The sequence below is a fragment of the Cinclus cinclus genome, chromosome 7, assembly GCF_963662255.1.
Source record: "Cinclus cinclus chromosome 7, bCinCin1.1, whole genome shotgun sequence".
NCBI classification, from domain to species: Eukaryota; Metazoa; Chordata; class Aves; order Passeriformes; family Cinclidae; genus Cinclus; species Cinclus cinclus.
The window spans coordinates 26,952,507-27,076,219 of NC_085052.1; the positions used below are offsets into that span (position 1 = coordinate 26,952,507).

The 123,713-nt window shown below is 47.6% G+C and overlaps 2 protein-coding genes across 15 annotated transcripts in view; one reads left to right on the forward strand and one right to left on the reverse strand.

Moving 5' to 3' along the window:
* Positions 1-9,285, reverse strand: part of MINPP1 (multiple inositol-polyphosphate phosphatase 1) — a 16,268-nt gene extending 6,983 nt beyond the window's left edge. The window contains exons 1-4 of the mRNA XM_062496222.1: positions 8,745-9,285; positions 7,956-8,138; positions 6,994-7,091; positions 5,906-6,039 (exon numbers count right to left, since the gene is read on the reverse strand). Coding sequence (XP_062352206.1) covers positions 5,906-6,039; positions 6,994-7,091; positions 7,956-8,138; positions 8,745-9,285 — 956 coding nt within the window. The remainder of the gene's footprint in view (positions 1-5,905; positions 6,040-6,993; positions 7,092-7,955; positions 8,139-8,744) is intronic.
* Positions 9,286-31,374: 22,089 nt separating this feature from the next.
* SGMS1 (sphingomyelin synthase 1) lies at positions 31,375-118,271 on the forward strand. 14 transcript variants are annotated; one of them, XM_062496705.1, is made up of 10 exons: positions 52,543-53,256; positions 53,355-53,520; positions 54,728-54,843; positions 60,599-60,760; positions 84,286-84,497; positions 105,497-106,324; positions 110,096-110,213; positions 113,106-113,259; positions 113,910-114,076; positions 116,213-117,640. In XM_062496705.1, exons 6-10 carry the CDS (start codon positions 105,708-105,710, stop codon positions 116,390-116,392), a joined length of 1,236 nt encoding a protein of 411 aa, XP_062352689.1. In that variant the 5' UTR covers positions 52,543-53,256; positions 53,355-53,520; positions 54,728-54,843; positions 60,599-60,760; positions 84,286-84,497; positions 105,497-105,707; the 3' UTR covers positions 116,393-117,640. The 14 variants fall into 14 exon arrangements, 13 of the variants coding, with proteins under 13 accessions (XP_062352687.1, XP_062352692.1, XP_062352688.1 ...); XR_009933358.1 differs by lacking the exons at positions 52,543-53,256; positions 53,355-53,520; positions 60,599-60,760 and adding exons at positions 47,313-47,618; positions 117,987-118,271 and having other exon boundaries at positions 116,213-116,524; XM_062496698.1 differs by lacking the exons at positions 52,543-53,256; positions 60,599-60,760 and adding an exon at positions 47,313-47,618.
* Positions 118,272-123,713: the final 5,442 nt, after the last annotated feature.

Below are 123,713 nucleotides of genomic sequence, written 5' to 3' on the forward strand. Positions count from 1 at the left end.
TGCTTTAATCTCATGAAATCCTCATGCCAACAGGCCAAACACTCTTGGGAGGTAAAAAGAACCTCTCCCACTTAGAGCTATCCATTAGATTAGTTAAATGAGGATTAAAATTGTTTCCTGATATGAGACAACCCTAAGTTCTCTATAGCCTCTTCAGCACAGCATGCTTGGTTTGCCACTAGTACTGGTGATTTCCCACACTGCTCCAGCACCCCCTGCTCAGTCTCCAGGGTCAGGACTCCAGCTCAGATGTGGCTTCCTATCACTCAGCGATGACAATCCAAATAGCCATCAAGGTTAAACAGCAATATTTTTAATTGTGGGGAAAATGACGACAGATTACCTCTTCAGAGAATGAATACACACAGGCAAAGGTTACAGCTGCCCCTGCATTTCTGATAAAGGCAGAACAAGCAACAGAACACTGATAAACAGTAGCACAGGCTAATAAAATACTAAATGGCAGGCCAGATGTTTCCATGCTCAGTTTGCCTCACAATCTATCAGTGACTCAGCATCTTGTTGGAAGCATCAAAATTCTTGACATCGTACTCTAGCAATTACCAATGGCATTTCCATCCACTTTTCCCTCCCTTGTATTTACTAGTACGTGGCTTGAGAAAGCCCACTGAGGAAATCTCATTCCCACCTTCGAAGGGAGATGAAGGGACTGTGAATAAAACTCTGCCATAAGATATTAGGAGCTTGTCTGAAAGTGATTGGTTTCATATTCATTTCATGGGGCACTTCCAAATGAGCAGAAGGGGCTCTTAGTAGGCAGAGCACAAGCAGGTTTCATTGAAGAGATGTGCCAGTTCCTGAACTGCCCACACTGGGGTTTCACAGGGGCTTTTTTTTTTTTTACCTTTTAAGTAAATCTGACCACAGATGAAAAATGAAGAAAGTGCTGAACAATTCAGCAGCACAACCCCAAAAGCTAAGGCTCACCATGGGGGCAAAAAAAAGGCATCATGGAGAAGCACAGACTTGGGATTTATCATCCAGGCAAATTCTAGTTCTCCTGGATCTCAGCAGATTTGGGTTTAACTGAATCTTCTGCATCAGCTCACCTATCCTCAAGAGCACATCATGCTTACTCTTCCCAGGATTACTGACAGCTCATTTTCCACAAGGAAAAAGTGAACTTCCTTTTAACCACTGTTTATTTCCTAAGCACTAACTGGACTTTCAGTTAGAAATAACTCAAACCCCAGGAAATAGTGGGATAAGATGAAACATTTCCTGCAGCAAAGCTCATCTGGCCAACCTTCAAACCTCATGTAAAAAACCCTCCAACAACTGCACAGAAGGTAAGTTCTAATACCTATTTAACAAGCAAGCTTAGATTACATTCTGTCCCTTTTCTTGCTAATAAAAAACCCAGGTCAAAGGACTCTAAAACCTGCTTTCAACTATGGGATGAATTCTTCACCCTTCTCACTTGCTCCTGTGATTTTTTCCCACAAAAAAAAAAAAAAAAAACAAAAAAAACCAACCAACCAACCAAACAAACAAAAAAACACCCACTAAACACAGCAGGAAGCAGCAGAGACCAGGGAATGCAGTGGTGGCACTCAGAGGGCAGCAGAAATATTTAATAATGTTAAAGCTCAGAGGGCTTTCACCAGTGGGAAGAATTAAAAAAAAAAAAAAAAAAAAAAAAATTAAAAAATATGTCAAATAGTATCAAGTCCTCATATGACAAAACTTCCACCATAAATAGAAGACAGCCAATCATTCCCAGAATCAGCACCAACTCAACAAAAAGCCACCACTAATACTAACAAGACAAATTTTTTCTGCTGTTGCAACAAGGAATAAGCTCACTCATGACAAAAGCAAAACTCATTACAAACCCTGATTAAAAGGCTCTTATCTAGTCCTGCAACACTTAATCACTTGAAGCTAATTAGCCTAAGCCTCCTTGTGTTTCACTGCAGAGCTGCTGCACTTTCAAAGGTTCTTTCCTGGCTGATACCACCTCTCCCATTCTTTCAAACCTCAGAGGTGAAATGCATTGCTGCAGCAGCACCACAACGACGCTCAAAGTCAATCCACCATGAAGCAAAACCAAACCAAGAGGCTGGTGGCACTTGTCAAACCCTTTCTGCCCAAGGTGCACACTGGTCAGACCAGTTCATCTGTCTGTTAACTTGCCCAGGCACTGTTTGGGTTTTTCATTCTCACATAAAACTCTAGCAAAGTTGCTCAGACACTTTTACTTTTTCAGGTCAATCCTGAGCAAGCATGTATTAGCTAATTAATGTGAGACTGAGGACACACTGGGGAGTCAAAGGCTCAAGAAACTTTAAATCTCTACCTCTGGGCAGACAGATGAACAGCCACATTCCCAGGGGAGACACCTGGGCTACCCAGCTCTGAGAGAAGCCAGCAAACACTTTAGAAATGCAGCAACAGGGATGCTGCTAAGGATCCGTGGCAGATTTCACACCTCTGGCTTCCCCAAAAGCTCCCTTTAGTCATGTCAGAAGTGCCACCTTTGAAAGATGGAGCAATCAAAGCCAACCATACACTACATACAACCATCCACAGAGCTGCTGACTGAGACATGGACTGTTTATTAATGAAAGTCATCCCAGCAGCAGTGAGGGGGCTTTAATAAAAAACCTGACTGAATTTTTTGAACCTGAGCAAAAGAGGATTTTCAATCTAATAATTTTATTGCTACTGCATATGTAGAAGCTGTTTGCTCAGTTCCCTGTCTAGAGTTTTGAACTGTGAAGTGGTTTTAGATCATCCATTATATTCCTTTGTACTGAGTCATATGTTTGGAAGGAACAATTAAGGCACAGCAGTAAATGACTCCTGAAAGGCTACCAATTGTGTTGGGAATTGACCTGCAGAGAGGAAGGCAAATTACATGCAACAATAAAAGCTACCAGAAAATTGCCAAATTAGCCTCTTTACCTTACAGCTTTGTGGTATCTCTCACAAAGATCACCTTCAATTGATCTTGAATCATATTCAAATAAGTATTTTCTTTTTTTACTCTCTCAGAGGAATCACCACCAAATATTTTACCATGCCTATGTGCAGCTAGGTTGGTGTTACCAAATACACACTCCAAATACTGAGATAGCTGCACAAAGCATTCTCCCAGTTTCCAGAGCCTTATGGTAACCCACTTGGACAGTACAAGCAATCACAGGCATTTCATATTGTTTCACCAGCAGCAAATATTAAGGTTAAATACCTGAAGCTAGAAGGGGGAAAAAAAAAGTCTAAAAAGTCTAAAACAGCTTTATTGAATAGCTGATATGCTTTTAAAGTGTGCCACAATGGATCTGAAAATCCACCTCTGCCTAAGTGTGCAGCTGCAAAGATTTTGAAAATCAGATGAGTAGCTTCATATTGCATTAAGTACCAAAACACCTGAATTTCTCATCAACACACAGAGTTCATGTGGGCAAAACACTGTACATTGAACTACTGAGAAAACCAGCAGTGAAAAGTAATTCTTCACCTTCTCTGGCTATTTTTATCCCTAACAGGCAGACTTGGGAAAATACAGTAAGACCTTCTAACTGTGAAGACATAAGACAACTGCCCAACTATGCCATTTCAGTACCGCAAATCATATGGGTTTGATATAGAACAAGATAAAGTTTTAACCAAAGTCTATTTCCTAAGCAGAAATGGTTTATTTTATATACAGCTCTTGTGATACATTTCATTGTATTTTACTAACTAAGAAAATCTGTATGGAAGAGAGTCCTGGCTCCCAACCTATCCCTTTCACAGCTTTTAACAGTATCTTGCTGTACAGCAAGCCCTGCACACAAGAGATTATTGCTAGCTTAAACCCCAGAGTTATACTGGAATTCACATGGTGGAAGAGCCTGAAAACATCTGAAACTTTTGCACTGCAAACTGAAAGAGGGACTAATTAGCAACAGATATTTATTACCACCTTCATTATATTCTCAAGGACAGACTAATCAACAGAAAGGGTTTTCTACCAAGGAAATAAAAGCAAGTTTTGATAAGACCACTATGTTTGGGCAGCAGATTGCAAGGGCAACAATCACTTCATGGAAGAAACAGGTTCCCTCTTTTTAATTTCACTGTAACTGGGAATGAAACAGTACAAAGCTGTTGAACATAAATGCATAGAGCATGCTACAAAAATATAGCTTTGCCAACACTGCTCTCCGCTGACAAGTCTGGAGCAGAACAGATAATCCAGATCCCTCAGCTTCTTCCCAGAACAGAAATGTTTCTCTTTTTCCTTCTGAACAGCCCAATCTAAGCTTTCAAAAAAGAACAGAGATTTTGGGATAAAGGTAATGCTCTAGAAGTAAATTTCTTTCTCTTAAATTTTTAGAATAATTTATTGTTCTTAAATTTTTAGACTGACTAACCAGTTATAAATCAATGTTAAACACTTAAATTGAAACAATGTCCAACCGAAAGACATTTCATCACCACAAAAGTTCACTTCCTGAAAATGCTGCAAAAAATATTTAACCTGTTGCCTTGAAGGTGACCATAAGCATAAAAAGAAAGAAAAGACTGGCATATCCTTTTATTTGTGTATCTTCTAGCTTTCATTCTATTCTCACACTGCCACAAGGTACCTCTCTCCATAGAGGAAAAAGAGAGAAATCTCTCTCTGTAGATGAAATAGGATTAGCTGCATCTCTGCTCCCTAAAATTCCAAGGGAGACAAGCTGGCCCTGGTAGATTCTCACATCACATCCTCTCCAGGGTTACCCAGCCCAGGTCCTTCCCAGCTCTCCAGTGCTTTACGACTGCCACCTTCTGTGTGGAAGGGAGTAACGCATTCCTGTTAGCTCCTGGCTACCTCGGCTTCCTGGTTCTGGCTTAGGATGAGGCTCATCCTGAAGACTGCTCACCCAGCTCGGAATTTTGCAAGATTTAGGGTCCCGATCCTCTATACTTCCTGCTTGCTTCCCTCTGTGATGGCAAAATAACACAAGAGCCCCAGGTGTGGCAACCGAACTTCCATAGCCAATGCTGAAAGGACACAAAGTCTCCAGAACCGTGCTTGGGAGCTCTGCCTCATACACCTGCTCTTCCCAACTCCCAATTTAGCAACTGCTCATCCAGCTCCAAATAAATCAGAAAACTCCATCCCTACCTCTTTCTTACAACTACAGTTTTTGGGGTTTTTTAAATTGTTGTTACTAAACTTACAGGGGTGTTTTATACACAGCCGAGACACACAGCTAGTATGTGCAATGCAATGTTGAAAAGCTCTCACTGCTCAAAGGGGAAATGACACTAAAAGGGAACAAAATTGATCACTTTCCTACCATTTCACAACCTTTTGGCCCTACATATCCCTGATGTCTTGTACTTCTATAAAATTTCCATACTCATGCTAAAGTATTAATTAATGTGACTATTAACCACGAATTTGTAATTGTTCAGTTTACATAAGAACATGCACACAGGCTGTAAATTAACATTTAAGCAACAAATTATTTTTAACTAGGACATTTTTCACAAAAAAGCTCATTATTTTACCTCAATGTGTCCTCTCAAACTGCAGGAAGAGAACACCACTATCAGACAGCATTTGGCTGTCCCCTGAAGGCCTGTGTGGATCAGCAAGTTAAAAGATGGAAATACTTGAGCTGAGCACAAAAGCATCAATGAAAACAAAAAAAGATACACTTCATACTTGAAATAGTTATTTTATTACTTAACAATAATACTTATTAAGTATTTCAATTATCAATAATAACTAAAATACTGCTCCAGTAAAAACTGTATTCTTGCTGTTAAAAATTCTCCTAGCTCCAGTCTCCTAATGTTGCCACAATTGGAAGTAAAGTACTGAACTTGCTTTCACGTGAAACCCAGCTCAAAACTGACCACAGAAAACTCACACCCAAAGCACTGAAGCCTCTTGATTTACCTTTTGCTCTCTTCCACAGCTTTGTCCAAGTGCTGGAAGATATCCTGGAATAAAACACAGCTGGAGCGACTGTTGATGTCATAGCCATATCCTCTCTTCCAGTATTGCTTCAGGTCGTTCAGGTACTCCAGCACCTAAAGTTAGAGCTCACAGGTTTTCATTACTGCACCAAGGGAAAACAAAATGCTCCCAGCCTGGAGCAATGACACAAAAACAACCCCAAACATCAAGGCTCCAGTTGAAACCACTTCAGCATAAAACCAGACAACAGATAAGACCAAAGAGTGACCAAATCCAGCATTTAACAGCAATCACAGTCGGGTGAGGTGCTGCACATCATGAGACAACCACTACCCACTGCTTTTTCTAACCCTTCTGATTTTGCCTTTGGCTCTTTATTCTTCCCACAGAATCCATCCCACACCTTTAGCCCCACTTGTCTGTTTTCCAGAGATGTGCACACATCTCAAGTAGACAGAACTGTGCCTTGGAATTATGCAAGAGCACAAGGTGCTCTCCTCGTTCTCTGTTCCTTTCCTGACAACTCCTGGCATCAAAGTAATTTCCCACCTCCCTGCTGAATTATTCATAACCAGACTGAACAAGGCAGGTCTCAGCAGAAGCCCATGGTGACCCTGGTCCTCTCAGACAGATCACTTATTCCTAACTGCTCAGCCTTTAGCCAAACATCTACCTATGCAAAGATCTCCCCTTTTTCCAGGGGTGTAAATTTCCTTAAAAGCCTCGGGGGAGCATTACTGAACATCAAAAGTTACATCAAACAGTTTTGAAAGTAGAGGAACAAACATTTGACTCTTTTATCTGGGTTCTCCTGGGTTTTGTCAACAGGCATTTAGTTGGTTAAGAGAGCTGATAGCCCCCAAAACCAAACAGAGAGCCTTGGATGTCCTGGAAGACCTCACCTGACATACCCTGGAGTGAGTTTTATCATGCAATTCTATCATGTGCAAAACACACATTACAAAATGGTTTGGGATGGAGGGTCATTTAGGACTGTCTCATTCCAAACCCCCTGCCACAGGCAGGGACACTTCCCACTAGAGCAGGTTACTCCAAGCCCCACATACCTTGGCATCTTCTTCACTGAAGAGCGAACACCACGGGGAAGTCACATTTTTTATGGCCAGCTCATACGAGCAGGTGAGAAATGCCACTTGAACAAGATCTGCAATAAATCCAACAAACAAGCACAAGATAAACCACTGCTACACAAGTAGCAACTGCCTCTCCTCAGTTTACCTCTAAAAATAATTGCAATTACTATTCGGCAATGCAAACAATGAAATCCAATATATATTTGGCAAGCCAAAGACCAAACACCAAAAACACACAGTTCAACAGAATTGTTGTGCAAAATATAAATTTTGGACTGCAAGCTCATCACATTGCATCATTACAAGGGGAAAACAACAGCATTGCACATTAAATGCTGCCTATCTGCTAACATGTAATAGGTGCCAGCTGCTGGTGCAACCAAAAAGCTCAGAAGAGCCAACACAGGGAAGGTGTGAGGTCTTGGACAACTTTCCTTCCACGTCAGCAGCTGAGTACAAGCAACACCAGGCTGAACTTTGTTACCAGCACATCCCAACAGCAACACTTTTTTGGGGAGGCTTTTCCCACCACTTGACTGCACAGGGAAACCCAGCACTTCTGTTCTGAACAGGTGAGTTACCACACAAACACACAGGGCTGCTTTTCCTCACATCATTTATGTGCTTGAATTGCAACGGGTTTCACAAAAGCTACACCTACTCCAGAAAGCAAAATCAAAAGAAAAACACCAAAGTTGTTCCAAAACCAGGTAAAGCTGATTTCATCTACAGGAAAGATGTTTTCAAACACCTTTTTCTTCTGACAGCTATCCAACAATCATTCACAGACTTACAGCCTCACACATTTTAATAATTAGAGAACGCATCTCCAAGTCACAGCCACTTTAAGTTACCTACTCTGCATAACTACATGTCTTGGAAGTCATTCCTGGCCAGCCTTGGAGCCAAAGCCAGCTGTAAAAACAATTCCTTACCAGCATTTAGCTCCTCCATTGGTAAACACAAGGCACTGGCCACCTTCTCCAGGACCTTCTTCATCTCAGGCCCCTCTTTGAAGGCGTTCACCTGGCACATGGCTGCATCATTCTCCTCCACCAGGGCTACGAACTTGGCACAGTGATCAAAGAACCGCATCAAGGAGTCATTAACCTCCACCTCTGAAAGCAAATGTGAGAATCAGGGGAGCACCACCATCCCCAAGGATACCAGCACACAGCCACCACAACACCCTCCAAGGAACAATTCACACGCCACAGCCGTGTCCCCAGGAGGGGACACAGGGTCCCCCTCAACCCGGGCATGAGGGATGTGGGACTGGTCTTGTGACAAGGGAGGGCAGGGGACATCTCCAATCCCTCTGGGAGCATCAGGGGCTCGCTCAGGGAGGGATTCTTCCAGCCTCTCAGGAAGACATCAGGAGTCCCCCCAGCCCCCTCAGGGTTGGATCGAGGCTCCCCCAGTTCTCAGGGAAACAACAGGGTGTGAGGAGAGGGTGTGAGGCACCCCCATCCGCTCTGGGAGGGCAGGGAATCCCTCAGGGAAGGCCAGGGGCTGTCCCAGTCTCTCAGGGAGGACACGGCAGCCATTCAGTCAGGGCATGGGTCTCCCTCACCCCCTCAGGGAGCAGGGCCCCAGGGAGCGCCTGGCGCGCCCTCAGGGAGGACACAGGAATCCCCCATCCCCTTGGGAAAACTGGGAATCCCCAGCCCTTCAGGAAAAGCCAAGGGCTCCCCCAGGGAAGGGGGTGGGTGTCGCGCACTCACCGTCGCCGCCGAAGTCGAGGGTGGGCCCGAGCCCGCGGCGGAACGCCGCCCCGCTCTGCAGGCAGCGGTGCTTGGAGCTGCTGGCCAGCGCCAGGCGGCGGCGGGCGGCGAAGAGCGCGGGGAAGCGGGCGGCCATGCGCCGGGCCAGCTGCTCCATGTCGCGCCGGCCCTGCGGCGCCAGCCGCCCGTCCAGGCTCTCCTCGTACCACATGGGCCAGTCGGACAGAGCCGCGGCGGCGGGGCAGGCGGCGGCTCCCGCGGCCCGGCGGAGCAGCCGGGAGTGCAGCTCGCCCAGCCGGCGGACCTGCCCGGCCGTGGGGTAGCGGGTGCCGTGCCGGAGCACGGCGCGGAGCTGCAGCGGAGTGCAGGAGGCGGGCAACGACCCGCCCGCCCCGGGACCCAGCGACAGCGGGTCGCTCACCAGGTGCGGGTTCACCTCCTCGTAGCGGGACTTGGTGCCGAAGTAGCCGCTCAGCCCCGCGCTGGCCGGCGGCAGGACGAGGAGCAGCAGCAGCAGACCCGCTTCCCAGCGAGGCGCCATAGCTGCAACTGCGCGGCTGCCGCAGGAAGAGGCGGAGCGGGGCCGCATCTTCACGGCTTCAGCCGCCCCAGGGACCGCCCCAGCCCGGCTCCGGCCGCCCCCTCACAAGTTCCTCCGCCCCTACACGGCTCCTCACGGTAGCGGCCGATCCATCTCGGCTTCACGGGTCCCCTCACGGCTCCGTCCGCCCCAGCCCGGGTCACTCGTGCCCAGGCGGGAGCCCTGAGGGGAGCTGTGAGCTGTCTGACCTGTTTGTGCATCTGCTTTGCCTCTGTGGAGCTCGGTAAAAACAGAAAAGTCCACACACGGACACGAGGCGAACGGTTTAATTCTTCTGTACTGGATCGACTGCAGTAGGGAAACAGAGGCAGAGACAAGGTACGCTGTCTTTGTATATAAAAGTCAGAGCAAACCCTGTGAAGCGGGCTCAGGACAACCTAATGACAACCTTCTTCTTTGGTGGTCAGTGTCCAAGATGTGCTGGTTCTGAAAAAAAATTTTAATTGCTCCTCTTTCTTCTCTGCAGTTGTGAAATGTATTATCAACTCTAAGGTTTACTTATACCAAAAATTTACCTTGTTCAACTGGTAAGGGAATGTGCTGCTGTCCCTTGGAGTCCTGTTTTAGAGAATCTGTTGATGTAAAGCAACAGCAAAAGCTTGCTAACAAAGCCCTAATGTGTTTTATTCATCAAATTAATCTAATTAGCATTTAAATTAGCTAAGTATTAAGACCAGTCAAAACCCTGGACCTGGGCTGGAAATGGGGCAAGTGAGGATGTGGAAGTAAACTTTAAAACTCAGAGCTCTTTGAAAAGTTCAGCTATGATGTGCTTATCTCCATCATTAGAGAAGCTCTGGCGTAGATAATTTTTTTAAAAGTTAGTGAAATTTTTTCTTTGTTGCTTCTTAATGGCAGAAATTCATCCCAAACTAGGAACGCTCCCAGGGACTGCAGCTCCCCTCAGAATTCCTTGTGTCCTCCAACGTGGGCAAACAAAGCCGAGAAGAACATTCATAGATGTTTTTTGCCGCTTTTTTGCTAAAAACACCCACAGCTGGATTGAACTCTTAAGACAGTGATGCTGTGAGGGGATTGTAGGTGGCTGCTGCAGGGGTCGGGACTGTGGGGCATATAGATTTTTCCATAGAATCACAGAATCTCTTCAGTTGGAAGGGACACACATAGATCACCAAAGCATAGAATCCAGGGATCCCTGAGGCTGGAAAAGCCCTCCCAGCCCCATGGAGCCCAAGCTGGGATCCCCACCTTGTCCCCAGCCCAGAGCACTGAGTGCCACGTCCAGCCCTTCCTTGGACACCTCCAGGGATGGGCACTCCAAAGCTCCCTGGGCAGCCCCTGCCAAGGCCTGAGCACCCTTTCCATGGAGAAATTCCTCCTGCTGTCCAACCTGAGCCTTCCCTGGCACAGCTTGAGGCCGTTTCCCCTTGTCCTGTCCCTCTTCCCTGGGAGGAGACCATGACTTCCACCACCCTGGGCTGCACCCTCCTGTCAGGGAGTTATGGTGTGATAAAGACACCCCTGACACCTCCTCAGAGGAGTCCAACTCCTTTTAACACGTTTTTTTTTGTTCCCAGCAAGAGCAGATAGAAATAAGCAGCTGTGTAAAAACAAGAAGGAACATGAGGTTTGCAGCCAGGGTTGCTTCCAGCTGGAAGCTGTGTCCAGAGAGCCACACAGGATATAAACACAGGATCCCAGGATGGCTCAGGCTGAAGGGAGCTCCGTGGGCATCTGGTGTCACGTCCGTGCTCCAGCAGGGCCATCCCAGAGCCCAGGGCACAGCATTGTGTGCACACAGCTCTGGAACAGCCCCAGGGAGGAGAGCCCAGAGCCTCTGTGGGCAATCTGTTCAGGGCTGGGCAGTGCCCAGGGAAGAAGTTGTGCCTCCTGTGCAGGGGGAATTGCTGGGCTCAGTCCCTGCCCGTGGCTCTGGTGCCATTGCTGGCCCCCCAGAGCAGAGCCTAGAGCCCTCCCTGCAGACACTCTGTCACATCCTGCTGGCACTGCTGGCAGCATGGAATGATGGCATTGTAATGCCATCAGAAAAGCTATCCAGAAAAGCTCAGAGAGGCTTAGAAAAGCAAAGAATAAAAAGAGGCATCCTGTGGAAAAGCCTCAGCAGCACAGTGGTGACACATCAGGTTATAAAACAGTTTGGGCAAAAGCATAAGCATAACATCTTCATGCTGATTATATCCATTTTCAGCTAAACCCTCACGACTGAATAGATACCAGCTCGTAGCTAAGGAGACAGAGTTATCTGAGCTGTTGGCCCACAGCACAATCTGGGGAGACTTGTGTTTTTTTCAGAGTCAGACTTTAATCTCTGCCTGCATATGCAGGCTATTGCTTCTGCAGCTGAGGATTTTCAATGAATAAATAAATTTCCATGGTCTATTTAGTCCACTAGTGAAATTCTGTTGGAAAATGTGTACCTCACCTGTCTCTCACCTCCTCAATATCCAAAAGAAAGTGTTAATGCAAGAGTATGCTAAGGCTCAAACAGGGTAGGCAAAGCCTACAATGCTGAAAGGGAAAAGAAAAGAAGGGAATAAGTAGGTGGTTTAAAACTTCTGGGCAAAGTTATGGGCTCTCTCAAAGTTAGAGCAGGGCAGTGTGACTCAGCTGTCTCCCAGTGACTCTGTGCAGGACTACTTGGCCCCTTTCTTGTGGCTCATTTAGTTTATATTGGACATATCTACCACAAATCACTTCTAGCATATCATCTTTCATAACAAAACCAGCATAAGACTAAATGCAGCGTTGCTTTGAAACCTACTGAGGGTATTTTGCAAACACCAAGAAAAATACCCATTCCATCTTCTGTGTGATTATTCACTCTAAGGAAACTGTAGTTGGTTTTTAGTAGGAAAATGATTTTGCATATTACAGCAGTGTGCAGGTGAGCTGCTATGTGTGAGGGAGAAAAAGAGAACTCAAAGAGTTCTCTGTTAGAGACTATAAATGTGATGTTAAAATGCAATTAAATAAAAACTGGTTTGTTATCCCAGTTTCTGTTCAACAAAGGGATTTCTATGTTCTGAGTTGTCAAGGGCAGACAGTTACCCCACATGGGATCCCGTCCTTGCTCCTCTCACATCACATTAAACCATCACATCCTATTGTATCCCATGAAATTGTTCAGATAGGTATTTTCAATAGTTTCACAGGATATTTTCTGTTAGGACAGGGAAAATCATAACAATATCATTTTATGAGGAGTCACAACACCTTCAGTTCATATCCCAAAACTCTGACAAAGCCTTTACACAACAGCCATATTGGCATATTTACCTTACACAAGTATTGTGATGTTCTTTTTTTGGTCCTTGTGTCTTCTTTATATCTAAGTTCGAGGCCAAAACTATATACAGACATGCCTGTTCCAAATGCAACATTATCAGATTGTTCTTGCTTTTGTTCTCCTTTATTTTTTTTTTCTTTCCATCTTCAGTTCTGGTGATGCTGAGGGTGGTTAGTTCATGAATCACATTTCCACAGCAGCATTTTTTTTTGTTCTCTTGTAGTACAATCAAATAGTCCTGTCCTGAATAATTTCCTTGTTTCTGCTTCATATATGGATTTTCTGTAGAGGTGCATTCATTTCCAAACCAAGCTCTATTCAAAATGCAGCTGAGAAAGTTAATGCACCACCCTCTTCTGAAAACACCTTTTTTCTTATAAACCCTCCTGGTCCTCAGTGCTTTGGTGGTCTGTAATTGCCATTAGTGGAAGTGTATTTCTTTAGCAGTGAAAGGGGAGAGAACCCAAATTTTTCTGTCCCCAGCTGAGTGTATGCCATTAGCTGGTCTTTCCAGGAATGAAGAAAATGCTGCCATTGCCAGTGTGAGCACTGGGGTAATTCCCATAGTACGGAACTCACTGCCTGTACCTGTACAAGTGAGGCGTGGTTTCAGCTCTCTGTGTAATTCTTTTAAACCCTGAGATATTAATTACATGGTCCAGGGAGGAAAGTGTCAGCCCCTAATTCTGTGCTCTGCTTTCCTTCTCATGCAACCTCATTCCTTCACTGTCAAGGAACAGATCTCTAAGCAAGAATCTCCTCCTGCAGGCTGGCAGCCATTTCATATTATCTGATGAGTGGCCTTGATTTTAGGATAGGAAATAATCACACAATCACAGAATGATTTGGGTTGGAAGGGACCTTAAAGATCATCCAGTTCCAAACCCCTGCCACAGTCAGGAACATCTTCCACTATGCCAGGGTGCTTCAAGCCCTGTCCAGCCTGGCCTTGGGATCCCCTTGCCAGGGATCCAGGGGCAGCCACAGCTTCTCTGGGCACCCTGTGCCAGGGCCTGCCCACCCTCCCAGGGAACAATTCCTTCCCAATATCCCATCCATCCCTGCCCTCTGGCAGTAAGAAGCCATTCCCCCTTGCCACTCCATTCCTTGTAAAGAGTCTCTCTCTCCGTCTTTCTTGTTGGCTCCTTCAGGCACTGGAAGGCCACAATTTGCTCACCCCAGAGTTTCTCCTCTCCAGGCTGAACAATCCCAGCTCTGCCAGCTTTTCGTCCCAGCAGAGCTGCTTCATCCCTCTGATCATCCTGGAGCCTCCTCTGGGCTCTGTCCAGCAGCTCCAGGTCCCTCCTGTGCTGGGCCCCAGGGCTGGGGCAGCTCTGCAGGTGGGGTCTCACCTGGGCACAGGAGCAGAATCCCCCCCTCCCCTGCTGCCCACACTGGGGCTTAGCTCAGGGCACGGGAGGGTTCTGGGTCCCAGCTCTCACCCACAGCACTCCCAGGTCCTTCTCCAGGGCTGGTCCATCTGCTCATCCCCTGGATTGATCCTGGGAGTTGCCCTAGTCCAAGTGCAGCACCTTGCAATTGTTCTTATTAGTTGTTAGTATTAGTCAGCCTGTGAGCCTCACAGAGCCGAGGCATTGGGGAAGTCAGACACACAGGAGTGCTCCTGTGAGGACACCCTGGGTGTCACCTCCCAACCAAGGTCTGCATTGACTCAGATGACCCAGAGCTAAACGTCCTCAATTCATCTGGTTTTAGTTATTCTCCCTAATCAAGTGAATTCCAACATGAGGGCAGAAAGCAAACCCAACAAGATCCCAAGGTTCTGCATCCTCCAGACACCCCAACTTTATCGTTCTCAAGCGGATGAGCCCTGCAGACACAGAACAGGCTGGCAGTGGCTCAGCTCAGCCAAGACACACACAATAGCCCAGGTGAGCAGATGAGTGTGTGTGTGAGTGAGTCCCTGTCTTGGCCCTGGGCATGAGGAGTGGGGCCGGGCAGAGATGAGCTGGTCTGGCACAGGGAGAAGCAGGAAGTGAAGGGGTGTGGTGGAGACTCAGAGGAGGTGGAGGATGCGGGCTTGGAGCAAGTCAACCTGCTTTTGGGTCACACCTTCACACGGGGAGGTGGTGTGGCAGCATATTACCTTTGGGAGTTCCTTGTGCACCTTGCCTTCCACGAGGAGGGTGTCCCTCTTGCCCCTGAACTTCCCTGGCTCACATGCAGCAGCTGGTGCTTGTGCTGAGCAGGCAATGCTGCTTTGTTCCTGCTGCTGGGTGGGATGGAGGCATCCAGAAACCCGGGCTCTTGATTCCCTGTCAGTTGGCATCACATCTCAGCTCACCAGTGCAAAGCCATGTCAGCAGTGATGCTTGACTCGGGGACATACTTTTGTACCCTGTGTGCCAAATCTCTTTAATGTGGGGGCATTGCCAGGTCCCTGCTGCTCCTTTTGAAGTGTGGACTCTTCAGAGGCACTTTCTGCTCTTCTGGGCAGTCCTTGACTTTCTGTGCATGTGAGTAGGGAGCAGTTCTCACAAGGAAAGCATAGCTGACATAGCATAGCCACATTTTGGTTAGCAACAGGAGAATTGGAAAAAGAACTACACATATAATTACTGCTTTCTGCAGAAAGGGCTGAATTCAGATCTCACCCATGCTGTCATAATGGAGAGTGCTCCACATGCTCTCCCCTCTGGCACAGCACCGTTTAAAAGTGTGTGACACAGCCTGTTCTCCCAGAAAACACAGAAACCTCTGGGGATCCTAAGTGGTTTGACCTCTTTGCAAGCAGAGTTTCTGGTCTTGCAGTGTGGCTTCACCCTCTGTGGGCAACATTGTTAGTATGGCCACCCCATAATTATGTGGTTGCCTTTCTGGAACATGGCAGGGCCTTCCAGTTCTGGAGCAGCATGACCTTGTTCAGCAAAACAGTCAGGCTGTGGAATGGTTTGGAGATTCAAAAACCCAGAGATAAATTCAGAAAGCCTCAAACCTCAGCCAAACTGAGTTTTCCAAGGGTAAAAGTAAATTTGAGTTTATTTTTCTACATAAGTAAGAGGAGGACAGAAACTACAGAAACTATGTGGCCCAGTGCTCTGTATATGGAAAGGTAAATTTCTTGGTTGTATTTTCACCAAAATACAGGCACAAAAAAGCTCAAAGATTCAAGCATGCTAAAGGAAAGGGACTATTCAGAATAGTGAATCGTGAAAGAACTGGACAGGACAAGGGGAAACGGCCTCAAGCTGTGCCAGGGGAGGCTCAGGTTGGACAGCAGGAGGAATTTCTCCATGGAAAGGGTGCTCAGGCCTTGGCAGGGGCTGCCCAGGGAGCTTTGGAGTGCCCATCCCTGGAGGTGTCCAAGGAAGGGCTGGACGTGGCACTCAGTGCTCTGGGCTGGGGACAAGGTGGGGATCCCAGCTTGGGCTCCATGGGGCTGGGAGGAATTTTCCAGCCTCAGTGGTTCTGGACTTCTATGAACCAGCAAGATTAATTAATTAATTAATTAATCTAGTGCCGCTCTTTTTAATATGGTTCTGTCAGACAGGGTTTGCGCTTAGATGGCCCAAAGAAGAACATGGTAAGGAAGTTTGCTGACGGCACAAATCTTGACAGTGCCCCAGTACAGAGAACAAGTCAGAGACAGGATGAAGTTTAACAGTGAGAAATTCTTGCAGCAAGCAGGGATTCCTGCTGGAAACTCATCAGCTCAGTAGGACAAAGGAAGAGAAAGTCTTGAACAGACCACAAGATCTCCAGGCAGCTGGGAGCCCTTGGTGTGGCATAGCCACCTAATGGCAAACAGGAGTTGGAGGCAGGTCAGAAGTGACATTATCAGGACACAGGGAGAGATTAACACAGCCACAGGCAGCCAGGGGCAGGACTGCAGGGAAGCATTGCTGGGTGGTGCACAGCTCCTGAGAAGGCACTCAGATGGCTGCAAACTAGACTTGAGAACGTGGACCAGGCATCAGGAGGACTCTTGGCTGGAAAGGGGTGCTTTGGGAGCAGCCTTCCAGCAGTAAATGATCCAGGTGAGCTCAAGATGAATTCAGCAATCTCAGTGAGAGGAAGCAGGCACTTTGTCCACCTCTGATGGGAGACACTGGGCTTGGTGAGATGGGATGTTTCCATCCTGTTCCCCATTCTTCTACTCTGCTTCCAGAGGTTCCAGCCTAAAGTGCTCTTTTACAACCCAAGACAAAAGGGATGTTTTAGTAACAACAATAGTGTGACTTCCCCTTATCAGTGTCATCCATCCCCACAGGAAAACAGGGTTGGAAAAGCTCTGAAAGAGCTTTAGAAAAATTCAGTGTCAGGAGTTGGCATGAAACAAATCCAACGGTATCACGCTGCATTCAAAGCCACATCATTAAATCATTCAGGATGAAGGACTGGAAACAGGGGCAGTGTGCCAAGTTATTCGGCAGATGTACAGTCACGGCTGGTCAGCAGCTTTCTAAAATTACCACAGTCACCTAAGACAGATTTTCTTCATGACCAAGTCAGCTTTTTAATAGATTCAGTAAACAAAATGTTGCCTGGTAACCTTTCTCCTAATTCTAAGGCAGTAAATTATCCGTGTGTTACTGCTTTTCAATTCCTTCTACATTTCCTATTCCTGTTCAGAATTTTGATTTTATTTAAAAGAATGCTGATCACCCTCATCTACCCTTAGAAGAGTGAAGGCCATGCTAACTTCTGTCTAGTTGTAAAAGTCTGGTTTATAGGGAATTATTTCGAGAAGTTTGGAGGCCATTTAAGTACTATTCAAGATTTCTTTCTTATCTGGACTAGTTAACCTTCGTCACTTTATTTTATCCACTGGAAGTAACAACTCATTGCTGCTCACTTTGCTTCTCTGCCTGTTCTTCACTGCCCTGTTTTATGAAGTTTAGCTTCCATCTCCTCTAGACGTGAGAGATGGTGAGGCATTAGGAAGCCAAGGACATTATTGTACTTGCAGTACACTCACCCAAGAGGAGAAGCAAATATTGAGAGTGAACTCCCAGTCCCTTTAGTGCTAAAATGAACACAGGTGCTTGTTCTGTCCTCCCCAAAGCCTGCAGCCATGCCAAGGGTACAACATGGTTATGGATGCAAGGGCAGTCCATACCAGTTGTCATGCAATCATAGAATCACAGAACCCCAGGATCCTCGAGGCTGGAAAAGCCCTCCCAGCCCACCGAGCCCAAGCTGGGATCCCCACCTTGTCCCCAGCCCAGAGCACTGAGTGCCACGTCCAGCCCTTCCTTGGACACCTCCAGGGATGGGCACTCCAAAGCTCCCTGGGCAGCCCCTGCCAAGGCCTGAGCACCCTTTCCATGGAGAAATTCCTCCTGCTGTCCAACCTGAGCCTCCCCTGGCACAGCTTGAGGCCGTTTCCCCTTGTCCTGTCCCTGTTCCCTGGAGCACAGCCCGACCCCCCCTGGCTGTCCCCTCCTGTCAGGGAGTTGTGCAGAGCCACAAGGTCCCCCCTGAGCCTCCTTTTCTCCAGGCTGAGCCCCTTTCCCAGCTCCCTCAGCCCTCCTGGGGCTCCAGCCCCTTCCCCAGCTCCGTTCCCTTCCCTGGACACGCTCCAGCCCCTCCAGGGCTCTGTGGCCAGGAGAGCCCAGAGCTGGGCACGGCCCTCGAGGTCCCTCAGCAGGGCCAGCCCAGGGGATGAGCCCTGCCCTGGGTCAGTGGCCACCCCACGGCTGGCACAGCCCAGGGGCCGTTGGCCTCGTGCCCCCCTGGGCACCCCTGGGCTCCTGTCCAGCCGCTGGCACGGCACCCCCAGGGCCTTTCCCGACGGGCCCTTTCCAGCCCCTCTGCCCCGGCCTGGAGCTGCAGGGCTTGGGGTGACCCCAGGGCAGGACCTGGCACTCGGCCTTGCTGAACCTCAGCCCATGGATCCAGGCTGTCCTGATCCCTCTGCAGAGCTTCCTGCCCTCCAGCACATCCACACTCCCAGCCAGGCTGTGCTGTCTGTGGAGTTACTGAGGGCGCCCTGGGTAATTCTCCCACTGAAATCTGCTCCCTGCACTCACACTCCGGTTTCGGCTCTTACGTATTGCGCAGTTTTTCTTGCCCAGACGGTGTGGGTTGCAAACAAAGCATACCTTCCATTTATACTTTTGAAAGGTTTTGCCCCACAAAAAGCCAGGCTGGGGCTGGTGGCAAACCGAGCTTTGCAGAGGAAATATGTTGTTTTGCTCCCAGCTCAGCCCAGGACTCAGCTGATCCTGTGTTTCAGATCACAGATTCCAGTAACAGGAATGAGGCAGCATGTCAGTCATCAGGCTCTTTCTTTTAGCACTGTTAGCAGTTACACGACAAAAGGCAAATGAACAGAAAGAGGCATTCAGCTGGAGCTAGCTGAGTCTTAGTCTTTTGTCTGGAAAATCCTTAACATCCCCATTGAGGACTGGGGTAACCAATTAAAACTTTTGTCTGCTTGCTGCTGTGAATCAGCATGTGTCAGTAACACTGTGAGCGTGCATAAAGGAAAAGGGAGTTGTGGACTGGGTTTACCATTCATTAAGGTAAAGTCATTTACTCTTCTTTACACAGAGTTGAAAAGGGTTTTCCAGTGCAACAGTACTTGGGGCATGGATCTGGACACAGGGGGGTGGAGAAATGGTGCTGCTATGTCCTGCTTTGGGAATGACTTTGAGTCCTATATTGAAAGCAGAAAGCTATGAAAATCATCTTGTTTTCTTTATATGTGTATGGAGAATCCACTCAAAATTAAACAATGAATGGGATGTTTTACTCCTCTTCAGGATCCTTGGTGTTTGCAGGTCTTTGGTTACAGAGCAGTCAAATCCAAACCTTTCCTGGTAGCGGCAGGGATGGACTGATGGCCCCTGACCCCCAGACTGCAGCTGAGGGGTTCAGGGTGGATGTGGGGGAGCACACCTTCCATGGGATCACACAATCACAGAATCATTGTGGTAGGAAAAGGCCTCCAAGGTCTCCAACCTCTGATGGAACATCACCATGCCCACTAAGCCAGCAGCCCCAGGATAGGCACCAGGAGGGTTTAGAAACCTCCCTGAAGCAGCCCATGAAGAGGGACCAGTGCAACACTGAATGGAAGAGCTAGGAAAGCTTCCTTTGAAGCAAAACAGGGGAAGGCATTACTCAAATTCCTGTTTGACAGGAAAAATAGAAACCCAGGCAAGTTTTCTGTGTTGTTATGGCTGAGGAAATAAACTTCTGTGCACAGAAACAAGCTCCATGTGGGAGGTGCTGCCTGATAACATGGTCAAACCCCAGCAGTTTTCTTCTTGCTTTCTGTGGGAGCTTACAGGGGCTGTGGTGGTTTTAATGAAGGCACTGGGCTGGTCCATTTAAGAGCCATGAACTCAGGCTTCAGAGTTTCAAAAGCAGCTGCATCTCTTTTTTCATCACTGTTTTTATGTCTGGGGAAACAGTGCTGTGTAGAATGGAGTTCTTATTTCTCTTGGCTTTTCTGACATCTACCCTGATTGAATGTCTGTTTGTTTCACTCCTGTCAGGATAAAATCTCTTATTTTTGGCAAATTTCCCATGCTGGAAATCACTTTTACAGTTGATATGTTAATAGCGCATGGCTGTGAATCGATTTTGTAAAACCTTTTACTTAAAATGCCAGGATAATAATTTACTGTGCTTGTCATTGGATCTCTTTTTGCTTGGGCACTCCCTGCACTTCTTGAGCTGTGGATGTGAAATAAGGCTCAGTGAAATTTGGCAGAATGTGAGCTGCAGCATTAGCTGTACAAGGTGTTAGTACCCAAACCCATCATTTGGGAAGTTTCAGTGCCTCTCCTCCATAAGGTGCTGTTACACATGTTCACTACATTAACACAGGCACCTTTGTGGAAAATGTTTTTCAGTAGACCCACAACCCATGACTGTCGAATGAATTCACTTGTGAACTGATTCTGTGTGTAAAGGGAGTCTTATACCCATTTATCATAATGAAAGGAATTCCTTAAACACTATGGAAAACAGCCACCTACAATTATCACTCAGTAATTTAAAATGCCAGTTGCTTTCCTTTCTGACACTGTCTATGCATGCAGTAAAGGTAATTAATGATCACATGCTGCATTAACAGGATAGGAAAATTAATCCCATCCAATATAAAAGTATAAATATCGTTAGCTGAACCAAGATGAGTGTGACGTTCTTGTTGAGTGAGTCTAATTTTAAGAAATCACGGGATTGGAATAAGAGTAAAATAAAAAAGAGGTGACACTTGGCTCTTCAAACTAACTGTAAAATATTCCCTTTTCCACTAAGGGGTTCATTTCATAAAGCCTCTGGTTTAGTCTCTCTCTAATTTCAGCCTGAGAAAAACTTCAGGGTTGAAGCAGATCCTCTAACTAAAAACTGTGGAGTGACAGGACAAGAGGGAGTAGGTATAGATCAGCTATTAGGAAGAAATCCTTCCCAGTGAGGGTGGGCAGGCCCTGGCACAGGGTGCCCAGAGCAGCTGTAGCTGCCCCTGGATCCCTGAAGTGTCCAAGGCCAGGCTGGACGGATAGTGGAAAGATAATGGGATAGTGGAAGGTGTCCTTGCCATGCCAGGGGTAGAATGAGATGAGCTTTAAGGTCCCTCCCAACACAACCCAAACCATTCTGTGATTCTATGTAACCAAGGTTGCTTATTTTTGCAGAACAAAGTTTATAAAGAAGCTCAGCTTGTGCTGAGCTTGTGCTTAACATTTCCCCTGGACACCAAGACTGCTTAAACTTCTCCTAAGGTAAAATTCATTCAGTTGGACTTAGCCAGAGCTGTTGTTTATCTCATGGAATATTTTAAAAGCCAATCTGTTCCCTCTGTTGGTGTATTTTTACTCTGATTTAAATAGACACAGAACAAAACACTTGTGTGTTTAAAGATCCTGCCCTGCCTTTTCTGGTCCTACCAAAGCTACTGGTGGCATCCTGAATATCCTTTTGCAGCTTCTGCAGTCATTATAAACTTTCCTGCTACTGAACAAGGGTATTCCTCAGGGTTTATTTAACCAGGAGAAATGCTGGTTGCATTTGAAACTATCTCACCATAATGATTTTGAGCCCCAGATATCTTGCACAAGGAAAGCACACTTTGCAAAACTTGGAGGGTCAGAGACCTCCTCCTGGAGGCTTTCTGACTCCTAATACACATTGGCATCTGGCTGCTGAGGCAGCAGCAGAGTCAGGGAACCCATTCCAGCACATGTGGTTGGAACAAGGGCTAATTCATTCCCGGGAATAACTTTGAACTGACACAGAAAGTCAGCGCTTCTCCCTGCTCAGGGAAGCCAGCTAATTATTCCAGGGCCCTAGAGCACATTATTTTTAGCTAAAGATAACCATGGGATGTTAAACACCCAGAGAAGCTGCAAGAAGCCCTGTGGCTCCGGGAGAATCCTGCTGCAGCAACTCTGTGTTCCATATGGGCCTCCACATCTGACTCCTCATGCCTATTCCTCTGACTCCTCATGCCCGTTCCTCTGATTCCTCGTGCCCGTTCCTCTGATTCCTCGTACCCATTCCTCTGGGACCTACACTTGCACAGCAGCCCCCAGGGCATGGAGATAATAAAGCTGTTGTCACCTCAGCATCAGTGGGGTTTGCAAAAAGCCATAGAGGAACCTTTCTAAGGTAATAGACACCATATATGTGTGTGTATGTGTGTGTGTGTGTGTGTGTGTGTGTGTGTGTGTGTGTGTGTGTATAACTTTGCTGCTACCAAGCAAATCAGGGCAGGAGGCAAACCCAACTATGCTCCCCTTGGCTTGGGGATGGGGAGAAGAGTTCAGCAAATCAAAGGCAGGATTTGGCCCACTGATGTCTTTGGATACAGTAGATGGCAGATCTTCAGTGGAGAAAAATGTTCTTTAATCAGTATCTTTTACTTTATCACCATTAACTCTGTCATGCTAATACAGTGTTACTGATTAAAGATCCTGAGCTTCCTTGTAATAGTACTGAATTACTGTCAGGATAATGAGATTTCCATTTCTAAACGTCCTGTTTGTGCCATCCAAATCACATCTGCATTCATATACATACCCAGCAGGAATTATTCTCCCTTCCTGCATCAAAAATACCATGCCACACTCAGCTGGAACCAGCTTTCCCCTGGTTTAGTGCTCAGTTCAGAACTATTATTATCAGCCCTGGGTTACTGCTGCTGTGTATTTAAACAGACATTGAAGGACATTTGCAATTCTTGGTGCACAAGGCTGAGCTCTGAGGGACATGGGATACTGGGTGACACCAGATAAACTATTTGTGCTTATTAATCATGTCTAATAAGTCCTCCTTGCACCAAGGGTGCTCCTACAGTGGTGATAATCACTCTCAGTGATGGCTGAGAATGGAAATCAATTTGCTGGTGCAGAAAGTATTGTTTTCAGCCAGAAGAGGCGCAACAGACAACAGCAGTGCCACCAGAAAAGCAAGAGCAACAAAGGGGATGATGATGGCCAGGAGGTCTGATAGTGAAGCCACCACACTGGCAGTGGCATTTGATACAGCCCTGTGAAAATTCCCCAGCTCCAAATCTGGACTTCAGCACAGCCCATCTAACGAGAGGCATTTCAGCCACTTACAGCTCGTTTTAGGGGGAGTCTGATGTGTCAACCTGAGCCTTGGGTGACCTCTCACGATGCCATCTCCACAATCTGCAGTTTTATCCAAAAAAACTCGGGACAGCCTCTCCCTTTGCTGCCTGCCAGGTCACCTGGGTGTCACAGCACCCTTCAGGGCAAAACCCAAGTCTTGGCTGACTCGAGGGGCTTCAGATTTAATTTTGTTCCAGCCATCTCATTCCAAATCCAGAGCAAAACCTTTTTTGCTCTGATTTCTGATGTATTAAACATTAAAAAGATGGTGGTTGTTATTAATGACATGGAAGCCTTTCCTAGCTGTACATTCACCTAAAATTGGATCTGAGCTAATACAGTTTCAAGGAAACATTCTCTGCCGTGATCTCCAAACAGAGGCCAAACACACGTTACACATCCTCTTTTATGCTCCTCACAATATTAGCCCAATTTGCAGAACAAACACATTCAACCCTCAGCCCTCGGGCCGTGACCCGTGAATAACACCACTAATGGGATTGTGCTCCGCACAAAACTCCCGCTGGATTTGATGGGAGCCGCTCCACCTCCCGCCTTCTTCTCACTCGCCCTCTGCCATCCTCTCCTCTGAAAGGCACCCGAGCCCCGGGAGAGGGACGTCAGAGCCCCAGCAATGCTGAGCCACCAAGTTGCTTTGAGCTGCCTTTTTTTTTCTTTAGCAGAGGTGGAAATGACATTTTTTTACACTTACCAATTTTGTAGCCAAGCTGAAGGGGTCCAGGCTCGGCAGGAGTGATGAGGTTGTATCATTCTGAGTTTTCTATGGCTTATACTACTTTGCAATCTCACGCAAGTCCTGTACTCCAGCTCCACTTGGACTTCGGTGCTTAATCTTCAAGTGACCATTTGCCATCAAAATGAGAACCTTATTATCAGTTTCGCCCCTTGTTCCTTTCTTCCTAAAAGCAGCACTAGATTATTGTATCCAGAGGCTATTGCAGGAAAAACTGTAGAAGTCCCAAAGCTGGGAAAATGTTTGATGCTCATCCTCACATGGAGAACCTGATGCCCTCAAGGTTTATTTGATTTTATATATTTATCAAGCTGGTAAGAGGATATCCACCTGTTTTATCTGATGTTTCCTTGAAAGGATGAGAGGATCCAGACAGAGATTTATTGTGTTCTAAGGACAGAATCATAGAATAGCCAGAATTGGAAGGGACCCACAGGGATCATCAAGCCCAGCTTCTGACCGTGCACAGACACTTCAGTAGTCTCACCCTGTGCCTGGGAGGGCTGTCCAAATGCTTTTGGCAGCCTTATGGCTGTCATCATTCGCTGGAGAGCCTGTTCAGTGCCCCAGCATCCTCTGAGAGAAGAACCTTTCCGTAATACCATATCCTTAATTTCCCTCACCTGATGCACAATAGCAGAAGTTTTGGGAAGGGAGCTTTGGAAATCTCCAGTCCAGGGCAAGACTATTGCCTCCACTCGATCAAGACAACCATATATTATTATTGTTGTTGTCGTCGTCGTTGTTGTTGTTATCATCATCATAATCAAAAGAAGCTTGATTTATAAACCTTGTGCTAATTTGAGGACCGGACCTGGCTTGGGGACACAGGGCACAAATCACTAGGCAGCTTTTACATGATAACTGCTAAACCCACTTAGCAGAGGCTGATTCTGATGTTAGTCCTGTTATCAGAGCTGCAGTCACTGGGAACAGGAGTTCGTTTTTAAAATACAGATCTTTTTCTTCCTTTAGGCTGGCTTGAAAGGCAAGTGCTGCCCCTACAGGGTAAACCGAGAAAATCCAGTTTGGGAATGAAACTCGGTGCCCTCCCCGTGTGCCAGCCCAACAGGAACACAGAATCTCCAAATGTTTTTTTGGCAATGGTAGCTCCCAAAATCACGTGAGGCGACGGACAAATAGAGGGTGTGATATGAAAAAGCCTCCAGGATGGGATCCCGGGACTGAGCAGGAAGGAGAGCTGCCACTGGTGTCTGCAACATCTCTGGGCTCAGCAGAAAACCACACAGAACTTCACGGAGCCTCCAGCTATCCTTTTGCTCCTGCCCCTTGGGCACCATGGAGGTGACATGGTCTGGAGCTCAGTGGCCTGGCACAGGGAGACAGCCAGGTTTTCCTGGCTCTCCAAAGGAGGTGACTTGAAGTTATTTGGAGGCATCATCCTGTTTGTCAACTTGACATCAGGTTAAGGGGGGGCCATTTTCTCCTGTTCTGCATTGGGGAGGTCATGGCTAGGCACTGGAACCAGTTTGGGACCTGAAGGCACCTCCAAAGCAAAAGGAGCCTGGCAGGTGTGGGTAGCAGCCAGGGAAAGCAAGGAGAGGCTGTGGGAGCTGGTCTTCCACAGCCAGAGAGGAGAAGACAAAGGGGGATCCAATTCTTCTCCTTCTGCTCAGAGACATCTTGGGGACATTTGGGATGGGCTCTGCTCGGAGGGGCACAGCTACATCACAGGAAGCCCCAGCCAGTCCCAAATAAACAATTATTATTATTATTACAAATTCACTGTTAGCTCCTTGCCTCAAGAAATCTGCCTCTTCCCAGCCTCTGGCATGCTATAAGCTTAGCCCTGAGCACTGGCAAAGCCATTCCCTCCTGTTTTCCCAGGATTTCAGCATGTTGCTTGCAGAATAAACCAGCGGGCAAAGTGAATATAGGGAGCATCCGCAAGGTAATCTCTCTTGAAAGCCTGGAGCTGATCAGGTTTCCCTGATCACAGCACTGCTAAAATCCCACCTTGGTGCTGCTGATTTCCCAGAGCAAGGCTTTCTCCTCCTTAACTGCTGCCTGGAGAAGTAAATGAGTTTTAATGACTCCATAATTAATGTCTTTTGGGCTGCTGGACTTGCCCGAGCACGCAGGCTGCGTCTGCAGGGAGGAGGATGCAGCAGTGCCAGCTCCTGTCCAGGCTCAGCTGAGCCCTGCTGGTGTGTCTGGAAAACCCTTCTGGGGATAAGCACAGGTTTTCCGAGGAAGCAGGCACGCCGAGACATGCAGCACAGCAACGATCCACATCCACTTCAACGTTTATTTATTCACAGCTCGTGTAAGGGGGGGGGGAAAGGCTTTTGGAACGAGCAACACCGGCAAGGTGGGAAAAACGAAAGGGCTGCAGCACGTGAGGTATTGTTTCGGTGGGAATTTCAAAGCAAATCGGATCCAAACTCCTGCCACAGCAGGAGCACAGAGATAATGGAGCTGCTGCTGTAACGCTGCTGTCCTTGTCACCTCGTACTACCTGTGACACGGGGAGGGTGGCACCGTGCCCTCCTCAGCCAGCCTCCTCCTTGTTGGCTCAACAAGAGGGCTGCAGAGCACCTGCTGCTGTTAAAGGGGGTTGTTAGAAACACCCTGCTCCATGGACGGGTGCTGAGGAGCCAGGGAATGCCGGGTGCGTTTTGACAAGCCCGGGAGGGAACAGGCGCTCGATCCTTGGGAGAGGAGGCAGCGCCGGAGCCAGAGACGGGGGAGGAAAGGGGGTGAGGGATTTGATGAGCCGCCATTCTCAGGAAATACAGCACTTTCTGGAAACAGCTTTTTTTCCCCTAAGACGAGAAGCAAACCCCGTTAGCAGCAGGGGAAAGAGGGAGGAGAATAACTTCCCGGGATGCTGGAGAAGCACCACTCGCTGAAGGGGTCGGGAGCGGGGACATCTGCAGCGGGATGCCTTGAATCATCAGCTTCGTCCTGCTCCCAGCCCCACGGCTGCCAATCATCTTCAGCCCAGTGGGAGCTGCAGCTTTTATCCCACAGCCGTTTTTCGGGATCCTCTGTCACCCTTTCATTGTCCTATGGGAAATGGCTGGCATGGTGCAAGGGGAATGCTGTATGGATCCGCTGAAGGCACGGAATGGTGGTGCCCTGGGCTGTCCTGTTTCTAGTCCTGAAGCCCAGGGACATGTCCAGTCTCCAGGACCCTGGGGAGAGCAGTACTCAGCCCAGCCAGGACACTCCGCTTCCAGAGGGATGTTCTGACAAGGCAATGACAGCCTGTGCCTCTAGAAAACTCACCAGTCCCATCTGGAGAACTGCTGGCTTGCTTTCCCCTTGGAATTGTCGTGTCTTCCTTCTTTTATAATCTTCCACACTTCTTTTTCATTTTTCTCTCTTCTTCTGTTTAAGTGGGGAAATGTTTTTTGCCCTCCCTCCAGTAAGTTTTTCCTTTTACTTCCAATTTTGACGCATTTCCCCCAGACACGTGCTATTTTAATCAGAAGCAATCAGCCATTAAAGCCAGATTAATTAAAGAAATGAGTTTACGTATTTTCCTAATGATCTGAAACAATCTTGCATTTATAATGCTGTTTGTCTGCAACCCATCACTGCTTAATATCCCTGATCAGAGAGGATGACGCCACCTCACCATTAATCACTGCTTGAATAACAAAGTAGCTGAATAGGAATCTCCTGCATCCTTTGGAAATGGGGATTTTGGCCTCTTTTCCCATTTATACTGCAGCTAGAAGCCTTGCCCTGCAGTTCCTTAAAGCCACAGCATGTGGATTCACTGTGCTTTTTTCTCGACTCCATTCACCATGTATTTAATTCTGATTTTTTGCTCTGCTGCCTTGTTCTGAGCAGCCTTTGCTACCATCAGGGGACAGGGACAAAGCCCTGTGGGACTCTACACATTTGGAGCAACGACCTCTCTGGCTGTTTCTATTTCTAAGGCTTTTAAAACCATCACAGTCAGTACATCCCCATCAAACATCAGGGTCTGGTGTAAAGACTCTGAATTAATGATGTCATAGGGGGTCAAAATGATACCAAAATAACATTGCAAAGACACTGAGTTGATGATGCTGTTTGGTGTAAATGGTGTAATGGATGAAGGCACTAAATAAATGATGCAACCCACAGAAATGATGTCATAAATACCATCAGTGAGGAAATGACATCATCAAGTGATGGCATAAATGATGAGTACAGGGTCGTTGCTGCCCCCAAAGAAGGATCTATGGTGAGTGAGGTAAGATGAAGGTAATTGAAATTTTACTGAAGTTAGTTTACTATTAGTTCATTAATAAACTGTCAGCGTGCTAATAGTCAACATACTTTTCTAAATAAAAATATCTTTGGAACCTCATTCATTTATGGATTATTGATCAATGCCTAATGATCGTGACCTATTAGCATTCCACTGTTGATCCATTCACATTGAGTCTGATTAATGCATTTGTTCAAAGCTCCAGCAGGAGAACCCCTCAGCTGAGCTCATCCATGGGGGGGGACACCTTCCACTATCCCAGGTTGCTCCAAGCCCTGTCCAAGCTGATCTTGGTGCCAGCACACTCTTGGAATCTCCCCCACACTTGGGGATTGGTTGTAGCCAGGCAGGAAAAGCTGTTTTCAGGAACAGAAGTGGCTCAGCAGGATTAAGCCCATGACAGCTATTCCTAAGCCTCTTGGATGGCCCTTTGTCATTCCCAACTGGGAGGTCAGGCTCCCAGGGAACCAATTTGCACAGGCTTCAGGTTGGTATTATCTGCCGGAAAATGCCCATCCTGGGGAAACAGCCCCGGAAAGGGGGGATTTATTGTACAACTACAACGAGGGAAGTGTCAACAACATTAATCCTATTAGAGCATTAGTGAGATGGGATGGCAAGAAACCATAGTCAGGAAGGAAACAGTGCCCTGCTGAAAAGCAGGAACCCCTTTAAGGAATGTCTCTGTCTCGATGGCATCGCACAAGGGAAGCAGATGGAAAGATCAGTTGGGATTGGGATTGCCAAGCCCTCCAAACACTCTACTGCCCCAAAGGAGATGCACCAGCACCCCCAAAAGCCTTCCCTATTCCTAAACTCTTCTTGGTGCAACCTGGCTCATGCAAGTCAGCCTGATCAACCTGGGAAAAACCAGAACAGAGCTGCCAGTATTAGATCTATTCACAAATAAATCCCTCCTCAGGGATGAGAGAATCAAAGCTGTTGGCATCTGGTGTCCCCAGCACCACTCTCCTGGATTTCTCCAGAACCCTTCTCCAAAGCCAATCTTCCATCTGCATTTCCCCTCCTAACTACCAAACAGCTTGCACAAGGGTGAAAGCTGTTGCCTGGACCCTGAGTTCAAACAAAACTTGTCCACTCTTCACCGGTGCTGATGAAAATCTGTGAGGAGCTGCAGGTCACAGCAGACCTTTAAATAACTTCCAAGCTGGCTCTAAATTTGAGTTTTATTACACAGAGAATTTTCTCTCAGAGTGGCTCAACTCCATTTTTAGGATGAACAGAATCTGATAGCTCTTTACAAAGGCTTAGGACACCACTGTGTTTTACCTGTCCCAGTGCATAAATTACTATTTATTCAAGCCTAATTCTTAATTTTGCTCGGGTAATGTCTGCAATCACTTATTGATTGGGATAAGTCACGAGGGATTTTTTTTCAGATTTTGTTTTGCTTATGTGCCAAGATCAACAAAACATGTCTCTTGCTCAGTGTTACTGAGACACACCAGTACATCCAGTCCCTCCCATGTGTGTTGTCATCTTCCCATGCCTGGGAGAGGGGGAGCTGGATGTGTGGCTCTGCTATCTCCTCAATCTCTTGGCTGGAAAAATGCCTGAAATACAGGAAAAGTTTTAATCAGACCTTGCAGATCTTCCCACGTTGGGGAACAGCCCTTCAGGGAACCAGGCTCAGCACATGCAGGAACCCCTCTGTGGGCACCAGGAAATTACTTTGACCTTTTGGCATGGAAAAAAAACCAGCTTTGTCATATTAGAAGTCACAATTTGTCAAGTGCAAAGTTTGAAATGGATATTAGTGATCACAGAACAAAATCCGAGCCTCTTTCTACATGGAGATGGTGACACGCAGGGGTTGCTCCTAAGCTGAATTGTCCTGTGACTTTATTTTAAGTGAGATTTTATTAGTAAGAATGTGGCTTCTCACATCTCCAGGGCTGACAGAGGACTGAAGTCCAATGGCCAGGAGAGCTCCTACAGAATGAAATAAAGGGAGATAGCAGAGTTTGCTCCAACAGCCTACACCCTGGTTTTGGGGATCTTGGAACAGAACGTGTTCATCCCAGTCCAGGATTACGAGGGAATTCTCCATAATATCCCATTGAACCCTGCTTTCTGGCAGTGGGAAGCCATTCCCCCTTGTCTGGCACTACGATCTCTTCAAAAAGTCTCTGTCTTTCTTGTTGATTTCCTTTAGGTACAGGAAAGCTGTCATTTAGGAGCTAGGAGGATAGGATTATCATTATTGTCATTAGGATTTAGGAGGAGAGCTCACACCCTGATACACCTCAGCTGCTCTGAGCAAGCTACAGTGAGGCCAGAATTTACTAGTTTGGAGGCACTACATACGCTCAGAAGGGTTCAGGGTGGCTTGAGGCCACAACTCGAGGGCCGTACCCAGCTCTGGGCCCTCCTGGCCACAGAGCCCTGGAGGGGCTGGAGCGTGTCCAGGGAAGGGAACAGAGCTGGGGAAGGGGCTGGAGCCCCAGGAGGGCTGAGGGAGCTGGGAAAGGGGCTCAGCCTGGAGAAGAGGAGGCTCAGGGGGGACCTTGTGGCTCTGCACAACTCCCTGACAGGAGGGGACAGCCAGGGGGGGTCGGGCTGTGCTCCAGGGAACAGGGACAGGACAAGGGGAAACGGCCTCAAGCTGTGCCAGGGGAGGCTCAGGTTGGACAGCAGGAGGAATTTCTCCATGGAAAGGGTGCTCAGGCCTTGGCAGGGGCTGCCCAGGGAGCTTTGGAGTGCCCATCCCTGGAGGTGTCCAAGGAAGGGCTGGACGTGGCACTCAGTGCTCTGGGCTGGGGACAAGGTGGGGATCCCAGCTTGGGCTCCGTGGGCTGGGAGGGCTTTTCCAGCCTCGAGGATCCTGGGATTCCGTAAAACACAGCGAGCAGCGGGGCTGCCCCTGCACGCCCCAGGCTGTGCTGGGTAGCGGGGGGGCTGTGAATCGGGATTCGTGGATGTGAATGTGGATAGGGATAGGGATAGGGATAGGGACAGGGACAGGGACAGGGACAGGGACAGGGATAGGGACAGGGATGTCCAGGCGCAGCCCTCCCCCGCAGGGAGGGACGGGCACAAGATGGCGGCCGGGATGACACGGCGGTCACGTGGCGCGCGGTGCCCCCGCCCCGCCCGCGGCCACCGCACGGGACACGGGACACGGGAACGGGGTACTGGAAACGGGACACGGGGAGCGGGCTGGAGCCGCCGCACCGCCCGGGGACCCGCCCGGCGGCCGCACCCACCCGGCCCGCGCCGAGCCTCGGCTCCGCACGGTGAGTGAGCGGCGATCCAGCGGCCTCCGGCTCAGCGCAGGCCCGGGGGTGGCGGCGGGACGGGAGACCGGCGGTGACAGCGGGGACGCGGCCGCCGCTGCCCCGGCAGGGACGTGCCCCGGGGGGTTCCGGCTCCTTATCCCGGCGACGGCCGCCGCAGCCCCGGGAGATGCGAGGAGAGCTCCGGCCCCCGCAGCACCAGAGGCTCCGGGGGGGCTTCGGGCTGCCCAGCTCGGGGCTGTGACAGAGCTTCGGTCCCGCGGCACGGGCCGATCTGGGCCCCTCGGCCCCGGGAGCACCGGGAAGGTGCGGTGGGCTCAGCCTGGGCAGCGCTGGCACCCCCAGCTCGGGGGCTGCGGCCGTGGGAGCCCTCCGGAGCACTGTGCTCTCCCCGGGCGAGCCCTGCGTGCCCAGTGCGGGGGGCTGCAGGACCGGGCTGCCAGGGGAGCTGCGGGACCCCTAGCTCGGGGGGCTCCAGGTGGTACTGGGCGATCCCTGCGACCCCATCCCGAGGGGTCCCTCTCAGCCCCAGGACCCAGGAGAGGCTCTGTTCCCCTCAGCCTGGTCAGTCTGTCTCCTCCTCCCCAGGGTGTTGGAGTGGCGGGACTGGTCCTCCCTGCCCCAGAGGCTCTGGGGGGACATCTGGTCCCCTGAGCTCAAGTGGGAGTGGGGGAGCGAGCCCCGGCCCTCAGCCTGGGGGCTCCATTCCCCCTGCTTGCTGGGATGCGAAGGCGGGATGCTCCCTGCTTTGAAGGAAGCTGGAGGCATCTGCTGTGGGTGGGAGCAGATCCATCCCATCCCATCCCATCCCATCCCATCCCATCCCATCCCATCCCATCCCATCCCATCCCATCCCATCCCATCCCATCCCATCCCATCCCGGCTGTGCTGCCTCGCTGGGGCTGAGGTTTGTGGGGTGGGAAGGGGGTGCTGGCTTTGTCCCCATCTTGGGGTTGAACGGGCTCAGGGCAGAATGGGGATGAAGAGGAGAGACCTCACCATCACGGGCACCCTGGCAGGAGGGTGTGCTCCCTGTTTGCTCGTGGAATGGCTTGCTGATTGCCCTGCTGCAGTATTTGGATTTTTCAGGGTGTATAAGGCATGGGGCTATCTTTGTACTGTGTTCCTCCTCAAGGACCTGTTTTGATCAAGGTTTCTAATTTATTCTGTCTTGTGTGAAAACCTCATTAAAGAGTGCCTTGGTGCCTTCAAGGCACCATAAATACATGGAGAGAGGATGGGAAGAGAGAGAAAAAGATTATTATTTGTAAAAAATGGGAGCTCTGCCATATTGACATGGTGCTGCTGAAGCTTGCTGATGCAGGCAGCCTCTCCTAGCAGAGCAGCACTGGGATGTCGATGAACGTCCTCGTGTCACTTTGGCTGATGGTGCAGCCTGGTGTGACAGCAGGATTTGTAGTGATGCCTTCAGACTGCCTTCTCCCAGGTCCACATGGTTGAAAATGCTTTCTTGTTGGCTTCCATGCCCGGCTATGAAGCAGTGCAAAATGCAGAACCAGTACAAAACACCTGGCTGAAGTCAGTGGAAGCGGTGCTGCAGATCTTGGTGGGTTTGGGCTTGACTGTGTTTTTTCTGGGGAGTAGATATTGTATTGGAGTTGCGTTCTGGTTTGTTTTGTGTAGTATTTTGTGGGTGGTGAAATTGCTTCAGCTTTGTGAAGTTGTTTAGAGTTTGGAAAGAGAAGGCAGTCCCCTGGTTGGTGGCAGACAAAAGGTAAAGGCTGCTTTTACAATATGGGTAATAAACCCCCTCTAAATCCAGAGAGATTGCTGTGATTGTTTTGAGTTTTTGGTTATGTGGAGCAGAACTAAATCAGCTCAGATGCCTTTATAAACTGTGTTTGTGATCTGTGCAACAAATGGTGATTCCCAAGTTATTACGCTTCTTTCTCCTTCCAGATTATCAACCTGGGAACAGCATCTCTCCTGTTAATTGGATTTTGATGTGACATTTAGAAATTTAATAAATCCAAGTAGGTGGATGATCTTCAGGACTTGGAGGTATTATGAATGTTATTTGACTGCTCAGAGTTACTGGTTAAAAGGCAGTGATTTGTTGTTTTCCATGGATCTCATTGCTTCTTTAAACACTCATCAAGCTTGAATAGGTGCTACTTTCAATTAGATAATTCTTGAGTTCCCTTGAACTGAACCCATGCACTGTGGGTTATGGTGACTTAAGATTTCTTCCTGCTTCTGGTTGCTGCCTCTCTGCATTGCTCAACATTGGTTAATTGGTGCACTAAATATGGGTGGCCTGGGACTTATTCAGATTTAAAAGCAATTTCAGCCTGGCCGTAAGGAATGGTTGTGGAATTAAAGACTTTTTAATTGGGGCAGCAGGACATCCTGTGAAAAAAATTAAAAATTGCTCAAAAGTAATTCAGACCCTTGTTGGGGAAAGGGTAATTTTGTGTAATAGAAAAAAATCCAGATAGCATCATCAGAAAGCAAAGGAGCGTTGCTGAAGGCTGCTTTTGTTGGACATGGCACGAGGTCCCTGTTTCCTGGGGTGGTTTGCAGGGACTTGTGTAGAGCAGGAAGGATTTCTAAGGCTGCCCAGTCAGGTACGTCCAGGCTGTTCGTTGCTGAACGAAGCAGAGTGGAGCAGAGCACCCGAATGCTATTTCAGTCATGATTCAAGTGCAGCACATTAAACCCTGCTGTGCGGGGAGAAAGCGCTCTGAAGTAGAGGTGAGCTTAAAATGAGCTCAAAAACCTGAGTTTTCAGAGGTTTATTGGGTCTGATGGTCACGAACTGAGCTCCCATGTACTGTCAATGCTTTCCAAAGGATTTTGGTGTCATTGGAGGCCTTTTGGGCGGAGGGCACTAGCACACAGAGAGGGACAGGAGCCCTCTGGATGGCTGGTGTTCTGAATGAAATCTGCTTTTAATTCAGCTTGAATTCCCGAAGTGTGTGGTGTGACATCGTAAGGTTAATTATTAAGACCTGTCCCTCTCCTTCCCGAAAATGCTGGGGGCAATGCAGAAGACCGAGGGACATGTGAAAGCTACCAGCTTTTTCTGATGATTTAATCCTAGTCATATTTTAATATTTTGAAAATCTGCTTAGCAGAGGCAGTGTTTAGGCCAGGTTATTTTGGCTTTTCATGGATCGAAAGAACATCTATCCTAATAAGCTGCCAGGTGCAACTGTGTAGTGGGGCTTGGTGGAAGGTGTCCCTGCCCATGGCAGTGGGGTGGAAAGAGCTGGTCTTTGAGGTGCCTTCCAGCCCAAATCTGGGATTCTGTGATTTAAACATCTCTAAAATACTTAACAAATGTGGTATTGTAGTCTTATCAAATGTGGTATTGTAGTTGAGGGGAGAAAAAAAACCCCCAAATTCTTGAAAGTAACCCGTGAGCTTTATTCTGATAGTCCTTGATCAAGAGCTAGAAAGAGAAAACTTAATTTTGGGGACTGTAGCATGTTTCTTAAAGAAATGCAGTTACTGCTGTTCCTGGGCTTTACAGTTGACTCATCCAAATCAGGGGAGCAAATCTAGAGTCCCAAATAGAGTGCGACAGATGTCCTCTTGATGTTTCCTTCATGTGTTGCTGCAGTCCTGCTCTGCTGTCCAGCTACACATCCATAATCAAAGAAGACCACTTATAAATCCATATTGGGAAAGCATCTTCCATAAGTTTTGCCTGTGCTAATTTGCTTAGATTTAAATGCACAACAAAATAAATCTCCCTCTGCTTAGAGCCATGACTCTAACCATTTTTTTCTCCCTGTCTTCCCAGCCTGGTCTGCCTTCTGTCTCCCTGATTTTGAAGCTGCTTGAAGGTAGTTTTTTTCTGTTTAAATGGAAATAAGGCAAAGAATATTACGAGTTGGAAAAAAAAAAAGGACTTGAAGTAGCTTTGGGTTTTTCCAGTGCAGGAAAACTGGCAGCTTCCTTAGCAAGCTGGGTGAGGCACAGGTGTGGTGGCAGAATTCCTCAGGTGGCTTTGCTGGACTGGCTTTTTGGGGTGCTGTGAGCACTGTCACATCCTTATTAGCTGTGTGGGACAAGACTTGGGAGTTTTATCCTTGCTCTCTGTGTCTGGGGAACGACACGCAGTGGGGCTGCATTGTCTAAGCCTTCATCAGAAAAAGTAGGAAGAAACAGAAGTAAAAACAGGGTAAATCCTGTCTTAAGGACTGAAAGAGCCTTAAAATTGCCCCTTTCTGAACAGGTGGATCTGGAGAGGAGAGCTTTTGCAGCCTTGGCTTAAGAAGGATTTTTAATAGTTGTCATCTCCTCCTGTCCACTGCAGTCTCCTTTAATTTCCTTTACTAAAAAAGAGCATTGCAGTTGGGAGTGTTTTACAATTTCCCTTGCTGGTCCATTAGTGTATTAGCTTAGCTCCGTGTGTGTTGAATGCCACTAAATGTCACTTGCAAATTTAATGTTGGGAGCACTGAGATTTGTGCTAATTGAATTTAAAGTCTTATCCTTGAATTTGTTAAAATGACAGAGTCAGACAATTGAAATGTTGTAATGGGAGAATGGAGGAGCACTTGCGAATCTGCTCTTGCGAGTGAATCCAACAGTGCATTTGTGCAGATGGAGGGGGAGACCCTGAGCAGACAGATCAGGGTTTGATGGGGTTTTACTGTCCCCTTGTACATCACAACGTGGTGACAGCTGGCAAAATCCACTGTGTTGAAAGTCTTAATGCTTGACTGCTCAGGGCCATTGTTGACACCAACGTAACCTTAAATACTTTTGTAAAAATGGTCAAGATTGTAGAGCCTTTCAATTCAATTTAAATTTCTGCTTCTCCAGCTATAGTTTTAGGCACTGCTGGAGAAAGGTTAATTGTTTGGGCTGTTGGTATTTAAACTCAGTTGTCTGTGTCTGTCTTCTGTGGTTTTTATTCAGGACATTAGCAACTTCTGCACCTGAGGGTTTGTTGTTCAGGGAGGGGCTGGGGGGGGGGGTGATTGTTGGGGGGGTGGGGTGTTTGGTTGATGCTTTGTTTTCTTCTTGTTGTTGTTTTCTTTTGTTTGTATTGTAAAACAACAACTGTGGCATTAAACACTTCTTTATTCTTAACTTCAGCCAAATACCCAAGGATTGGATATTTGGATATAGAACAGAAAAGGAGACCCTGGTGCTGTGGTTTTTGTGAGGTAAAGCGTTAAAAGAAACTACCTTCGATTGGGAAGGAGTCATAAAATTGGTCCTTGTCTTCCCAAGCAGTGTAAATCTGTGCCTCCCTAGATAGTACAGTGCTTTTAAGAAGTTTGTCTGGAAACACTTCCATTAAATCTCCTGACACCAGGCTTTGACCTTCTGCCACTGAGCTGGCATTTCATACGGGCTCCTGGCATGAGCTCTCCTGCCACTTTCAAGTAAAATCTTATCAGGCATTGAAAAGTTTGACTCTGCACCAGAGCACTGTGCCAACGCTGTAAAAGCCCTATTTGTACACAAAATGGATTTTTGCTTGCTGGAAGGGCTGGGGTAGTGCTTCAGTAACTGCAGGAATGGCTTTGAATCTACATAGTAATGAAACAGCTCCATCTAAATCGAGCATCTCCTCCTCTCTCAGGTCTGCTCTTTGTCTTCTGCTGTCCCTGCATGGAGTTTTAAGGAGTCAGGTTATATTGCTCTGGAAAACTTTGTCAGGGAAGTTAATTTAAAGCTATTTGAAAGGCTTAAAAATGGCTCTGCTGTTAGGATGATGAAAAAGACCTTGAAAGCGCCTTGAGAGCAATTGCTGCCAGAGTGGTGAGCTGCTCCCAGAGCGTTCTCTGAGGGAGCACTCCAGGGTGTCCTCCTTCAGTGCTGGCAGCCACAAAAACTCTGCTGCTCCATCTCTGGGAATGTCCAAGGCCAGGCTGGACAGAGCTTGGAGCAGCCTGAGATGGTGGAAGGTGTCCCTGCCCATGGCAGGGTGTGGAACGAGTTGGGGTTTAAGGTCCCTTCCAACCCAAACCATCCCGGGATTCTATGATGCATCATGGCTTAAAACCCACTTGCTTTAACTGGGAGGGAAAATCCAGCACTTGTGGGTGATTGGGGAGCTCAGGGTGAGCTTTGCCCCTTGCAGGGGGTGCCAGTGGCTGTTGGGTATCTGGGGATTACATTTTTAGTGGAATCATACTTACAGGAAGGGAGAGGAACACCCATGTTCCAAAGTGCTGAAGTTTGGGATGCTCAGCAGAGGCAGTAGAGGTGAGGTGAGGTGATAGCCAAAGCAGAGCTGTGAACAAGGCAAGAGTGCACAGATAAGGGTAAGTGCAAGCATATGAGGATCCCTGCTTAATGACTCGACAGAACACGTTGTTCCCTTTCCCCGGGTGCTTTTGGGGTGTCAGGATCCATATTTAATGGAATCATGGTTTTATGGAGGCTCTCCACCTTGGGAGAAGCTTGACTTTGCCAAAAGCAATACTCAGTAATGGGCTGGGGTTCTTATCTACTCTCCATGAAACACTACAAAAAACCTTTTTTTTGCAGTAATGAGCAATTACCCATAAATTAACAAAACTCTTTGTCAGATACTGCCTTTGTTTTTGTGCCTGTGCAATTTCCTAATTAAGTTTTTCTCCCTTTCAAAACATAAATAGATGGGTTATGAAAGGCCATTTTAAAAACAAAAACAGGCCCCTAAACACTTTTGTCAGAAGAGGATTATTTGAGTTCTGATGGTTTGTTCAGAATTCCTTTGCTTCCAAGAAAATGAGTGTCTGTACTGAGAAGAGACAGACCCATCCAGCCACGTGCCTTGTATCCAAGAATTACAGTGTTTTTGAGAGGGAATGCCAGAGTTCAGCCATGGGTTCAGGAAGTGCAAGTGGCTGGGAGAATACTTGTGGAGATGACAATCACTGGCAAATGCATATTACTCCCTCCTCTGAGCAGGACTGACCCCAAAGAAATGTCAGGTTTTTCAGGGTCCTCTTGGGGTTTGAAAATGTCCAAGAGAGGAGATGGGCTGCTTTGGAGAGAGGGGTTCCACCTTGTGTGGGGAGATAACCTGCAAGCTTGATTGAGTGCCAAGGGAGGAGAGGGAGGAACCTGAGACCCAGATGAAATTGGATACAGGTGCACCAGATTGATGCACTCGAGGCCATTAACTGCTCTCTTCTCTGTGCCTGGCCAGCTGAGTTGATGCTCTTAATGAACTACTCCTTAGATATCTTAACTTCTGACTGCTCCTTAACTCATTGTCCATCAGGGCACAAGTGAATTGATCAGCATCATTTATAACTGTCTACAGGGAACTTTCCTTGGCCACTATTGAGTGGCTGCCAGTCTAAAATCCTTTTATGATTCCTCCTGTTAGACTTTCCCTTTGCTAATATTGTACTTAATGCAAACAATCTCCTTTAACCTCTTAACTTGGTAATCCCCCTCACACCATAATTGTGCTTTAATGCTGCCCATTTGCAGTTGGATATGAGAAAATATTTAAAATAATTGTCCACTCTAAAAAATGTTGGTTGACTTCACAGATTATTTTGTCTTTTGTTTGTTAACTCCCTGGGGATCTTGTTTACATGTCAAGACATCCATGTAGGTCTTTCTAAGGTAAAAGGTTGGAAAGCAGGCTAGAAATCCTAGGGAATGCTGTTATTTCTTCATGTGGTTCCACTGTTAATGGCTGTGTGTTGAAATTCAATTTGCAGGATGTGATGTCATACAAATAAATTAATGACTTGTGTTTATTTGAAGATTGGATAATAACCCGGGGAGCACTTGGCCCTTCTGCTCTAAGCTTCCCAGAAATTGTGATGTGGATAAAGCCTTGCCTTCCTCTGTCTTGCTGCACTTTTCAGCATGAGTGTTATGGGGTGGGAGCTTTGTATTCATGACATGAATCCCTGTCATGAATCATGACATGTCATGCCTGACACCTTGCAGAGGGAGCTTGGATGTGTGTTCCTGGCACAGGCAGCTGTGGGGACACAGAGCTCCCAATCTTTGCAAGGTGCAGGTTCCAAACTCTGGGTTTGATGCATGTGCAAAACTCATCAGAGATGACCTTGAAGGTCCCTTCCCACCCAGGATTGAACCACTCCACGTTCTGTGTTCGCTGGAGCGGAGCTTGTTGAATTTCCCAGCCTGGTTGTCGCTGGTGTGTTCCTCTCTGAGGGAGTGGTTGTGGTGGCAAGGTGGCTTGTGGCAGGCAGAGGCTTCCCACCCTGGCACCCAGGGGAGGAATGAACACCTCAGAACTGTAACCTCTAATCCCTATCACTGAATCCCTGTTTTCAGGCTCAAGTTTTGTTCCCAGAGAAACCCAAGGTTGGGGTACATCTGTTCAAAGTGCACTTTCTGGGCTGATTTAATTCATGGCTGTCAAAGAGCTCTTTTTTCTTCTCTCACCTTGTCCTCATATTCCCAGTTTGCAGTGCTAAAAGGTGTTCCATGAGGTTTTGGAGACATGCTCTGTGGTTTGCCTGGTAGGGTGGAGCCTTATCAAGATGGAAATAACAGCACTGAGGGAACAGCAGCACAGAGAATATCAGTAACGGGCTTCTTTCAGGTCAGGGTCATGCAAAGCATTAATGACATTTCTTCTGCACCCCTGGAGTAACTTCTGCAGTGACTCTGTCAGCTGTTTGTGTTTGGTACTGATGTATTGTTGAGTTTTATTTGTATTTAAAAAACAGAGACAGCTGAGGGTCTGCAGTAGGCTGAACTGAAATGGGTCTTGCTTTTGGAAATAAGTGGAGGAGTCTTGCTGGTGGTGAATAGCCAGTGCAGTGTCAGGATGTGTGCAAACAGCTGGAAATGCTCAGACTTGCTTGCTTCCCAGTACTGTGCTGAATTAGGATAGTCGGGATAGAGCCCAGTGCAGCTTGTGTGGTGTATTCCAGTGTGACATTTGCACACCAGACTGTCCCTTGTTCAGTTAGTGCTACTCACTGTTGGAAAGAAGTACTTGGGCATTGTGGAGTCTCTTTGCCTGGGATTCTGGATTTGGGGGTGCTGGAGCTAGGCTTGAGTGCAGAATGGTGGTGCAGAGTTCTTGTACCCTTTTGACTTTGCGTTGTTGATGGTCATGGAAGAGGCCCCACAAACTTCAACTGGAAGGGAGGAAAAGTCCATTTATTTTCACAGACACTGCAAAGTGAAACATGAAGGATTTGGAGAGCTGAACATGATGATCCTGCTGTCTTTATAACCTTAAAAGTGGGCAAATAATTAAAATAAAAGAGGAATGGTTTCTGTAGTGGCTTCTCTGGAGGCAGTATTATCTTCTGTTTCTAAGGATTTGTTTCCTTTCCTGGTCTGCTTTAAAAACATTTTCATAAAATCAGTGAGTTATACTCCATGGACATTTATGTGCAGGGACTGCTGGGTGCTTAATAACCTACTTATTTTATTTGGGCTGTACTTCTTAAAAATGAAGTTTTCAAGACAGGCCCTTAGAAGACAGATTGTTCTACCTGATTGTCTTGAGCAAATACTTTTCTGGTTTTAATTGGGGTTTTCATTGCTATGATTTACAGTGGCAGGGTGAGGGCAGCACCGTTCCTACAGTGCCTGAGACAAGTGGGAAGAGAAGAAGCAGAGCTATTCCTTATCTGGACACTTTCTTAGGTGCTTACAGAGCTGTGTACTTAAATAATTCCTCCATGTAAGTATTGATGTGCAGCAAAGCAACACGGTTTTAAGCACAGCGTTTAATAGAAGTATTCTCAGCATGACTTGGCAAATATTCCCAAGCTCAACTTGCCACCTTTGGTGCTGCCTGTTGTCATCAGAGGTTTGTGCAAGGCTCAGAAATGCAGCTAAAATGGGACACTTTGAAATCACCTCTGGGCACAGTCCTTGTGGCTTTCCTGGTCTGGTCTGCTCGCTGTTCCTCCGTGTCCATTCCCATGTCCTCCTGTCCATTCCCATCTCCCCCTGTCCATTCCCATCTCCTATCCATGTATCCAATAGTCTGCCTTGCTTTGGGAGCTCTGCAATGCATTTGGGGTTTTTGGTAACGTGAGAAGGGAGGGGAATTTGGCATTTCAGCCCCAGCTGCCTTTTGCCAGGTCAGCCCCCCTGTTTGCGTGTGCTGTTTCCTATGCTCAAAATGCAGGAATATTGTTCTGGCAAGCCTTGTCAAACTTGGATTCTCCTGTCATGTGCAGATGCAATGAATTTCCTAGAAACTTCAGGGAGGGGTTGAAAGTGATGTAGATAGTTTGTAACAACTGGTGATTCAGTCATTGAAGCATAAACTGGATTTTTAATGTGCTGAAGAGGGAAACAAAGCCTGGCTTGGTAAGAAATTTAGGGGCTGTGTTGCTTTTTCTTTTGTATTGCAGTTTATGGAGAATATTTTTCCTTAATTAAACTGCTTTTGCAACATGTGTCAGACCTTCTTAAATCCTGTGTAGGAAAATCTGTGGCTCTATCTGCTGAGGGCAGAACCTTCTCCTGCTTTTGGGACTTCAGCTCCTCGTTTTGCAGCTGGGTTGTGTCATCCAGGTTGTTTTTCATACTTTTCCCTGTCAGGCTGTTGAGCAAACTTCCAGGTGTGGGTTGTAGGAGACAGGGACACCCCTCAAAGTTTAGGATTGTGAGGAATGGGATACCCTCCCACTGTGGGTTGTGGGGACTGGGAGGATGCTTTGCCACACTTCCTTCCCCTTCCTTTAAGAACCGAAACGCTGAGCAGACGTTCAAGGGGGAGGAGGGAGGATCCTCACCCTGCTGGTTATCAGGGGACGTGTCTGGCTTCGCCCCAAGCTGGCTGTGGTGATCCAGGATGGAACTGGAGGCATCCCAGTGCTGCTCCCGTCCAGGTCACAGGTGTCACTGTGCCGGTCCCTGTGACCTGCTCGCCCTGCAGGACATCCCCCTGCATGTTTACATCCAGAAGTGCAGCCAGGATCCCATTTCCGAGACGTGCCTGAAGCTGGAGTCAGGGATCAGCATCCCCCCAAGGGCAGGGCAGGGAGGGAGAGCTGGCTGCAATTCCAGCTAGGGGTGGTCCCATTCCGGCAATTAGGAGGAATTAATTGCTTGGCTAGAGCCCCAAGACATTGCAGATGGCTCTTAGAAGGATGGAACAGATTCCTGATGCTGAGGTGTGTCTAGTTTTGGGGAGGTGGATCCAGAAAGCAGGGTTTTTTCTTTCGCTGAGAAACAGAATATCTTGTACTGCTGATATTTCTAAGGACTAGGGAGCTTAAACTTCTCGCTTACCTTGGGAACTGAAAGCAGACAATCCCTGGTTTGGGCTGTTCCACAGAAATAGGGACAAACAACCATTTTCAAATGGGTTTTGTTTATTGTCGTGACTTTGATGTTTTTATTTTTTTAGGAGCAGTGCTCCTCTTGGTGTTATGTTCCTGTCATCCCTTTGAACAAAAGGTCTGTGCATTCCAGGGAAGGTCTTCTTTACTGATAGTGACTCCTTGCTTCTGAGCACAGGATTTGTCTGCAGCCCCAGCAGCACTTTCCAGTTTTGTGGAAGGTTTAGCTCTAATTTGCACCCTATTTTCTGTTAATTTTTAGCAAAAATACGTTGCTTTGTTCAGGTCAAGTTTGCAAATACGTTTGTGGAGCTCATCTTTTTTCTTTCCTGCCAGTGTAGTGTTTTTGCACCTTTCTTAAATCATCTGATGAGCTGTTGAAGCTGGAAGAGGCGTTTACAAGGCTAATGCAAAACTTGAGTAAAGGGTGCTTTGCAGGAAATAGCCTCTCAAAAAGGGAAGTAGTGCAAAAACCAGTTATGTTTTCCTTGTTTACCGACTTGTTTGGAAGAGATTATTAATCCCTCACATCTGTGCAGGTGCAGCTTTCAAGACTCCCAGCTCGGTATTTTGAACAGAAGCAGACCACAGCAGGGAATTCCCTCTCCACAATCCAGTATTTTGGTTTCTTCAGGGAACTTGTGTGTCTTTCAAAAGCCACACTTTGGTAACTGGGTGTCACAGTTTACCACAGAAACTTTCAGGAGGACAAGGGGAAGGCAGCTCATGCTGAAATACCAAAAGCATTGCAGAGCCAAATGTGCCAGTGTTGGGGTGGGGTGGGGTGGTGGGAAAGGGGGCATGCTGAGGGGGAATGGGTGGCACCGAAGGGGTCAGGGTTAAATCATAGTCTGATTCTGTTCAAAGTGAAAGTGTGTGTTCCCTGTTTGCAGTTCTCAGAATTGAGCTGTTGGGGGAGGGGAAGGCCGTGGAATTCCAGGAAAGCTGTGGAATTCCAGCCAAGCACCCGCTGCAGAGCAGCCAACAGGACTTTGCCAGGTGCCAGATCTCATGCTGAGAGTGCATGGCCAGGTTTGCCTGTCCCAATGGGCTTTTTCCATGAAGAAGGAAGAACCTTAGCTAACAGACTGCTCTCCAAAGCTAACTCTGAAAGGATATCTTTTTTTTTTTTAATACGGAATTTCTGCCTATATACCCATGAAATCCTGGGAAATGACCATCCCTTATCATTTGTTTACCTGCACAGGAGGATTGTTGCAGCAGTGCTTGGAAGACGCAAGATTAAAAAGCAGTTACTGTAGCCTAGCAGGGGTGTGTTGACCAGAAAATACCTTTTCCACCTTAAATTCCTTCTCCAAGTTGATGGGTTTGAGGCCAAGACAGAGGGTAAAAAACTCCCAGCACATGAAACAATTTTCTGCTGCTAACTATGGGAACCTCTGAAAGTTGACATAATTTCTGTAGCTGGAAGTTTCAATTTATTTAATTTATTTTGCTTCCTTAGGGCTCAGCTGTAGTTGTTTTGTTGAGTTTATTTATTTATGGACACACAGTGCTGTTCTCCCAAAGGGATGACCTCTCAACTCTAGCAAGACATCTGCCACTTGTTAATGTTGGTGTTAAGCCTGTTTAAAATCTGTTCCTGAGATTTAGAGGTCTTTTGCATCAGACTGGGGATGTATGGATGGTTAACACTAGCAATTGCTACTCTTACAGCTGCTTTCTAGACGAATTAAACACACACCTGATTGTCACAGGTGTCATCTCCTAACTCAAATCAAATGAATCAAGTGCAAACCCAGGTTGAATTCCTTGCCCTCAGTGCATTTGTGTGCACATGGCTCATTTATTCTTTTTTTGCAGTGACCAGAAGAATCTCTTTTCCCAGGAGACTCAAGTCACTGTCAGGAGAAAAATGTTCCTGCTGAATTTGATGTGGGGGGCAAAACTTGGCCAGGAATTTGGGGTCTGTGGTCCCTCCCTGAGCACCATGTCCTGGCAGGAGCTTTGCTGCTCGCCTGCTGTGTTCTACAGCCACCAGGGAATAAATGAAACACTCCCAGCACATGGAGAGCAGATCCCCTGTCTCTGGACACCCAGGGAGCAGGCTCTGTTTGTGAAATTTGGGAGCAGGCTGCATCCCAGTCCAGTCACCTTTGCTGACCCACCCTGGAATTCAGTGCTCCCAGAGTTTGAATGTGGATTGGTTTCCTGTGCCAGTACCTGCACATGCTGCCTTCCAGCTCCCTCCTGCTTCCCTCTGATGGCTCTGGCACCAACAGAACGGGAAAAAGCAACACGTAAGACAATTTTAGTGTAATAGGAAAAATGCTGCATCACTTCAGCTGCACTTAACCCCTGGCTTTAAGTGGCTACGAGAGGTTTGTGAGATGTGCTTGATACGTTGAAGAAATAAAAAGCCTCGCTGTGAGAGAGGGGAGGAAGGAATGCAGCAGAGCTTCAGGCTGGTGAAGGCACTTTTAGGTGTGCATCCCTTCCTTGCTTGTTGTCTGAGGTGAAATTGGGCTCTCTAGCAAGAGGAGCTTCTTCAGGAGGAGAAGTGCTTGGTAATGGCCACTTTGCTGATTTTTTCCTTAGCTTTGCTTTCCTGCCTTGTGCAGAACTCGCTGCCCAGGTTTCGCTGTGGAACTCTCTTGCTGTGATGCACACCTGTGGTTTGGTTACTGCCTTTGGTTCAAGTAACTTGGAAAGGAGTTGCACTGACTTCTGGGTTCTCCTACCAGAGATTTCCTTGCTTAGCCACCACTCAGGAATCACCTGCCCAGTATTCCTCCCCCATACCTGACCCAGCTTGTTCAATCCTGTTCTTTCCTTGTGAAGCAAGGGACAAAAAGTAGCATCTGCTGTAGTTCACACGGCTCACAGATGCAATTAGGTTGGAAAACATCTCCCAGACCATGGAGTCGAAGCTGTGCCCAATCCTCACCTTGTCACCAGTCCAGGGCACTGAGTGACCTCCCTGGGCAGACCCTGCCCACCCTTTCCAGGAAGAAATTTTTCCTCATGTCCGACCTGACCCTCCCCTGGCACAGGTTTTAAGATGGTGATAGGCTCTGTAAGCAGCTTGTGCCTGCTGGGAAGCCACATGAGAAGGTGACATCCATGTGCCAGTACAAATCTTGGCTCTATAAAGACTCAGTATGAGGTGAAAGTGTAGCTGTTCTAACAAAACATGAAGTGGAAATGTCTTTCTTGGTGTTTCCAAGTTTGCTTGCTGCTGTTGTGCCTGTGCCCATCCTTTCTTTCCATCCTGCATCAGGAATTATGACCTAAAAATGAATTGTGTTCTGCAGAGGAGTGGGAAATGAGACAGCACCACTGATTTCAGGTTTTATTGCTGTGTGTGTGCCCTGTGCTGAGACTTCTGCTGGTCAGGGCACTCCAGCTGGGGCTGAGCAGTGCAGGCTCATCACCCAGCTGGGACTGAGCTAATGCTCCTCTGCTCTCTGGCCTTGCTGTTAATCCAGACCCCCAATTAAAAAAAGGAGGATTTGGAGAAAATGGTTGTTACAGCTTCCCTGAGGTGAGGATAACCCTTGTAAATCTCTGAAAGGGAATGGAACAGATTTATTTGCTGTGATGCCATGCTCTCCAGAGGCTTGGAAAGGTCTCAGGTGAGGTGGCCATAAACTGCTCTGTCACCAGTTGAAACCACTCAAAGGGCAATGCAGTGGGGTTTGTCTGTGGTAGTCTGATGGCTTCATTGGACTAACTGGGACACTGTGTCATTTCAGTGGTGTTTGGAGAAGAAATGGAGTGGACATTGAGGCCTGAAGGTCACTTTTGTATTCCAACCTTTGTCTACTTTAGTGTTGACATTAAATTCATCAGTACAGGGCAGCTTTGCCTGTTGCTGTTTGTGCTTTGGCAGCAAGAACTGAAATCTTTCAGCTGGCAGCTGGCCCCAGCTCTGGTGCCTCTGGCATGATGACTTCCATGTGTTTCAGAATAAGGCATCCCCTCCCCACAGGTTTGGAAAGGTTGTCTTTGAACAGATGGGGAGAAGAATCTCCTTTTTAAAGGTGATAGGGCCTTGTGAAACCTGGCAGTGCTGTGTGAGCCTTTTGGTGTATGACAAGCCTGCCTTTCTACCCTTCCAGTGCTCTCAGAGGTGTAAGACAGTTCTTTCCCCTCCTTTTTAAAATTTTCCTTAAACTAAGCCTTGAGGATCCTGTATGACTTTCTGGTTTTGTTGTATGTACCTCAGGACGTGCTGAAGTTGGGTTGGTGTGTTGCATGTAGGCAAACCAGTTAATTTTGGCACCTTAGTATGCCTGGTGTAACTACTTTTCTACAAGATGTAAGAAAAAAATGGGAAATAAAGTCAGGTTTAAAATCACATCAGGAAAATTCTAGTTTGGAAGACAGTAGGATTAAGTGAAGATCCATGTGGAGTGTTTTTCTGTTTATACTTGCTTAATTATACTTTTGCAGTAGAAAGAGTTAAGTCCATTGATTAATTAGGAAGTTTGTGGATGTAAGGAACTGGTGCAGAACCAGCTGGTGGTCAGGAATTCCCTGGCAGGGAGAAAACAACAAAACCATATCTGAAGAAAAACTTGGATCTGGAGCTCTGGGATGGCGAGCCTGTAGAGATAGATAAGGAGACAGCACAGGAAAATGCACTAACTGATAACTGCTCCAGAACCAGTAGAGTGGGAGATAACTGTCCCCTGCCCTCTCCAAAGGGATTCCCCAGGCTCAGTAGCCTGGCTTTGGCAGCAGGGTCCAGCACATTTTATTTCCTCTGCTGAAACAGGGATCGTGTCTACAGCAGCCTTTAAATGAGAAGAGCTTCGAGCTGGAAAACGAGCAGCTGCTTTGCTGCTTTTAGGCAATAACATTCTTAATACTCCTGTCTTCCAGTCCTGTTCCCCTGGGATAACTGGAATGAGCTGAATTGTGATTGTTGTTTGACTGTCATGCTTTTGCCTCTGGTGACCACTGTGGTTGATTCCTCTTGTCTTAAACAACAGCCTTGCTGAGTGCTTGGGGCAAAGTTGTATTTTAAGGTGGGTATGACTATTTTAAGACTGGAGGACAGCAGGTGATCTGCAGGCTGGATGGATTTCACTCCTACAAGGAAAATAGTGGGCCAGGCTGCAGGGAAATTCCCTTTATTTTGGTAGTGGTTTTCTGAAGCAGCATACTGGGAAAGACCCGTAAGTTTTGGGTTTCCCTGCTGCACCTTCAGGTTTTTCCTACTGCTTGATCAATTATCTGCTCTCAAAAAAGTGAGCAAGACAGAAATGACAGGCTTGCTTCATCCTCATCCTTGCTGTAACAACCCTTTGCAGGCCATTACTAAGAGATTACACTTCTTGTTTGTGGCTTTGCTTTAGCAAAATAGTCTTTCATAGCTGGAAAGCCTTAGGGAAAAAAATATTCTGGCAATATCTGTAGGAGTTGCAGTTCTTTGCTGTGCAAATGCCGAAATCTACATCTTGCTTTAATGTTTCTCAGAGCTAAAATATTTTTGGATAAACAAAGCGTTTCACATACTGTTTAAAGTGCTTACAGGCAACCTTTACCCCCAGAGTGGAATGCAGCCATCAGGAGAAGTGCAGTGGGAACAAGGACCTCTAACAGAGTTGATGGCCAGGAGTGGGATGGAGTGGGGCAACATGTCATATGTAAATGTCAATTTTGATTGGCATATCACATTCTAAGTCATTTATTGTATGAAAAATTACTGGCATCCATAACCAAATTATTTTTTATTTATGGAACAATCTGCAGTTGGCTTTTCTCCCCCAAATTTCCACTGGATGTTGCTGGATAAGTAAGTAGGAGCAGCTAGAAATGTGGAAAATTGTAGCATGGCATCTTAGGATCATGGAGGATCCTACTGACATAATGTCTGCTTTGCTTCCAGAGGAGAAGCACATTTTTGGTATTTGTTTTTTTGCAATAAAGAAGTTCTAAAGTCTCTCCCACATGTTACTGCAGAGGGGAAGAGCTTTTCCTAATCAGGTGTCTGTGAGAGAGCAAACCCTCCCCACTTATTAGGCAGTAGTGTAAATATAGCTGTGTGGCCTGGGAGCCAGAAACAAGGATTTCTTTGCACCCCCTCTGACTGGGAAAGGTGGGATGTGGCAGGAACTGGAACCCCCAGGAATGGGCAGTGGCAGGTAGACTCCTCTCTGTAGGAAAGTGTCCCACTCCTTGCCAGATAATGTTGTGGATACAAAGAGTTTCAGTGGGATCAAGTTGCAGGGGGTGGGGAAAATAGTGAGCAGCTATTGAGGTGATCCATTCCCAAAGGGTTTTTAAATCCATGCTCAGGAAGCTCCTGCAGCTGAAAGTAGCCAAAGCCTCTGGCAGAGCCTTGTCTGGGGCAGTTGAGCTGCTCTTAAATGTTGATTTAACTGCTTCAGCTGAGCAGCTTTGAGAGTTAGGGTTTGGGTAGTGGTATTTTTGCTTCCTCCCTGTGTTTTTGCTTGTTGTATGGGGCTATAACAGAATAAAAAAAGCTCTAAAGCTTGGGGTGACTGACTTTGAGGGTTGTAATAGTGGAGGCAAAACCGTGACTTTTCACTGAGTGTTGGTAGCACCAAAGGGAATCTGCAAAAATACTGCTTCCCAGAGATGCCATGGGGGTCATACTTTCCCTTTTCCCATTTTTAGCATTTCTTAGCCTTTCTTTCATGGAATTTTCCTGGGCAGGAAGGTGAATTGCAAAGATTAGAATGGGATATGCCCATGCACTTCCTGCCTGGAAGTTTGCTGGTCTGATATCAGTACAATTATTGTGCAAATCCTCACTTTAGATGAGACCCACATACGGATGGAATGATATTTCAAGAGCTCAGAGAAGCCTCCTGTATAAATTTAAGTGCCAGCAGCCCATTTCTTTTATGCTCAGAAGATCTTTTAACAGCTGCAGTAACTTGGGGAAATCTGCTCGGGCGCATTGTGAGGTATTTGCCACTTGAGCAGGATGTGTTTAGGTGTGTTTTTTCCTACTTCACTGGAGCTCTCAGGGTGCTTCGTGGAGCAGGTTGTTTTTAGCTGTCCTGAGAAGTATCCCCTGACCTCCCTGCCCAGGAGAACCACAGCATCCTTGTGGAACTGGCCCTGCTCCACGTGTCCTTGTAGTGAGCTCTGTCCTGTGGTGACGCAGGGCAGCCAACAAAGGAGACATTCAGTCACCAGCTCAGGATCGTGTTCCCCCTGAGTCTGGACTAATGCTCTTAACCCTGCTGGGGCTGGAAGAACAGCCAGCAGGTCTGGGCTGGTGCCCTGCTCCTTTCCTGTAGGCTCTGCAGGCTGTAAATGCCTCAGTCTCTCCTCTCTGCCTGTCATCCCTTTGGAATCTGCAGGGAAGCACCAGCAGCCATCCTGGCCTCTCTCCTCCTTCCCAGGCCATCACACAACTGCTCTGCAGGAGTCATGTTCCACTCAGTGAAGTCTCATCCTTGAAGGAACTGTTCTGATGTTAAAAACTTAGAAATCTTAAGGTTTCTCAACTCTCTGATCCATGAAGACCTTTTTTTTCTGAAGCAATTATTGCAATTTCTGTCTTTGCAATGGCTGAGTCTCAGCTGTTACCTGTTAAAAGGTGGGATATGTCTGAGGTCCTGTTGTTTCAAGGCACTTGCAAAATGGGAAGAGCTAAGTTTAAACTGCTGTGGCTCATTTCTGAATCAATGTATAACTTGACAGGAGGCTTTTGGCTCTGAAGTCATGGATTTAAGTACAGTGGGAATTCTGACATTATCTACAGGTCAAGGCAAACCATTTCTGTATCTCTTTAGCAGGAGCATGTAGACCATGCCTGTCATGGAGTACTCAGCTTTCATCCCATCCTCCTGCAAAACCAGAATAGGTACCAGTCACTTGAAAATGGTTCATGAGATGAGCACCAGTTTGAATGGTAACATTAATCAGTATAGTAAGCAGGATGAGGTGGTTCCTTTTGGTGATGGACAACAGGAAGCTTCTCTGATGTCACTGCAGTCCATAACTCTGAATTCCTTATCCCTAACATCTAAACGATCAGACCCTGGATTTTTATCTTGGTGGGTCTGCCTGTGAACACCCTGACAAGGCCTTGGCTGTGAGTAGTTGCAGTGTGTTTCATGTTATTAATGTTTCCTGACCTAGTTATAACTTGCTTTCTTAGAATTAACCAATCTTTGTTTTTTCTCTTCAAAGTATTTTTGGGTGAAGCTGGGGAATTTTGAGCATCTCACCCTTAGGGGACAAGTGAAAATATCAGGTTTACCAAGTCACTTCTCAGTGTCTAGGCATCCATGTAGAGCCAAGATTTCCACATGTTTCTGGGGCACTTGGCTCCCTAAGGGGTGAGAAGGGTCATAGCAACAGTGGGGCCAGGTTTGTGGAGAGGAGTATGCCCTGGAAGGTGTTTTTTGGAAGGATGAGCAGCACTTAGGTGGAGGAGGAGGTCTGGAAACAGGAATGATTATTTTGGAAACAGGGAAGGAGTCTCCTGCTGCAGAGGTCAGGTATATTCAGGTCACCAAGATACTGCAAGAGCTGAACAAACCTACAAACTAATCCCATTAACAAATCCTACTAATTCACATAATTTTGTTGCTGTTGATTGTGGTAACAGTTTTTTCACCTTTTTGGACACTAGGAATGAGTATGCATTGTGCTGGCAGGTCTCCTACCAGCTTTCCATGCCCAGATGATGGAAGGGATGTTTCTGGGCTGCCTCCCGGAGTTCATCACTGCACTATTTAGTGGTTCCCTAGTGCAAATCTGTCTACTTAAACCAAATGAGGATCATTCCTTCCTTTTCACATTGCTATTAGCTGGATGATTTTATTGTCTCTGCAGGAAGAGAGCAGAGACAAGCAACTGTAGATTAGGAACAATTTGCAAAATAGTTCAGTGATTAGCATGCCTGTGGAGATGTTTTTCTGTGTAAGGGCTGCACCACAGATTTTACTGGCTCCCTATGCTCAAAGAATTAACTTGAGGAAGATTAAAATGACATCCTAGACATCAGCTAAACGTCCTCTCAGAATCCCTTACAATGTCTATACATCAGTTATTTGATTTCTTCAATCTACAAGCAAACTGGGTTGGTGAACTTGTGTGAGTGATCTATTTAGGCTGAATTTCTCCAGAGTATTTTAAAGAGTACTTCAGTACTGGTGGAATGGTGTAAAGCAAAAAGCAGTGAAATTTGGAAATGTCCTGTGCCAGGGTGTGAAATGAAGATGCTGCTCAGTCATGGGGGTGCCTTCTTCAAGCAGCAGTCTTCAGCTGGTTAATCCAGCCCTCACAGACGTTCCTGATGCTTTCTGGTTAAATGGAATAAGAAAGTAAGACAAGAGCCTGCTCTTGCTCCTTTTGCCATGGTGCTGCTTGTGTGGATGTGGGAAGTGGGAAGGAAAAGACACAGGAGAATCCTCAATTCCAAAACTTCACTGATGGGCAGCACAAGGAGTTCTGTAAAGTCTCCAGAAGTGGCCCCCTCAGATGTGGCCACTTAACTGTCCTAAATCCTGGTTTGCTTGTAATTTCACATTGATAACAAAGACAGAAGCATTCAGCTGGAAAACATCTGAATATTAATAAGAGGAATCACATGGTCTCTCTGGGAATCCTGCAGTCTCCACTGGCTGTAACATCTCCAGATGCATCAGTCAGAGATGGAGCTCCCACTCTGAGCCTGCTGCAGGCTGTGCTGTGGACAGTGTTAGATCAGGTGCTGGAAAACGGGGAATATTCTGGGAATATGCCAGCAGAGCTCTGGTGGTGTTTGGGTCCTATTGCCTGGTGGTTCTGAGCCGTTGTGACACAGAGAACACGGCTGGCAGTATCTTCACTCATTACTCTTCACAGCATCAAAACCTCCCGAATTTCTTCTCAGCTGCTGTTCCTGCATGAAGGAAACGCTGTGGCTGTCAGATCAAGGGGTGGCACAGCCAGAGCTGAGCACTGTCACGTTAAATGCTGAAATAGCAGCAGGCTGGTCTCCTCTTGGCATCACTTAGCAACTCCAGGAGCTGAACCCTTTCCACAGGGATCCTGAGTTTAGGGAAACAGGGTCCTGAACCAGCAGCTCGTCACCCAGCAGAGCAGCAGCCAGCGCTCTGCAAGCAGAAGGGTCTCCCTCAGGGGAGGGAGGAGTTTGGCATACAGGCTCATGGGTTTGGGAAAGATAGACCTTCTGTTTTCTGAAAAGTCTATTACCAATGTTAGGGTTTGGCAGATAACACAAGGAAGTGCTGTGTGTTCCCCAGGACAGACAGGAAAGAGCTTTAATCAAACCTTGTCAGGCAGTCCTGCTGTCAGCAAGGCTGCTAGTACCCAAACTGTCGCTGTGAATTGCTCCTCCTGCCTTTTCACCAGCCCAGAAATAATTCTGGATGTGGCAGGAAACGTGTCCTTGCAGGCTCTGTGTGCCCTGTACTGGAGAGGCTGCAGCTGGGAGGGAACATCTTGGGATTCTCGTGGTGCTCACAGCAAATGCTGCTGATTCACAACTCGCTCATCAGAAACGGTGTTTATGTCTGAGCACCAGTTTGTGCTGTGGGATCCACGGGAGCTGTCGTGCCTGGAAGAGGGGGCATGCAGGGTGTGGAGCTTTCCCTAGCTGGTTTGCTGTTGGGTCAGGCTTTCAGTGCTCAGGCAGCTTTTGGGGGCTCAGGAAGCTGCAGATAAGCGAGTGTGGTAAGTTTGGGAGGGCTGCTCTTGCAAGATAATGGCCAGTTACTCCTGGAGACAGGGCTTTCCTGGCATGGGTGACACCTCTCATCATCCTACAGCAGGCAGGGCAGGAGGCTGGCAAGGCTTTCCCTGGCTTTTCCATGGCTCTCTCCAGATGGACAAAAGCTGTTTGACTTCCAGCCTGTGGCACAGAAGAATCTTCTGACCTGCAGGTGGAGGTGCCTGGTGTCCCCCTCCCCACAGCACTCAGCTGCATTACTCTTGAAGGTGAGGCAGTGTAAAAACTCAAAAGCGGATTTCCAAGCAATCCTAAATGTAGCCAAAAAGGAGTCCCAAGAAAGCAGAATTACCAGGCTTCCAGCTGCTTGTTTCCTGCCAGACAGCTCCTTGGGTTTGGTGCTGTTTCAACAGCAGAATTATATTTATTTATCCCTACTTTCTCCCCAGCTTTTGAGTGAAAATGTATGAATTGCAGTTTTCTAATTATTGTGAATGGAGCAGGGAGACCTCTGGTTTTCCTTTATCTGAGAGTGAAAGCTGAATTGGAAGAGCCCTGTGGAGCACAGGGCTGGTTCTATTCCAAATCTCCACCCTGGTTTTATCTCCCTTGGAGGTAGGAGGGATGGGATGAACAGTGGGTTTGCTTCCTAGGGTAGGATGAGTGGTTTGTGTGCTGCTGCTGGCTCTCTTTGGCTGTGCAAGAGGTGGGCACAGGGATGGAGAGAAACCTAGTCCCTGGGTGCTGCCACCTGAGGATTTTGGCCATGAGCATTTTGGCTTTGCTTCTCCCTCTCTCTCCTAAATGATCCTGGTTATCTTGGAGACTATCAGAAAAGGCTTGCAGCCTTCCTCCTTTGCTCCCCCTTATCACACCTTGTGTGATGCTGAGTTTCAGACCCAGGGTCACTTCACCAGCTCCCTTCAAAGAAGACAGTGAGGTTTATTTCTCTAGTTGGGGCTCCACGTGGCAGTGTTATCCCATGAATTTTCTGGATTGCTCTTGCAGTTAAGAAAAGGTGCTCTGGGTGTAGCAGGGAGGTCAGCAGCCCATTTCTGGCAGTGGGAAACCCACATTGTTCTGGGGGTGGTGGTTTCCTCCAGACCTCATCTAGGTCTGTTTGGACACAAGGATATTCTCTCTTTCTGAGTCCTGTGGGAAATACTGTTTTAAAAATACAGCTGCTCTGTCCCTGGAAGTGTCCAAGGCCAGGCTGGACAGGGCTTGGAGCAGCCTGGGATAGTGGAAAGTGTCCCTCCCATAGCAGGGGTGGAATGAGATGAGCTTTGAGGTCCCTTCCAACCCAAACTATTCCATTATTCTATTTTAGCATGGCCTTTCCTGTTTAACCCAACTCTTGTTAGACCTCGAGGTCATGTTCAAGCTATAACAACTCCTGATGCCTTAATGAAGGCTTGCTGTGAGCTCTGCCTCTTAAATATCTTTATTTTTATTTGTTTGGTGTTTTGTTAACAGTGACTCTCATGACTACGTGAGAAGCTGTCAGCAGCAGGTCTGAGCTTTGACTCTCCTGTTCAAAATGAGCTTCTAACCTGATGCATCCAGTGCTCTGGCTAGACAAGCAATTTCAGGTAGGTCAGTTCATCTTGCATTTTGCATTTTTCAAGCATGTGTCTTTTGGAGTGGTGTATTCATTCAGTACCTTTTCAGTGATCTGAACTGGGGGAAGTTCTTGTTGTGGACATTTTGGATATTTCACAAACAGTATAACTCCAGTATTAAATTGTAAAATCGTAGGGAAAGACAGCTGAAAGATCCTTAGATCAGTTCCTTCTGCTTCCAGGGAAGGATGACTAAAAGCAAAACTTAAAGATGTACATTGTAGATATATGCTCCCAAAACCCTGCTTGTAAGGAAATCTTTGCCAAAGATTTGGATGTGGAAACTGGAGTGATACACTGTGTAGACAACCAGAGTGGGGATGGAATACCTGTGTTCTGTTTCCAGCTCTGGCTTTGACATAGATAAATGACCTGCAAAGTGAGAATAAACAGGCTGTATGCCCTTTATTGCTGCTTGTAGTTGTGCTTTTGTTTTTTAGCAATCCTTTTAAGCCGTGTGAGGATTTGCTGAAAGGCATCTCATAAGATTTGTCATGGTTTTGTTGGGTTTGATCTGTGCTTCATGACTGATTGAAGAGCTGGAGGGGAGGTGTCATGAGAATCAGAAGAGTGGTGTTTTGGGTGTAAAGGTTATGAGAAACAGTGTTCTAAAAGTTGTTATTTGTTTGTGTGCAGCCCCTGTGTCCAGCACCTTGAGTGAACCAAGTCTGTCATGCTTCCCATTCCTAGTTGGGAAACCTTCTGCCTTTTTCCTGAAAATGTTGTGGAATATTAGTGAGCCTTACCTAGCTGATTGTGAGAGGCTGTGGTGGAAGACAGAGCAGAAAAGCAGCTTTCAATTGTGATTCTTCCTAATCTATCTGAATTCTCCCTGCAGATGCCCTGAGCATATTTGTCTTTGGAAAATTTGGGTTTAGCCCCTCTACTGTGGCTGTCCCAGTACTGCATGTCTCTGGCTCTCAAAGGCTGTGTAATTAATGCTCAATGGCTTTTCCACAGAATCTGTAAGAAATACCACCAGAAATCCTGAGAAAAATGCTGTGACTAAACACCAAGGCTGCTGAAAGTGAGGGAAATTATTTTTTTGCATGTCACAGGTCAGGTGAATAATGAGCAGGTTATTGCTCTCTGAAAACTGCCTCTGTGTCAAAGCTGCTCTGGACAAACTGTAATATCAAGGCTTGTTTACAGCAGTTGTGAAAAATTCTTACTTTCCCCACCCTGCTTCAAGTCCATCAATATCGGGAGCAGGAGGCACTTTGAGCAGAAACCCAAAGCTCCTGTCACTGTATTGATTCAGCTTCTGTTTGCTCTGCATCCAATACACAGCCATGATGAATAATGCAGGAATCTATTACTTAAAGTTTAATGCAGCTTTAATCGGGGTTGAACATCAAGAGGTGCAGTGCAAGGAGGCTGTTCTGTGCTAAATGGAAAGGATTCAAGCCAGGTGTGGTTGGGTCTGTGCTGTTGGGTTGTTCCCTTTGCCCAGGGCTGTGTTCAGTTCTGGGTCCTCCTGGCCAGAGAGCCCTGGAGGGGCTGGAACGTGTCCAGGGAAGGGAACAGAGCTGGGGAAGGGGCTGGAGCCCCAGGAGGGCTGAGGGAGCTGGGAAAGGGGCTCAGCCTGGAGAAAAGGAGGTTCAGGGGGGACCTTGTGGCTCTGCACAACTCCCTGACAGGAGGGGACAGCCAGGGGGGGTCGGGCTGTGCTCCAGGGAACAGGGACAGGACAAGGGGAAACGGCCTCAAGCTGTGCCAGGGGAGGCTCAGGTTGGACAGCAGGAGGAATTTCTCCATGGAAAGGGTGCTCAGGCCTTGGCAGGGGCTGCCCAGGGAGCTTTGGAGTGCCCATCCCTGGAGGTGTCCAAGGAAGGGCTGGACGTGGCACTCAGTGCTCTGGGCTGGGGACAAGGTGGGGATCCCAGCTTGGGCTCCATGGGCTGGGAGGGCTTTTCCAGACTAAAATAATGCCATGATTCTGTGGCACAGCTTGTCATTTATGTGCAGATATTCAACTGCAGGTGCCTTGGTGTCTGTGACCTCTGTTTTTTCCTGTATTTATCTCAGTCACTGACAAGATACCTTCTGTACTCGTGGGGTCAGAGAGCATGCGGATGACTCTGCTGTGATCCAGGGATCTCACAGTGGAATATCAAGGCACTGCTGTCTCTTCAATGGCGTTTTTTCTTCTTGGTTTGAGTATTATTTTTTTAAACAAAGGAAAAACATCCCTTTCATCAATTGTTCCCTTTGCAGAACTTGAGCCTTAAAATAATCCAGGAAGCCTTTTGTTATATAAATATACTCATTCTTCAGCTTGGCACGGAATGTGCTTGACAGAGCTGCTTGCTGAATTCTGTTTTAAACTTGAATTTCAGAGGCTATGAAGGAGAAACCCTGGGCTCAGAGAGAAAGCAAACACTGATTGCTGTGTAATCACAGTGTAACAGGGACTATTTAAAGCTGTGGAAAGTAGGGGTTTATGCTTGAAACTCAGTTTCTGTCTCTCAGTGATTTTTGTTTCAGCTTGTTCCAGCCAGGTATGCTCATACCTACCAAATTTAGCTCCATGGGAAGAGAGCATATGTGCAGCTTTTTAAAAATATTCCTGCTTAAGTTGTTTGCTCTATAGGAATAGAAGTGTGTGTGAGAATACAGCAAGGGCTTAGAATGGTTAACAGTAAATTCCAGTGCACAACACTCAGTAGTGAGATCTCCCAGTTAAGTGGGCAACAGTTGGTTAGAGCAGATGTTTAAATAGAAAATGAACAAAACATCACCACCAAAAAAAATCCCACAAACTCAAAAATCCATCAATCACAAAAACTCACCACCCTGTGAATTCCAAGTAATGTTTCTTAGAAGTGGTGACTGTTTTCTGAGTGTTGTCCTGGGCACGTCAAAGCACCTGGGGAGGAATTAATGAATCATGTAGTTTTTCTGTGTTCTCTCTAGGCCACACTTTCGTTGTGACTTTGGCTTTTTAAGTGACACCTTTGGTTTGTTGTGCTGCAAGCTTGAGCTTGAAGCTGCTGCTGACTGAGGAGGTTGGACTCAGTGGTCTTGGAGGTCTTTTGCAATCTAAATGGTTTGGTGATTCCTCCCAAATTTTTTCCAGATGCATTCATCAAAACTATCCTAGAGAAGTGGGGCTGTTGAGAGGATGCTGCAGAATGTGCCTGGGTGGTTTTGGTACAAACACTGAGTCCACAGGTTGTGTTCTAAGAGCAAGAAGAGTGAAGGGTGAATCCATGCAATCCCCCAGGAGTGCCTGAATCCAGTCTGATGTGCTGCTGCCTCTTCCCATGCTAATGGAGTGATAGTGCGCTAAGAAAAGAGGGAAGGCTCCAAGGAAAGTAACACAGAATCATGGAATGGTTTGGGTTGGAAGGGACCTTAAAGCTCATCTCATCCCACCTGCTGCCATGGGCAGGGACACCTTCCACCATCCCAGGTTGCTCCAGAATCTGTCCAACCTGGCCTTGGACACTTAAGGCATGGGGCAGCCACAACTTCTCTGGGCAATGACATGTTTGGCACTTATGCAAAACTAAAGGTTTAATGGAGTTTTGGAGCAGAGCTTTTGTGTATCCTGAGTTCAGTTTGTTGGATCAGTCAAATTGGGTTTTGGTAGATTTTCTAGCTACTTATTCAATGGCTTGGCTTGTTCTAGGTGGTGTGGATAATTTCCTTCTTGTCTCCTAATTTATTTGCCTTCAGACTTGTAGCTGCTCCTATGTTTCCTGGAAAATGGAAAGGATGTGCTAGCAGGAAATGGTTGCAGTTAATGAAAATAGGCTGTGCCTGCTGATGATTAGTCCTTAATGCAAAGAGGGAACATTCCCTCTCCAGCTTTGTGGCCTAAATTAGCATCTGACTGTTCCTTTGTCCTGAGGCTGGCTCTGAATGACTCCGGGATTGATTCATGGCTTAGGGCCCCCAGTAATAGGATTTCCTGTGAGGGTGTGTCACCAGTCCTTGCACAGGTTCAAATGGAAGATGGGTTTTCCCTTCTGTGTTGCATCCTCTGGACTTGTGCCTCATGGCTTGAGCTCCTTTTTCTCCCTGACACTCCAACCTGTGAGGTTTCAGCTGGGATTTGAAGATTGCTGCCATCCCAGCTCCTTTCAAGTGTCTCATCATCCACCCAAGGCGTGTGGGGATGGGGCAGGCTGTTTTCTTGGGTTCAAGAGTGAGCATAAATACATTTAGTGCTTCTCTGAAAGGCTTTCAAGTGCAGTACTGCTCTTTTGCAGCTCTTTTTGCTTCCTTTGAAGGCTGAGCAGCCTCCTCTGAATCCAGGGCTGCAGTGCGTGACTGCTCCCTTAGCAAGCAGTTAAAACATCAGCTATTACACTGACGTGCAAATGTTATTTTGTGCTGAAGTCATGCTGGAAATAGTTCAAAATGTCTTGTTTATTTGGATTCACGAGGGGCACGCTGTCTTGCTGAGTTCTAATCTTGTTTTGCTCTCTGCTTTCTTTGCAATCAGTAGAGCTGTATTCAGACCACGCTGAGAGATTTAAGGGACCTCTTGGTCTGCACCACGGGAGCCACAGACTGAGGGCAGCACCCCTGGGTTTGTGCCTTTTGGGAGGCTCTGTTACTAATCAGTTGTTTTCCCCCAGGCTCAGTCCTTAGATGGATGGAACAGGCTCTGTTCCTGGGTTGAATTAAACCCTCTGCCCTGCTCAGGTGAGACCCCACCTGCAGAGCTGCCCCAGCCCTGGGGCCCAGCACAGGAGGGACCTGGAGCTGCTGGACAGAGTCCAGAGGAGGCTCCAGGATGATCAGAGGGATGGAGCAGCTCTGCTGGGAAGAAAGGCTGAGAGAGCTGGGATTGTTCAGCCTGGAGAGGAGAAGCTTTGGGGTGACCTCATTGTGGTCTTCCAGTGCCTGGAGGAGCTGACAAGAAAGATGGAGAGAGATTTTGGGCCAGGGCCTGGAGTGCCAGGACAAGGGGAATGGCTTCCCACTGCCAGAGGGCAGGATCAGATGGGATATTGGGAAGGAATTTTTCCCTGGGAGGGTGGGCAGGCCCTGGCACAGGGTGCCCAGAGAAGCTGTGGCTGCCCCTGGATCCCTGGAAGTGTCTAAGGCCAGGTTGGACACTGGGGCTTGGAGCAGCCTGGGATAGTGGAAGATATCCCTGCCCATGGCAAGGGTTGGGATGAGATGGGCTTTAAGGTCCCTTCCAACCCAAGCTTTTCTGTGATTCTTTTAAATACCTCTTACTGGATAAGCACTGACTCATTCATTATTTTAATGGCAGATGCACTTATTTAAAATTACTCCAGTTTTTGCAGTTTTACTGTTTAGCAGATAATACAGTTATTGGGATTCTTGGATGAGGTGCTCTTTTTAAGTTCACTCCTTAAATGTTTTTCTCTGTGTTTGCAAGATGCTTGAAGACCAAAAGGTTTTTTCCTGGCCTGTGCTGCCCTGCCTCTGCTGTCCCCATTCTCAGTGAGGAGTTGAAAGGCTGTCAGCAAATGTTTTGACAGATTTTCCTGTAGTACCTCAGAAGACAAAAGGTTATATCTCACATATTTTTTGCATCTCACATTTTTTACGTCTCACATATCCTTGCTGTGCAGGGATAAACACACAGCAAAGGTTGGGTGAAATATTTGGTTTGAACATGCTGTGGGATTTCATAGTCCCAGCACAGGATACCTGCTCTATCACTAGAGTTCTGTGTGGCTGTTCAAATCGTGTGTGCATCATCCATGCAAGTTTGAGTATCTTCCTGCTCCTCCTCCAGGTTCCTCCATGCCCTTCCCTGCATTGTGGAGCATCCTCACAGCCATCTCCAGACACTGACACATCACTGAATTCCCCAGGCTTTGCTAAGAGTTGCTCGGAAAGCTGATGCAGCCTGGGGAGCTCCCTGAGCCGTGTGTGGCACATCCAGAAAGGCAGAAAGGTGAGGGACAGGCTTTACACAAAGGCTGTGTCATTATTAGGATATGTTAACAGGGTGGCTTCAGGTGTTTTGAGAGTGCTGATACAGATGAGCTGAGGCAGCTCCCTGTGTCTGCCCGTGCCCCAGGTCCTGGTGGTCAGTGCCAGCAGGAGTGCCCTACCATAGTGCTGCTTCCCAAATTCAGGGGCAGCACTCAACTTGCTCTCCATGTTTTGTTATGATTTCCCTGCCTGTGTTGTGGTCTCTGAAGCTTCTCAGGGAAGGTAGCTGAATACTAAGACACTGTCTCCAGCTCTGCAGTTTTGCTGATCTGTTTCAAGTCCCCAGACAGTTGATCAGGCAAACTTGCTGCTAAATGGATGATCTAATTCCCAGTGAATGCTGTGATCACAAGCATTACCCTACATCACAGAAACAATTTGAAAACCAGTGCGTACTCCTCAAGCTGTCAGTTGTCTTTCAGCATCCTCCTTGTGCTCTTTCATCTTTAAATGCTTGTGCTGAAGCTCAAATAAACTTACCTGTCAGCAGCTGCAGGAATGTCTCTTCTGTCTACAACTCCTTCCTAGCTGTAGCTGGCAGTTTAAAAGTGGTCTACAGAGGAGATAAAGCAAGGAACTCTTTTGTAGCTGCTGTTTCTCTAAATGATTTTTCTCATACTCCAGTAAAATTCAGCACAAGGTTGTGTTGGTGCTTTGTCAGGGTTGCTCAAAGGCAGAATATGAGTTCTGTGCTCAGAACCCCTGAGGATGTGGGCAGGACAGGAAGGTCTCCCTGTACAGCAGGAAAACTGGGTGGAGAGATGGTCTGGAGAGAGGTGGCTTCCTGTGAAAATAATGGAACAGATCAACAACCTGACTGCCTGAAGAGTGGTCCCCAGCAGAGGAATGCTGTTTCACAGCCCACAGATATGTAGTTTGAATTTTACAAGGGACAGCTGTTTTGAAACCTGAAGTTCATAGACTCACCATTAGGGTTGGAAAGATCTCTGGGATCATCAAGCCCAAGCTGTGCCCAGTGCCCACCTTGTCCCCAGCCCAGAGCACTGAGTGCCACGTCCAGCCCTTCCTTGGACACCTCCAGGGATGGGCACTCCAAAGCTCCCTGGGCAGCCCCTGCCAAGGCCTGAGCACCCTTTCCATGGAGAAATTCCTCCTGAAATTCCACATGGAATATCAAAGAAAGTCTGGTTTTGTGGACCTTTATTCTCTTTCTTCTCAAGCTGGTGTTCTAGGTGGTCATTTCAGTGAAAGTCCAGTTCCCATCACAAGTCCTTCCTTTCTGTTCCAGCATCTAAAACCATGCAGTAGGAGTACCTGACAAATTGCCCCAGGGATCAGCTTAATTTTTACACCACAGCCTTGCAAAAAGCAAGCCTAACAACTTAGATAAGTGAGCTTAATTAAACATCAAGTTTTTGTGTGCATCCTACTGCTTCTTGCTTGTGCAAGAGGCACCATCCTTCTAAAAGTCATGCTAAATCTGAAGCTCATTCTCTGTCTGTAAAATGACAAAAACCCACCCATTTTATCCATGTTGATGCACTGGTTGTTAAGTTTTATCTGGAGAATTCTGATACTCGGCCAGTGTGTGCTTCTCTGTGGTAATTTGAGGTGGAGTGAAAATGGACAGTTCAAAGCAGTCCTGTCATCCTGTGAATTTGAGATGCTAAAAACAGGCAAAAAAATTAAAAAAAAAAAATATCTGTGTCCCAGCAGGAGTTTGAGGCTACAGGGTTCTGCCCCTGGGTGTACTGTGAATATTAATGACACAGAACTGTGGGGACTGAGATGAAAGGAGGAAACCCTGGTGTGCTGAGCAGGAATCAGGTGTGTGCTACAAGGTCAATGAGGCTGGAGAGCAGCAATTGGTGACTAATAAAAAACCAGGTCATTTTCTGTGCACCTCCTTAGGGGTCACTTTGCTGGTGCTGCATGAGGAAATAATAAATATAGGTGACCTAGCTTCATGTATATGTATTTATTTGATGTGTATTTTATTTTATTTATTGAAAACCATCTTCAGATGAGTGGAGGAAGGCACATGCACAGCCAGGGATGTGGTTAATTCCTTGCTCTGCTGCTCTGGTTTAAGAAAGGTTTTGGGAGCATCTATTTCAAGATATTGAGAGGTTGCTGCATTTTGCAGGCTCTTTCCCTGTCTCTGAAGCCTAATGCTTGTTTCTTGCAACACTGGGAGAATGCAAAAACATTATTAGTTTTGGGTTTTGTTCAGCTCTTGGGAGGCTTTTTTCTGAATTTGGAGGTTTTTTCACTGCAAATAGATGCAAAGTTAAAGTAGTAAATGAATAAATATTATTAGTGAAGGAGTAGATAACAGAACAAGCTACTGTAAAAATAATTCTAAAAATCACCTTTTTCTTCATGATTCTCCATGTCCTGAATCCTCCATCTCCAAAAAGAAGAAGGTTCAGCAAAGGATGATGAAGGTGATCAAAGGCATGGAACAGCTGTTGTATAAAAGGAGATAACTAAACTTAGTCTCTTCAGCATGGAGCAGAAATGATTGTGAGGAGAAGAAGCAAGGAGAGCAATATTATGCAGATTGAGAGCTTTGCATCTTCCAAAGAAGATGCCTTCCTCACTCAAAAAAACCCAAGAAGCAACGGCCTTATGGTGGTGCCCAGTTATGCTGTGATATTCCTGGTGGCCAGGATTTTGCTGGAAGGTGAATGGTTCAAAGGAGGCTGGATAAAACCCATCCTGTTAAAAGCTATTAAAGATGGTGTCTCCTGGCTCAGGGAACAGTTACTAAAGTAGTGTTTGGAGGAAAACCAGGATGGTTCAGGCCGAAGGGAGCTCCGTGGGCATCTGGTGTCACGTCCGTGCTCCAGCAGGGCCATCCCAGAGCCCAGGGCACAGCATTGTGTGCACACAGCTCTGGAACAGCCCCAGGGAGGAGAGCCCAGAGCCTCTGTGGGCAATCTGTTCAGGGCTGGGCAGTGCCCAGGGAAGAAGTTGTGCCTCCTGTGCAGGGGGAATTGCTGGGCTCAGTCCCTGCCCGTGGCTCTGGTGCCATTGCTGGGCCCCCGCAGCAGAGCCCGGGCCCTGCTCGGAGCCCTCCCTGCACACAGGGACACCCAGGGCTGAGGGCCCCTCTCAGCTGGGGCTCCTCTCCAGGCTGGACAGCCCCAGCTCCCTCAGCCTTTCCTGGGCACCGAGATGCTCCAGGCCCTTCCTCAGCGCCGCAGCCTCCGCTGGCCCCGCTCCAGGAGCTCCTGTCCCCGCTGTGCTGAGGATCCAGAGCTGGACACAGCACTCCAGAGGTGCCTCCAGGGCTGGCCACAGGGGCAGGATCCCTCCCTGACCTGCTGCCAATGCTCCTCCTGCTGCCCCCAGCGTCCCATTGGCCTCCTTGGCCCCAGGACACTCTGCTGCCCCAGGGACAGCTCGGTGTCCCCCGGGATCCCCAGGACACTCTGCTGCCTCAGGGACAGCTCGGTGTCCCCCGGGATCCCCAGGACACTCTGCTGCCCCAGGGACAGCTCGGTGTCCCCCGGGATCCCCAGGACACTCTGCTGCCTCAGGGACAGCTCGGTGTCCCCCGGGATCCCCAGGACACTCTGCTGCCTCAGGGACAGCTCGGTGTCCCCCGGGATCCCCAGGACACTCTGCTGCCTCAGGGACAGCTCAGTGTCCCCAGGTCCTTCCCCAGAGCTGCTCCAGCAGGCTCCCCCCAGCCTGTGCTGGTGCCTGGGGTTGTTCCTGCCCAAGTACAGGACCTGTATTCCCCTTGTTGATAAAGGTATCACTGTCTGTCTTAAACTTTTTGTAGACACGTGAGACTTCCTTTTGTAAGCAGGTCAGAAATAGCACCCAGCTGTTTTGTAGCTGTGTAACACAGGGACTGCAACCTGAAGTAGCAGATGAAATGTGGGATTTCTTGGCTTCCATACTATTTCCTACTTTTGGTAGGTAATGTGAAACAGGCAAGGAATAGTGATTGAGGTGATAAAAAGCTGGTGTTTAGGAGCTGATGATAGCAGCAGTTGTCTTGGCTGATTTGGCTGTGTTCCTTTCCCAAAATTCTGCAGTCTGGAGCGTGCTGGGAGCAGGGTGGGTTGTGGTGGCAGTGTGCCAGCTGGTGCTGGGGTAATGATCAGGTTACCCTGGTGCACTGGAGATAGATGGGCCCCAGCATTTCCCTGCACACTCCTTTTTCAGCCTGCCGCAATGTTTGGGTAGGGCTGGAACGCTGGCATTGCCCCTTCACCCAGGGAGAGCGAAGGTTCCTTACACTGCCCAGCACTTTTTACTACACACAGGGGTGTTGCGTGGCTGCCATGTGGCAGGACTGAATTTCCCTGGAGATTTTGACGTTCAGCAGCGTGTGGGTGTTGGGAGGCTTTGGGAGGTGGAGGAGGATGGAATTGGAATAATGTCCTTTGAATCAGAGCTGTTTTGATCTGCTAGAAAGAAACTGCTGCTGTAAAAGGTGGGGAGAAATCTTCAAACATTGGACTACTGTAGGATTTTGTGCAGAGACGAAAGACTTGGAGCAGGAGCTGTGTAAGAATTGATCGTGGTTTGAGTGGGGTAGAAACACAAGTGTGAGTGAGCATGTGTGGGATCATTGACATGCTGCACACCCATGCTCAACAGCCATACCTTGAAAATGGAAAGAGACTCTTGGTTTAGTGGGCTCCAGCCCAAGGCATGGCTGTGTGATAGCTTGGAGAGCAAGTTCCAAGTGATTTATCCCTCTTCTGATCTCTCTTGAACTCTGACTGCTCATGTCTGTTGCTGTCAAGTGGCTGCTTCTGTATTTATGAGCAAGGTGGAAACTACTGACCTGCTTTGCCTCCTCTGAAAGGCAAGAGATAGTTCTCTCTGAGATGGCAAGGGCAGTATTTCTGCATGTGCCTGCACTAAATTTACTGTCAGGAACTGAAAATTGTGGATGGTGACAACTGCTGGAAGGGAAAGCGTGTATTTACTGCTCGGTGGCAATAGATTTATAGACAGATAGTTTGGTTTATAGATAAATATTGTTGCCTCTATTTCTGTAGCCATAAGCAGTAGATTTTAAAGCCTAAACTTTGTTATAATCTAGGGACCTTTCTTACATTTTTTTCCCTATCCCATCTGCTGAATTTTTCACTGGAGGCTGCAGTGTCACGTGGCGCCAGGAGAGCCAAGAGAAGTGACGCATCCCGGTATCCCATGGTAACTCTCCTTTTCCTTCGTTTTTAGCTCCTTTGCTTTGCTCCCAGATAGAATAACCTGCCTGTGGCATTACATTGGCTCTGCTCACTCGAAGGTGAGGTTGCAGGGTTTTCACTCCTGAAGATGGTCTGTAACCCAAGTTGCCCTCTGGGAGGGAAACAAAGAGCACAACAAAACACAAGGCAGCAACCCCCACTCCAAACCAACACCAGCCCCCACCAGGCCCAGAAATCTCCAAGTTCCCCACCCAAACTTCTCAACATGCAGGAAACATCAGTGGGAGCTTACTCTTTGTTTGCTGTTCAGGATGTTGAAGCTTGTCTGAGAAGTTTCTGCAAGCCACAGATAGATACCCTGCAAGTGTGCTACAGTTCTCACCAAAGCCAAATTTGCAGTTCGGGTCTTGCAGTTTACACAGGTTTTGCTGCTGGAAACTTCTTGGATGAGGCTTGCTTTTTTTTTTCCCCCCACCCTTTCTTCACCACCTCCATCAGTTGCTTTTAACCTCTGGTTGCTGTATGCAGTTACTGCCTGTATTTTTGTTAGAAATGTCCTACTTATCCCACAAGAAAAGCTCATGGTTTTGCATTCAGATATGCTGGTATTTTTTAGAATTCTGATTATTATTTAAAAAAATAATTTAATCATTTAATTATAGAATCATAAATTGGCTTTTGTTGGAAGGGACCTTAAATCCCATCTCGTTCTACCTCTTCCATGGGCAGGGACACCTTCCACTATCCCAGGGTGCTCCAAGCCCCAGTGTCCAGCCTGGCCTTGGACACTGCCAGGGATCCAGGGGCAGCCACAGCTTCTCTGGGCACCCTGTGCCAGGGCCTGCCCACCCTCCCAGGGAATAATTAATTGAAGGTAATTTTCTCCTCTATGTCTGTATGTCCACTCTAACTTTATTGTATTAAGCCAGCCATGCTATGACTTGCTCAGCCAGAAACTCGAGGCTGCAAATAGAGCAGCTCCTTACCTGGTGTTAACAGTGAATAGAGCCCTTGCAGTGAGAGAGCTCAAACCTGTTTCTTATATCCTGTTTCCAAACTCTCCTGTGCCTGTTTGCTGTGTGCACTGAAACACAGCTAAAGCAGTGTGTGCCTGGTTTAACTCTGCCCAGCTGACTGGGTTTTTGCTTTAGGGCACAGCTTTCACAAATGCAATTTATCCTCAGGGAGGAAGAAGAAAAAACTGGTTTTGCTCACACATAGTCTCCATGTAGTGGAGGAGTCGGTGGTGAAGTTTTTCAGCGTGGCAGGATTTGCATTTGCTGTTGCCACAGCTACAAGTGAGCTCACAGCATTTCAGTCCCTCAGCCAGGGATGAGCAGGAGTTTACAGAGTGAAGGCACCAGTGCACCCAGATGACTCATTCTGGTGTGTCCAAGGGCTGGGGAATCACTTCTTGAATGGGAGAGGATGCCGTGGTGTGCGGGGGAGGAGGCAGATGTAGTCTGAGCAGTTTGGGGCTGGGTGCATTTGGGGCAGGAGCTAGGTGATGTGTGCTGGGAACAGGCTGCTGAGCTGTCACCTGATGCACAGCATCCCTGCGGGCACCTGGATGTTGGGAACTATCCCAGGACTTCTCTGATGTGCTTCCTCTGGCTTTGCTCCAAGCAGGTATTTAGTACAAATCTCTCTTCTTGTCCTAACGGGTCTGAATTCCCTTCTGTTTCCTGTCAGTTCCGGGCAGTCCATCGTGCTGCCCTGGGTTTGCATGGGGACTGCTGCTGCCTGGCTAAATCCAAACAATAGCCTGCTTGTGGCAGCTGAAAGTGGTGCTGGAAAAAAAAAATAAAAATCCCTCTTCCGTAATTGCAGGAGAAAAACAAGCCTGGGTGCAGCAGGAAGCAGCAAGGCTCTATTAACTCATAGTTCTATTTTTTTTCCCCTGTGTCTTCTGCGCAGTCTGTGATGATTTAAGCATAAATTGCTTGGGAAAAGTCCTTTGCCTATTATTTAGTTACTGTTTGCTCACATGGCAGGGGTTGGGAGGTTATGGTCTCTTCCAACCCAAACCATTCCATGATTCTGCAGTTTGGGTGGATGTCAGAGGGTCCTTACCATTTGCCATTGTAACCATTGGAAGTGTGGAATATTTAACAAGGAGATAATTGGATTTCTACCTTCATCTGTATAAGATTAAAAAACTTTGAGCTGTCTTGCAATCAGGTTTCTTCTTTTTCCCAGTGAAAGCCTGGCTGGCTGGTGCCTTTCACCTCCAGGATTGCCTGCTTCTCTTGTTATCAGTGTTTCATAAGCATAAGTGCCTGCAATGGTCTTTTCCTGCTGATTCTTACCCTTGGAATGGTTAACAAGAAGCTGTTTACTCTATGTTATCATATGCAAAGTGCTGCTGTGACACTGCTAAAAAGTCTTAGACCTGTTGTGTGAGTCAGAAAAGCTGGAGATGGGAGAGAACTGTGATACATAAGTGGCCAGCTCAGTTAATCCAGAGATCTGAAACTAAAGGGAGGAACTGAATGAGAAGTGCTGTGAGCAGTTGTGTGACACTTTTCCCCCCAACAAATATCTGTAACTTGCCACACACAAGTCACTTCACTGGCGTCCTGACTATCAACCTGGGCTCATTTAAAGATTCCATTATTGCATTTGGTGGGTGCTCTTGAGGTTTTGAATTTCTATGTTTGAAAGTGCTTTTGTATTGGTGATGTGCTTAAGGGTTTGTTGTTTTTTTTTTTCCCTGTGTTGTAGGCCTTTTTCTGCTGTTTTCTTTCTGTTTCTTATATTTTGGAGCTATGGGTATGTAGGTTTATGGATTAAAAAAAACAAGGGAGGGGGAGAACCCTCCAAACAAAGCTCAACTGTGACCTCAGGAATCTAACTCCAACTCTGACACAGAGGGAGGACAAGGGTTTAGGGGCAGCACAGAAACTAAGTGAGGTCTCCACAGGATGTCTTTGGACAGGCAGGAGGGATGATACCCCCAGAGAACAATGCCTTTTCTGATCTCTAGGTCAAGGGCAGGAGCATTACCAGGCTCCACTTTGCCTTTGTGTGCACCCTGGAATAGACTTGGAATAGGGGAATTCAGCTTGTATTTGACAAGGAAATGCCAGGTCCTGTAGCAGCAGGTGGAACAAACCAAGCAGCAGATCAAACTGAGGGGCCACTGGCCACCAAAGGTCTAGGAAGGTATTTTTCAGTTTATGGGAATCCCATCAGTAAGGGGTGAGCTTGTAGGGTGGTCAGGGATGCTAAACAGCTAAATTATGGATTTGTTACTTGGATTGATTATAATCTGGAAGAAGACTGTAGGCTAAGGTACAGCCAGGAGTGCCAGAATTGTGAGACACAGGAATACTGCTCCTCACTTTCTCTTTTTTTTTTTTGTTTTGTTTTGTTTTTTGTTTTGTTTTGATGAGGCTGGCCAAGGAATAAAGGTCAGAATTACTGGGGAAAGCCTTTTGGCACCAGCATGGTGCTGTCTGCAAGTGAAGTTTATCCCTGCAGCCAGCTGTTCACCTCAGGGACTGGCCAATTCTGGCTTTCGTTGTTTGTTTGATTGTTTTTTCTTCTCTTAGTAACTCTCCAAAATGCACTGCAGGGTGTCTGGTTGCACCTAAGGGAGCAACCTTTGTCACCTTTGTGAGCAGGAGAATAAAGAAGGACAGAGTTGCTGTCCTGGACATCTGCATTTGTGCTTCTGCCTGGAGATTTTGGGCTAGTTGTGGTCCCTGTGCCACTGTGATGAACCTCTGCCGGTGACACCAGCTGCAGAGCTGCTGCTCTCACTCTTGTTCACAAGGATTTTGTGGTCTGTTCCCCTGGTAGAAGCTAAAGGAGTGGGTCTGAGCACGAAAATTATTGTGGAACCATGATAGCATGTCTGGTTTGGATGCATAAAGATGCAATTAAGGCTTGAGAGAAGTGTTTTGAACACTTCTGGAGGGTTTGGATGGATGAAAGAGCTGTGCTGGATCCAGCAGAGCCTGGGGAAGTACTTACCCAGAGTGTATTGACACAAGGTATTCCTGTGTTCCTTGAGATGCTTTCACCATGAAAAGGTGAATTAAAAAGGAGTTTCTGCTGCCCAGTGGGTTCTGGTAAGGTATTTATATTGGACAGTACTGTTTCCCATGGGAATCCACCTCCCTTCCTTTGTAAGAGGCTTGTTTTGATCTGACATCGTGGTGGGATTTAATGTTTCCAGTACAAGAAATTAAACAGAGGTTTAAAAATAAAAATACACCCCCCCCCCCCTTTACTCCCAAATCTCAGAATGACTTTTGAACCAGCACAGGCAGGAGAGAATCCCTGTGTGGATTATCTGCTCTTTTGGGTTTTGGTCTTGTTTTTTTATTGGCCCTAAAAATGTCCAGAGGTTAGAAGTAGAATAATAAACATTTACAAAGGAATTTTCTACAGTCAGCTTTCATTTAGCACTGAAAGCCCTGGAAAGCCTGGTCCATTTTGGGATGCTGAAGACAAAGTGAGTTTTTTTCCTATTTTATTTTAGAGCTGCATGATGGATGTGGAAGTTTGAATTTTCCTTTATTTCATAGTGTACCAAAAACAGTCTTTTGCTGTATAAACACAGGGTCACATTCATAACAGCAAGAGCAGCTATGCAAGGGCAGTGACTTAGAGGGGGAATATCTTGGTATTGCAAGTTTTTAATGAATAATGGAGGTGTTTTGTGCCAAAATGTTCCCGAATTTGTAACATATTGACCACACAGAGTCCCTCAGCTTTTCTTAGGCAGGAGGGAGGGCAGCTGTGCCTGTCTCTGTCACACTGTCCTGTTACATGGTGTATTTGGGGAACGAACACTGCTCCTTTTGTCACCAGATGAACAATCCTAAACTCTCTTGGGGTTCCTGTTGGGCGAGGCTGTAATGAAAAGCCTGGCTGTGCTGTGTTGGTTTTATGGCTGGTCATCATTCATGCCCTCAGTGTGGGTGTAAGGATGCTCCGTGGGCTTCAGTTCCTACTTTTTTTATTCTGAGCCACTCCAGAAATACGTTTTGGCTATGTAGCTGCCTCAGGTGATAGCTAAGATCTGCTTCTTTCGGGCAAGATGGAGTCCTGGCTGCCTCTGGATTGATGTGCAACTTCCATATATAATTATTTCTCTTCATATGTATCTGCCTGTGTTTTTATTTCTCCAGTTCCCTGAAACTGTGGCCAGTTGTTTCTTACTCTACCAGCAGCATCCCAGGATCCTTGGGGTGGATCTCATGGCAATGTGCTGGACTTGTAGCATCCCTGATTCCCCATTGGTTTGGTTTGTTCTGGGTTTCAATACCAGGTACAACCTGCTGGTACCATCCAGCTGTGATTCTTGTAGAGGAACCACTCTCTTCCAGCAAGGTAACACAGAGACAGGGCTGGTGATGCTTTGCTGGCAGTGAGGAGCTGAGTTGGGCTGTAATTAGCAGCCTCTCTTTTCTCTTGCAAGTCCAGAGTAGTTATTTCTGTGTTTAGTTGGTCCTGCTTTATGGGGTTTAATTCTGTATGAAACAGTAGCTCATGCTGCCCAAGAGAAAAGTCCCATATAAATGGGGTTTGCTGTGTGCCCTGAGTGCCACAAGGCAAGGCAAGACCTCAGCCTCTCCAGGAGGAGCTGTTTTGATGTTTGGAGATGCTGGTCTAGTCTTCATGTTCATAGCTGCAGGAATTGTAAAGATGAAACAGTGAGCTGGGAGTCTGAGTCTCTGTGCAGATCTTTGTTGTTTTTGGGCTGCCTCTTTCTACACCTACTCAGGAAATCCCAGAAGAGTTAGAAGGGATCTTAAAGCCCATTCAGTGCCTCCGCCTTCCACTATCCCAGGCTACTCCAAGCCCCAAAATCCACCTGGCCTTGGACACTTCCAGGGATCCAGGGGCAGCCACAGCTTCTCCGGGCACCCTGTGCCAGGGCCTGCCCACCCTCCCAGGGAAAAATTCCTTCCCAATATCCCATCTGATCCTGCCCTCTGGCAGTGGGAAGCCATTCCTCTTGTTCCCTTTGTCCTGTCGCTCCAGTTCCTGATGCAGGGTCCCTCTCCAGCTTCCCTGTATCCCTTCAGACCCTGCAAGGAGCTGTGAGGTCTCGACACAACCTTCCCTTCCCCACGCTGAGCATTCCCAGTTCTCCCAGCCTGGTTCCAGAGTGGAGGTGCTTCAGTCCCCTCAGCAACTCCATGGCCTCCTCTGGGCTCTGTCCAGCAGCTCCAGGTCCCTCCTGTGCTGGGCCCCAGGGCTGGGGCAGCTCTGCAGGTGGGGTCTCACCTGAGCACAGGGGCACAGGGGCAGAATCCCCCCCTCCCCTGCTGCCCACACTGGGGCTCAGCTCAGGGCACGGGAGGGTTCTGGGTCCCAGCTCTCACCCACAGCACCCCCAGGTCCTTCTCCAAGGCTGCTCTCAGACACTTCCTTGCCCAACCTTTCCCATTACACTTCAGTCCAGCTTGGTAGCCACAAGTGGAACAGTCCATAAAAACCTTCCCAAGCTCCTGGATGAAACCATGGTATGGCTTAGGGTCATAGACCTTGCCAGAAAATGCACCTGCTTGGGATGGGGACTGTGCCAGCTGACCCCAGAAATCCCCTGTAACATGGGGCATCTGGACTTGGTGACACCAGGCTGACGCTGGGAAAGCACCTGTGGCAAGAAGCCAGAGCTGTGGATGGCCTTAAATCCCTGTGAACCAGTGCTTGCAGGGAGTCAGTTTAAAACTGCAGTGGTGCCTTTTCTTTGCTGTGTGAAGAGACCTTGAGTGCCCTGGCCCCAGCTGTGCCAGCTGCCACCACAGCAGAGCCCAACTGGGCTCTCCCTGTCCCTGCTCATCCCCCAGTGTATTTGCAACAAGAGGAAAAGGAGGAGGAGGTGTGCTAAACTGAGAACCAGGCAAGGCAAATGCACTGACAGTTACAGAGAAACATGTTTTATTGGGAGCTTTTGGACAAAAACCTAAATATTGCATGGAGTCTTCCCTGTCTCTCCTTTTTAGGGTGAAATATTGATAGGTAAGATAAGTTTTGTACTTCCCTCCATTGCTGATGGCTTGTACTTGGCCTCTTTTTGCCAGACTGCCTCCATCTGTGGGAATGGGGAATGTTGGAGATTTCAAGAAATTACAACTTTAATTTATCTCTTGGCCTTAAAATAAAAAGGTTTTGTATTTCTGTTGTTTTACACCAGCAAGTAGTAGTTATCTGCTAAGTTAATGAAGATTTTGGCTTGTAAACCTAAATGATATGACTCTTCTTGCTTTGTTATAATAGAGGATAATCATCCTCTGGTTTTTAGAGGTGTAACAGAGAATTTGTAGGGCTGAGGGCTTTTTTTAAAGCATTCATCCCAATGGTGATGTTTGAGGGAAAAAAAAAGGGCAAAAGGGAAGCAAAACCCGAGGGAGGTGGAGACTGCAAGGGATTTTTATGGAATGTGAGTGATGAAACACCTGCTGCCTGGTCTGTTCATGTTGCCTGTCTCTGACCCCTGTGTCACATTGAGAAAGCAGAAGTGGAGTCAAACTAAAGCCAAGGTGAGTTAGCAAGGGCTGGGAGCTGGAATCTTCACCTCAGGAGCGAGATAGGGCAGCTGTCAGTGCTTCCAGCTGAGCTGGGGTGTGACCTGGCAGTGCTGTGACATTGTGGGACTGTGCCTTAGACTGAGGTGCTGCTTCTGAATTCCCATGGGTACCATAAATGATATCCAGGGTGTGAGAGTGAACTGGCTGAAGGCTCCCAGGATCACAGCCTGGTTGAGCTTGGCAGGAACCTCTGGAAGGTGACCTTATCAAACAGGGTCACCCAGAGCTGCTTGTCCAGGGCCATTTGCCAGACTCTTTCCAGTGTTTCCATGCCTCTTTCCCACTGAGGAGTGCAGAACTAGGCCCAGCACTTTAGGAATGGTGTCACTTGTGCTGAGTAGAGGGGAAGGGTCACTTGTGATGCAGCCCAGGATGCTGCTGCGTTTTTGGTTTGGTTTTTTTTTTTTTTTTTCCTGGGAGGGTTTCTTGTTCCTGGGAGCTTGTTGCCATCCAGACCCACAGGTCCTGCTTGGCAGAGCTGTTGCCAGTCTGTCAGCTCCCAGCCTGTGCTGGCTTCTGGGATCACTCTTCCCCCAGGTGAAGGAAGGACTCTGCCTTTCCTTTGTTTGAACACCATGGGACTCCTGCCTGCCCTTTGCTCCTGCCTTTTAGAGTTCATCCAAGTGGCAGTGTGACCATCTGGTGTAGTGGCCACTCACCCCAGTTATTGTGTCACCAGCAAAGTGCTAAGGGCACTGTGTTCTGCGCATCCTCCATGTCATTAAAAGAGGTTAAATTATTTTGGCTCTCATATTGGTCCGTGGGAGGTGTCTGTCCTACAACTGGACTTTGTACAACTCCCTGCTGGGCCTGGCCATTTGGCCACTTTTCCACCCACCTCCCTGCTCTCCTGGCTTCTCCATACTTTGCCAGCTCATCTGAGGGTGTGAGAAGAGCCAGTGTTGAAAGTCTTGCCAAAGCCAAGACAGAAAACATCCTCTGCACTCTCTTCATCCACTGAGGCTGTTTCATCCCAGGAGGAGGTCAGGCTGGTGAAGCAGGATTTTTTCCCTTCTTATGTCCATGCTGACTACTCCTGATCAGCCTCTTGTCCTTCAGGTAACTGGAAATGGTTTCCAAAGTTCATCAAGTGTGGCCTCACAGTGACAGCAGCCAGCTCCCTCAGCACTCTTGGATCCATCCCATCAGAACCCATGGGATGAAGTATGTCCAGCCTACTGTCCCCTAACCTAGTCCTTTTCCTCTAAGGATAAGCCTTCCATGTCTGGATTTCCCCTTTGGTGTCAGGGGCCTGAAGTGCCCAAAGGTTGGCCTCACTGGCACCCTTCACATCCCTTGCCAGATTCAATTCTAGATGTGTCTTTGCTCTCTTAGCCCTATCCCTGCCCCATCAGTGTTCCCAGATTCCTCCTGGACCACCTGCCCCTGCAGGATCATTGTTCCCGGACTCCTCCCGGACCACCTGCCCCTGCCCAATCAATGTTCCCAGATTCTTCCTGGATCACCTGCCCCTGCCTTGCTCTTTGCACTTGGTTCTGATCAGGAGCTCTGTGATCCTCTATGGGAGCCTCCTGCCCCCTCAGCTTAGTTGGATGGTCTGTCCTTCAGCTCGGAGGAGATGATCCTTTTTATCAACCAGCTCTTTTGGGTCCCTTTTCTCTCTAAGCCCATGGGACTCCTCATGAACACCCCTGAAGATGATGCAGAGGTATATTTTCCTCAAGCTCAGGGCTGTGATAACAGCTTTATCCCTCAGCTCCTTTGAGGGTTGAGAACTCCATGGTCAGAGGTGCCCAGACCTTGGTATCCCTGACCAGTTCTTGCCTGTCTGTAAGGGTGAGATCCACTCCCATGGGCAGGGACACCTTCCCCGATCCCAGGCTGCTCCAAGCTCCATCCAGCCTGGCCTTGGACACTGCCAGGGATCCAGGGGAAGCCACAGCTTCTCAGACAATGGTCCATGGAACCCTTCTGTGCCTGCGTGCCCTCCCTGCTGTGTGGGTGCAGGTGGCTTTCCTGGCATTTATTTGGACTTGCAGCTGTGTATGTGAGCTCCAGAGTGGCAGCAGAAATAGCACAGCTCCTGGCAAAACCCCAGGATATATGAGAACCCCCCTGTCTTACTGGATGGATGCAATATTTCTCTTGGATCGTTCAGCCTGGCTGTGGTGTCCGAGTCGAGGATATGCGTGCAGCTTTAGGAAAATAAAGGCTTTATTTCTGTCTGATATTCTCCCCTACTTGCGTGTTTCCTAATGTATCCAGTCTCTCCAGAAGGGCTGTGCTTCTCCCTCCTTCTCCTCTGCCTATTTATATCCGCGGTGACGTTGCAGGAGTGTTTGCTTTGGAAGAAATCTCTCCGTCTGAGCCAAACGAAAAGCAAACCTGCAGGAGAAAGCATTCCTTTCTTCTCCTCCGGGGGAGAAGGGAGTCCTGGACAGTCGTAGGAAATTGTCACCTGGGAAGGACAGGAAGCCTGGGAAGGTAAATGCCTTTTTCTGTTTGACTAATGCAGTGACATACACCCCCGAAAGCCGTGAACTTCTCATTCCGGGGGGTGGAGGCGTGAAACTCCGGGGTGGTTTTTAGAGAGGAGCTGTGAAATGAGTTGCTGAAAGGAGCCAGGCTCAGGACAATGGCTCTTTGAGATTTGTCTCATCAGCTGCTTGCATGCACAGCATCACAGCTCAGGGATTGCTGTCCCCCCTCATTAGGTGATGCACAGGGGCTTTTCCTTCTCCTCCTGCTCCCCAGATATTGTGATTACACTGTGGAAGTGATTTCCTTACAGTAAAACTGAATTTTGCCTTGGCTGTAGCTTTCTAAGCCCTTCAGAGCCCTGGCTCAGAAACGTCCCAAGCCTTTCTATTATTATTGTGCTCGGTCTGAATCTAAAATAAGGGATTTGGATGATGGTTTTGTAGAGCTATAAACTGAACAGTCTGTATTGTGTTTGTAGGGCAGTTTGCAAAATAAGGGCATTTACTTCTGGTTAAGACCAGGTTTTCTGACATCTGAAGTTGCATTTGCTGCTTTTTGCTGCTTGTGACCTGTAGAAGACACAGAAAATAGCACTCAAAGGTTTTGAAGTGCTCAGTATGAAGCTGGGCATGTTTAACCCTGATTTTTTGCAGAAGTGCCAGTCCCTGAGCAAATACAACAGTCCAGCATAAAAAAAAACAGCCAAGAAAGTAAGTCTACCTCTCTAGAAATTTGAAATATTTACTTTCAGCGTTTTACTCCCTGTTAGATATTTTTAACTCCTAACCAGACTGCATTTTTGTAATTGCAGGGGTAAAACCTCTGACAGTGATTTTTAGGAAACACAAAAGACAGTGGAAGTTTTGTGGAAATGTTCTGGATTGGAACTCTTTGGTGTGGATGGGGGAGAATCTGAGCTATTCTTGCTCCAGGAAATTGTGGGTGCAGCACAATAGTACCCAAGTGAGGTCAGCCTTTGGGAGTAGTTACAGGTCCTTAAAAATAGCAGGGGTTTCTTTGAAAGCATGAGAGGGGTGGTGGTGTCCCCAGTTTGAGGTACACACCTACCCCACTTAACTCCTGTGGAATCAATTGTTCAGTGATAACCTTGGGTAATCCACTGGGAATAACCAGGAGGCAGCAGAATCATCACAGAATCATGGAATGGTTTGGCTTGCAGGAGACCTCAAAGCCCATCCAGTGCCATCCCCTGCCATGGTCAGGGACACCTTCCACTGTCCCAGGCTGCTCCAAGCCCCATCCAGCCTGGCCTTGGACACTTCCAGGGAACCAGGGGCAGCCACAGCTTCTCTGGGCACCCTGTGCCAGGGCTCCCCATCCTCCCAGAGAACAATTCCATCCCAATATCCCATCTATCCCTGCTCTGTGGCAGTGGGAAACCATTCTCTGTGCTGTCCCTCCATCCCTTGTCCCCAGTCCCTCTCCAGCTCTCCTGGAGCCCCTTTAGGCTCTAGAAGGGGGTCTGAGATGTCCCTGGAGCCTTCTCCAGGAGAACACCCCCAGCTCCCCCAGCCTGGCTCCAGCCCCTGGAGTATTTCCATGGCCTCCTCTGGACTCATGCCAGCAGCTCCAGCTCCTGTCAGTATCAAGCAGAGTGAGTCCCCTTGTCTGTGCTCCTGGAGAGGGGTTTTTGATATTTTGGGGTTTGAAAACACGAACATAATCTGTGTGTTGTGACTGGTGTCAGGAGCAGAAATGCAAGTGCCAGCACAGTAAATGGCAGCCAAAATATACGTGGTGAATGCCAGGGGAAAGGTATTTGGCCATGGTTTGATTTAGCTGCTCTGTGTATGCTACAGCATAATATGTTTGTGTTGTAAATACAAGTTTAGTTTAATTAGTGCATGATGAAGCCCAGACAGAGCTAGTTGCCCAGAGAAGCTGTGGCTGCCCCTGAATCCCTGGAGGTGTCCAAGGCCAGGTTGGACAGGGCATGGAACATGCTGAGATAGTGGGAAGTGTCCCTGCCCACGGCAGGGGTTGAATGAGATGGCCTCTAAGGTCCCTTCCAATCCAAACCATTCCATGATTTTATACCTTTTGTGACACTTGGATATGGTGGGAGCAGGATGAAGTTCTTTCAGGAAGGTCCTGAAGGATGAAGGTCCAGCAGGATGAAGGTCTGTGTTCAAGTTCCTGTTTGGAATTGTAGTAAGAGACAAATAATTCAGGTGCTTGTAGAAAAGTGTCCGTGTAAGAAATATGAGTTGGGATTTCATTGAACACTGATTTTTTTGGGGGGGACATATATGCCAGACAGCAGAATTTTGATGGTTCTGAAGGACCAGGCTGTTATTTTTCATGCTTACAGAGAGCTTATGCTTGAACATTTTTTAAGGATAAATTGAACTGTAGGTTATAAAAATAAGGTCTAGCAGGCCAAGTTTTTGTTGCATTTTGATCATTGGTGGAGATAAAAGTACAGTTAGATTTTATCTGAGTGACACCAAAAGCAGCCTTTGCTTGTGGTATCGTTGCTGCCTGTTCCCTTTTTTTGTAGGATGAGATAAGGGGACATATAAACAGATGCATATAAACCCCTGTAAAATCTTTAAGCCTTTTGGATTAATGACTCTGACTTCCTGAGCATAATTTGTTCTTTCCAGCTCTTAATTAAGGTCATCCTTAGAACCCAGGTGAACTTGTGGCCAGGGAAGTCACCAGAAGGAGGATGAGAGTTGGAATGATGGAATTGCACAGCTCACCCATGTGTAAAGCCCTGACACAGGATACTGGGAATACAACACCCTGCATCCCTCACAAACAGCTCCTTATCGCTCCTGATGTGTTGTTCCCTTTGCCCTTGGGGCAGAGGAAGTGTATATTTGAATATTAATCCACATCATGCTTATTAATGACAAAGGTATTGGATAGCTGGGGATGTCAGGGCCGTTTAACCTGTGGATATTGACCGCCAGCTCCATAGGGAAAAAAAGGGAAACTGGAGGCCAGGATGAATTGATAATGAATGTTTTATCTTCAGTCTCTTGGAGTGGAGTGTGTGTTGTTCTGGGTTTGCTGCCTGGCTGTGAGGGAAATGAGGCTGTGAGGAGCAGCAGGTGTCTGGGATAACAAACAAACATCTTGTTAAAGAGCCCTAAGGAGTGGATTTCTCACTGCATTGTGCTTGGTGTGGCTGTGGCCTGCAAACAAAACTCAGGATGTGGAGACAGGGTTGATTTATCTTTAACAGGAAAAAGCCCCCTCCACACCCACGAACCCTGCTGTTGACCTCTAGCACCAAACATCATCCTGCATTAACTGTTGCTTTGGATTTGGGGAGGTGGCTGAATTCATTTTTGGTTGGTTGGGGTTTGTTGTTTTGAAATGCTTATTTTGCTTGATGTGTCTAAGGCATTGAAGTAGCCAGAGCGCCTGATAGTGCCAAACTGCTGGTGTACAAACCAGCAGCCTTGTCCCAAGCTGTGGGGCAAACAGCAAACTCTTTTGATGGAAAAAATCAGTGGGACACCAATCTGTGTCCCATTACAGTATTTGGTGAGGAAACAATCTGTAACAGAGGTCTTTGGGTTGAAATTTCGCATTTGGAAGACACAGAAACAAAAATTTAGAGCTGGTGACTTTTCTAACTGGAAGATTCTAACACACATGGGTGATGAGACTTCTGGGAGGGCAGAATAAGTGGATCAGGGAGTAGGAGTGGCACTTCCCAAGATGGGAGTGCTGTAGCTGTATGTGGGATGCAGTCACGTGGGAATGATACCCTGCCCTGTGGAAAATGTCCTTATTGTTGAGTGGGGAGTTTGAAAAGGGTGTCTCATTTCAATTTTTCTCTTTTATGGAAAGCTTCACTCTTCCAGGCTCAAAAGGGACTTCTGGTATTAAAATCTTGCTTTCACCTGGGTATGTGATTGCACATGCCCTGGATGGAATTGCCATTCCAGCATGTTTTCCCCTGGAGAAATGCTGGGTGTTCAGCTCTGCAGAGCCATCCCTGGGAAGGTCTGTGTGTTTCTCCAAGGACCTAAAGGTCAACCATGGCCTTGGACCAAAAAAAACAGAAGGCTGGGCAGACCTTGCAGCCCTGGGAAGTACCCATCATGAGCAGAGTGAGGGTTTTATCCGTTTAGGTTAGATGAGAACTTCAGGAGCAGCTTGGACAACGAGTGGCATGGAGTGAAGACACTTCACTGTGAGGTCCCGTATCCTGGTGGACCTCCAGGGGTTTGGGATCCCACTGCTGCTCCTGCCATCCCTTTTAGAGTGTGTGCACAAGGGATGTGTGTGATCACCTCAGAGCTGTCCCAGCGGTGCAGCCCCATGTCCGGGGGTTTGTAGGGAACGGGAGTGGGCTGGGAGTGCCCTGGATCAACTCAGCCACGTAGAGCATCCCGGGTTGCAAAACTGCTGCAAGGGCAAAGGACAACCATGTGTCCAAACACAGCAGCACGAGGTGTTTCTTAACTCCCTGCTCACCCAGGAGCAGGAGGAGTCTCCAGCTGTTTTTCCAGAGGATTCTGGTTTGCTGTCAAGGTTTAGAATACACCTTCACTCTTGCATACGTGCTCAAGCATATGATGCTGAATTTGGAGGAATTTTTCTCAGGGAACTCAGTTCAACTTGCAAGCAAGGCTGATATTTTTACAGGGAGAGAGGGAGAAGAGTGGTTTCCTGCGGACATTGCTCTGTGAGTCACAGGTTACATGACACAGCATTCCTCCCAGGAAACTTAATTGCTGGAACTGATGAGCACATCAGTGCTCTGGAATCTCCCTTTGTGTTAGCAAACACACCTAAGCTCTTCACCTGGTGCTTCTGGAAGTTATTCTGAAAATACTTCAGAGATTTTAAACTCAGCTGTTTCATGGTTTTTAGTTTCTCTCAGAACCCCATTAATGTAAATAGTTTTAGTTTCATTAAGAGCCTTTCACATAAGAAGTTGTAATGGCTGTTAATGCTGTAAGACAGATGAAATAATAATTTCTGTTTTATTACATGTGTAATAATACAGTTTCACACTACTTCTCTAAGTGATTTAATGCAAATGAAGGTCAGAGTAGCTTTATAATCCTCCTGTAGCGCATTTTTTCTGGTATGTCAGAGACCAGGACAAATTACTTGAACAAACACACCAAAACAAAATGCTTTGAAGGTTTTTTTGGGATATGTGGGGTGGATGTATAGATTTACATTGCTCGTGTGAAGCCCTATGAGCACATCACACAGTCACAGTGCTGGGCTGGCCCTGCTGAGGGACCTCGAGGGCCGTGCCCAGCTCTGGGCTCTCCTGGCCAGAGAGCCCTGGAGGGGCTGGAGCGTGTCCAGGGAAGGGAACGGAGCTGGGGAAGGGGCTGGAGCCCCAGGAGGGGCTGAGGGAGCTGGGAAAGGGGCTCAGGCTGGAGAAAAGGAGGCTCAGGGGGGACCTTGTGGCTCTGCACAACTCCCTGACAGGAGGGGACAGCCAGGGGGGGTCGGGCTGTGCTCCAGGGAACAGGGACAGGACAAGGGGAAACGGCCTCAAGCTGTGCCAGGGGAGGCTCAGGTTGGACAGCAGGAGGAATTTCTCCATGGAAAGGGTGCTCAGGCCTTGGCAGGGACTGCCCAGGGAGCTTTGGAGTGCCCATCCCTGGAGGTGTCCAAGGAAGGGCTGGACGTGGCACTCAGTGCTCTGGGCTGGGGACAAGGTGCGGATCCCAGCTTGGGCTCCGTGGGCTGGGAGGGCTTTTCCAGCCTCAGGGATCCTGTGATTCTGAGCAGTTTTTTTCTCTCTTGCCCAGGACTTTTGTTCCCACCCTCCATGCTGGATTTGATCTGCTGATACATGATTATTTTCTGATGGGTAGGGAAAAAGGGGGCTCAACATAATCTCACTGTTTTTGATGTTCAGGCAGTTTTAAGCTGTCAAGGCAAGGAAGGTCTTTCCCCAGGCCTTTGGAAGGACATTTCCAAATGTATGTGGTGCTTGAATGATCAAGACACATGAGCACTGGAGCTTGGTAGCAGCCCTTTCTCCTCAGTGGCAGCAGTCAGTCTTTGTGTCACATTGCTCATGTTCTGGTGGGAAAGAAGAAACATCTCCGTGGCCATCTCTGTTCTTCAGGCATTTTTCAGGCAAGTGTCACTCTCCTGTTGAAGCAGGACGGGGGAAGGCAGAGGTGAAACAGCAAAAGCCACTGAACTGAGATCAGTACTCCCAGATATTCAGTCCTATAGAAAGAAACTTATGTCATCAGCTCAGGCTGCCCTCTCTTTCAGCCCTTAGGCTAAATATGTCCTGGCTGGATTGTCTAGGAGAAAAAAAAAACCCTCCTTTGCACATCCTGTGGAAGAGTTCAGTGTGTGTCTTTTTTTTTTTTCTTCTTAATTTGTTTAGGGTTTTGCAGGGTGTTGTGTTGTATCTGTCTGGATACATGCAGTATTTAAATGCACCATGGTTGAAAAGGTGTTCTCTCTTGTTCTCAAAGCTCACTTTTAATTACCTGTAATACTCGTCCAGCTGTCTTCTCCCTTCTGGCCCCACCTGACTGTGGGAAAACAGAGCTAGCTTTGTTACGTGCCTTGAGGTCACTGAACTCACACAGGCCTGGATTATGGGGGAAAAAAATATTGCCAAGATAAGATCTGCTGGAGTCACACAGGAGCATTTCTGTCAAATATGAATGCATTTATTGTCGGGAGGGAGTTACTGAGTTGGCCTCTGGGTTCACCAGGTGACTTCTGCTGGCCTGAGCGGTGTGTGAGGGCCCAAAGCAGACATGAGTGTCTTCAGCATAACAAGAAGTCCTTGGCCTGTGGCATCTTAAGCTGTAGATCCCTTATATATATTCTCAGTGGGAGGGATTTACACAATTGTTACCAGTTGAATTACATCTAACAAGTCTTTAGGTGATGAGCAGTTACTGTTTTCACTCCAGAATCCCTCCTGGAAACAGGGGCCAGGTTGGGCAGGTGACATCTGTTGAGTGTTACAGAGCCCAGTTACTGAAAGACTGCTGCAGAGAAAGGGAGTTCACTGGTGCCTCATTCCATGTCTCCTTAGATTTAAAATAAAATGGGCTGAGTTAGACTTGACCGTGGGCCATTTTTTAGCGTCTAAACTTTGAGGAGCTGATGGTGAGCACATTGTTCCACTGGATACTTGGCTGTCTTCTCCATGTGTTAGGAACAAGCACTGCTGGACCATGTTCAGGGGCGTGGATCTATTAAAAAACCCCAAAGCAGCTACTCCTTTAAAATACTTGGTTTCTGTAAGATAGGATGAGTGTGGAAGGATTTCTGTGTGCAGCTTCTGAAAATACTTTTTCCACCCTGTGCTTCTTCGAGGTGGCTCTGCAGATTCCTGGTATTCCTGGCAACAGGCTCCCTCTCTTGGGATGGAGCTCAGTAAACTTGACGCTGCTATTTGTTACTGCCGGTGCCTATTTTTCAATTTTATTTCATCTGTGCAGTGGAAGCAGGCTGCTTCCTATGCCTCTGACTTCACTCCTGGACAGTGTTTCTGTTGGATCCAGCAGCCAGCGGACTCCGGAGAGTCAGTGCTCTGCTGGAAAACACTGCCAGCGCTGCTCATCTCATCAGTCTTCCCAACATGTGACTCAGCCTGCTTTGTGTTGTGGTTTTGTACTGAATTACAGCAACTCCCCGCTGTCCCAAGGCAGCGGCCAGCAGACATCCTCTGCTCTCTCTTACCTGGGATGCTTTCACCAGCCTTTCCCGCTGGATCCGCGGGCAGGAGGTCCCGTGTGCTTCCAGTCCTTGCTGTGTCCTTTTGGATAGAGGCTGGATGCCAGCCCAGCCCTCGGGGCCGGTGATGTTGCCTGGCCAGGGACTCTGCTGCTGGTGGCAGCAGTGGGGTGGAGCCAAAAAATTCATGGAAAGCTTGGGGAATTGGTTGTTTTGCGTCGTGTTAGTGTGGTGGAACACGACTTTTCTTTCTGGTGGAGAGTTTTTTAAATTTTATTTTTGAATTCGTAGGATAGGACTTAACATCTGGTACTCATATATATTGGAAAAAAGGAGTCCTTCCTTCCTGCAGTGACTTTTTCAGCTTTCAAAAGTGATGCTTAATGAAAGCGTTCCATGAGTACAGTAGGAACCACCAGACCGAACTTAGGCGATAAACCCATTTCCCCGTGTTTTAGGTGCCGTTTGCCCGTAGAACAGCACAGCTGGGAGCTGTTGCACCACCCGCGGCCGGGCTGGCACTCCCGGCCTCCTCCTCCTCCCGCTGTTCCTCCTGTCGCGGCCGCTCCGTCCCCTCCTCTCCCGGTGCTGACGCACTGGCGCTCCCGGGGAAGGAGCGGCGGGAGCGCCGTCGCTCCTTCCCCTCTGGATCTCCGCTCACCTCTCCTCCCTATTTCCCTCCGCAGGGCTGGCGAGCAGCCGGGAGAGGAGCAGCGCCGAAGCCCAGCCTGGGGGAAGTGGAGAGGCGACTTTGAACGCGGAGGAAGTCGTGGCTGGCGGAGGAGGCGCGGGCGCGCTCCGGGAGTGACCGCGCCGCCGCCGCGTCCCCGTCCTCTGCCTGCCGCTGGAAGAGGAAAAGCCGCGTTATCTGCTGCTGTCTGCCGCCTGGTTTCCAGCAGTGAGTAGCTCTCCTCTCCGCCCGGTCCCGTTTGAGTGTTTGGTAGAGGCGTGTTTGGCCGCTGCTGGAGGGCCGGGGGCTGCGTTTGGGGAGCGACAGAGGGACTTGGATACTTGGATACAGTCAGATCTACAGCACAACTCTGGAGAGTTAGTTGTCTTTTTGCTTGGGTGACTTTTTTGAAAGTGGCACTTAAGCTTGTGGTTGCTTTGCTGTTTGCTGCTTGGTTTTTAATCTTCGTTTTTAGTTTAGCTTGTGGTCTTTTTTACTAGCAACCAGGCGGGCTGCCAGCACGCAGGGCAGCAGTGACGTGCCGGTGAGTCCCCCTGGCTTGTCCCCTAGATTCCGTCGGGGCCGTGTTTCCATCTGGCAGCTTCATCTCCTGCAGGGGCACGGAATCTCCCTGTGCTTTCCAGCTTTGGAGGTTTGTTTGCAGCACACCTGTGGGAGATAACCAGAGTTACACAGCGCGGCGTTGTCTGCACAAACTGAAAGCCGGGGACAATCTGCTGTCCCCTTTGCCACCTCGGGCAGCTCTCCTCACGCCTGACCTCCCCGTTGACTGCTGCCAGATATCCCCAGGGCAGTTGTTTGCAGTGTTTGTATGAAAGAGCAGGAGCAAGAAGGCGCTTTAGGCTTCCCGTGAGGTCGCAGAGCGGCTGTGCCTGGGCAGTGCCGTGTCCCGGTGCTGTCACTGTGTCACCGCTGCCCCGCAGATGAACGCTGCCGTGGTACAGCAGGGTGGCCCTGGGTGTGGAGAACAGCCCGTGAGTCACAGGCACAGCAGAGATCCTCCTGGGAGGCTGCGGGCGCTGCAGCAGGGGGAGCAGAACTTTATCCAAGAGCTGCGCCCTGCATCCGCTGCGGAGTCTTTCCAGGGGCTCTGATCCTATTTGTGCGTTTTGGGCACAGCCGCCTTTTCTTCTCATCCTAAACCTCTTTGGAACTCAATGCTTTAATCTGGAAGCTTTCTAATAGATTTAGAGCGACGAGTCAAGGGTTTTTTTAAACTTGGCTTCTGGGGAAGAAACCAAACCAAACTGCCTGCAGTAGCTCATCTGTGTGTATTTTTTATACATATATTTGTGTATATGCACACACAAGTGTACACACACAGAAGAGCTACTTCAGGCGTTGGTTTTTAGGCTGTGTGTGTATAGATGGGCACGTGTGTCGGTAGAAAAAAATGTGTTTTTATAGCAGGATGGTGTAAGCAAGCTGAGAGGAGCATGAATTTCTTCCTGCTCTGTCAAGTAATACCCTGCCTACTTCATTTGCCAGTTGATTTGGTTATGCAGACAAAGGCAGGAAAACAGACCGTAACAAAACCACTCTTATCTAAATCTGCTAAATAGCACTGTCAGGTGAATCATTAACCCAGGGGCCCTGTGCCTGTAAAAGCTGCTAAAGAGGTTTTCTGCCCCTGAAACTCCCATTTTCCAGAAGGTAAGAAGTGAAATTACTTGGAGATCTTGGTTTCACACGTAGCTGTTTGCCGCTGCCGTGTTTTCTTCGCCTGTTAACAAAGTGCTGTAGTCCAGTGGATTAATGATGGGAGGGGACCTGCTCTCCCTATGGTGTTTTTCCTAAGGGAGCAGCTCCAGCGAAGGCAGAGGGGAAACACAGCATTTACTTACTTGTTAACACTGTCATTCATTAATGAAATGTAATTTCATGTGGGTTTATGGCTGATGGAGTGTTTTGCTTAGCAGCTTAGTTTCCTGGCATCCTGTGATTCAAATCTGTTTGAGTTGGGAAGATTTGCTGTGGGTCTTGCTGTGCTTAATTCCACACCAGCCTTCTGTTTTGGTTGACTTTGGTTTCTGTAGGCATGTAAGAGATGGGTTTCTCTGAAGCATTTAATACTTAGTCTGTACAGTCCTGTCTGCATTTGCTTTACATTTTGATAGATTGTGTTGGCAGCGAGTCTGTTTTATGTGAGTAACTTCAAGCATGGAAAATCTGCAGCACATGGACAACAGCAGAAGTAGTTTCATTTGTGATGTTTGTAGCTGTTGTCTGAACAAAAGAAAAACGGCTCAAGAAGGGCTTAAGCTGTTCTAGTTGCCCATGTCCAAGAGCATGACTCAAAACTTCCAGTTAAACTCCTCTAAGCTCCCTTAGTCGGTCTTGGAGTTGTGCCTTTCACCCCTAAGCTGGGTCTGTTTTAAGTGCCAAATTCAGCTTGGCTGTCTTCTGCCAAAGGTCTGGCTGGTCCTACCAGGGGATTTTTCAGGCATCTCCAAGGCAAAAATGGGTCCAAGCAAGGACTTGGAGGGCACAGCTCAGAAACCTGGACCTCACTTTCAGTGAAGCCCACGTCCCAAGTGCTGTGTGCCACTCGGCACGGCTCAGCGCCCCGCACAGCCTGTGCTCTGTGTGCCCAGCTTTCCAGCTGCCTGGGAAAGCTCCAGACTGCTCCTGCTGCTTGGGAAAGTGCCCTTTTTGCTTGGTTAACTTTACAGCCTGGCTGCACGTTAGCTTTTTAAAGCTGAGCTTTTTAAAGCTGCTCTCCCATGTGAGGAGAGAATTCGGGTCTTGCTGTGTGTCTGGGTTACACCTGACACCAAGTGCCTAGGGAGGAGATACCCAAACCTGGAGGACAAGGTGACTCCAGACCTTTCCCCAGGAGGTGTGAGTTTGTGGAGGGAGGTCTTTGTCCTGGGGAGCCCCAGCAAGTGCTCCCAGGTGCTGTGTCAGGTGGTGATCTGCCTTGCAGACGGCAGGGTGGTCCCTCCTCCCTGCCCTAGGACAGCCCGCAACAGGAGCAGATCCTTGCTTGAGCCTCTCTGCTTTGAGTTTTTTAGGGACAGAAGGTGCTGATTAGGATCTCAGCCAGTTCAGGTGAGCCACGGTGCTTTGGGTAACCAGGTTGCCACACTCTGTGTGCAGTCAGAGCTGTTGTGGCCACAAGGGACAAGGAGAAGGGAGACACGTTCAGAGTGTCTCTGCCGTTCCTTGTGCACTTGCCTCTGGCCTGAAGATGTTTTTTTGCCAGGAGAATTGCCCTGATGGAGCATTCTGTTTTCTGCAGCTGCTTTCTGCAGCTGTCTGCATGGCAAAGGAGGTGGGGGAAATGACTGTGGTTAAAAATAGAAAGGCGGATTAGGAAATGTGAGGTACGGTTTCAGCATCCAGCCGGGCTGCTCTCGCAACTCGCTGCTGCCACCGAAAGGGGAAGGACTTGCTGGTGCTCCGTGCCTGCAGAAAACCAGGGAAAGAGCAGGTTTTCCACCGTGGAATCACCCAGGCACAGGACAGGAGGAGGGGATGCCTCTGAGAAAAGCTTGTTGAGCTCTGCTGACACAAGGGGACACGAGTCCAGTTGTGCAGGGACTGGAGTTCAGGTGAAGGCTCCCATTGGAAAGGTTGGATTTAAACTTCCAGCTACAGCCGAACTCATCTGGGTTAGTCTGCCCAAGTTAAGGACAAAGATTTAAAGAGGTCTACTTTGCTCTTTGAATTGTTCTTACTCTGCTGTTTTATGAGGAGAGTTCTACTTGGGGAAAAAAAAAACCAGCAAAACCAAAAAGTGCTGGGGGTGTGATTTCACTGAATGTGAATGTGTAATATGACACTCTGAGAAGATACTTTATTTTGCAATAAGTGTGTGAAGTGTCACAGACAAGCCAGGGATAAAGAACTTGTGCTTTGGAAACCATGGACTTCTTAAGTGTTGCTTTTAGGAAGCGGTCGCTGTACAGTGTTTTGTCACCAACCTTCAGTGTTTATCACTGTTCCTTGTGGTTATCACTGGTCATTTTGGTATATTTTCTGTTGCCTTTCCTAAAACAACTGAATTCCTAAAATCCAGTTAGGAAAACCATTATTTTCTTTACTGAAAAGTTTGTTTGCAGCTGCTTCTTTTTTCCCCCCCCTTTGGTTTTGGGGATTTGAGTTTATTTTTATTTGCTTTCTTTAATTTTTGAACTCTTTATCAGCCTTTAGAGCTGTTTGAGTTCTCCTGCTGCTCCTGGGTTCTGCTCCTGTTGTTGTAGCACTCCCAGACACACACTGATAAACAGTGACCCATCCTATATAGTGCTGAGATAAAAATATCCAGGGGCATTTCAGATATCCTGGATATCCATCCTAGATAGATCCTAAAACCCAGGATGTGTCCACCAAGCACTCCCTGCAAAGGATGCAGTGGAGGGACTACAGTAGTTATCAGTCATAGCTAAAGAATGTTTATCTAATACTTAGGTCAGAAAACCTGTCATGTTTCCTGGGCAAATACCTTGAAGGCAAGCAGTATATATATATATTTTTTTTTTTTTTTGAGAAGCTGTGAATACAAGGTGGAATTCAGTATCAAGTTAGAGTTTACCTTTACCTGGAATTGTTTTACCTTCTACCTTTTAAAAGTGAATTTAAGGATTGAAGTTGCACTTCAACCTCTGAAAAAGAATCCTGAAGACAAGCAGGTATTTTTATTCAGTTAAGTTTCATAACACTTCAGCATGATTTCTCACTAATTACTGGGCTGCTTTCATAAGGAGGAGTAAAAATTCTTTGGTCTCAGTGATAGACATAACACAGTTTTTAAAATAAATTTAAAAGATCACTTCAGCAATCAAGCAGTTTTTTTGCCACTAAGAATATGGATGTTGTAATACTTGGGGTTTTTTTTGAAACAGTGAATCTGAATACATTTGACTCCCAATTTATTTGTATTGGAGAAGGTGATGCTTTGGGATTGTTGGGTGTTAAGCATCAAGGATGAGAAGGATTTAGTTGGAGGAACAGCAAGTGAGTTTTGGTGTAACTTTGATTTCAGTTTCTTTATCTTCCCAGCTTTCTGGGATTTTTTCTGTATTATTTCTAATTCCTTTGATGAAATTTTCTGTTTTAATCTCAGCCACCTGCTTTGCTCTGGGGACATTGGTTTGTCTGTTCTAAACCAGTCACACCCCACCTAAATCCTGGCATTGTTCAGATCTCTCAGTGTGTTTGGATGTTGGACTGAGGTTAAAGCAACAAAGAACAACCCCAGGCATCAGCACAGGCTGGGGGGGACACTGAGCTGTCCCTGGGGCAGCAGAGTGTCCTGGGGATCCCGGGGGACACCGAGCTGTCCCTGGGGCAGCAGAGTGTCCTGGGGATCCCGGGGGACACCGAGCTGTCCCTGGGGCAGCAGAGTGTCCTGGGGATCCCGGGGGACACCGAGCTGTCCCTGGGGCAGCAGAGTGTCCTGGGGCCAAGGAGGCCAATGGGACGCTGGGGGCAGCAGGAGGAGCATTGGCAGCAGGTCAGGGAGGGATCCTGCCCCTGTGGCCAGCCCTGGAGGCACCTCTGGAGTGCTGTGTCCAGCTCTGGATCCTCAGCACAGCGGGGACAGGAGCTCCTGGAGCGGGGCCAGCGGAGGCTGCGGCGCTGAGGAAGGGCCTGGAGCATCTCGGTGCCCAGGAAAGGCTGAGGGAGCTGGGGCTGTCCAGCCTGGAGAGGAGCCCCAGCTGAGAGGGGCCCTCAGCCCTGGGTGTCCCTGTGTGCAGGGAGGGCTCTGATGCTCACTGAGCTCCCTCCAGCCTGAGCCATCCTGGGATTGTGTGATCTGACCTGGACAAACCTTGAGAAACTTTAGTTTGTGTTAATCCAGTTGCAGAGAGAGAGTGGAGAGATGTTTCAGGTGGGGAGGGGATCTCTAGTTCTGGTGAAGTTCTGAAAAGTGATATTGCAAATGCCAAACGAGAAATGAAAGTAACTTTCTGCTGTGTTTGCCTTCACGCATCTCCTGGCAGCTTCCAGGAACAGAAGTGGTGCAAGTGTTTGCTGGGAACAGGATTTTAGAGGAGGGAAGAAGTCCTTCTGAGGAGCTGAGAGTGAACCCTCATAGCCCTGAACAGTTTTCCCTTGGTTTATTTCCTGAGCTACTGAATTTACATCAGCACCTCTCTCCCAAACAGTATGTATTTTAAATGATAACAATGTGGCTGTTTAGCAGAGGGACTGTTTGCAAACATTTTTCCCTATGTGTCATGGCCTGGCTTTTATCAGATGTGAAGGGAAAGGTGGGAAGAGAATTGATCTGGTAATTCTGGGTTACTTAAGCTAAGAGCACTGGGTTGCTGGTTTGGATTTATCTGGGAGAAAAGTGACCCAGGCTCAGACTTTTGTTAATGTTTAATGTTGTGTAACATTCTGCCCAGGCATAATTGAGCCATCAGTGCAGGAGTGATCCCGTTGGAGGGGTTTATTGTGAGTGATTACAGAGCCTGCTGTGGCTTTCATTTCATTGCAGCCTGAGCTCATTGATGAACAGGGTCATTATTTATTTACACTTCTTGGGATCCTTTCACAATGATTCTCCTTCTTTTGGGCAGGGAGGAGGATGAGGAGACACCACAAAGATATCTACAGTACTCTGCCCTCTGTTTTTGGTGGTGGTTTGGCATTTCCCTGGTTTTAGCAGCCTCTTCACTTTCTTCTAAACCTGGTGATTTTTCATTTGGATTGGGCTGGGAACAGTCTGGCATGTTGGGGATAGGAGGACCCTCAAAAGGTGGAGGAAAGGAGAGAAGGAAGACCAGACTCTACCAAGATGGAAAGGAAAATAAGTAAGGAAAAAGATAAGGAGCACAAACACTCCTGCTGGTTCTTGTCTGTGTCTCAGTTTGAGATGAATGCTCCTGATTTTCCTTTGTGATTTCCCTGGTTTTGTGAGATTCCCACATAATATAGTTTGCCTCCATGCTCTGCCATGCAGAGCTTTGAAGCAGGGAGGGAGTCCTGTCTAAAAAGTACTTTTGAAAGCAGGTGAGCAGAAGCTGCAGAGAGAAGCTGTGGCTGCCCCTGGATCCCTGGAGGTGTCCCAGGCCAGCTTGGAGCAGCCTGGGATAGTGGGAGGTGTCCACCCCCATGGCAGAGGTGGAACTGCATGGGCTTTAAGGTCCTTCCCAAACTGTTCTGGGATTCTGTGATGTGATTTTGTGCTCAGAAATAACTTCGGGCGTGAAGATGACTTTCAGTTCTGTTGACCCTCTGAATAATTAGAGGAGGAGGCATCCACAAGCAGAGCGTTAGGGCAGACTTGGCAATTTCTGGATTTTCAGTGGGGACCTGTTGAGCTTTTTAGTCCTGTAAGGTAGGCAAAAGCAGTATGAATGCCCATGAAGATGTGAACACTATTGGCTTGGAGCTTTGCATGTCCTGTGCTAGAGAATTCACTTACACAGCTGAGCACAGTCTTCATCCTGAGCTCATCTGGCTGCAAGGTCACCTTGAGTCCACTTTGTAAATACACAGTAGTAAAAAGGTAGTCCAAAAATACTTTGGGCCACATTTTGAAGGTGGGAAGTGTTTTCAGCTACCTACAGAGTTGTCATGACTGAACTTGGAGGTTGTTGTCTGCCACCAGCTGTCTGAAAGCTGCTGTACCTTTTAAATCAAATTGTACAAACACAAAAAAAGGCAAGATGTTGTGCATTGTAAACAGCAGTGTTATTTGTCAGTCAACTTCCCAAAATAAAAAATCTCAAGAAAAAGGAGATGGCAGTGATTGGGGCAAGTTTTCCATAAGTAGCTATTACTCTTCCCTAGAGAAATTTGCCAAAGCGACACTTTTAACTGCTAACATTTTATAAAGATGTTGTGTTAGTGTGGCAAAGCTCTGGAAAACAGATACAGCAATGAGTTTCAACAGTGCACTTCATAACTACTGTTGTGGCCCCAGGCAGGGAAATCAGACAGAAAAGACCATTTTTGTCATTCTGCCTGAATTCTCACAGAGAGTCCCTATGGGTAGGGAGGCCCTGGCACAAGATGCCCAGAGAAGCTGTGGCTGCCCCATTTGTGGAAGTGTCCACAGCCAGGCTGGACAGGGCTTGGAGCAGCCTGGGCTAGTGAAAGATGTCCCTGCCCATGGCAGGGTGGGTTTTATCAACTCCAGACCATTCTGGGATTCTGGGCTCTGGCATCCCATTCCAATTACTGTGTTTGGGGGAGGCCCATACCAAAATCATCTGATGTTTGTCTTGAGCTTGATTCCGCCTTTCACCCATTTGGCCTGACTAAATAATACATGAAGTAAAGTGGTTTCTGCTATTCTTAAGCAGTGCAGATCACAAAGGTGAATATAGATGCAACATTTCTTAATATCAAACTCTCTTGCCTGCTGACTGACCCCAAATTATGTGCCCTCCGTTAGGGGACACAAATCCCCATCTCCTCAATGATTTATGCAGCATCTACAATAACAGGGGCTGTTGATTTCACATATGTGTGCATTCATATTTTGTGTCTCTGCCTGCCCTTCATGTTTTATTTAATGGAGAGTGTAAGGAAATTGGTTACTTGGCAAAAGGTGGCTTTTAGGGGCTAAGGAGCTCCAGGTTTCCTGAATTTTGGGCTGGCGCTGTGTCTGCTCTGCTCCCCAGGGGCTGTTCCACTGCTTCTCGAGAGCTTTCTGAATATTGATCCTTCCTCTTTGCTCCTCCAGAAAGGAAGGAGAGCCTGCAGCCTTGCTGCTGGCAACCTGTCTCCTGCAGGTCTCCTTGCCTCCCCCCCTGGGGGGGGCAAGAAATCCCAAAACCAGACAGGAACGTTGTCTCCTTGTGCTGTCCAGAGCTGCTGGCTTTTTTGGGCTGAGCTCAGCTGTGTCCCCATTAAATCTGAATTTACATGGTGCCGTATGTGGCACGTCTTGACATTTCAGACTGATCCAGACCAACACAAGTTTGTCTCAGGATCAGATAAATTTCACTTCCCACATAGTTTCAGTGCTGATGTGAAATCAAACCTAGAACTAGACCCTCGTTGTCAGTGCTGTTGTGCCACACAGCGTGAGCTGCATATTTCATCAGGATCTCTGCCACAATACTTCTGTCCCCTCACCCACGTGAAATATTTGTGAATTTAGGTTATTTTCAGCCCCAATGAAAAGCTTTTGAAATGCCTGAGGACAGATAATATATTTACTTTTAAAAGAGAATTTCACATGTATTTATATCCTGTGCTATATCTAGTAGCCTTGCCCTTACCTCTAAAAGTCCCACAAACAAAACAAGAAGACCTGAACAACCCCAAAACTCCAACTTCTCTGGCTGTTTAATATCTTTTGGTGCGAACACTCATAGTACTTGATCCTGTTTCAAGAATACCACTTGTGTTTTTCCCACCAGTTGTCATTTCAACAGCTCTTGTGTTGCTTGCAGAAGGAGCTCTGGCATTCCTGGAGGACTCACAATGAATTTTCATTACTTTCTACATGGAAGATTTTTTTTTTCAATAACCTCTTATTAAAATGTCATATTTTTTCAGGCGTAGAAGGTCTTGGAGATTTATCTAAAAGCTGCATGTCAGAGCACAGCTCAAGGACAGTCCTGTAGAGCAAGTCTGATTGTGGATGGGTGGGTAAAGCAGCACCTGTGGCAAGTTGGCCCTTATTTGTTTTGTACTCCTAAGATATTCTGGCTGCTTATGTGTTCAGGAGGCCCATATGCATTTCCCAGGCCTGGAGGGAATGCTGGAGAATCACGGAGCCTGTCACAAGGTGCCTACATGGGCTTTTCCCAGTGTCCTGCTCTCAAGGGCTCCTTGTCAGATCACACAGTCCCAGCATGGGTTGGAAGGGACCTTAAAGATCCTCTCATCCCAAGCCCTGCCATGAGCAGGAACACTTTTCACTATGCCACCTTGCTGCACCCAGTGCCAGGCCTCCCCATCCTCACAGGGAGCAGTCCCTTCCCACTATCCAGTCTAAACCCCCAGATGAATTTCTGCAGTACCAGAACATCTCATCTCACCCCTCCTGCTCAGAGGAGCCTCTGCACATCAGGAACAGCAGCAGAATTGTCATTCCCCTTTTTTGTTTGCTTACTCACATGCAGCAGGGATATTGGATCCTGCTGGGACATCCCTAGGGAATGTCTCCTGAGTATTTACCTATGGGAAGGGCTTATTCCCAGCAAGCTGTGGCTCTTGCGTGGCTGTGCTGCAGGGAGATGAAAAGGAGTCACACTGTCCTGCGTAGCTGCTGCTTCATTATCTACTTGGCTATTCTCCTTTTGTCTTCAGCCTCAGCAGCTTTTCCCAATACTCTTGCAATCTCCCATCCATCCCCAGCACTCACAGAACCTTGGCTCCATGGCCATGGATCTCCTGATCCATGTTGGGGAGGAGATAGGTCAGACTGGGGCTATTTTCAGACAGCGCCTCATTGGCATCCCTGACTTGCTCTCCTTAATACCATGCTAATCTGAGCTTCACCCACCTGTTTGCAGAGAGCTGCACGTGACTGCAGATTGAAATCTTTGCTCCTCTCCCTTCCTCTCATCTGTTCACACTTAACAACAACAAATAATTAAAGATCCTTGAGCCAGATTCCCCTGGAGCTGGTCAGTCATGTGATACTTTGCACAGAAGGGATGGAGGTTGATTTGTTTGGGTTCCTCTTTCTGAAAGAAGAACAGAGCCCCTGGGTTCCTGCACTTCTGGCTGCTGTAAGAGGCAGGACTGGTCCTTGTTGCATGTTAACTGTTTGCGTAACAGCAGCTGTAAAATCCAGGCTTGGTTTTGCAGTGATCCTTCCAAAGTGACGTGTGTCCCTTCAATGACTTAAGTGGTTAATTCCTGTGTCCTCTTCCCAGGATGGAATGCTGACTTTCATTAATTGTTTTTCCTAGGGTGGACGTAGCTTTTGAGTGTCTAAAGCAACTGAGATTATCTAAGCAATGGGCTGTGTTTGCTGGGAGCAGCGTGTGGTGGGTACCCTGCGGGGAGCTGCACTTGTGACATGCTCAATAAAGCTAAAGTGGATGATCTCTGGGGTGGATTGAGGGAATGAGATCAGCTGTTAACCCGTCCTGCCTGATGCACAGCCTCCTGAGAGGAAACACATCTGCAGGAGGGCATCTTCCAGTCCATAGTGTAAGTTTTGGGTCACCTTCTTTTAGTTAAAAGAAAATGTTTGGGCTCATAAGGAAAGTTTGTTCAAGGCTGTGCCTTGTGCTGGCAGCTGGACACCCCTCTGTCCCTTCTGTGGCAGGAGGAGATGGATCACATGCCCACTCATTCAGAAGGCATCTGATTGAAGTGCTTTTAGTTGTTTCTGGTTGTGAAGGGTGGACAGAGTGCTGGCTGAGCTTTGCACTCCATTTTGAGTTGGTTTGCAATGGTTTTAAGGGCTGTGGGTGAGTGGTGGATGACAGCGTTCCCCAGCTGGGGGAAGTTTGAAAGGTGAAGTATTGTTCTGATTTCAAGCTGAGAGTAGGGTGAGATTGGATATCAGGTAAGAAATTCTTCCCTGGGAGGGTGGGGCGGCCCTGGCGCAGGGTGTCCAGAGAAGCTGTGGCTGCCCCTGGATCCCTGGAAGTGTCCAAGGCCAGGTTGGACTTTGGGGCTTGGAGCAGCCTGGGATAGTGGAAGGTGTCCCTGCCCATGGCAGGGGTGGAATGAGATGGGCTTTGAAGTTCCTTCCAACCCAAACATTCTGTTTTTAAATGCAGCTTAATTTCCATGGCAGGAGCACAAGCTGGTCGCACTTACCCAGTACCTCCGGCTGAGATTCCCTTGTTTGGCTGGAATTACAGGTTCCTTTTGGAACTGATTTAATTGATGTGTTTAGATCCTACCAGTTCTGCCTGTGGATCTGTTACCCAGCCATCCAGACTTTCCTGTTCATTGTGCCAGAATAGTGGAGTGATTGCTTGCAGAAGAAAGGATGGCTGAGTGCCAGTGTTCCACAAATATTCCCTGGATTGTCCGTAGCCAGGTGGCTGATGGACATCTCCATAAAGATGTTGGGAAAACATGACACAGGCACATCCTTGTGCCTCAAGTGACACTAGAAAAGGAATTTAGAAGTAATTGGATGTGTCTGCAGTAGGAACTTCTGAGGCTTTCAGGTGGTTATTGAAATATTCATAATTTCCAGAACAGTTAGATGGCGAGATCTGAGTTTTTTATCTTCCTTTATTTCTCCTTCTTTGTGAACCTAATTGATCATAACTTTTGAGCTGAGGTGAATGTGTAAAATGAATTTTGCAGCCTTTGAACACACTGTAATGACTCCAAGTGACTCTGCTTGTGGTCTGGGCAGTTGTTTGACATGTACCTGGTGGTACACACACACCGTTGGTGTCAGTGTGGAAGGAAGCATGTTTTCAGTGTTGTTTTGTGATCTTGAATTATCTATCAGTTAAAATTATAAGGAATACTTCATGTTTTACGGAGGATGTTTGTGTATTCCTGTTCTTTGGGTTCAGTGCCCACTTGTCAGCAGCAAGATTTAAGCAGGATTTGCTGGTGTCACTGATCATCGATGGGAGCAATGTCACATCTGACATAGATTTGGAGCAGCTGAATTGGAACAGTTGATGAGATGAGTAGGAATAGTCTGATCCATAGATAAACTGACTTTGCAGCACTGGGCAAGGAACAGCTTGGGTTTCTGGAGACCAAATTCTGAAATTTGGAGCTTATTGAATCATCAAGGTGTTGCATTCAGTGCCCAAAACACTGAGCAACGCTGATGAAATTGCCTATAAAAGGCAAAAGCCAGAGACCCTTGGAGCAGGCACCAGAACTGCTCTGAATTGTTTGGCACCCTCCTTGTAGCTGTTGAAGAAGGAGGTGCTGGATGGCTGGACTGGGAAGGGGAGGATTTGTGTCCCCAGCCACACTGGGTTTGCTGGAGAGTGTTTTTGCCATCCAGGCCAAGGCCAGTGGTGGCAGATCTCCACTGCAAACAGAGGGATTTGGCTCCCTGTGATGGAGGGTAAAGAAAGGTTCTGGGATTTGGCCAATAAACCAAGAGGGTTTTTCCTGCTTGTAGCATAACCACAAAAAGGAAGATGCCAGGACAGTTCATCTGCAATGTCAGGAGATCTGGCTCTAGTCAGACACATCCCCATCATGCAGGCTGTACACCCATAATTTGTTGGCAATCAAGATGGTTTGGGATTTTTTTCCTTCTCTTTCCTGTGTTTCTGATTTTTCTAGACCAACTATGCAATAAGAGCCTTCCTCTCCTTCCTGCATATACATGTCTTGATGAGACTTACTTGATTTTTGTTGCAGCTTTGAGCAGGTATTGCTGGAAAGAGGAGGGCTCTGTATTCAAAAGTTCAGACTATTTATACCAGAAGTAATCTTGAATATGTGTAGTGTTTTGTCTTTCTGACCAAGGAACACTTGGTGTTACATGAAACTAAATTAATAAAGGCAAACCCAGGGATTATTTTATTTTCCAAGAAGAATGGCATTGAAAATTAATAATGTTGATGGTGTGTCTTTTGGGTGGGTTTATGAAAAGTAGCAGCTGAAGTGCAGAGTACAGCATTGTGCATGAAGATCTGTAGATATTCACGTTTCAACTCTGGAGGCTTGGAGTCTTTTTGATGTGGGTCTGATGTGTTGGGACTTCAAAAGTGGGATGTTTGAAATAAAATATTTATATTGCTAATGAAATATGGAAATATTGTTCTAGGCTGGGAATCCTAGCGTGTAAACTTAGTTTTCTTTTGCTTTAGTTACAACCCTGTCAAAAGCAGTTGGGAGGGAGCAACTGTTGTGGTCTGGCTACTGTCTCAAACATGGCCAGTAACAAACCCTAATATTAAAAAAATATGTCAAGTAACTGATTTAAGTCTGCAGTGAGGATCTGTTTTCTTTGTGATTTCTGCCAGGTTTCCTTTTCCTAATCTGCATGGCTGGTTTGGCAAATTATGCTGGAGTCTGCATTTCAGAGCCACATTACCATCAGTCACAAGACTCCTCTCAGTTTCCTTGGGCACAACTTCCTTTTCTGTTCCCATGATTTTTTAAATTTTAAATTCATGCTGCCACTTAGATTCCCAGAGGTTTCCAACAAATCTGACTTTCTAATAAAAAATGGCTTTTAGGTAGTCACTGGAGGTAATAAAACCTCGCAAAAACCCCAAAAAAACCTGCACTGACTGAGTTAAAATACGGAGCATGTCACAAACATTTAGTGTCTCCTTATTTTCCTGCTTCCATCCTTCTGCCCTGCCTTGTAGGGAAAAAAACACACTTTTCCTGCCTTTTCCACGTTTCATTTGTTTCCCTTTGAAGCTGTTTTGTTTGTGTGTCAGTCTGGGGAGGTTTGGGCAGTCTCAGGAGGACAGTGAGCATCTCTGTGCACTCTTCAGTACCGGATTGTCTGCCGGGTTGCACCAGGACACAGGGCTCTATTTCCAGCCCTGCCCTATCTCTGGCTGACCCAGATCCCAAGGCATCACAGGGATGTGTGTTCAGCTGTGCTGGGGACAGCAGCCAGAGCTTGCTGCTGCCTGAGCACAGAGCCTACAGACAACCAGGGCTGCTCCTGTCCAGATCCCATGTAGGCAAGGTTTGAGCGCAGCGTGGTGCCCGAGGGGCCTGGGTTGGATTGGGGAGTGCTGGGTGGGTTGGTTCTGCTCTAGGAAGCTGCTGAAGCATTGAAGATCCTGGTTTCTAAGCAGATTATCCATAAAATCACAGAATGGTTTGGGTTGGAAGGATCTTAAAGGTCATCTTGTTCACCTCCTGACAAGGGCAGGGACCTTTTGCAGGTGCTCCCAGTCCAACCTGGCCCTGGACACTTCCAGGGATCCAGGTGCAGCCACAGGTTCTCTGGGTACCTTGTGCCAGGGCATCCCCACCCTCACGGGAGAATTTTTTTCCTAATATTCAGTCCAAACTAATTTTTAAAGATTTGTGATGTTCTGTTAATATTTTTACACCCCCCTTTGCATTTGGGGTGGGGAGCATGGATTGCAGCTGTTCAAAAATAAGCCAATATCAGTCCCACTTCCATTGCAGGTGTTGGGGTTTTTTTTTTTAGGATTGAGACATTAGGATTGTGGAATGGAGCACAAAATAGGATGGGTACTTGGGTTACCCCTGGAATGGGCAGGAAGGCTGTGGGCCTGGTGCCTGGCTCTGACTTGGGGTGACTTCCCAGCCTGAAATTATTGCAACTTAAAACTGCCCTGCCCTCCTCCCGCTCCATCCTTTCTATCCCCAGATCCTTGGAAGCAGGATTTCCATCCTGGGAAAATAAAAACCCTGCTTAGCCCTGCTCCTGGGGTGAGACTGAGTGTTTGCTGGTTTTCATAACTACTGCCAAGCACCAGGAAGATGGGAGAGGAAGAAAGCTGAGATGTAGGTCTATAAATCACAGAATTAGGGAATTGTTTGGGTTGGAAGGGGCATTTAAGACCATCCAGTTTCAGCTTCTGCCATGGGCAGGGACACCTTTTACTAAGACCAGGGTGCTGGAAGCTCTGGTGGAGTCTCATGGAGGGAAATACTCCCTGGTGGTGTTCCCATCTGGAGGTGGGACCTGTTTGGTTATCCAAAGGTGCTGCAAGTACTTTGGGTTTTAAATCCTCCATGCTCAACTCTGGGCTTGTGTTCTGAGCTGTTACACTCAGTGAATTTTCATTTCTGGGTGTTATTTTTTGAAATTTGATTAGGATAGAAAATATGTGATGAAGGTTTCTTTTGCTTCTTGGTATCAAGTAATTTAGAAAAAAAACATGCTGCTCAGGGATGTATGTAGTATTCAGGCAGGGCTTTTCCCCCTTGTGAAGATGTGTAAGTAGCTGTTCAGTGGATGTGGGCGTTTCTACATTTCCATTTTCATCCCAGCCTTTCTTTTCATAGTAGTAGCTCCGCTTGCTCTGACTTCCTATCTACAGGCCAGTGTTTTCCATCTGGGGCTGACCTTGGAAACCTATATTGAAGCTCAGTGCAACTTGTGAGCCCACCTGTGTCTCAGTGTTGTACTTACAGCTACTTAATAATTTAATATATTTGCATTTCCAGCCCAAGCCCATCTTTACTGGCCTGTTTCACACTGCTGGCAGTTTCTTGCTTTTTTTGTGATGCAGAAGGGGTGATGCTGGTTTGGAGGCAAGTCTGTCCTGGAGGGAGGGAAACACTGCTTGAGAGCTTGTTAGGGCTATGCAGCCCATAATCTGTGTCAGGCAGCTCCATTTCCTTGCAAATTGGTGTGCAGAGGTGCTTGTCAAGTACAGGATGTCCAGTTATTGAGGTGTCAGAGCATTACTGTTGGCCATGATGAAATGCCTGGAGAGGAGGTGACTGTAGCAGTGACTCAGGCCCTGCTGCTGTGAACAGTTTGTATTGTGCTCTAGAAACACAGGACAAGAGCTCCCAGCTTTTATACCGGGTACTTGGTCTCTGTGTAACTCCTGCTCATCAGTGGGGTTGGGGAATTCACTGGTGGGCTGGGTTATAAAGCATTAAATCTTCAGTCTTCATAGCAGCTGGGTTTCTCCTGCTTATTTGTGTGCACACATTATCAGTGTGAACCTCAGAGGTTGTTTTCCAAGGGCCAGAATACCATTATTGTATCTTCCAGCTGTGCTTATGAGCCTCTCTCATTTAGACTCTTATTTTTCACCAGAGGTTGGGTCCTCTCCGCTTTTCTGGGCTGTCTGGGAAGGATGTTGAGGGTTGCAAGTGGAACACACCCACTGTCTCTGAAAGGATTTCCTGGCTTCTGGTGACGAGTTGCTGAAAAAACTTATTATTTGACTGATTTCTATAGTGACTGTTGCCCTGGCAGCAAAGCTTAGAGAGTAAAAGCACAAACATGAGCAGGGCACAGTTTGATTTTGGAAGGTTTGGGTTTGCTTTGCTTTGGTTGGATTTCAAAATGCTTTAGGAGAAGTTTTGAGATGAACAAACTGATATGGGAGGCGTTTTTTTGCTGGTTTAGGTGGATGTGGTTTTGACTCATCAGTGTTAAATGTGAAACTTAACAGTTTCTGCTTGCAAAGACTGTGTCCTCAGCACAGGGAAGATGTGGAGCTGTTAGAGCAGGTCCAGGAGAGGCCTCAGAGATGCTCCTAGGACTGGAGCCCCTCTGCTCTGGAGCCAGACTGGAAGAGCTGGGGGTGTTCTCCTGGAGAAGAGAAGGCTCCAGGGAGAGCTCAGAGCCCCTTCCAGAGCCTAAAGGGGCTCCAGAAGAGCTGGAGAGGGACTGGGGACAAAGGATGGAGGGACAGGACACAGGGAATGGCTTCCCACTGCCAGAGGGCAGAGATAATGGGATATTGGCAAGGAATTGTTCCTTGTGGGGAGGCCCTGGCATAGGGAGTGCAGAGAAGCTGTGGCTGCCCCTGGATCCCTGGAAATGTCCAAGGCCAGGTTGGACAGGGCTTGGAGCAGCCTGGGACAGTGGAAGGTGTCCCTGCCCATGGCAAGCGTGGCACTGGATGGGCTTTGAGGTCTCTCCCAAGCCAGATCATTCCATGATTCTAAGTGTGGAGTAGTAATCAGCTGATGATTTCTTGGCTGATTATCTTGGTCTTCGACCAAAAAGGTTGATGCTCCCACCTTTGCTCCTTGTGCCCAACTGCATCTCAGGAGAACAGGTCTTGACAGGCAGGGTTGTAACCCTAAGTGCACCCCAAATATTTGTTTAACCCTCTGAGATGGCTGTGGCCAAGGTGTAGATGGAAGTGGTGGTGGGAATTACTGCCCATGTTTTGAGTTAGCACTTCAGTGTTTGCTGGGAATGGGAAAAAAGGGCCCATAAACACGACGAGGTGTGACCTGGGGCCCTTGATGAGGTTGTTTCATCCTGGTCACTCTTGCATGGGTATTTTGAGGTACTGGTTTTCCACAGCACCATTATCATGATGCAGTTGGTATTGTTATGATAATCACATGGTTATTTATAATTCCTTGTTGGGTTCAGGCTCCTTAATGAGGCAGCTCTGCTGCGGATGGAGGGAATTTTTAGTCACCCAGGCTAAAGAACCTGTGTCAGAGCTGGGAAGGTTTGTGTGTGCCCCATCCTTGTGGGACCACACTGAACCTGGGCATGTGGCCTGGCTGCAGCTGACACCAGTCCCCACCTTCTGTCTTCATCTTGTGTGGAGAGGAGAAGACCTTTTGTGGAAGGGAGGGGTCAGTGAGAGCTGTGAGTCTCCCATAGTTTCTGCAAACCTCACCCCATTAAGCTTTCGTGGATACACCATAGGGTATGAGGAATTTTTAATGTGACAAGCTGGAAGGTGTGAGCAAATAAGCTTTTTTTCCTATTCCTCCCCCATTAGACAGGCTGTGAAAACAGGCTTGAATAATAAGTGGTGTTAAAAATTTTAGTTAGTTTTCCTCATTTTAACTCACAGTGAAAACAACTCATCTCCATGGCCTGTGTCCTTGGCAGAGGATTACCTTTTCTCCCGTGTCACTTACTCTGCTTTTACAAAAGTTGCTTGCTAGTGATTTACACTGGTGATGGGAGAGCAGCAGGCCGGGATCGCACATTTTAGAACTGCATAATTTCCAGCAATATTGTCCAAAGCTGCAGTTTTACTGCAAGGCACACATTTGTTGGTTTTTGTCAGGCTGCCAGGCCAGGTATCCTGGGGTCACACCAGCATTTTGGGACTTTTGTGCCAGTATCTGAGTGCTATTTGCAGCTGGCAACAGATTTTTCCATCTGGAGCTCATCTTAGAACCTGCTGGCAGCTTTTCATGGAATGTAATCAGGGAATGGTTTAGGTTGGAAAAGCCCTCTAAGCTCATGGAGTGCAGTCATTCCCTCAGCACTTCCAAGGCCACCACTAACCCATGTCCCCGAGTGCCGCATCTACAAATGTTTTAAATCCCTCCAGGCAGAGATGGTGACTCTGCCACTGTCCTGAGCAGCCTATTCCAGGGCTGGACAACTTTTTCCATGGCGAAATTTTTCCTAGTATCCAATCTAGAGTTTTCCTGGCAGTGGGGATGTAATTTGAAGGTTGGCTACAGGCTCCTGAACTGTGTCTTTGGGATTCCAAATCCTTAAAAATGTTGTCGGGGTGGACAGGAGGCTGCTCTGTCAGGTTCAGGGATTCAGGAAACTGGGATTCAGGCACTCCAGTGTTGAAAACTGAAAAGGTTTTATGGATATTGGCCCACCTCGTGGTGGCCACAGAGTGCTCAGACAGCCCCAAAGCCAGGCTGGATTGTAACCCAAGGTTCGAAGAGTGAAACAGCACAGGGAGCTGGGCCCAGAGCTTGGGTGGGGAAACAGCATTAAAAATAAATAACTTTGGCTTTATCAGCATTGTGAGGCGCCATCCTGGGAAGCAACAAGAAGTCTGTTAGGGTTGTCTGTTGGGAATTTGTGCTGCCAGAGCCGGGATTTGAAAGGAGCACACAGAGACTGAGCTGCTTCTCAGTCCTAGCCTTGTAGGAGCTTCTAATGTGGGTTACCATGCATAATTCAGGCCATCCTTTCTCCATGTTCAGAGCTCTGTAACTAAATACTGATTTGCTAAACACAACTTGAATAATGAAGCAATTTGTGGCTTGAAAACCTTCCTCAGTATTGAAAGGAAAGGAAGCAAACAGAGCTGTATCCTCACTTCTGCTTTAAAACAACACAGGGATGTACAAAGTGGAAGAGTCATCTTCATCCCTGCCTGCTCCATGAATTTAAATATGTGCACATTCCTGTAGTGTCCAGTGAGTGAGAGGTGGCCTGTCCAAACTACTGCCAGTCCTTCCATCCAAGACTTTTTCTTTGCCATCACAGATCATTCCATGGAAAAACAAATTAAAAACTGCACCTTGTGTTGCTTGCTGAGCTTAGAGGTAACAGGTCAAAAAGTGAATTCATGTGCAGTGTGGTCATGTTTGCATAGGAGTAAAGTTCTGTATCTGTTCTGAGCCACTTCAGCTCAGATCATGCCAGTAGGGTAAATTATTTTGGTTTTCCTCAGTCACAACTTTGCTCCCTTCGATGAAACACAAACACTTGGGAGCCTGTAAGAGGCTAAAAATATTCTTAGAGCTGATAAAGGCTTGATTGGACTTTTGAAAATACGAAGTGTTTTTTTTGTTTTTTGTTTCCCTGTGCTGTTACTTTCTCGCTTTGTGTTTATGATGCTTCAGTAGAGCACATGGTCTGTGGGATGGTGGGGCTTCCACTGCTTTCCTCTCTTTCCTCTGGGGAGGAGCAATTTTGTTGGTTGGTTGAATAAACACCTCAGACCTGAGGATTTACTGGTGGTGGTCACTGCCATCGCTGCTTTGTTTACTGCTTGTGTCTCAAAAATTCAGGAAGAGATTCCAAGCAAGTAACTTCTGTGTTCTTGTAACTAGTACTGAAAGTGATCAGCTTTTCTAAGCTATTCCTGCAATTCATTGAGTATAGAAATTTCTTACTTAGTTCCTCTTCTTTAAAAAAAAAAAAAAAAAGAAATTTCTTCTGGTTCCGTTTTTTGTAGCTGGTAGAAAACATTTCTTTGAATTGGAGCAGTATACCCTGGAAACAGTCAAATTTGCTCACAGAGCTGCTAAATGCCTGCAAACCTAAATGCTTTCGTTTATTTTCAGGCTTATGTGCTTGATTATTGATTTTCTTGCTGTTCTTCTGGCCCAGAGAGTAGATCCTTGCTTACCTACATCAAGTTTTTAGTGTTGATGACTATATGTGGCACCTGGAAGAGTTTTAGGGTGGATTGGATGGGGCTTGGGGCAAGCTGGTCTAGTGGAAGGTGTCCCTGCCCATGGCAGGGGGTGGAATGGGATGAGCTTTAAGGTCCCTTCCAAACCAGTCTTGGATTTTGTGATTTTAGATTTTTTGCCTCGTAGAATGAAAAATAGGTTCTGTATTCAATCACCAGTGCCACACATTGCATTAAGGTACTGGTCTGTAAGGGGTATAAAAGGTTTCTACCACAAATGGTACCAAACATTTGCTCTGTAGCTCCTTAAATCTACGAGTATGATGACTGTAAGAGGAGTTTGGGTGCTGCTTATGGACTAGAGCATTGAAATGGAAAATATAACAAATAGAGAGCAGGAAGGAGGCTTCCCACAGCTGCAAAGTGGTGTTAAATCTTCTAAGGAATCAGCAGCGAGCCTGGGAAGGACGGTGCTGTGTGTACAAGGCTGGAGCTCAGATCTGCTACTCTGTTCCCTCAAGAGTCTGTTGTCCATCCTGAGCACAGGAATTTTGGCTTTGGCCATGAACTGCAGCCTATATGCCGTCCTAATTCCTGGTTTTGGGTTTTTCTCCCCCTCCCCAGGTAGAAGAATGCCAACACGAAGATGAAGTAGAGCGTTTCCTATGCTGGCCGCGGCGCCTGCACGCTGGTGTCGGCTGGGTAGGAACGGGCTCTCGCCTCTGGCCAAACCCATTCCCGGGACAAGATGAAGCCAAGGAGGAGCTTCCCGCCACGCTGGAGCCGCAGTGACTGCTGCCCACTTTAAAGCCCATGTGCCAGCATCCCTGGCGAGATGAAAGAAGTGGTGCTGTGGTCACCCGAGGAGGTGGCCGGCTGGCTGACGGACAATGCCGTGCCGGAGTACTGTGAGCCCTTGAAGAGCTTCACCGGGCGGGACCTCATCAACCTGACGGAGGAGGATTTCAAGAAGTCCCCTCTGTGCCGGGTGTCTTCCGACAGCGGCCAGCGGCTGTTGAACATGATCGAGGGGCTGAAGATGGCTCACCACATGGAGGCTCACAAGAACGGCCACGCCAACGGGCACGTGCGCGCCGGCAGCGCCACGCGCCAGAACGGCTTTGGCGCCGTGCTCAAGCTCAACGGGGTCCCCAATGGGTTCAAGAAGGAGATGATCAAGATCCCCATGCCAGAGCCGGAGCGCTCGCAGTATCCCATGGAGTGGGGCAAGACTTTCCTGGCTTTTATTTATGCACTTTCTTGTTTCGTCTTCACCACGGTGACTATCTCGGTGGTTCATGAACGAGTACCTCCCAAGGAGGTGCAGCCTCCCCTCCCAGATGCATTTTTTGATCGCTTTGATCGGGTGCAATGGGCTTTTTCTATTTGTGAAATCAACGGCATGATCCTTGTAGGACTGTGGTTTGTTCAGTGGCTGCTCTTAAAATACAAGTAAGTAAAACCTTTTCAAAACTTGAGTGTTTCTGACAGCTTTTGGAGGGCAGATGCTGGTTTGCACCCAAACAAAATGAAGATTCCTGTGATCATCTTATCTCAGTTTTCAAAGCTGAAATAGACAGCACGCAATGTGAGCTGCTTGTGCAGAAGGCAGAGGTCCACATGTTGCCTAAGAAACTGAGGAACATGCCTGCTCCTGTTTGCCTGCATGGTTAACTAGAACCTTTTTCATGGGTGAAAAGCCATGGATTGGATGAAATGATGTTCTGAGCTCAGTGTTTGTTCAGAGGGAGCACAACTCATGCTCTTGTGAGGGCGCCTGTGACCCAGGATCCAAGGGAATGGCTGGAGCTGGACCAGAGCAAGATTATTTCCTCAGAGGGTGCTGGGCACTGCCCGGGCTCCCCAGGGAATGGGCACAGCCCCGAGGCTGCCAGAGCTCCAGGAGGGTTTGGACAGCGCTGCCAGGGATGCACAGGGTGGGATTGTTGGGGTGTCTGGGCAGGAATGGGGGCTGGATCAGTGGTCCCTATGGGTCCCTCCCAACTCTGAGAGGGATAAACCCAAGGGATACAGCTAGAGGAGGTGGTGTGGGATTGCCCTCAAGAAGGAGTTGTTGCGTTAATAGCGCCATACCAAGGATCAAACACCCTGTGGTGGAGCTGAGCAGAGCCTGTAGGTGAAGAACAGCAGAATCCTTGGAGATTTTGAAGCAGTGAGTTGTGGGTTGAGTTGGTGGTGGCATACTTACATTGGTGTCACTGGCAGATGTGAAGGTCCTCCCCTTCCATGTCCCCATTTGCTTTGGGGTGTTTGTTTTTATTTATGTTATAGGATCACAGAATGTTTGGGTCTGGAAGGGACTCTAAAGGTCATCTCATTGCAATAAGGAAGTCTCCTTTGGAAGGGCCTTTTCTGGTATTAGGGGAAGATGCCAGGGAGTCCCAGAGCTTGATCAGTGTATGTGCTGATCATAGAATGTTGCGAAGACCAAAATCCCTCTTTCCTATCTGTGAGTAGAGGGATCAAGGTGCCAGAGGCCCAAGCTGTGGCTGAGCAGCAAAAAGACAAGAGCAGGAGAAGGGAAGAGCTGGAGAGTTGCTGGCAGGAACAGGAGCCCAGCGAGGTGGCTTTGTCTGGAGGGCCTTGTTCTTGTGGTTTTGGATAGTGCACACCAAGGGGGTGGTGACTCAATGCTACAGAAAGAGCTGAATCCTTTTGTGGTGGGGTTATCCCTTTCCTTTGAAACTTAATTCAGGAATAAAGGGAGGGCATTGGGCCAGATGGGCCTTCCTCACTTCTGCTTCCTCATCTCTGGAGGTGTCCCAGGCCAGGTTGGATGGGGCTTGGAGCAACCTGGGATGGTGAAACGTGTCCCTGTCCATGGCAGGGGGTGGAACTGGAAGGGCTTTAAGGTGCTTTCCAACCCAAACATTCTGTGATTCCATGATTCTAATGCTGTCCATGGCATGGCATTGGGCTGGTGTGTCTCCAGAAGACAGGAGCAGGTCTGGCTGGGCATTCTGGAGTTTCCACAAGGAGCTCAAGGAAGCTGCTGAGGCAGATGAACTTCTCTGGGAAGCATTCCCAGATGCTGTGGGAGAAGCACAATGCCAGGACTGGCCATGCGGTTGGCTCGTGGGGCTGAAGGAGCAGTGTGCTCCCTGCTGAGGTCTGCAGAGTTGGAATGGGGTTCTCTGGGCCAGGAATAAGTGTGGAGGCTGTACTTGCTGGCTGGCTCTGAGTCTCACACTCACATAAATCCTCTGGAAAAAGGGAAATAGGAGGCTTCTTTACATTTATTATTTTTCTTTAGAATGCAGTGCAGAGCTCTCTCAGACTTTCCTAAGAGAAAATATACCAAATCCAGCAAAATCAAGTGGTAGTTTTAATTAAAAAAAAAAGTCAGTGCTCAGTAAAATGTTGCCACTTCTTTGTTCTCTCTGAATATGATCCCCCAACCCCATGTTTGCCTTGATGTTACAAAGAAAAAAGCAGGTTCATGTCTGGTTCTAAAAGCCACAAGGGTGAGATCTGAGAGGAAAAACTCTGCAGAGGAGAACCCCTGCCCCACTGGAATGGTGCCCACCACACTTAAATTTCAGTTGGTGGAACAAGATTGATAATTATAATTCTTAACTCACAGCTTTGCCCATTTTTACACCAGGAGAGGAAAGAAGAAAGTCTGGGGTACTGTGTTACAGCAGTGAGTACTCCAGTGCAAAATGTGTTTACCCTGCAAGAGTTGAATTTTTCCTGATAAATTAAGGCACTCAGAATGTTGCTGATCTGGCACTGCAAACTCATACTCCTTCAAGAATGGAGCATTCCAGTTTAATAACCTTGCCAAAAGCCCTGAAAAATTTTAACAGGTGAGTTTTGAGTTTTGAAAGAGCTCAGCTTGATAGGAATAATATTTTTTTAAAAGTGAGCAAAATAGCAACCACTGAATTCCAGTGCCTAAAGGAAACATCCAAGAAAGAAGGAGACTCTTTAGAAGAGCCTGGAGGGACAGAACACATGGAATGGCTTCCCACTGCCAAAGGGCAGGGATGGGATATTGGGATGGAATTGTTCCCTGGGAGGGTGGGCAGGCCCTGGCACAGGGTGCCCAGAGAAGCTGTGGCTGCCCCTGGATCCCTGGAAGTGTCCAAGGCCAGGTTGGACTTTGGGGCTTGGAGCTCCCCGGGATAGTGGAAAGTGTCACTGCCCATGGCAGGGGTGGCACTGGATGGGATTTAACATCCCTTTCAATCCAGACTGTTATTGGATTCTGTGAATGCCAAAACCTGCAGCTTGAAATGGCCATAAGTGCAAAGAACAGTGATTTAAAATGAACCAAAATCCACAGGGTCTGTAGCCAGTGGCACACAAAGGGTGATTGCTGTAATTGGATTCACCCCTGATTTCTGTAACCCTGGCAGTGATCTCTCCTTAGGATCTCTCCAGAGGTTGCTCCTGTCCTGGTGGATGTGCCAGGAGAGGTTTAATTGTCATTCTTTGAGATGTTTTCAGGGCTTGCCCCAGTGGGGCAATTTTGGGGCTGGCTGTCCCTCCTGAGCCCATCCTTAACCCCGGGTGCTCATGCTGGTTTTGCAGAAGCACCTCACGGTACCCCAGATCTGCATCTGCCCTCTCTGTGAACATCAGCCCTCACTAATACACACCTCTGCAGCTGTGGCTGCTGCGTGGCTTCCCTGCAAACTCTCTGTCCTGCAGCCAGAACAGCTCTGCATTTTTATTTGGGAGCTTTCCTTGCTGATGTGAACCGCTTCCTTTATAATGCTGCTCCGGAAAGATGTGTTCTCTCACTCCTCTGGTTATAGAGGAGACCCTTTGTGATCACTAAATGGTGTGTCAGCTGAAATAAACTTACTCCTTTTCATCTCAGAATGAAAATACCGTAACTTCATCCCCTGCCTCGAATAGGAAATCGGTAATGGCCCCAGCTAATGGAGGGGTGTGGGGCATAAAATCCCCTTTAATGTCTTCAGCACCCAATCTGCACAGGCTTCTGTGTCCTAATCCTTAGATTTCCTGTAATCACCTTCAAGGGCAGTTTGAGCTGAGCTGCTCCTGTGTTCCTGGAGTGGAAGGCATGGGAATATTTGTGGAGTAGTTCAACATTCCCAGGTGTCGGCCAATAGTGTCACGAGTTTCCAAAGCATCAGAAGAAAACAGCTGGTGGTTTCATTTACTTACCTTTGTGGATTTTGTTTGCCTTGAGTGACCTCCTTATTTTTGCCTCTTTTTTCTCCCTGCCAGGTCTATAATTAGCAGAAGATTTTTCTGTATAGTTGGCACACTATACCTGTACCGGTGTATTACCATGTACGTGACTACACTCCCAGTACCTGGAATGCATTTCAAGTGTTCTCCAAAGGTAAACTTCTTCTGGCTGCCCTGCCATGTGTGTTTCCCCCTCTTCCTGCTGGTCCCAAAACTGCTTTCTCAACAAGTATTCTAAGGGAGGGGATTCTGCCCCTCTGCCCTGCTCTCATGAGAGTCCCCCCAGAATTCTGTGCACAGTTCTGGTACCCCCCGTATAAGGAGGGCATGGAACTGTTGGAGCAGGTCCAGAGGAGGCTGTGGAGTTGCTCAGGGAACTGGAGCACCTCCACTCTGGAACCAGGCTGGGAGGGCTGGGGCTGGTCAGTCTGGAGAAGGGAAGGTTTTGTGGAGACCACACAGCTCCTTCCAGGGTCTGAAGGGATTCAGGGAAGCTGGAGAGGGACCCTGGAGTGCCAGGATAAGAGGGGATGGGTTTCCACTGCCAAAGGACAGGGGCAGATGTGATATTGGGAAGGAATTGTTCCCTGGGAGGGTGGGCAGGCCCTGGCACAGGGTGCCCAGAGAAGCTGTGGCTGCCCCTGGATCCCTGGCAGTGTCCAAGGCCAGGCTGGATGGGGCTTGGAGCAGCCTGGGACAGTGGAAGGTGTCCCTGACCATGGCAGAGGATGGCACTGGATGAACTTTAAGCCCAAACCAGCCCAAACCATTCTATAAGTTCAATTTGAGAGTGCTGGTTTGGTGTGACAGGGGCATCCTTCTGGAGGTTGCAGGTCTCAGTGGAGCTGTTGACAGGTGCTGCGGGGCAGTGCAGGAATTCCCATCCTTTTCAAAGCGCTGAACTACCCAATTTCTGTGGCATTTTCAACTAATTTGCATGATTTGCATGTTCTTGTCCTCAATGAAGCTGTTGAAGGTGTGCAACCTTTGCCATGTATGAGTCACTGATTTCTAAATAAATTCACACCTCAGTGTGTCAAATCCAAATATGATTCATAGTTGAAAATGGCCCAGAGAGACTTTCCTAAGGCACACTGAGAGACTTTCCTCAGTGTGTCAAATCCAAATATGATTCACAGTTGAAAACGGCCCAGAGAGATTCCTGCATATATTTTTGCAATTCTGTTAGCACAAGGATTTCTCACCTCCTCCCCAGTCCAGCCCTGATTCCAAGGCATAAATAAGGCTTGTGAAAGCCATGGCTGAAACCAGGCTACTGGGACAGAGATGCTTGAGCCTTGTGGTCAGCCACGTGCCCAGGGTGGAGAAGGGACAGGGCTCGTGGTGTTGCTCCGGTCACTCCAGCATTGCTGGAATCCTGGTCCTTACTGCAATTTCTGTGGCTGGTTGTGCTGTGATGCACTTGAAGCAGGAGAAAGGGCAGAAGCACAGCCATAAATCAGGTGGCAGGTTGTAAAATCACTGAGGTACAGGTAGTAAAATCCTGGTGGGACTTGATCCATGTGCTGAGGTACAGGTAGTAAAATCCTGATTGGACTTGATCCATGTGCTGAGCAGTGATAGTTGTTTTGGTGAAGATTGGCATATCTAAACAAAGCCAAAGTGCTTTGGTTCCTTGGGGAAGTCCAGACAGTGTTTGTCAAGGCAGAACCTTTGTGCCTTTTGGAGGGATTTTGGAAAGAGAAGTGAGTGGGAGAGGATTCAGCACTGTGTTTGAACAGCCTGCTGTTAGGAAACTAAAAAAGAGAGAGCACAGGTATTTATGGGCTGAAGTGAATAAATCTGTTTGGGGAATTTGGGGAATTTACGGCGTTGGCAAATCCTTCTCATTACTCAAGTAGAGACAAGCTGAGGGCCCTGATAAGATTAAGGAGTTTTCTTGTAAACTCTAAATGTACTGGTGGGAAAAGGATAACCCCTCAACACCATATTGAGTTCTATGAGATTGTGAAAAGTGGGCTTTGGGGAGCAGTTTAGTGTTTGTGAGCAACTGTTAGCAGGAAGTGTTTAATTCCTGCAAAGAACATGCTCAAGTATGTCAGAAAATATTAATTTCCACTTCTTAAAGCAAGGCCAAGCTTTAAAATAAAAGCATGATGGCCAGCCTGGGGGATCTGTGTTTCCTTCTGGCAGTTCAATGGTTTCCATGGATTTTCAAACACCATAACATGAGGTGAGGATGCAGCACATGCATGCATTGATCCATTAGTCCCTGCTTCTTGATGGGTCCCAGAGGTTCTCCACACATCCTGGTTGGCCCATGGCATACATTTTTTCGTGGATTTGTTTATTATTTGGCCTTGGCTAAGAGCAGCAAAAATCTTGGGCAGTGCCAGCTGCCCTCGGTCACTTGGGAGAGGGAGCAGTGTCCTCACGGGAAGGACTTGGTTTGCTTGGATTTGGCTTTCCTTGGGCAAACTAAAGTTTTTTCAGGAATGCTCTGTGAGTCAGTGCAGTGGTTGGGGGTGGAGGGAGATCCTTGTTTGGGCTGCTGTGGAGTCAAAGCACAAGTCTGGCACTGTGCTCTGACAGACACCACAGATGTTTCTGTTGGAATGGGAAGTGGAAAGAAATAATCTTGCAGACTTTTCCAAGGCCTTAGGGTTTGGAGTGAGATGCTCTTCTGTTCATCAGATCCTGGCTTTGGCAGCGGCTGTTTAGCCTGGGCAGTTCCTCCTGGTTTCTGTTGGATGATCACCAATAGGGCCTGCACTCTTTACCAGCAATATGAACTAAATTAAACCTCATTTGAGTGCAGTGCCTCTTGAACAGAAGGAAAATCCCACCTGAGCACCAGCTGCAAGAGGTGCAAAGCATCAAAACACTCGTGTCTCATTTCCAGTCTTTTTCCCCGCTAGAAATGTGCCGCCAGCTTTTGGGAAAGGCTGAGGATTTATTTATCTGCTGATTGATCTTGTGGATCAAAGCAGAAAGGGAGAAGAACTGAAAGGCCAAATTGCTGGTTAAAACCATTGCTTTGAGCTGTGATATTTTATTGTGCCTCTGTGTTTTGCTGTTCCACCAGCTTTTTGGAGACTGGGAATCTCACCTGAGAAGGATAATGAAGTTGATTGCTGGCGGAGGCTTGTCCATCACAGGCTCCCACAACATGTGTGGGGACTACCTGTACAGCGGCCACACCGTCATCCTAACCCTCACCTACCTGTTCATCAAAGAGTGTGAGTGCCCTGCTGCTCTCCTGTTGTGTGAATCCTTCCTGACTGAGGCATTTCTCTTGTGCTCCCTGGCAAACACAATTCAAGTTAAAATAACTGAGTTTTCCACCATGAGAGGAAATGGCCTCAAGCTGGATGTTACAGAAAAATTCTTCACCAGGGGGATTGTAATGGTTTGGGTTGGAAGGGACCTTAAAACCCATCTCTTTCCACCCCCCACCATGGGCAGGGACACCTCCCACTGTCCCAGGCTGCTCCAAGCCCAAGAGTCCAGTCCTGGCTTGGACACTGCCAGAGATCCAGGGGCAGCCACAGCTTCTCTGGGCACCCTGTGCCAGGGCCTGCCCACCCTCCCAGGGAACAATTCCTTCCCAATATCCCGTCTAAACAAAAGCAGGTTAATTTGACTGGCCAATATCTCTTAAAGATTTCATAACCTTTCTCATTTCCAATGATCTCCTTACCCTGAGTGCAATTTTAAGGTACACCTTAAGACAGTGATACTTTTTTTGTGATCTCAGCATTCCTGCTCTTAATCTCAGCACAGGCATCTCTGTGTCAGCCAGGATTGCAGTCCATGACCTCTGCTAATCACAGCAGAAGTCCTGATAAGGTTCCACTTTGAAGTAACCCCTGCTTGTGCTTCCTTGCAGATTCCCCACGGCGACTCTGGTGGTACCACTGGCTCTGCTGGGCGCTCAGCATGGTGGGGATGTTCTGCATCCTCCTTGCTCATGACCACTACACTGTGGACGTGGTGGTGGCTTACTACATCACTACAAGGCTATTCTGGTGGTACCACACAATGGCCAACCAGCAAGTGAGTTCCTCCCACTCCCTGGATGCTCCTGCTGTAGCCTGGGGGTGGGAAATAGCCAGGCTTACCAATGTCCTGTGGAGGGTCCCCTTCTTCCCCCCACCTGTGGGTTTGCATGGGAGAAAGAGGCATCATTAATTGGGTTCTTCTTGTGTCTTGACCACAAAAATACGGGAAGATCTTCCTGAAGGTAGGCAGGACTCTCCTGCCTTTTGGTAACCTCAGTCTTTGAAGTCCTTCTGAATTTGGGCCAGGTGGCTACATTTGTGATAGAACAACAAACCATTTATATTATTTTGCTTTGGTTTTGCTTTGTTTGGTTGTTGAGGCCTGCTAGGGTTTTTGTGTGTTCTGTGGCTTGTGCCACAGGTCTCTCTAGGTACAGGAGGAGGCCTTGCTAAAAATAAATCCATTTTTGAACATTTTTCCATGGGGTAGTGAGTTCTCCTGGCTGGTGAACTGGAGCAATCAGAGAGGAGCTGACAACACTGAGGAAAGTGAAACCTCCCCTGCTCTGCCGGGGCAGAATCAGGCTGGAGATCAGGGCAAGGTTCTTCCCCCAGAGGTTCTGGGGCTCCCAAGGGAATGGGCACGAGGCTGCCAGAGCTTCAGGAGCACTTGGGATGCACAGGGTGGGATTGCTGGGGTGTCTGGGCAGGGCCAGGGGCTGGATCCATGATCCCTAAAGGTCCCTTCCAATTCTGGGTGTTCCATGATTCTCTGAGAGAAAATGCACAAGTCTTTCCCACGGATAGCATACAAAGGAGTTAAGAGACATTTTTGGGTAGGTAGCAGCATATTGGTGTCCAAGTATTTTCTGTGCTCATGGTCAAAGATCTTTTGTTTGTCTGTGGCATATGCTGTTAATTATGTTTAATAAACACCCCCTATGATGGTAGAAGATGAGTTTATATTGTGACAGTGCAGATTTTTAGATCCTATCACAGAATCGACATGGAATGACTTGGGCTGGAAGAGGCCTTAAAGGTCATCTGGCTCCAGCTCCCTGAAAGCCTTGTAGCTCCCAGCTCATTATTCCACTGGTTTGGTGCTGCCTGAAGCAATGCACCACAGCCAAGCCTTGTGGTACGTTTCCAACCAAATGCCTAATTTCAAATTCAGTGCACTTTGATGTTCAGTCGGTTTGGGAGGCACTGTGACAGGAGTCTGTGCCCACACTCTGCAGCTTTTGTCACACAGCGCCAGAGGATTCCACGCTTGTGACTTTGCTCCTGGGCTCTCAGAACAGTGGTACTTCCAGGCTGGAAGCTCTGGAGCCAGGAGTGCCCCGAGTCCTGTTGAGGACTTGCTTCAGCAGAGCCCTTGGTTTGGAAACATTCCTGTTCTGCTGCCTGATTAACTCAGGAGGGGGCTCAACACTGCTGCCCTGAGCTGCCAGGATGTTGGGAAATGCCAGTCCCTGGATCCTTCCCTGAGCACACATTGGTGTGCTGCTATCTCCTTCCTTGTGCTGGGGCTTGTGCCTGGCCTTACAATTAAAAGCAGCAGTGGATTTATTTGACACGTGGGCTTGACATGGAGATTAAGCTCAGTGTACAAGCCCTGTGCTTGTATATTCCCTTTTGGTAGGTGGACACAGGGATCCCTGGCTCTGGCATGGAAAATAGGCAGCAGTGGGGTTGGATAATTCCCTCGGGGCCTGCCCACTCTGTGTGTGTCTGTGAGCTGGGGCTTGCTCATGGCTGAGAGAAGTAAAAGGTAGGTGGGAGCAGTCTGGGAGCGTGTGCAGGGCAGGGTAGGGTTCTGACTTCCTCCAGATGGGTTGGGACGTGCCCTGCTCATGGCCCCACAGCCAGGCCCCAAAGTGATTCCTGAGCTGCATGGGATTTCAGAGGCACTTAGGGAGCAGCCGTGCTTTGGGATGGCGTGTTCATTCCCAAGGGAGAGCAGACGCCGGTCTTTGGGCCACTCATTACTTTCCTGTGGGCCCATCAAACAACTGAGGTCCTGTGGACAACGGTGAGCCATGTTTGGTGTGTGCAGGGAGGCTGGGATCTGTTTGGGAGATTTTGGGAGCAGCAGGAAGCAGGACACCACCAACGAACAATTTCTGGTGAAGTCATGTGAATAAAGGACCTGCCCTTCAGTAAACCTCTTTTTGTCCTTCTCTCCCTGCAGGTGCTAAAAGAAGCTTCCCAAACTAACCTCCTTGCAAGGGTCTGGTGGTACAAACCCTTCCAGTACTTTGAGAAGAATGTCCAAGGAATTGTACCTCGCTCCTACCACTGGCCGCTGCGGTGTCCGGCGCTGGCGCGGGGCCGGCAGGTCAAGTACAGCCGCCTGGTGAGTGACACGTAACAGTGCCACCACTGCCCCAAAGGACCTGTCCCAAGTGCTCACAACTCCAAGAGAAGATGCCATAAACAAAAATCCACCGCTCCCTAACCCTTTCTTTAGCAGCTCCCTGGACCTGACCTGTTCAGTTACCTGGTAAGCACTGTGATCTTTTTTTCTCTCCAAAGGATCTGCGTTGGACAACAATAAAGAGAATTTAACTGATCATGCACTGTTATACATTTCTTGTTGATAGAGTTGGGATTTGCATTTGCCCATCACCATGTTCCTTTGTATATGATGCGACAACATAGATGAAAAGCTTTTATATCATGAGTTCTGGTCTTTCCAGTCACGTCTGGGAACAAAGCATATTATTTTCTTGGGAAAACATACTTTTCATATCTCTTGCCCCAAAGATTGGGCTGTAAGCCATTTTCTAGCAAATGACTATATGAAGGTTTCTAAATATCTGCCTTGGGTGAAATCAAGAAATCTTTCTACCTGTTGCACCATGCTATGAATAAGATGATAGACACAGAAAGGTTTGGTAAATCCTGATTTTGTAGAATCTGCAGTGACTGACTGTGTCAAAAAAGTGCAAAAAAAACCAAAAAAAAACAAAAAAAAAAAAACCAAAAAAAAAAGAAAAAAAGAAGAAAATGTAAAGTGATTTTCTAAGTATTTCCTAACTTTATTTTTCAAAATGTGTATGAAAAACAAATTAAATTTAAAAAGATTTTTACATGTCAGAGAATAGAGAGTTTAAAAATTTAAAGAAAATGCTTCTTGGGAGAGAGAGAGAGATTTGTCTATGTTTCTAGTGCCTTTCTTGTCTTGATTGTATGGTCAGTAGGCAGTCTTAAATGTTTTTATTTAAAATAAAGTATTCCATGAAAGCAGAATTATATATACTGTATAATTACTAATTTTTGCATTTATTGCTAAATTAAACTGGAAATCTGCTTATAATGTTGAAGTTGCCACGTGTAGGGAAAAACCTCCCACCCCACCAAATTAAAAAGGGTCCGGACCTTGCTCACACATTGTGGGCAGGTCAAGCTAAAAAAGTATCACTTTATTGTCTACTTGGTAGCCGGATTTTAAGAAGCAAAACAGCCATGAATTCCTGTTTTTTAAGAATTTTACAAATGATCACTGAGTGAACTATGAATGGTTTCTCCATCCCCTTGTTGAAGTGTTGTTGAAAAACAACAAAGATGATCTATTTCTTTAAAATATTTGTGCAGAAACTGCATGTAATTAAGTTTTCACTCCTACCATACATACTGTATGTTTGGGGAAGTCTCCTATCCTAAACTTGCCAATGTGCAGAACAAAAATAGTTTTTATAAAAAAGAATGAAGAAGAGAAAAATATATATATAAATATATATATATATATCCATTCTGTATTTTACGTGAAGCAGAGTTATCTTCTGTAGGTTTTTTGTGTATTCACAAGGTGATATTTGTATTGTAAAACAACAATGGTGAAGGAAAATAAAAAAGGCTTTTGAAAAATGTAGTTTCCTTTATCTTTTTGATATTCAGTTGAAATTTAAAGCTGGGTTTATTCTTCCAAACCTTGCCTTTAAGTTGATGTTATTGCACTGTAGGCCATCTGTTGTGGACTGTACGGAAACTGCATTGATGTGGAATTGCTGTTGGGCAAAACAGTGCCTTATGTGAAATAAATGCTATGCAATCGATGCCGAGCGGGCGGGAGGAGCCTTCCTGGGAGCCATCTCCAGGCCTTGAAAAATCTACCCCACAACTGCTGGGATGCAGCACAGGGCAGGAGGTGCATCCCTTCCCCCCAGGAGCTGCCAGTCCTGGCCCCCAGACACCAGAACAAAAAGAGAGAAGCCAATTCCTGTGCGTCCGTGGTGATGAAAGTGTCATTTCTTCCTCCTTTTGTTTTTGTGTTTTTTTTTTTTTTGTTTGTTTTTTTTTGGGGGGGGGGGGGGGGGGATGCTTTATCTCCACCTCTCTGCCGTGTTCCTCACCCTTGGCTAAAACATGCCCTGCAGAGCTGGTGGGGTGTTGCTTCTGCTGCTCTGCCTTGCTGTTGCTTGGGATGCTGAAGGAGGGCAGCTCGCTCCTTATCAGTTCTGTTTCCCTGGGAAGGAGGGAGGGAGGGATGGAAGGAGGGAGGGGTTCCCTGGCCAAACCCTTTGCCAACAGCATTTGCAGAACTGGGTGGGAATTCAGGGCTCAGCTCTGCCTGCTCTGCCTTCAGTTCATGGCTTTACCTTGGCAGCTTCTGGGGCTAAAAGTCGGTTTTTAAACAGCCCAACCCCACCCCAGCTGATTTTTGAGAGAGTTCATGCTCCCAGACGTAACACGAGGAGTAGATTTTTCAAGACCTGGCATCACGCACATCCGAACCATTGACATAAGTAAATGTATGGATATATATGCACATGACATTAAATGGAATCTGCTGAATCCTGCCTTGTGGTGTCTGACTTACTGCATGGCTCTGGCTCCACACGGTCCCATCTGTGCTGCAGCGGGGCTGTGCTCGGGCAGGGTGTGCTGCTGCCTCGGGAAGGGAGCCTGGGAACGTGGGACGGGGGGCTCAGCAGTGGCCTTGCTGCTGGCTCTCGAGGAGGGGGGCCAGGGATGGATTTGGGACAGAGTTGCTGTGCATTGGCTCAATCCAGGCTGTGGAGCTTGTGCTTCTTGGACTTCTTCCCAGGACCATCTTCCCAGCAGCTCAGGGTGGGTGGGATGGGATGTGGCTCGGGATCAGGGCGATGTTCAGCCTGGTGCTGATGGCCAGAATCCCAGATTTCCCCAAACCTCAGGTAAGATCCCTCCACAGCCATCCCTCAGCCTCTGCTTTCTGGAGAATGCAGTCAGGGGTGGTGGGGCATCTCTGCCATCACTGGATGCCACACTCGGCCTGTGAGCTTTGTGTTCCTGGGCTGAGATCCTTGGGTGACTTCCAGGGACAATCTTGTCCCAAGAAGAGGCTGAAAAACCACCTAAGTGATTCCTTTGCCCTGGGCACTGGTGCATTGTTGCCTCTCCCTTGCCTCTTTGCTTGGTGCCTATCAGAGAGGTGAACACGGCAAACTACAGGTCTGTAAAAGTTGGAATCTGGTGTTACGCTGCCCCAGTGCAACAGAACTCGTGGATCTCCCCATGCTGTGCCAGTGAAACCATCCTCTGTGGCCTCCAGCTGAGTCTTCAGAGGACAGACAGAGCCAGGTTTGGGTGTGAAGGGGCAAACCTGGACAGTCCAGTGTAGGTGCCAGGAGGCTGGAACTGGGAAGAGGGTTCTGCACCAGAAAAGGCTGGAAAATGCCCATTCAAGGTGGAAAAAGACCTGGACAAACCAGGATCTTTGCCAGGAGGGCGGGCACTGGTGTTGCTGAGATCCATCTGGATATAGCCCTTAGTGCTGCCATGTGGGGAAGGTTTTAAACCATAAGCACAGGGATGGGAGGTGTTTGAGGGATCCATCTGGATATAGCCCTTAGTGCTGCCATGTGGGGAAGGTTTTAAACCATAAACGAAGGGATGGGAGGTGTTTGAGGAGCATGGGCCAAACAAGGGCAGCGATCCCTCTGCTTTCCTGTACTCTGGAAAGAGCAATCCCATCAACTTCCATCTCCTGCTTTTCCTCAGGACACAGCTCAGTGCTCATTCTCTTCCCTGTGCCAGCGGATCAGAGCGCTGCCTGAAGATAAACCACAAGTTCCTATTTTGGCAACTTCTCCCACCCACCTCATCAGCTATTGGCCACAAATATTTGCCAGAAGGATCTGTTGTTTCTTTCTGCATCCTCTCAATGCCTCTCTTGCCCCTGGCTGCCCATGTGTGCTGCAGGTTGGGCAGGGAATGCTGGTGAGCACCAGGATTTGGGCACTACACCCTTTGCACATCCCCCGTTTAAATGAATGTTTGGACAGCACTCTCGGGCACGTGGTGGAATTAGCGGGACTCTGCAGGAGCTGGATTTTGATGGGTCCCTGTGGGTCTCTCCCAAATCAGGGTGTTCTGTGATTCCATGATGACGGGAAGGAGCAGGTTTTACAAGGTTGGGAAGGAGGCAGGGCTCCCGTAACTTGACTTGCAGCAGCAGCAGCAGCTTGGCCCCTGCTGGTATGGGTGAGCACAGAGCAGCCCACCTTGTTCATTTTCTGACCATTTTTCTCCCCAGAGAACCCCAGTGGGACGGAATTTGAATATGCCCAACTCTGCATTGCTGTTTTTGGGTCTTGAAGTTTTCCCAGTTTTGTGCCAGAGCTTTTTAGCTTGGCATGTGCTGCTTGGCTCTTCCTGAGAGTGATGCTTCCCTGGGCTCTCCCATGTCCCAGGGAAGTGCCCTGTCCCTGGGGCTGCTGCTGTTGCTGCTTCTGATGAGGGATGGCAAAATATTCTCTATTTGTGGTGAAGCTTTAACCCCTGGATAGATTCAAGGCACATCACCTGGGGAACTTTAGGGTGTTCACATGTCTGGATATAAATTATTGGCACCAAAAGTCACCATGACTTGGCCAGAAGGGCAGGAGAGTTCTTGCTCTCGAGGAAAGGCAAGGGAGGGTGGGGAAAGAAAGGCAACTCACCCCAGGACAATATTTTAATTATATTTGCTAGGTATCCCTTCAGTTCAGCTGTCACTCAGTGACCTGTGCAGGGTTTTGAGTTCAGAAACTGCAATTGCTCCATTTTGCTACCTTTCCATTCAACCTGCACTTCCTAAACTCTCCGTGCATGCTCCCAGCTGTGTTTCCAGCAGAAAAGTCACCGTTTGCCATCACAAAGAAGTGATCCCACTTCCAGCTGCTGCTTGCAGCAGGGGTTTGTGTGTTGACCAGGGAAGGTGGGGAAGAAAATCTACGTGGTGCTGCCTAAAGCAGCCCTGGAGTGCCCTTGCCAAAGCCTGGCCGGGTTCTTGCTGACAGCTCTGTGCAAACACTTTTATCTCCTGTCTCCTGAGCCCCAGCAAAAAGGACTTTGGCCATTCTCTGTTAAATAAACAACATTATTGATGTAAGAGTCCTATTCATTGCTGTGAAGGCTCTGAGGAGCCTCACTCCCAGGATCTCAGGCTTTGGGGAGCATCTCAGCTCTCTGTAAGCCACCTGCTCATGCAAAGTTGATGGTTCCAGTTTTCTGCTCAGGACTTGGCCAGGGCTCAGCAGACAGGTTGGAATCAAGGTTCCTGTCCTGCAGGGATGAGTGACACTGGGGAATTGCCCATCCTTACAGGTGATACGCAGTGGCTTCTCAGGAAAAAAGGGAATTTTACCCCCAAGAACAAGGTGGGGGGTAGGGGGGGGGAAGGAAAGGCTTGATGTAACCAGTTTCAGGAATCCTTCCAGGACTTCTAATTAAAAAAAAATAATTTAAAAATCAGTCTTTTCATTGCCCATTAGAAGAATTTTTGTTTCAGAAGGTTTACAGAGAAGATCGTGGCCTGAGCATTTTTTAAGAGAAGAGAAAAGTTGTTTTACCCAGCACCAGCTAGGATGATTTGCAGAAAGGGAGTTCCCAAGAGACCACAAAATGCTGGTTTAAAAGTGAAATTTGGGAGCTGTAGGAAGGGGCCACTTCTGTGAAATTATCTAGTCTTGCTTGGGAGGGATGAGGAACTGAAAAATGAGGAGAGGAAAGGGAAACAAATGCTTCATGGGTTTATATTTCAAAGCAAATTTTCTTAATTTATTTTGTTTTGTTTCCTGTACAGAGGTAGTTTTAATCTTGTTTCTTAATGATTTGGAAGCACAGGGTTCACTGACAAAAGAAATGCACATTTGGCCATTTGTGTTGAGTGGTTTCCCTTCTGTCAGCTTTGCCAGATTCCTTCAGTGGATCCATTAATCCCAAGTGGGTTTAAACACTTTTCCTGCTGAGGATGAAATCCCTGTGCTGTTTGCAACCCCTGGATGTGCTTGGGGAGATCAGAGAGTGCAGTCCTGTGGTAGCAGTGGTGGGAGGTACTTTATCCTCCTTTTTTCAGGAAAATGGAGACTGTAAAGAAAACATCACTTTCTTTAGGCTCATTTGGCACAAAATGGCACCAGGAAGGACTCCAGGTCTTGGGAAGGAGGATGGTCTTTGGGAACTCTTCACCTTTCTCACATTTCCACATGCAGGGAGGCATTCAGAGGGATTTTCCAAGCCCTTTGCTCTTAAACTGAGGTTTTGCAGCCCAGAAAGTGCCTTTTCTGCACCATGAAGCTCCTTGCTTCTGTAGCTCTGGGCCTGGACACAGTCTCATCACCTGGGGGAGATGGGAAGCTGTGGGTCCCCAGAACCTCAACAGGAAAACAATTTAAAATATTCCCCAAGTCATGTTTTGAGCTGTCATCAGTCTTCCTTTTCCTCCTCCACCCCCAGGCACAGGTGGTAACAGAGTCACTTCTCCTCAGCTGTTTTCATTTTGTGGGGTGAGGCTGGCAGGACGCTCTGCCAGGATAACAATTCCTTAAAACTCAATCTCTTAGCTTTTCCTGATGCTCCAGCAAGTGTATCACCTGCAGGAAGTGCTCTTGCTCCTGCACAGCCTGTTCCTGGCTCATCCCTGTCCCAGCAGCTGCTCCATGGTTTTATCTGTCCTCTTCTGCTGCCTGCAAGGCCAGAGAACACTTCGGGACCCGCACATTCCCAGGAGCACAGCTATGTCCAGGGATATCTGCCAGCCCACACAGGCTGGTTTCTAGGGCCAGCAGGTTCCTTAGGAATTACAGCCAGGAGATAAGGTATCAGTAAATCTTGTTTCTCCCCACCAGCCAGTCCAAAAATCACGGAGCCAAAGGGTGACGCTGAACGTGACCTTGAAGTGCTGACACAGACTTTGCCTGGAATGTTAACCCTTGGATCAGGGATGCACCACGGAAACGGTGATTAAAAGCTGAACCTCCTGAGAAGGGAGGGAAAATGCCAGAGGTGCTCCCAGCTTTTGATTCCCACCACAATTCTGGAGAGAGAAACAGCTGTGGCTGGTTGGATCTTCCCTCCCCACTGCACCAACATCTGAGGCTGTGAGGGGTCCTGTCATTCTGGGGAGGAGCAAAGTGCCAAAACCCTTTGGATAAAGCGTATTTGAGCAGCTGGGGTATTTATCCAGCCCTCTCTGGGACTTGAAACAGGTGGAAAAAAAGCTGGGTTTTAACAAATAAAGTTTTTGGTAAATAGAAATTCATTAATAGAAAGTATTTTACGCTTAAAGTACAATCATGTTTTCAAGTTCTTCTAATAGAGCGTGGAAACCCTGAGCACTGATCTTCCAGGAGAATCGGGAGTCACATCCAGATGGGAAGCAGCCACCATTCCACAGGCTGGACAAGCTGTGATGAGGAGGAAAAAAATCCCAAATTCCCAAATTC

Bases quoted from the DNA above. Each gene is read 5' to 3' on its own strand.
- SGMS1 (XM_062496703.1), top strand. From the start codon at position 105,708: ATGAAAGAAGTGGTGCTGTGGTCACCCGAGGAGGTGGCCGGCTGGCTG. The intron at 110,214-113,105 runs GTAAACTTCTTC...CTGTTCCACCAG, and splicing joins ATTTCAAGTGTTCTCCAAAG to CTTTTTGGAGACTGGGAATC. The intron at 113,260-113,909 runs GTGAGTGCCCTG...GCTTCCTTGCAG, and splicing joins CTACCTGTTCATCAAAGAGT to ATTCCCCACGGCGACTCTGG.